The sequence below is a fragment of the Eschscholzia californica genome, unplaced genomic scaffold (assembly GCF_041429995.1).
Source record: "Eschscholzia californica isolate CP2 unplaced genomic scaffold, dmEscCali1.0.p SCAF_6, whole genome shotgun sequence".
NCBI lineage: Eukaryota > Viridiplantae > Streptophyta > Magnoliopsida > Ranunculales > Papaveraceae > Eschscholzia > Eschscholzia californica.
Genome location: NW_028238483.1, coordinates 7,346,670 through 7,449,455, shown reverse-complemented (window position 1 = coordinate 7,449,455; position 102,786 = coordinate 7,346,670). Strand labels below are relative to the sequence as shown.

General features: G+C 36.6%; 5 protein-coding genes and 2 long non-coding RNA genes across 11 annotated transcripts; 2 read left to right on the top strand and 5 right to left on the bottom strand.

Annotated features, from left to right (window-relative positions):
* Positions 1–3,009: 3,009 nt before the first annotated feature.
* LOC147531516 (uncharacterized) lies at positions 3,010–3,830 on the bottom strand. Its single transcript, XR_015227905.1, has 2 exons — positions 3,771–3,830; positions 3,010–3,412 (listed from the first exon to the last, which is right to left on the bottom strand). It is a non-coding gene; the product is annotated as an uncharacterized LOC147531516 (long non-coding RNA).
* Positions 3,831–5,760: 1,930 nt separating this feature from the next.
* LOC147531515 (uncharacterized) lies at positions 5,761–6,368 on the bottom strand. Its single transcript, XR_015227904.1, has 4 exons — positions 6,302–6,368; positions 6,159–6,203; positions 5,980–6,037; positions 5,761–5,869 (listed from the first exon to the last, which is right to left on the bottom strand). It is a non-coding gene; the product is annotated as an uncharacterized LOC147531515 (long non-coding RNA).
* A 6,221-nt stretch (positions 6,369–12,589) lies between these two features.
* LOC147531514 (uncharacterized) lies at positions 12,590–12,994 on the top strand. The gene has a single exon (XM_086649730.1). The coding sequence runs from the start codon at positions 12,590–12,592 to the stop codon at positions 12,992–12,994; it is 405 nt and encodes a 134-aa protein (XP_086505856.1).
* Positions 12,995–16,487: 3,493 nt separating this feature from the next.
* On the top strand, positions 16,488–24,738 carry ATG18B (autophagy 18 B-like protein). Of its 4 annotated transcripts, none has more exons than XM_086648156.1 (12): positions 16,488–16,760; positions 16,907–16,980; positions 18,204–18,277; positions 18,430–18,539; positions 20,453–20,544; positions 20,939–21,051; positions 21,124–21,243; positions 22,823–22,968; positions 23,276–23,389; positions 23,560–23,628; positions 24,141–24,282; positions 24,463–24,738. In XM_086648156.1, the coding sequence occupies exons 1-11, from the start codon at positions 16,693–16,695 to the stop codon at positions 24,274–24,276; spliced, it is 1,116 nt and encodes a 371-aa protein (XP_086504282.1). In that variant the 5' UTR covers positions 16,488–16,692; the 3' UTR covers positions 24,277–24,282; positions 24,463–24,738. The 4 variants fall into 4 exon arrangements, 2 of the variants coding, with proteins under 2 accessions (XP_086504282.1, XP_086504283.1); XR_015227693.1 differs by having other exon boundaries at positions 16,530–16,760; positions 24,106–24,282; XR_015227694.1 differs by having other exon boundaries at positions 16,530–16,760; positions 24,106–24,282; positions 24,406–24,738.
* A 21,794-nt stretch (positions 24,739–46,532) lies between these two features.
* Positions 46,533–54,843, bottom strand: LOC147531512 (putative clathrin assembly protein At5g35200). 2 transcript variants are annotated; one of them, XM_086648725.1, is made up of 16 exons: positions 54,494–54,843; positions 53,319–53,479; positions 53,155–53,224; positions 52,944–53,041; positions 52,010–52,151; positions 51,825–51,925; positions 51,341–51,424; positions 51,124–51,174; positions 50,976–51,041; positions 50,833–50,898; positions 50,615–50,695; positions 50,415–50,492; positions 48,695–48,877; positions 48,532–48,607; positions 48,330–48,445; positions 46,533–47,126 (listed from the first exon to the last, which is right to left on the bottom strand). In XM_086648725.1, the coding sequence occupies exons 2-16, from the start codon at positions 53,418–53,420 to the stop codon at positions 46,830–46,832; spliced, it is 1,611 nt and encodes a 536-aa protein (XP_086504851.1). In that variant the 5' UTR covers positions 53,421–53,479; positions 54,494–54,843; the 3' UTR covers positions 46,533–46,829. The 2 variants fall into 2 exon arrangements, with proteins under 2 accessions (XP_086504851.1, XP_086504852.1); XM_086648726.1 differs by having other exon boundaries at positions 53,319–53,463; positions 54,494–54,706.
* A 2,170-nt stretch (positions 54,844–57,013) lies between these two features.
* Positions 57,014–62,107, bottom strand: TPR1 (Tetratricopeptide repeat (TPR)-like superfamily protein). The gene is made up of 5 exons (XM_086649438.1): positions 61,647–62,107; positions 59,814–59,993; positions 58,874–59,000; positions 58,656–58,769; positions 57,014–57,343 (listed from the first exon to the last, which is right to left on the bottom strand). The coding sequence occupies exons 1-5, from the start codon at positions 61,872–61,874 to the stop codon at positions 57,228–57,230; spliced, it is 765 nt and encodes a 254-aa protein (XP_086505564.1). The 5' UTR covers positions 61,875–62,107; the 3' UTR covers positions 57,014–57,227.
* A 4,127-nt stretch (positions 62,108–66,234) lies between these two features.
* Positions 66,235–67,527, bottom strand: LOC147531510 (zinc finger BED domain-containing protein RICESLEEPER 2-like). The gene is made up of 3 exons (XM_086649728.1): positions 67,137–67,527; positions 66,351–66,809; positions 66,235–66,242 (listed from the first exon to the last, which is right to left on the bottom strand). The coding sequence occupies exons 1-3, from the start codon at positions 67,525–67,527 to the stop codon at positions 66,235–66,237; spliced, it is 858 nt and encodes a 285-aa protein (XP_086505854.1).
* Positions 67,528–102,786: the final 35,259 nt, after the last annotated feature.

Here is a 102,786-nt window from a genome sequence, read left to right as displayed (position 1 = left end):
GAGTCTATCAATCTTGTAGCAAACAGAAAGAAGATTAGCCACAAACATGTATTGATGTAAGATGAAAATAGCATAAATTGGTTATGAAATGTAAATTAGATGAAGATCAGATTACACACTTCCATTTTGATAGTGGATGCAAAAATATGAAAGGATAATTTTACGTTAAATTATCGACATACGTTTTGGTCATTAAGAAATTTTCAAGTCGATAAAACAAAAATGATAATTGTAATAATGTGAAATTTGAAGAAAGAGACTCGTGAAAATTTAAAAAGAGAGGAAATAGGGAGAGAGAGATAGTGTTAGATTTTATAGGAAGTGGGTAGTTTATTTTGATTTTATGTCTTTATCTATTAAAATGAAGGACCGTGATTTATAAAAGAAAATTGTACGACCGAGATTTATAAATCAAAGTTATGACATGGCACCAAAACCTATGTCATCTGTTATATACATATACAAGGGTTTTCTCAAGCACAGGCTGAGCAGAAAAAAATTTAATCTCATGTTTAAAAGCTTGATGGTAAAGCTTCTACATGAGTTCAAGTTCTTCTCTCGTCAAAAGGATGCATAGCCTATCAAGCAATTCCTTAGTTTGTAGAGCTGATGCCTGCATTAGTGTACAAAAAGGAAGATACACATAAGTTACAAGAGCAAATAAAGCGATCTAACTTATCTCTAATTACTAATCAAGACACCTGAAACTCCTGATTGGATCGCTGTTAAAGCACATATACATTTGCATTCCCTGCTTGCCCTCTTATGGTCGGAAAATGGCAGTGCAACAAAAAGTGAGCATTGACACAGAGAAGACAGTGATTTTGCTATCATTCTCAAGAACGTACCTTGGGAAGTTTGATTCTTTGTTGAAGTTTTGCCATGATTCAGCATTTCGATTTGGAATGAATTTCATGATTCGCCATTTTGATTTTGGAAAGAAATGAGATTTGAGGATGCAGATCTAAGAAAATGAAATTCAACCATGGTTTCAATTTTTCCTGCCATCAATTTTGTAACATCCCAAGAAGTTGAGCTTCTTCATTAATTTCATTATCGCCATCAATTTTGTAACATCGCAAGAGTTTGAATTTCTTCATCAATCGCCATCAATTTTGTAACATCCCAAGAGGTTGCATTTTTTCATCAATTTCATAACCAATTTCTGTCATCAATGTTAGAACGTACTATAACATACCAGATTAAAGGGTTTACTCATTTTCTTCTTTGGGTGGGTTAATAAATCAGGGTGGGTAATAGATCAAAAGGTGAGTATCTTATCAAAATCCCAACGAACGACCGGATTTGTGTTTTGGCTTGTCCTAGTCAGCACAAAACATTGCGTTTTATTATATAGACTAGGTATAACCCGTGCCTCTGGCACGGATGTTTCGGTTGACAATTCTACACATTATAAAGTTATAGACCTGTTACCAAAGAGACTGACCTTCAATTTATATAAAGTATGCCTTCCATTATCACAATTATTAGATTTTCTCTTAACAAAAACAAACCAAGATAACACATTTACTAATAAATGAGCTTTGGTTGGGGTGATTATAGAATTTTCAAAAACAAAAACTACACAATTTGTAACAAAACCCTTATCATATACACTTCTGTTATAACTAAAAGTCGCGGAAGCTATCGAACCTATCCTAGAAATTGATCCGATTATGAAGATTAATCGAAAAGTTAAGCCAAATCAAATATGCGAACAGAATTTAACGAGGTTCGGCTTTAAAGCCTACGTCCTCGGGCGAACAAGAAATCTTTATTGAAGGATAGATGAAGACGACTAACACAACCCGCAAGTTCGTCCCAAGATGGTACCGTATAGAATTAACCTTCTATACTAAATCTTCGACGACCGAGAAATTTAACACCGCTCAAAAAACTATGAAAAATTTCTCTCACTCTTGCTCTCTCTCTAGCTCTCTCTAAAGAAGAGTTGTTGTTGCTTGTGTTGGTGTGTTGATTACAAAGCACTCAACCCCTATTTATATATATCATAAGCCAAAAAATTGGAAACTGCCTATTGAGCCAAAAAATTGGAAACCATCCCAATTTGGAAACTGCCTATTGCTGCCTCTTAAACCTCCTCTTCAATTTTTAGAAACTTTAGAAACTGCCTCTTACAACTTCATTACCTTCTTCCATTTTTTTTCTTTAATTCTTTTAACGTCTACAAGATTTTTTATTACGTAGAATGAAATAACAATGAGACCGATATTAAATAAAACATATTCAAGATGAGAGAATTCATAGTTGGAACGTCTGTCTCTTCTCACTCTCAGCATTTCCTTTAACAATTACTGCACAAATTCCGTAAACAAGAAAGTTTCTCCAAAACAGCAAATAAAGAGTTAAATTGAGAATAGATATGCAACTTCAAAGTAACAAGTGGAAGTGCCAAAACTACAAAAGAAACAAGCATGCCGAAGGGTTTTATACTATTATTCTTGTGAAAAAGTTATTAATGACACCCGTCGAACAACAACCGGTCTTAAAATAACATTCATGTCTCTTTCATAGGTCCCATAACTCTTTCATAGGTCCCATAAGATAAGGCAAGACACCAACATCGACTGTCTTTTGACAAAAGAATATAGAAAAAACATAATATGATTAGATAATACTAATCTTCATAACATATTTAATGTTGTGAAGTAACATGTAGTGAACTATCAATTGTCATACTGTTTGTCCTTTGCACAAGACGGGGTGACAGTTAGGGGGCAATGAGATCAATAATGCCAATGATTGTTGTGATATTGTGTCCAAAAGAAGTACGAAATATATTTTTGAACAACGTAGGGGTAATTCAAATTGTTGGGACTTGGGCGCTTCCTTGGCTAAGAAACATGTACTGGAAAAATAAGGGAAGTCTTAACTTTGTCAAGAGTTTCTATGATACTCTCCTACGAACAAATATATTAGATATGGTTCGAACTAAATATGAGTCGACAATTACTCGTACCTAAATTTCAGTTCTCAAGTCCAACTTCAAAAATGCCACAAAATAAGGTTTTTGAAAGCCAATAAATGTTTTATGATACAAAGAAGAGAAAGATGTTGATCACTTGGTAGGAAGGAAAACCCCCAAAATCAATCAAAATGGAACTCCTTTATAGAATTATAGAATGTAAAACTACAGTAATTCAATGATGAAGTGCATTTTTTACTTGAAGAATAACAAGCCCTAGAGCAAAAGTACTCCCCTGCTCAACTTCATGTTTAAACTGACTTTTCTTTTTTGATATCTTCCACTAAAGGTGGAGGAGCCTGAAGTACCCACAAATGGATTGTGGTGTTGCAATAGTGATAGTTAGAGTCGATAGCAGAGGTAATAATGGAAGGCAAAACTTTTTCACTTCAGAACATTTAAGAACTGCAAAGATGACCAATACACCTATAGACAAAATGATATACAAATCCCAAAGAAAACGTTAAGTCTCACAAACCTAATGATTATTCTAAATATAACAAAAGATTAATCATGTATCAACTTCGCCTATCATATACTGTAAAAAGAAAATCTGGTTACAGAACTTCTAAGGCATTGTTTCCAGTAGTCCCTATTATGAACATGATCTAGAGGTATTATCTGATTTTTTTTTTCTTAAACCGACCGAAGAGTTAAAGTGAAGGAACAATGTTATGAGGAAGTTCTATACTGTAAAAGCAAAATCAGGTTACAAAACTTCTATATACCTTCAATCAATGAATTGAAAGTATATACTATATTGAAAGGAAACCATTTATCGTACCTTCTCTAAAGCGGCAAATGAGTATGGCAAATGACAAGAGAACTTCAGAATCCCAAATAGCTAGCATGAAAATAGTTAGATGAATTATATGGATATTTCTATGACAGAAGTTAGATGAATATGAATTACGCATCTCCTTATAGGTTTCTTTGTAATACTTTTGGGTTGGTTTACCACAACCAACCAGACATTTTGCTACGTGATTGGCCTTCAAAATAACTATTTACCCATCTCCATTTTCATCTATGTTTTTTTGTAATACTTTTGGGTTGGGTTGGCTTACCAGTTACCACAACCGTCCAAAAATTTTGGTACGCAATGTCCTCCAAAATATAACTACATCTATGCAATTTTCGTTTGCCAAAGCAGTCGCATATCTTCCGATGCTAATGGCTCATTTCCTCCCAGTGCATTGAAACAAGACTGCAACTTCTATAACAGAGCTTACTTTCGATTATGGAACAAATAAATGAATAATGAAGCTTCCTTTCTTTCATCAACAGATGAAAACATAAGTGAATGAAGGTTAATACAACATATTGAATTCACAAATTTGAGGTAAAAACATCAAAAATTAGATAACCGAATATCTTTAATAACAAAAAATTTGAATATGTACCGAAGATTATAGAAAGTAACCTTGAAGATGCGATGTCTGAACTGGCGGAGGACTTCCCTCGAACAGCTGGAGCTCGCAGTACGTTGAACTCAACTAACCATTACAAAACCAACAAAACAAATCCAAGTGTGCACTGGCTCAATAAGGAGAAAAACTCTTGAAACTGAACTTTGCTATGGCCTTAGGATTATTTAAAAAGTAATTTCAATCTTCACGGAAACTGATGAATTATTATATATTGTACTCGATTTCAGTTTCTGTGGTGTCTGGGTCGTGCGTTGTGAAGAGAAATAGATGAGTGGGGTTTATTGTAACCTAGGTATAACCCGTGCCTCTGGCACGGATGCTATTGTTGAGCATTTAGAGTGTTATAAAATGGTGAATCTCCTGTTATCAAAACTAATTCGGTTATCACAAATGTAACATACTTGTGATTTTCTCATCGACGATTTGATGATGTTCTCTCTTAGATTGATGAAAATCTGAGCGTAGTTAGTGATCAAGATTTTACAAACCCAAAATCTATTACTTCCTACCAAAAAGACTGAAGTTGTACACACGAAAATGAGCTAGAATAAATTCATATTCATTCTTTGAACAACTTGCAAAAAGATGCACAAAATAAACAAAGGAGTGGGAATTGAACCAATTGTTGCATTCATTTATTGAAATTTTGGTTGTGGATAAAAAATATAAAATGGCCATTATAGAATTCAATAATTTAAAATAATAATAGAACACAAAAACATCGTAGTTATGATATTTCTTCATTAAAATTCAAGATCCCACTTTTCCGGTGCCCAATTTGCTTTCTATATATTAAGTGATCATTCACCTGACTACAGGAACCGTTTATGATACACAGAAGTATGTCAAAATCCCAAATAAGTTGATGATATTTCTTCATTACAATTCAAAATCCCACTTTTCCGATGTCCAATTTGCTTTCTGTATATTAAGTGATCATTCACCTGACTATAGGAACCGTTTATGATATACAGAAGTACGTCGAAATCCTAAATAAGTTGATAATTATTCTTATTTTAGAGCTTAGGCATGTTGACTGTTGTCATAGTTAAAAAAATCAATTGTATAGAAATTGTTTCCAGTGAATATATCAAACAAAGGAAACTCTCACACAAATGATGGACATTAGAAATCACATAACATTTCAAGAGATTAAATTCAAAAATGTTAATGTGACTACACCACATAACAACAGATCATAAAGATTTACTTGATTAACAACAAATTTAACAAATACTTTCAAACTCGTTAAGTAACAACAAAATTAACAAATATCTTGAATTCAAATACTCATTTTAGCATAAATCTAAAATGGGTTCAAGGGGAACTTGGTACTAATTTTATCTTTAGAATACTATTTTTTTTATGGAATAACCAAAATCAAATTAAGGGTAAGAATATAAAGGTATACCTCTGGCTTGGTTTGATGTTTGAAGATTGTGTCAAAAAGAATCTGTAAATGGAAATCACAGACTTAGATAAGAAGTTGAACCATGATAAAATTGTTGAATAACAAACAATTATTTAAAGAGTGAGAGCACGAAAGGAAAAAAACAAAATAACCTGATAATCGATGTCCATCTTTCCCATCTTTGGTTGCAACCTCCTTTTCAAAATATGCCTACATTAATAACATTTTCACATCAGTTACATTACCATTGTCAAAAGGAACTCCCAAACTAACTGGCCTATCTTGAGTTCATCGTCAGATAAAACTTAAGTCCAAATCAGTTCTATTTTACCTTGACATTCAAGCAAACACCTTCGCGAACCTAGAAAGAAACTTACTACACATACCAAATATTAAAAATTTTAAACTATCTAACAATGAAATTGGATAAAAACATTGAAATGTAGAAGATGAAAGACTGAACTTTTTTTTTACCTTGGCCAAAGCAAATGACGGTTTGCTCATATATAGACATGGTCCACATGGATGAGCACCAAAAGCGAATGGCTTCCCAACTATTGTAACAGACAGGAAATGGATGCGTATTTAAGGGTTTCAATGTTCTAAAGACTCTCAATTCGTGGAAATGTCAAAAGGGAAGGAGAAGAAAAGATAATGACCATTATAAATTCCCCACTTCAACTTTGACCAAAACACCAAACCCGGAAGAAATTGAAAAGGTTGGATTACATCCGTTTTGGCTGAAGAAATAAAAAAATCCACAAGGTGTTAATAAGTGAAAGTGGAGGATTATTTTCTTCTCAACGTTTTGGATCAGGAAATCTCATTAAGGGGTTTGAAGTTAGAGAGAGACAGAGTGAAAATGAAATCTCATTAAGCGGTTCAGACGTTTCAGGGAGAGTTAATGGGACAATTTTTTTTTCCCTTTAATGGCGATGAAACTGGGGAGACAGAGAGTTATTTTAATCCGGTCGTTGAACCAGCTCGGGGAGTTTAGACGGTCTAGATTTATCTTCTTTTCACTTTCTTGCATTAAGTGGGTGAACTAATTTTTTCTTTTTAGGGTAGGTGATAGATCAAAGGGTGGGGATACTATCAGAAACGCAATGAACGGTTGGATTTATCTATCGCTTTGTCCCAGTCAGCAAAAAACTTTGCGTTTTATATAATAGATTTGTCCCAGTCAGCAAAAAACTTTGCGTTTTATATAATAGACTAGGTAAGACCCGTGCCTATTGCACGGTGGATTCCGTTGAATATTTTATACATCATAAAATAGTTGACTACTCGTTATGAAAATAAACTAGGTTCCCTCCCCGTCCTACGGACGGGGAAGATCCCTCTTGGCTAACGCCTTCGAGGAGAAGAAAATAAATTTAAATCACAACATAAATAAGATAAAATTACAGGGGAGAGTGATAACCATGTGTTTGAAGAGTAGAGAGGGAGAACCGTATTTATACAATTTTGAACTGACTTAGAAGTCTAACCGAAACACTAAAATTAAGGGGAAAGTGGATGTGCAATCGTGAGTGAGAAGATGCCTGAGATATAGTTATTTTCGGGAGATTGTAACCGAATATTCAAAATAATTAATTGTTTACACTAATACCCTTACTTTTTAAGTCAAATTGCACTAAAAAGGATTTTATATCAGTCGTTCGATCTAATCAAAGGTAAATCTCTAAAATAAAATGGACGGCCGGACTTATACCATGAGTAACCGACCGAGCTGTTTTAATATAATAGATGACCTTTAAGTTGCAAAAATAGAATTTCGGTTACAATTGTTAGATCCCCCTTCAAAAGAATAACATTGACTTCTACCTCCAACACTTTCAATATCTAGAACGCCTTGCCCAAGGCATTTACTGGTGAATTTCCGAGGTTGATCCAATCTCTTTACAAGAGGCCTAACCTGACGGAATAAAAATCAAGAAATTCATTGAAATCAAGAAAATTTTGACCATTCTAAAACTAATAATTTTGTTGAATAGTTGTTCTTACCTACAAGTGGAAATCTCCTTATTACAGGAATGAAAATATCAGGAATTATAAACACCCAACCCAAATGAGTTAAAAGATGATAAATTATTAAAATTGGACAAATCATTATTTAAGGATACAACACATTTTAAAATCCAAGATGGTTCAATAATCACTTGGAAGTAAAATATTTGAACCATAACATTTTACCATACCACCTTATGCACATAGTTATACATGATGTTCATGTTTCTTAACCTAAAAATAAGAGTCTTAACTAAAGTTTAGTCCACGTTCTTAGAAACTCCATAGCTTTATAGCCAAGTATGTTAATACAAAACCACAAACCATCAAATACCCTATTATGTATAATACTCACAAATCACATACCTTTATTGTTCTTTTATCGGTTTTCCCTATACCAGCATATATTGAAACCAAAATAGAAAGAAAAGAAGATTTGAGATCACTTGAAATGTGAATTTTGAGTTGACAAAAAACTTCTTTCAATTATTCTTACAATCTTATGAAGTGTGTAACTCCTTCACACAATAGATACACCAAACTCTGCGAAGACAATCACAAATTTGAGGAAGTGTCTGGTCAAGAAAACTTGTATAGAATTTCTAACCGCCGTTGAATATATTGGTGAAAAGGATGAAGTTCACCTGTTATCATGAAAAGATAAATACGCAAATTAGAGAGAACTAAAGATGGTCAAATTGAAGAACATAGATACAAACCTTCAAGAAGTTGTTAGAAAGAAACATAGATACGAAATATATTAATAAATCTCTCCAGGCGAAATTATTAGATAAGATACAAGTGAGGATTTCAACTAATTATTCAGAACCAAATCTTCTTTAATTCGTAATTCAGGATAGATAGTTGTGTACTTACATACAGTAGTCTTTTAGGAAGAGCTTACCAAAACAATATTTAGAGACTCAAAAGATATAGAGAGGACCTACTGCCCTGAGACCAATATCCAGAAATTTTGATAAATCAAAGGAAAGAACTCAACCATGCAATTATAGAGAAGATAACGTCTTGAGCACAAGAGTCGTGGACAGTTAGAGAGTATTAATGCTTAATTTTAATTTAGCAAGCCTTGTAACTGAGTAGATGAGTAAAAGACAAGATTTAAAGGATAGGGTTTGTGTCAAACGGATAGTTACAAAAATGGTCATTAGTATCGAATTAATTGGCAGAATTTTAACTCCCAATACACCATTAAACTCCCACATTATTTCAGGTAATTAGTGTTGTAATTAGATATATAGATCTAAAGACCACAATTGAAGATAAATCGAGATGGACGACTATGATATCATGGGTGAACGAAGTTTGTACAATAGATTTTAATGAAAGAGTGAACGAATTTTCATTTTCTTCGATAGGTAATAGATCTAATGGCTAAAATTTAACAAAAAACACAACGAACGGCTAGATTTTTCTTTTTCTTTGTCCTATGCATAACCTGTGCCTCCGGCACGGGCGCTTCTGTTTAGAATCCTACGGTCACCAAAAGACCTTCGCGTAAGTTGAACCATCAAAAATAGTGTACAATCTAAAAAATCACCTAAGTATTAGAATTGCTATATTCAAACAAAAAATTTGAATTGCTTACTACCATTATACAATTAAAAAAATTATAAAAACTATAAAATTTGTGACAATTGTTATCAAATAGTCTTCAGCAATTTCCCTGGATTTAATTCTTCAATTGTTACTAAAATCTGCAAATTTTAATGGACAAAGAAATTAGGATTTCAAAAAGATAAAATTGGTAAGAACAATTAAATGAATTTTAGAGCGAGACCTCAACCTCCGGAAATTAAATCGATTGGAAATTGGAACAAATAAGTTGTACGTCACTCCAACAAAAATAAATAAATTAAAACAAAATTTCTTTAGCTTCTCTATGTCATAAGATAAAAACAAGAAAACCTTTTTAATCACTCCAACAAAAATAAATAAAGTAAACAGATAAACCCCTAAAGAGATGGAATAAAAAAATTGTCAAATTCAGTGGCAAAAGCTAATTTAGAGATATTTACTTAAAAGAAAAAAAGTTGGTTTGTAACTCCCTAGAAAAAGAAAATTTCGTAAAATATGTTTCCTAAACACTGAAAATCTCTTCCCCTTTCCCATCTCTTTGTGTAGAATAACCCGTAAGTATGGAGCAGTGTCTTCACTAATTCACCAAATAAGAAAAATGTAGAACTCAAATCTCGATCCACATTGATTTTGTCAATGTTCAATAGGAGGATTCTGAAGATAAACCACAACATGTGAGTTCATATTTAAGTAAACCCCTCTTGTAAAGAAAAGGAAGAAAAGAAAAATGAAAGATATAAAGACTTACATGATAAAAATTTGTTGTTCTCTTTCTTCCAATTTGAAGAGGCACACCTTTTTTTTCTTTTAGGCATTCCTACAAACACTTAAGATTTAAGTTTTTTCACATGAAATATTCACCTTAATTGTAGTATGAAGATTTGTTAATTTTTACCTCCAATGTCCACCTTGGTTGTTAATTCTTACCTCAAATCCACCTTGGCCTTCTCCATGTTTAGTTAGAGGAATCTAAAGATTAGCCGGTATTAAAGAGAAGGAAGAAAAGAAACGTTTGCATGTGAAAGAGTGATTAGGGAGAGAGATAGGTAGGATTGTAGGAAGACTCTTAACCGCCCTCTTTATTCTTTGAAAAAAAACAACCCTCTTTATTATTTAATGGTATTCAATTTCATTTCAAGAGAGCCAAATTAAGGAGAGAGTTGAACCATTGCCTTAATAGCCCTCTTTATTGTTTAGAAAAATAAACTGCCACCTTTATTAAATGGTATTCAATTTCATTTCATGAGGTGCATTGATATTAGTATTTTACGAGGGTGGACAAAGTTATGTTGCATTGAGTGGGTGAACTAAATATTTTTTTTATAGGTAGGTAATAGATCTAGTGGCCTAGATTTAACAAAAAAGCCAACGAACGACCGGATTTGTCTTTCAACACTTGTCCTCGTCAGCAAAAAATTTTGCGTTTTATATAATAGATATATTTTTAACGTGTTTGGTGTCCTTTAACTTTTTGTAAGTTGGGACAAATCGACAAGAGATCGTAGATTTACCAACATGTATCAATAGAAGTCAAAGTCTACATGGATTTATTTCAGCTATCTATCCCGAGTTACCTATTAATCGAACTGTCCTTACAGGCGCGGTGGACACCAAATATATTATATATATATATATAATATATATATGTGTAGGAATAATTTATATATTCAAGGGGGGGGAGATCATCCATTTGAAGGACCACATATTAGAAGAGAGAATGTGCTAAAGGGAAAGGAAGAGGTGGACTGACCAAGGAGTCACATGTATCTTTTTATATTTGAAAGAAGGAGTCACATGTATCTAATGTTTCCAAAGTACCACATGTTGTAAGAACTGATCCAAAAGTTAGTAATGAAGGTGGATGCAACCCTAACTTGTTGAGAAAGGTTGGTACTACCAATGGTTGAACTAGATTAGTAACTCTTACATCTTTTTGATATTATGGATAACATAAAGATACTTAAATGATTTAAAGATTATTATTTGATGGACAAGTTAAGTTTTTTTTGGATTTCATCAATAGTGAAGAAAAGAGAGTTTCTAGCTTAGGGATTTTCTCCTACCTTTCTTCTCCCATAAACCCTTGCTCCTCCATTAACAGATCAACCAACGCCGCTGGTACCAAGCCACAACCTCATCATTATTCTGAGATTTAGACCACTCTAAATATATTCCCACATCTATTCAGAGCTAGTTACTCAAAGCTCTTGAGAATTTCAATCGACCCCTAGATCTAAGTCTCTCATCAACGTAGCTCAAATTCTGGTAGTAGATAAGGGTAATACTAAGTAGAAGACAGGTTTGGTTTCACCACTCGCAAGAGAAACATGTAACAGTGAATTAGTGGCTAAGCAGAAGCAATGGTTTCTCGAACCTCAACAATGGAAGGGAAGTAAACTAAACTTGCTTATCTCTAGTTTTAGTGTTAATTAGTTAGTATCCATCTAATTTAACATCTTTTAGTTTGTTCTGATTACTTTGGTCTAACTCACATTATCAGTCTTGCATGCCATTAGATTTGAAGCTTGTGCTTTTTGTTGGTGTTTTTCATTTTCTTTACTAGTTGTTTATCGATGTTATTAGGCTTTCTAGAGATTATCGAGGTGCTTTAGTTTACATATTAATTGCCTCCTTTCTGGTTCTTAAGTATTAGTTTTCAGTTGTTGGTTGTATGCTACAGTTGGTTGTTTAGTGTGAGCTCAACCTTGGTTTTAGTGTGATGTTAAGATTAGTTTTCAGTAATTGGTTTTTTAGTGTAGCTCAACCTAGGTTTTAGTCAGACTATTAAGGTTTCCCTTAGAAGTACTGTCCCTAGACTTTTTTGTACTCAGCAGCTCGTGGGGTGGCCGTAGACTCCTCTGACTTGGGCTTGGAGCGAGGGGTGCCCTTATAGGCCAGACTCTTAGGTTTGCTTTGCCTCATGGATGTGTCTGTTCTGGCTTGGAATGTTCGGGGTTGTGGTAACTTTGCCAATCGTAAGCATCTTAGACGCCTTATTAATGATCACAACCCGGACATCATTTTCCTGTCAGAAACTAAATGTATGAACACGAACCTAGATAAGATCCTGAATCTCAACAACATTTATGACAAGCATGTGATTGACCCGATTAACAAAGCGGGGGCCTCGCCCTTTTCTGGTCTCCTCAATATGATATGGAAGTTAGGTACGCGGACAATAACATGATACACGTTAAAGGCACCCAAGTGGATAATGGAAAGATTTTCTACGTCACTGGTTTCTATGGGTGCCCGTACAATAGTAACAAAATGAAACCTTGGGAGATTTTGGCCCAACATACCCCTGATAACAATTACCCTTGGCTGGTTATAGGCGATCTTAATTGCATTCTTGACCAGTCTGAGAAGTTGGGGGGTAAAATTGCGCACAACCCGACCATATTCCAATGTATGCAAACCATCAATAACTTGGGAATTCATGATATTGGCTTTGTAGGATACCCGTATACTTGGTCTAACAAACAGTTTGCAGGTAACCTCATTGAAGAGAGGCTTGATCGAGCTCTAGTTAACTACAAGTGGATCACCGTCTACCCCTAGTCTAAACTCACAACCTTCCCACTCTTGGCTCTGATCATAATCCTATTCTCCTTACTACTAAGATTACCTCTTCTCGTGGTCGTAAACCGTTCAAGTTCATCTCGTCGACGGCCGGTTTCACTCTATCTCCAAACCTAATAGAGTGCTTCTATCCTCAGATTTCACACTCTCAGAATGAAGCTTTAACCGCGATCCCAGTCATAGAGGAGATCCGATCCGCCACCTTCTCCCTTAAACCGGGAGTTGCTCCTGGTCCGGATGGTTATCCTCCTCTCTTCTACCAGGACAACTGGGATACTGTTAAGGAAGATATTATTATCATGGTCTCGCATTTTTTTAGTAATTCGACTCTGCCTGCGTTGTCTAATCACACGCACATATGCCTCCTTCCTAAAACTAAAACCCCACAATCTCCCTCTGATTACCGTCCAATCAGCTTGCTCAATACCACCTATAAGATCATTACCAATATCCTGGCCAATAGACTCAAACCTGTCTTGACTGATATTATCTCTCCTTTCCAGACAGCGTATGTGTCAGGACGGCAAATTACAGATAATATCATCATTAGCCAAGAGCTCATTCACTCCTATAAGAAAATCAAGGGAGCAAAGAGTTATTTCGGTCTCAAACTGGATATGTCCAAGGCTTTTGACCGGATCGAATAGAGCTATCTGGAAAGCGTTATGAGACTGATGGGTTTCTCCTAGACTTGGATCAATCTCATCAACACTTGCATCACTACTAGCTCCATGGCAGTTCTCATCAATGGGCATCCTGGTATGACCTTCGATGTCAGTCGTGGGATCCGACAAGACGACCCACTCTCTCCTTTCCTGTTTGCTATTGGTATGGAAGGCCTCAGCCGACTTTTAGAGAAGAATAATAACAATACCTCTTTTATCGGTTTTCCCATTCCTAATTCTGATTTAACCATCAAACATCTTCTCTTCGCAGATGACTGTATCATTTTTGGGCAGAACTCCCTCGACAATATCTATCATCTCAAGCTAATCATGAAGGAATTCAGTAATGCTTCTGGTCAGATGATCAACTACTCCAAATCCAATATTTTCTTCTCAAAAAACTCTCACCCTAAATTCAAACCTATGATCATTCGGGAGCTCAAAGTCCATCAATCTTCCGCGGGAGATAAATACTTGGGTACTAATCTGTTCATTGATCGTAACAAAAAGCAAGCCTTCCAACCTCTTCTTACTCAGATAAAAAACAAACTCGCCAAATGGCAAACTCATCTCCTCTCGCAAGCTGGTCGCTCGGTAGTTTTCTCCATTATCGCAACGGTTGTTCCCCGATACCAAATGCAGTGCTTTGCCATTCCAAAAGACATTTGTACCAGCATTGAGTCCCTCCAAAGGACTTTCTAGTGGGGAAAAATCCAAAACCTTCCATGCCATTAACTGGTCTGCCATTTGCAAACCCCGTAAACTGGGTGGACTGGACTTTCGTCTTCGCATTCTTGATAACCAAGCCTTTCTTAACAAGATTAACTGGCGCCTTCTTAACAATCCTCAAGCGGTGTGGGTTCAAGTGCTTAAAGGGAAATACTTCCCCAAATCTCACAAACCCACTGCTCCTAAAGCCAACCAATCTTGGCCATGGAAATCCATCTCTAAACAGTACAATCAGATGGAGGGCTTGTATTCTGGGATATCAATAATGGTAAGCATATTAATATTTGGCAGGACTTCTGGATCCCCAATCATCCCCCTCCTATTACTAATCAGAATGGGTCAACGCTGGAAAGGGTATCTCAACTCATAACTAATAATACCTGGAATATCAATGTTATTAATAATTGTTTCAACAGTGACATTTGGAACTCAATTCTAAGCATCAATCTTCAGGACAACCAAGAGGATAGACCAACATGGACGCTGACGAAATCAGGTAACTTCTCAATTAAATCCATGTATAATTGTCGGAGAACAGGTAATGCTAACCCAATGCAGGACCAAATGGATTGGTTTTTTATTTGGAACATGAATAAAATTCCTCGCATAAAACTATTTTTATGGAAATGTCGTACGAACAGTCTACCCGTGAAGGCAAAAATTGGTAAATTTATTGGAAACACCTACTCCTGTATTAATTGTAATGAAAACGAAACCTTAGACCATGTGATGCTTCATTGTACTTTTGCGAAAGCTATTTGGTTCCACTTTCAGGTTCAAACGGATCAATTAACAACAACAAATCAATGGATACAACAATGGAAAACTCTAGACGAAGAAATTACCAATCTATATGCCAAAATACTATGGTTTATTTGGAAAGCAAGGTGCGAAAATTACTTTTCTACGAATAAGCAAAATCCTTCACAAATGATAGAGAGGATAAACAATACCTCGACAACTCTACTCAAGATTGAGTCCATTATTACTAACAAATGCAGGGTAAAAACTAAGCAACAAACACGGAGACCTCCATCGACACCATACTTGAAGTTAAACGTCGACGCCTCATTTTCTGCAATCCGAACCGGCCGAGATAGGATGTATAATTCGAGATGCAGATGCGAACTTCATCATAGCAGTAGCTGATTCAGTGCGATGCCAGAACGCGGAAGAATACGAAAGCATGGCTATTCTATTCAGTCTTTTATGGGTCATCCAGTTGAACATCACTCATGTTCATGTAGAGAGTGACAATTAAGTCTTAATCCTTTTCATCAACGACAATAGTGTAGGGCTTCACTGGCAATCCAAAAGCGTCATACAACAGATTATGGCTTTAAAAGAATATTTCTCAGGCATAATCTTCACCTATGTTCCTAGAGATTGCAATACTCAGGCGGATGCGCTCGCAAAATGGGGTCGTAGATATGGTCAACGGAAAATATGAAAAGTGGCACTCTCTTTTATTTCTGCTTTACTTTAGAGACCTTGTATGTGTTGGTTTTTTAATGTTAGTTCCTTTCATAAAAAAAAAAAAAGTTTTTTTGGATAAAACTAAATTCTTAGATGGATGAATTAATGAATGTGAATACAATCTTGTAAACATTTGTATGAATGTTTCAATAATTTAGAATGCATGTTATGTATACGTTAATAAGCTGGTGAATTCCATATATGGATGAATCATGTAGTACTTTTTAGTGTATTATACAAGTTATGTTAAAACTAAATAATTTATAGAAGTATTTGTGAAGACAATTGAATTTGATTGGTTTTTTAGTGGAATTTTTATATAAAAGAAAAAGTTCTGGATATAAAAATATGAGTTAATTCGACCATGTGATGCAAAATAATGTGAGTCGTCAATGCTAGAGATTAACAGTATTGAAATATTGACACTAACATCAATTAGTCTCTATTAAATTTGCATGTAAAATCTAAGTTAAAAGTTTTTTTTTTTTGGGTATTAAGTTAAAAGTTAGTATTTATTATCTTCTAATGAAAAATTAAGTCAAAGTTAGTCAATGCCCGAAACTAATTTTTTTTCAAATTTGTGCTCCAAAGTCATCTTCTTCAAACTCCAAAAGTGAAGAGAAGAAATCAGCGGGGCATTTCCCAAATGGTAAGGGGTCGAACGGGAAAGGATTGTAAGTTAGGGATCATATAGAAAGAAATTAACCCTTTTTTAATTGTCGGCAGAGGCCCACGAGTCAATTTTGTGGGTATCACCGGCCAATACTGAGAAATTCAGGTCTGAGGGGGGAGCAACAAAATCCAGACATGACAAATCAGTCCTCTGCTTCGTCTTCCTCCGCAATTCTTTGCGCTTCTTTCAACCAAGATAACAGGTACAGATCGTCCAAATCTTGTTTTTAGGGAATTAATTAGCTGTTTCTATCTTGGGTAGCTTTTTTTATGGTGAGAAATTTCAGATTAAGTTAGGTTTTATTTACATCTTTTCCTGGTTTTGTTTATATTATTTTGGTTATCACAGTGGATTTGCTATTGCAACGAAGGATGGATTTAAAATATTTAATTCTGATAGTGGGAGACTTTGTTATGAGAGAGGTCAGTATTTTGATGAACTCTATTTCTCTCTCCTAGAATTTGATTGTGAATAAAGATAATTGTAAACTTAGATCAGTCAAAATTTGGTTTAATTTTCTATCAATTATTCTTTATTAAAATAAATTCTTGAAATTGGGCCGAAGACTCAATTTTAAGTTTGTTAAATGTGTTGACATAAACTCCAGAAAGCCGTGGAGGTCCCAGGTTCGAACCCCAGAGAAGGTGGAATATTTGGTTTATTTGAATTGGGATTATTAGGGTATAAATAATGTAGTTGGGCTATAGGCCCTGTTCTGTTAGAGTTTGAGTGGGCGGTTATCGAGCTTATCACATCTTCGATGTATCAATGCCAAATGTAACAACATAAGTTGATCGCAGTCGACTTCCAAAAAAAAAAGTTTGTTAAAGGTACACGTTGTATTTTGTTTGGTTAAAAAAACCCAAAAATGTGTATTTTGCTTGATTAAAAACCAAAAATTAAACCCAATGTTTCTTGCAAACCTTTTGCAAGCAATTGCAAACCTCTTGTAAGCAGTTGCAAATCACGATATAATAAGTTTTAACAAAATTTCCCTTTCAGAAATCATGAGTTTTGGCTGAAATTGGATTTAGTGGGCTGAACTTGATTTATAATATATTCAACCCGTTACCCTGATCAGCCGTATAAGTGTGTTATCCGAACACCTCTTGTATCACTTACTTTGAAGTGCCATTACTGCTTCCAGTTGATGTTACTAAGAGATTATTATGGCATATTGACTCCTTCTCAATTTCGTTTGCTGAACTCTTTCACTTTCGGATACTTCCATGCCAATAATTGTTGGTTTGATTAAAGATCGGTTTTGCCTTCTTAGTTAGGATTTAGCCATTGAGGTACAAAAACCCGTCAAGAAGTTAATCCACCTACCCTTTTAGACAATGTAAGTGGAAAGGAAAGAGGGAGCTCTAATATTTCTTACAATAATTGATCCCTAACGAAAATTCCCTTCCTAATTAAATCTCGCTGAGGTAAATTCTTCGAGTTAAACCGTATGATGTTCTTCAAATCTTTTAAGTTGCTAGATGAACTTGTTCACGAATATGGGTCCTTGTAGTCTTGTACTGCAATTTTCTTGAAGAGAAAGGAGAACTTCTATTTGTTCATATGGATTGCACAGAAATTTAAGTTCACGCACAATTTACCATACGAAAGATCACAAGTTGTATTCTATCTTTTTTGCTAGCTTTGGGGGCATTTAGCATTGTTGAAATGCTGTTTAGCTCAAGCCTTCTTGCCATAGTTGGAGCAGGGGAGCAGGTATATGTTAATAGTGTTTCTTCTGGCTATTGCATACTCACTTTATAGATAAAGATGAACCTTTCCTATGTTTTTTATATCTGAATTTTTAGTTTTCTGTTCTGTTCTTATATTATTCTTTACATGTTGTGTCTCAATCCGGAATGCTACAGCCATCGTTATCTCCACGCAGGCTTTGTCTTTTCAATACCATGACTGGAGCTCCACTCAGAGAACTAACTTTCTTGACTTCAATCCTTGCTGTCCGCTTAAATAAAGAAAGGTAAATACCATATGATTTAGTTAAACTATTCTCTGATTTTCTGGTGTGACTTCAGCCTTAGAACTCTAGTCTAAGTAAAGTTCTTTTGAAGTATTTACTTTCACTAAAAGTAGCAAAAGCAACAGATGGAGTGACATTCTTTATCTTTCTACATGAAGTTCATTCGCTGGATTCTCAATGTGTCATGCTCATTGGCCAATTCGAGTTTAATTTTTAGCTGCCACATACGTTTTGTTACTCCTGTCTATGCAATATCTTAGATTTGGTTTCCTTTCAGTTAGTTTTACCAAAAATAGATGTTTTATATAAATTTTATTTATTTGGTCTATCAGCTACCATCAATGAGTGATACACAAAACTAGCTATGGCTTTACAACATCTAATGTTTCAGCTGCCTTTATTCCGTAGCTGGCTTTGAAGTTATAACTTGACTTCATCGTCAGCGAACAGGTGCAACTAAGGATATAAATGTTTACGTTCATGTTTGTTCCTATCAGGGGTAAATTTTCTCAAGTAGGCGTTAAGGTTTTCATTTTTATTACAATTTTAAGAGGTGAAGTTCTGACGTCGGTTGTCAATTGGCAAAGGGACTTCTTCCTTTCTCATTTTACGACCCTTGGGTTGGTTATTGATGGGGAATAACCTAGTGTATCTCATACACCTAATTGTCTATTAGTGTTGGTAGCGGAATCTCAAACATCATATGTTTAACACTAATTCCAGGATCTATACATGAACATACCAATGAACTAGATTGGAAAAAAGATTACCTCTTAATCGCTTTCCCACGAACTAAATTCCGATCAGTATTCGGAAGATAAGAGCTCCAAGTGTAGCTCCTCTACTTGAGACACCGAACAATGACTTGAACTCCCTCCTTTCAGTCAGCTAGGACCTTCTTGAAGGTTGAGATGAAGAACTCCTTCTTCTTGACTAGATACTTGAGAAAACTCCTTTTCTCTCTCTCTCTCTGAGATGTATATTCTGAAACTCTTTCAGTTAACCCTCTCAGTTGTTGAGAATTCAATCTCTCTCTCTTTAGGTTGTATAATTAGGTATATATAGAATTCCCTAGAAGAGGTATTAGACTCAAACTAGGATTCCATAAACCTAATTATTAGGCAACACCCAAAATACCCTCCATTGGGTCACTTAAGTGTGGCCGGCCAACATAGCCCTTTATGGGCTTCCTTGGCCGGCCCACTTAGGGCCTAGCCGGCCATCACATGGCCGGCCCTATTGCCTTGGCCGGCCATCACATGGCCGGCTTCCCTAAAGCCATTCCGGGCCTCCCTTTTGGGCCCGGACATGTTTATCTCTTTCGGACTTCTCCGAATCTTTCTGGACTTACCAATAACGGATCCAATCCACTTATTTGCCATTATCCATCTAGTCAATTCTCTCCGTTCAAATCATTATTCTGTTGTGTAACCCTTGTAGGATCCGGTCTATGTTAGCCGCGAATCAACTCTTGACTCGACGATCGTAGTTGGCTTCTAGCTAAGCATTACGACCCCTAATTGGACCGGACTAATGATCTTCCGAATAAGGTCATTAAGATCCTAATAGCCAAATTGCACGCATTGCATCCTTGGTCGAAGGACACTCCTTCGGAAGGATACCATTCCTTCAGACTTTAGGCACCATATCCTTCAGTTATGGCTAATTGTTTTAATTGTGTACATATGATGTTCAGAGAGGAGAGTTCTTGCCATCAGATTTTGTGGGTTGGGAATGATAGGCAGCCTAATATTATAAGTTATAACTTGTTGGTCACGATAACTAAAATAGATTCATCCGTCGTGCCTACTTGACTACTTGTAATTTGTTTAACAACACTTCGTAAGTTGATTTAATTGCTTCTCTCTTTTCTCTTGGCTTCTCTAATGGGAACATGATTGCATCACATGCAGGCTTGTTGTCTTATTGCAGGATAAGACCTACATATATGATCTGAATAGAATCGTGATACTGGATACAATAGATACAGTACCAAATTCAAAGGGTGAGAATTAGTTTCCATACCACTTTCTTAACTGAAGTAGATTTAGTTGCTTCCGTTGAGCAGGAATCTATCTTGTTTTGTTAACTGTTTTCCTGCTGCTTGTGGTCTTAGTTACCAAAAACATAGAACCACTGTTTTATTCAGATTTTAGAATCATGAACCGTTCAATTCCTTTAAACAGAAGTAACCTTGTCAAAATAAAAATGAGGTGCAGCTTTTACTCTATATTTTATTGAGCTTTTGATTTGAACACGTTAGGCGAAGCTTCAATGAAAGTTTAACTGTAAGTTTTTTATTAATTCGTAGAGAACTAGAGTGATAGAATCAAAGTAAAGTGTAGTTTCTGTTATTTGAAACAAGACACCCAAAATGATTTGAGTGATTTTCATTTCAGGACTTTGTGCATTCTCCCCTAACCTTGATGGTTGCTATTTAGCTCTTCCTGCGAGTACAACCAAAGGATCTGTGCTACTTTACGATGTGAAGGAACTCCAGTCACATTGCGAGGTAGGTATTAAGTTGACTTTTGTATAATAAAATTCGTTAGAGCTTTCAATTGACACTTAATTTTGGTAATAGATAGATGCTCATCGTTCACCATTGGCTGCTATTGCTCTTTCAACCAATGGATTGTACATTGCGACGGCTTCTGAGCAAGGAACCATAATCAGAGTTCATCTAGTTAGGCAAGCCACTAAGGTAAAGTATATGACATCACAATAGATTGCAAAATGCATGGTTGGGGCTGCATCATTTTAATAGATCTCTTTTTAAAAATTAAGGAATGAAATTTAGGTTTCACTGGAAATTTATGTCAGTCCAAAAGTGGAAACGTTTCGGTCAGTGTAGAAATCTTACAAATCAACAGAAATGATTGAAATATGATGCACTTATGCATAACAGGATTATTAAACCATAATGAAGCATAAAAATGATATTTCGAACAGATTAACATAATCTATTAGTTTGAGGGAGTATTAACAATTACACAGTTACATCATTGGGTAAATTGAATAACTTTTTGGCTATAACACCCAAAGTTAACATTCTTACTGATAATAGTTAATAGTTAACAAACTATATTAGTTTGAGAAGGTATCGTCAATTACACAGTTATATCAGGGGTGTTACTAAGATAAAATCAATTTAGGCAGTTAAGTCAGAGCGTAAATCATTCAATTAGATTTAAAACACATTAAAAACATAACATAAAAATCAAGAGATATTCATGAGAAATGAAGATTGAAAAAGGTGAAGGAAGAGATACGTTTCTAGAATTAGTTTCTCCGAAGTTTTTGCTAGATTTCTATTATGTCGGTCGAAAATGTTATGGAAGAATTGAGCTTCTTGCTAGACTGGTTTTTCAAAGCCAGCAATTGGCTGCCGGATTTCGCCCTACCAACTTGATGGAAAATAGGGGCTTTCAAGTACTTGTAGTCATAGGGCCAACAAAGGACCAACAAGCAACTTCAATGTTGGGGGCCTTATACTCAGAAGGGGCCCCTGTATGTTGTTGCTTGGCCCTTGTTGGTTTATGATAAGGAGCATTTTGCCTGCCCCTATCTCGATGAGCAGAAACCAAAGATCTCATTTTTCGTTGAGTAATAGTTTGAGTAAGGAATGTGCCCCTCGAAAGGTTGACGCAAATAAACAAAAAAAAAATCCAAGTCTCCGAGCTATATATCCTTGGCTAAACCTGGTCATTGAATCAAATGAAACTTACGGTTCAGCGAAGACAGGTTAAAATGGTAATATAGATAGGTAGTTTGCTCGCGAGCTGCAATCAATAGAAAGGGATCCACCTTAAATAGAAAGAAGAGGATCGTATTCATCTAAAGTAGTCAAGTCCCATTAAAAATTTCCATCATGTCGGTGGAAATTTTGAAATTTCCAACAGTTTTGGTCGAAATTTCTCTCATGTTGGTGGAAACTATGCAGGAAATAGTTGTAAGTGTGATTTCTTGCACCTAATCTAAATTTGGGTAACGTTTTGCTAAATTTTCGTTCCTTATTAAAAATTACAATCTTTCCCAAGACAAACGTATGTTTTTGTTGTTGTAATCATCACAGTTTCGGGTGGTTGCGCAATAAAGATTTTGACAATGCTATAGTGGTCTAGGAAAGTGAGTGAACCACGACCAAATAGTGCTCATATTCATTATGTACCAGATGTATTCTCCCAATAATGTTTATCTTTTTCTAAGTAGCTTTCTGCGAGAAACATTTCCGATGCAAAAGTTGTTTATTGTTCGACTCTGACCAAATTTTTACATCTCAGTCATATAGTTTTCGGAGAGGGACATATCCGTCAACCATATATTCCCTCTCATTTGGGCCGTCCATGCAACTTCCAGATATTCTTGTTGCTACAAGCTCTTCGGGCTCCATTCATGTTTTCTCTCTTGCATCAATAATAAACCAAAGGTGAGAAAGTTTTTGCTTCCTGCAGGCTGCAGTTATGATCTAATCCTCATGCAATTCATCACATATTTAGGTTTAACATTATTTTCTCTGATTAGAAAATTATCTTTTTTGGTCTTATTTTATTCGTATTATTAAAGCTTATATTAAATTTTTTGCGTATATTGATTTTTCTGTTAAAGTACATGAAGTAACTTGCTTGATTTTCTCCATGTTTCCTTGGTTGTCGCATATTATGATCCTTTTGTCACTTTTGTTTATGTCTAATTTGGATTTTAATTTCTCTTTCATAATTTTTCACCTTCTTCAGAAGCAAAAGATCTACTAGTCTTCTTGGATCAATGATTCCGAACACAATAAATGATGCCCTTGAACCTGCTCATCATCATATATTCCACAATGCGGTTCCAGCAGGAGTCAAAAGGTGAGGCAGTGGTTCTGCAGGGAAAATAGCGAGTTTTGAGTTCACTTAAAATCCTAATTAGATCCTACATCAGTAAAATTGAATTCCTTTCATATAAAACTGTTTATATGCTGGTGTACTTTTTTTTTACCTTCCCTTGGATGTTGATTTTACTTCACCTTGTGCATCAGCTATGGGATAATTCGAGGTATAGAGAAAGTTGTTGGAATGTCACCAAAATCCCAGGTCGCTGTTTCTCAGTGAGTTTTCTCTTAATTATGATGCTCTTTGCTGAACCTGTCAACTTTATGTTTAATATTATTAGTATAAGAATCAGTTTAATCTCTTAAATAAATACCTGGTTAGTGCTATAACGGTGAAAGATATAAGGCCTACATAAAGTGGTACAACATTTTGTGGTAAGAACATCTGACTGATTGCTCTACTAATGGTTTAGCTATGACAGCTGGATGTCTTCTTTCTCTCTCCTATAAGTTTACTCACGAACGTATAAATCCTGAACAAAATCTCGAAAGAAATTAGCCTAGAGTTGTATTCTATGAAGCATCTACAACGATTTTGTGCAAGATATACATACAGAATCTCACATTTTAATGATTGTAAAGATTATCGGGGAGTGGATCCCTTTGTGAAAATAGGACTAGTTTAGCCAGGCCATAGCCGTGTTTTTCATTACTTGCACCAGCAACCTTATCAAATTGATGATTGATATGCAGAGACAATAACAACCATGATATTGATTTTCTGACAGAGCCTCTATTTCTATCATCACCTTTAACGGATATTTCCAGCAATACAAGTGTAGTATCAACCATGTAAATGAATCATCATGGAGTTTAGAACGGGAACTGAATCTACTAACTGTGATTTCAGATAAGGTCTCCTAATCATTGGTACGTCTATCCCATGACCACGTAACTCAAAGCTTGTTCCTGGTTTCGTGTTTGATGTACTGAAATAAATTACTTTTCCTCTCTCAAATGATCTTCCTCTTTCTTCGGCGTTTGCTCTAACAGAAGAATGCTAATAAAATTAGAGCTAATTGTTGGAGTCGATCTCTTTGCTCACTGCAGATATGAATAACTGGAGGTGTTGGGCAGGTTCGTAAAGTCTAAGGTTATTACTGTGCAGAGAAGTAAATATGAAGGTTGCCGTTGCCAAAAAATTTTGGGCGGACATAATTCACTTGTTTATATAATTACCTCGTAACACAACCTTGACATTTCTAAATTTACATGGCCTCATTTGAGTTTGGGATGATAAGTTCCTTATTTTAGAAGTGGAGACCAGACAGGTTATTGTGTACTTATAATAGCATCCAATATTTCGTAATGTTTGTTTTTGTGCCACTAGTAATGTCCGACTGGCTCAGGATGACTTTGCATCTATGAGTCGGGATGATTTTGCATCCAGTTTGGTGTTTGCTTAGAAGTAGTACCTTTTTGTTCCGAGCTCTACACATCTATACGAAAAGAAGGGCGTTGATTGCTTACGTAAACTCAATTGCAAAGACTACTAGCTAATGTTTGCAACTGATTGGATTCCCAGCAAGATAAATGACGAAACCACTCATAAATCTGCTATCAAAGGCACTGCCAGCTCAATCAACATCAGCATAAGCTTGAATTTCTAAGGAGGATGACTTAGAAATTCTAAGACCATGATCAATAGTGCCCTTTGGATACCCCAGATTAGGTGCATTAAGATGAACTAGTAGGATCAGAGAGAGGAAGAAGTTTGGTTTTAGCAGCTAATGTGGTAGAACCAGGTTTAGCACCTGTAATAGATCCAAAAATATACTTAACTTGAGTAAGAGTAATCCCTTTCTGATCTCTATGAGCCTCTAGCCCTAGAAAGTAATGCAAAAGGGGTCAAGATCTTCCATTGATCTTCCATTGAGATTTTGGTTCTTAACTCAAAAATGAGTTGTTTGCAAATAGTGGATGAATTTCCAGTTACCAAAATGTCATCAGCATATGCCATTTTTATATACAAAAAGGGATGAATCAGCATGTGATTTCTGAATACCCAGAATGAGGACAGAATATCAATTAATTCTTCATTCTTAGCTAGTGGGTCTTGCTTCAAACCATATAAATATTTACGGACTCCACCTACATAGTGAGGATTAGTAGAATCCTGAAAACCAGACGGTTGAGACATGCAACTGTTTTCTTTAAGGTGCCATGAAGAAAAGAATTGTTGACATCTAATTGCCTACTGTCCTAAGAGTTTAAGAGAACTCTTATAGTTGTAGGTTTATCTACTGATCTAAAAGTGGTTGTGAAATCAGTCGCCTCTTATTGGTGAAAACTCTTGGCAACAAATCTTGCCTCTTCCTTTCTCTAGAACCGTTTGACCTTTGTCTGATCTTGTACAACCACTTGCATCCCACTAAGTTTTGATTTGGGTGAGGAGGTACTAAAGACCAAGTCCCAGCTTTTTGTAAGGCAGCAGATTCTTCACTCATTAGCGCTCTCCTTTGGGATCCTTATTAGCTTGAGTAAAACATGTTGGGCGTTGGTGGAAGAGATTGAACTAAGTGAACTAAAGAGATAGGATGCTTAGTGGCAAGAAGCATGTGCCTTGATTTAAAAATTCCTGATTTTTCCCTTGTTCGCATTAGGTGATGGTTAATATGAGGATTGACATTGGAGGAAAAAGAAGATGAAGTATTGGAAGGGGGGAGTTGGTGAAGGTTTTGGTAATGGTTATAATGGTGATGAGTGTGGTGAAGTTTGTGATGACAGTGAAGCTGTTAGGGAATGAAGTTGTAATGTTTGAGAGTGGATAGAAATGAAACAGGAGAGGTGACTGATGTAGATATTACTGGAGAACATATTAGTGTAGGACAAGGTATAGAAGAAGGGGAAGAAGTTTGGGAGTGGAGGAAGGGATTTGAGGCTATTTGGTTGAACACAAGCTAATGTTATTGTTTTAAAAGAAAAAGCTAATCTTATTATGGGAGAAAACTCAACCTATGGAGCAAAAAGATCCTGAGATGAGTATGACATTTGACTTTGGAAAAGGGATTGGAACAGAGGGGGTTTCTTCATGAGAGAGCTTACTATCTTGGAGATGCGAAAAACAAGAAGTTGAAGCTACTTTGCTTTCCGCCACGAGAAAAAAAAGAGGAGGAACAGCCTGCCACCTGTCAACTTGGAAACTTTCGCGTATTGATTATTGTGGCCAATGAGCAACCCAAATCAAAACAAAACCATACTGTTTTTGAAGTATTTTTTCATATATTAAGATATCCCATATAATATTCTTATTATATTGAGATAATAGGCAGGATCAAATATTAGAAACTAGTAATATATTAGGAACTAATAAATATATTAGAAGCTAGTAAATATACTGTAAAATTAGAAACTAGTAGTATTGTAACTCTATAAATAGAGTCTTATATTTCTTTTATAAACCATCAAGGAACAAAACAATTTCTTTGACCACTTTGAACTTGGTACCAAAGCCACCGGATTTAGATTTGTTTTGTTCTATTGGTTGAAAGAGAAAAAGTCTTCATCTTCATCTTGTTTTTACAGTTTAGCTAAAGTGAAGGAAAAAAAAAGACTTAATCAAGTTTTTTAGTTGAGGTTATGAAATGTGGATATTGAAACAACTGATGCTTCCGCAATAAGGCAAAGTCAAATTTTGCTAAAGTTGTTGCTCAATCCGACAAAACTACTTATAAGTGTACTCACTGCAACAAAATTGGTCATACCAAAAGTCATTGTTATGAACTATTAGGCTATTCAGATTGGTGGAATCACAATCGAAAGAAAAACGCTAAGAAGACTCTTGTAGATCCAACTGTTAAGCAAGCTTCATCGACGGTAGCCACTACAGGTAATGTAGGTAAGACTTTAAATATGTCTACACATGTTTCGAATAGCACTTGGATAATTGATTCTGGTGTTACAGATGATAGATTTTTTTATTCTAGACAGGTCTCAACCATTAACCAATCATCACATAAATGGGTCTCCATTGCCAATGGCACCTCAACCCCTATTGCAGGGGAAGGACCTATAACTCTAACTAATACCTTGAACTTAGACTTTGTTTTGGTTGTCCCATCTTTAGATCACAATTTGTTATCAATGTCTCAAATAACCACCACTCTATTACAGATGATAGATTTTTTATTCTAGACAGGTCTCAACCATTAACCAATCCTCACATAAATGGGTCTCCATTGCCAATGGCACCTCAACCCCTGTTGCAGGGGAAGGACCTATAACTCTAACTAATACCTTGAACTTAGACTCTGTTTTGGTTGTCCCATCTTTAGATCACAATTTGTTATCAATGTCTCAAATAACCACCACTCTATTTTGTGTTGTCATCTTTTGGCCTGAATTTTGTGTATTTAAGGACATCCAGACGTGGCAAACGATTGGTTATGGTGTTAGGCGAGGAAAGTCGTATTACTTGGATTTGGTATCTAAAAGCTCTAGTAAATTGCATCGGGCATTAGTAGTGAACAGTTCTGAAATAAAAAATAAAGCTGAAATAAGGTTATGGAATCGGCGTTTGGGGCTTGCATCCTTCGGTTACCTTAAGAATTTTTTTCCATCGTTACTTATTAAATGCGACGTTTCAAGTTTTCAATGTGATGTTTGTGCACTTGCAAAAAGTCATCATGCATCGTTTTCATTAAATTTAAATAAAAGTCCAACTCCTTTTATGATCTTAGCTTCTGATGTTTGGGGTCCATCTAATTACGGTTCATACTTTTGGTGGGTCACGGTGGTTTGTTACCTTCATTGATGATTGTACTAGGATGACTTGGGTGTGTTTGATGAAATCTAAAAGTGAGGTAAAGTTATTGTTTCAGAAGGTTCATAAACTGTTTGGTACTCAGTACAACGCAAATGTCCAAATACTTCGTAGTGACAACGAAGGAGAGTATATGGATCATGAACTTATTTGGGTTCTCATGGTATTGTTCATCAAACTACTTGTCCAAATACCCCTCAATAAAATGGGGTCGCTGAAAGAAAGAATCGTCACTTGTTAGAAGTTACCAGGGCTATGTTGATCGAAGCACATATGCCATTATCTTATTAGAGAGAAACACTTCTTGCTGCAACCTATTTAATTAATAGAGTACCTTCTAGTACTATTGAGTTTAAAACTCCTTTTCAAACTCTATCGGATGTTACAACCTCTCTGAGAGTTCCAAATTTACCTTCCCGTATCTTTATTTTTGTAGCATTTGTTCATCTTCATGAGCATCAACGTACAAAATTAACTCCAAGGGCATTAAGATGTGTATTTGTAGGGTACGCTGCAAATCAGAAAGGGTACAGATGTTATCATCCTCCAACTAAACGAATGTTTGTTACATTCGATATTATCTTTCATGAAGATTCCAAGTATTTTTCACTTGAGTCTGAACTTCAGGAGGAAAAAAACAACCAGGAAGTTCTGACTCTTGATTATGAAGAAACGGATAATCATGTAGATCAGAACAACATTGGATCTAATATTGAAGTAAATTAGATTCCTGAAGAAACAATTAGAGATGAAATTGAAATTCCAGAATTACCACCACCGGAATCGGTAATGAAAGAAAGTGTTAATGAAATCGTTGAACAAATTGTGGATTTATCTCCAATTTAAATCGTTGAACCAGTAGATAGTAATACACCAAACCAATCGTTTGTCGAGGATGTTCCTGAAGCGCCTTCTGAACCACCTAGAAAATATTACCGTCGTTCCTATACCGACATATGAACCTGAGTTGTCTAGTAGAGTCAAATATCCTATAAGCCAGTATGTGTAAGATCATCGGTTGTCGAAATCAAATAAGTCATTTGTCAATCAATTATCTACTGTATCCATTCCTAACAATGTCTAGGAAGCTTTATCTGATGCAAAATGGAAAACAACTATGAATGAGGGATAGAAATCCTTACAAAATAATGATACTTGGGAGCTAGTTGATCTTTCAGTTGATAAAAATCCAGTGGGATGTCGGTGGATTTATTCGGTGAAGTACAAAGCAGACGGTACAATTGAACGTTACAAAGTGAGACTAGTGTCAAGAGGCTATACTCAAACTTATGGAGTCGATTACACAGAGACATTTGCTTGAGTTGCAAAAATCAACACTGTTCGCGTCTTGTTATCGTTAGCAGCAAATTTTGATTGACCACCACAACAATTTGATGTGAAGAATGCTTTTTTGCATGGGGAACTATTAGATTAAGTCTATATGGACCTTCCACCGGGATGCAAGATACGAGAGATAAATAACAAGAAGTAGGGGTGAGCAAAAACCGAACCAAACCAAGTCGAACCACACCGATCGATTTTTAGGCTGAATCAGTTACCATTCGACTCGGTTCGGCCGAAAAACCGAACAACCCAAAATGGGTCTAGTTTGGCCTCGACTTGACTTTCTAGAAACCGCCCAAACCGAACCGACCGAACTCTAAGGAAAAATGAAATAATAATTTTGTACAACTAGAAAGTGTTAAACTAAAAAGGAAAAAAAATTAAAAAAAACCCTAATCTAAGTCTTCCATACTATTATCCATCCTCTTTCCTAGTTGTTGTTGTCGCCTTCATCAACCACCTATTCAACTTGATTGAAAGATTTTAAAAGTAAGTCTTCACTGATTTTCTATTTACCACAACCCATTCTTAGTTAGTAACTTAAAATTATAAATTTTGTATTCACACTTCTACTTGTTTTGTAATGGTGGAAAAGTACGATGAATTTTTAATTTTCATTCTCGACATATGTAATGGCGGAAAAGTATGATGGGTTCTTAATTTTTATTTTCGACATATGCAATGAAATGAATAACATTAGGTTAAAATTTTCTCTAAATTGTGTTCGGCTAAACCTATCAATCGAACTCAACCGAGTCGAACCAAACCAAATCGAACCACGTTGGCCGACCGAATGATCGGCTCGACTTCGGCCGACGATTTAGTCAAACCGTCACTTATTGGTTCGGCTTCGGCTCGAGCTAAAACCGAAAAAAACCGACCGATGCTCACCCCTAACCAGAAGGTATGTAGATTGAAAAAGTCATTGTATAGATTAAAACAATCACCAAGAGCGTGGTTTGGAAGGTTTACAAAGGCTATGAAGGAATTCAGGTATCACCAAAGCAATTCTGACCATACCTTATTTATAAAAAGACAGAATGGAAAACTCACAACACTTATTATATATGTTGCTAACATGGTGGTTACTGGGGATGATCCCGAAGAACAGAAGGCTTTGCAAAATTACTTATCTAAAGAGTTTAAGATGAAAGACCTTGGTCCGTTGAAATACATTCTTGGAATTGAAGTATCTCGATCTAGTATAGAATTTACCTATCCCAGAGAAAGTATCTTTAGATTTCTTACATGAGGTGGGTATGTCAGCGTGTGAGCCGATTGATACACCTGTCGAAGAGGATTAAAGTTGTTCGTGGAGCCTAGTCAGATACCGGTTGATAAAGGAAGATATTAACGACTCTTTGGAAGGTTGATGTACTTGGCGCACACGAGGCCAGATCTTGTATATGCGTTAAGTATTGTAGCCAATTTATGCACAATCCTGGTGAAAAACACATGAATGTTGTTTTATGCATTTTGAAATATTTGAAGGCGGCTCTTGGAAAAGGTATTTTGTTTACTAAAAATTCGAGTTGTCAAATTATCGATGTATATATTGATGCAGATTGGGTCAGGGATATAAATGAAAGGCGATCAACTGCAGGATATTTTACCTTTGTTGGTGGGAATCTTGTTACGTGGAAAAACAGAACATTGTTGCACGTTCAAGTGCAGAGTCTAAGTTTAGAGGTATGACAGATGACATATGTGAAGCGTTATGGTTAAGACTCCTCGTAGATGATTTAGGGTATCCTTCTGAAAGACCTATTCAATTATATTGTGACAATAAAGCAACATGTGATATTGCTCACAATCCAGTCCAGCACGACCGTACAAACCATGTTGAGGTGGATCGCTGTTTTATTAAAGAAAAGTTGGACGGCAACATTGTAGAGTTACCAAAGATCCGATCTGAAGATCAATTGGCTGATGTTCTTCCAAAGCAGTTTCAAGTCCAATATTTTTTAAATTGGTGGACAAGTTGGGCATGTGCGATATCTATGCACCAACTTGGGGGAGAGTGTTGAAATATCTTTCCATATATTAAGATATCCCATATAATATTCTTCCTATATTGAGATATTAGGCAGTATTAAATATTAGAAACTGTTAAGATATTAGGAACTAATAAATATATTAGAAGCTAGTAAATATATTGTAAAATTAGAAACTAATAGTATTGTAACTCTATAAATGGAGTCTTATACTTCTTTTGTTAACCATCAAGGAATAAAACAATTTCTTTGATCACTTTGAACTACTGCACCCTCTCAACCATACAGTAGCCATTGAGTTTCAACCTGACCCCAACTACCATCCCATTACTTCCCCAAGTCTACGTACTTGGTAAGATCTTCATCCTCCACCCCAAACCATAAACGCTCTTCTGTCAACCAAACTCGGAGTATAACCTCAACCTTTTTTCAAAAAATACACATTTTTGGTTGCACCACGTGGAACGAGAGAGTGGTGGTTGAATTTAGAATAATTTCTTTGAGGGTCTTCCAGTGGTGGTTGAATTTAGAATAATTTCTTTGAGGGTCTGGAAGACGCTATCTCCCAATTCCTCCTAGTTGTTGTTTTACTGTTCACTTGTTCATGGAAGGTAGGACGGATTTCTAACATTTTAGGAATGATTTCGACAAAACACTACTTAAGAAGAGATAGTTAAACTTAGGATGAAGAAGCTCATTTTCTTGAATGGTGGTTGAAATGCAATGCTCTGAAGGAAATGAAACTAGTTGTGACTGGTTAGGGTAGCTTTGCATGGGATACCGTTTCACAGGTTGGATGGCTCTACCATCGAGTTGATGGTCAGAAATTTTGGACTTTAAGTGCAAACTCATAAACAGATTAAGCACCTATTGTTTCAACAATCAAGGTGAAAGTTAGCTTCCTGATTTTAGAGTAACTTCATATAAGAATTTGCATGAGCGTCGATGGAGAATTTTCCGCAATAGAGACTCCCGCAAAATCACCCGCAAGACATATCTAGTACATCACGAGATTGGGGGTAGGTGAGAAAATCTTACCTGCAACAAATAAGAAGCATGAAGATGACAATCGAATGACATGTGGTGAACGAAGATGACAATCGAATGACATGGGAGCGTGGCTGGGAAGAGGTTGTCAACTTGACAATTACCTTGGAAGTCAAGAAGATGACAATCGAATGACATGTGGTGAACGAAGGTATGATACCTACACCCACATTAGTTGATGCACCTCATACGACCATCCACTTACTGACTGGGGGCTGCCATTAACAATCCAAGCCCAACCTAAGTGATAATACAGAGATATATAAGCTCAGAGAAGTATCCAAATAGTCAAAGATATCTTGAGATCCCTAAGAGGGTTGTGAGCAGATAAAGGCGCCTATAAAATCTCCTAACTACGTGACAAATACATCTGAGGACAAACTAGATGACTCACCTAGAAAAAAAAGTTCGTTGATTTGGGGAAATAAGAAAATTATCCGGGGTGCAAAGAATTTATAAAAAACTGGTCAACTTTAGTTGAGCAAAATATTTTCTAATTGTTACGGGGAATAAAATTTTGGACAACATAAATTTAAGGCCCAAAATGTGGGCCAAAATAGGAAATTCAGCTCAATCCAAATTAATATTACAAATAAAGCCCAAAAGATGAAAGGACCATGTTAACCTACCTTACACAAAACAGATCCACTTATATCGCTCAAGCCCAATCTTTGGTTACTGTTCTTTTCTCAAAAACTGGGAAAAGCAACCCGCCCATCAAATCTGACCTAGTTATTAAGTCAACATTCACAATTTCTGTCTTGTCATTCATTTTCATAACCCAAGAGAAGCTAACCATCTTTTTATTCTCTCCCTACGTTTCTTCACTAAACATTTACACTTTCTTCTTCTTACTCTAAATATCTTGGCAAACCTTAATCGAAAACAAAGGTCTGATAGCATCACTTATGGTGTCAGAAACGTAGACGAAGAATGAATCATCATTTGAAGAAGGTATAGGTGTGTCGGTTCCTTGGTCGTACTCATCGGAAACCACCAAACGGTATAGCTATTAGGAATCCATTGTGTTGAAGGTGCTGAACGTGTGTTAGTTTTTGCAATCCCTAACTTGGTGTGAACATTTTCTTAATTTTTTATGGGTTAACGATTATTTTTTTATTGCAAAACTATTTTAAGCAGTGAGGATTTAATGGTTGCACTTGTCTTTCTGCTCTCTGCAACTGCATTACTGTTATGAACAATTTCAAATATGGTGTAGTTATATCTGTGTGTGTGTTTTTATGGAAAGGTGTATTCAGCAGTGACTAAACATTAAGTTTCAAATATTTCATTCTCTGCACATTTGAAAATGTTCTGAACATTTTTTGTAACTGTTACGCTTTTAACTTGGATAAATATTTTCAGCGATGATTTTTTTAGTTGCATTTCCTTAGTTGATATCTGCAATTCCTAACTTGTTGTGAACATTTTCGTAAATTTGTATGGGTTAACGATATGTTTTGAATACAAAACTATTTTAAGCAGTGAGGATTTAATGGTTGCATTTGTCTTCCCGCTCTCTGCAAGTGCATTAGTGTTATGAATTTTTTCAAACATGATGTAGTTATATCGGTGAGTTTTTTTTTTTGTGGAAAGGTGTATTCAGCAGTGGCCAAACATTGGGCTTCAAATATTTTGTTTCCTACACATTTTAAAATGTTGTGAGCAGTTTTTGTATCTGTTACGATTTTGGTAGTTGGGTATTTAGCTTGGATAAATGTTTTCAGCAATGATGATTTTGTTGTTGCATTTCCTTGGTTGATGTCTGCAATTCTTAATTTGTTGTAAATATTTTCTTAAATACACATGTTTTTACCATTGTATTTTGAGCGCAAAACTATTTTAAGCAGTGAAAATTTAATTCATGCATTTGTCATTCTTCTCTCTACAAGTGCATTAATGTTCTAAATAATTTGAAACATGTTTTAGTTATACTAGGGTTTTTGTGTGGAAAAGTGCTTTCAGCAGTAAGGAATATTTGGTGTCATTTATTTGGTTGTTCCCTGCACGTTTGAAATTGTGGTAAACATTATTGGTTTCCTTTACTAGGTGGGTTCTTAACGTGGATAAATGTTTTCACAAGTAATAAGGGTCTGGTGGCATTTATTAAGTTGTTCTCTAATTGTTTTTATTTGTTAGGGACATTTTAAAAATGATAAATGTACATTGGTGTGTTTTCAGAGTATAACCAAATGTTGAAATGTTGACGACATGTATGTTTGTGTCTACGTTTGTCTGCTATATGTTTCCTGTAAACTTGTGAAGCTAATAAAACTAGATGGCCAATACGTGGACAACCGTTTTTCTTATATGGACAACTATCTTATTTGGACAACCAAAATAATTAATTTTTTTATATGAACACCAGTTTCTAAGGGGACAACTCTCTATTATTTTCACTCAAGTCCTCTTAGAATTAGATGTATTATTTTAACACCTCCCTCTTTTCTCATAAACCCTAAGTAAGTTTGGTCTTCTTCTACTACTTCATCTTCATCATCAACCCAAAATTCTAGAGAGAGAATCTTTTGGAGAAGATTATGACATCAAACAAAGGGAAGGGAAATGTTGAAGGATATTCCTAACCAGAAAGATCAGATCTAAAAATCCTAAAACCCGTTTAACTTTTAAAACATAGAAATCAAAATTTTCAAAACCCTAGATTTTTTTTACAAACAAGTAGAGTTGCTCGTGCTTCGTGGAAAATCGACAAAACACAAGAGATCTTAATTTCTGAGTTTTTGTAAAAAAAAAAAAAATCTGACTTGCCAATTTCGTAGATTTCCTACGAAAATTTGGCAAGACAGAAGGAAACTTGCCACGAAAATCTAGCATATTTTCGTACATTTCCCACGAAATTATGGGAATTTCGATTTTTTGCTTTGAAATCGTTTTGTATTCTTTCAAACTACCCAAACGAAAATACAAAATAAAATTAAAAAAGTTAGAGTTTTACCTCATCAATGTAGGGTTTGATTAAAACCCATGTAGGGTTTGATAAAAAAACAAAGGGAAGTAGTAGAAACTATAGTTCACTGAAAAACAAAGAGAAGTGGTAAAAACTATAGTTTACTAAAAAATAAGGGAAGTGGAGATTGATGAGTTTTATCTTCTTCATTCATCTAGGGTTTGATAAAAAACAAAAGGAAGTGGTAGAAACTATAGTTTACTTTTAGTAGCAGTACAAGAATAAGAAGAAGGAAAAAGAAGAAGATGATGAAGAAGAAGACAACTTAGGTTTTCAATTTTGAACTATTATTTTGTTAATGGTCCACAAGTTAGTAACTGTTAGTATTTAAGACTTTATGGAGTTGTCCCCTTATTAAATCAAAGTCAACTAAGTCAAACATAATTGACTCGCACCGGGCCCGAAAATAGTTGTCCATATAAAAAAAACAGTTGTCCACGTATTGGCTACCTAAAACTATTACAAATGTCTTATGCAAGGAACCATCTGCTACCGTAAAGGGGAGAAAAGGGAAAAGAAGGGGAAATATAGGTGGTTGAAGGGGGGAGGAAAAAGATCCTTGGGGGAAAAACAGTTGTCCAGTTTAAATGTATCCTGAAATCAGACTATAAGAACCTAACACAAAAAAAAACGGGCAAAATTGACTTCCTTGATAATGGAAGATAATCAAATTCAACAGAGTTTGAAAAATTAGTCAGTCGAAGTAAAATTTTTTTTGTCAACGAAACTCAAAATGTTTTGGTTTTTTGGATAGAGATTTCTGCTGCAAGTACAATGTTTACAGAGGTTGGATGTTGCCGTAAGGAAATTTGAAAATGCTTTTGCGAGAAACTTCTTTTATTTATTGCAAAACCGAAAAAAACAATAGCAAATTTGATTTAGATTTGAAAAAATTGAGATGTGTTGATTTCGTCAATATGATTTGTCGATGTAACTTTGGATGAAAGCTAATATATAAATACAATGATGTTTTATCCCGTACCATCTTATTTAATGTTCAGTGTAAACTCAGCAGTGTTCTAAACATTATTTCGTAAGTAAACAAAAGTAGAATATGTATTTATAACAACATATTTATACCATACACGAATAATAAAGTGTCACCAAAGAACATATAATTGTGAAGACAATACAAAAAATGCACAAAATAAACTAAATATTTTCAACTAAATTTCGGCTCGACATGTAGCATTATGAGTTGGTTGGTTGCAACCGGGTTTTGAGCATACAACGGTTACCCGAAAGGGTTTGTTCTTGATATATTCATAATCATTCTTCGTAGAATTGTACGGCCTAGAGCTTTGCGAAACGCTTTCACACCACCGGGAAAAATTTGACCAATGTGAGTAAACACCTGACCCCAAGATTCCGGAACAAGTTTTTTGTCCTTGTTTTGAGAAACATTAATTGTTCTATCATTCTCCATGTATATTGAATCTGCAAATGGAAACAAAATTGCGAAAAATAAATTAACAAATCAGACAACATACGAATATATGTGTACATGAAGGACTAGATGCTTTAAGCGTTGTTTTGAATACAACTAATTTAATATGTAATGTTTGTAGTTTTTGGTAAATGTTTGTGACAAAATATTTAATATACAAAAATAGTTCAATTTGTAATGTTAATACATAAGTAATTATAAAGAGTGAAATGGGTGTTCAAAACGTTTTAGACAGTTCCAAATGTACGCGTTTGTGTTGGAAGAACCACAAAAATTCATAAGGAAATAGGAAATGACTAATGCAAGAATGTTTGGTGGGAGCATCATTATTTATGCTCAAAATATAAAATATGGCGTCTGTATTAACACCGGTGTTGGAAACATAAATACTAATGTTCACAAAATATTATTTAGTTTTAGCTGAAACAAAAAAGACTTGTAGAAAACGAAAGAAAGATCAATTTTTGCAAGGCACAGAATCTGATTTATGATGGTAATGGTTAAGATGAGCATGTCAGTATTTGCTCTAACCATATATATTTATGTGATTAACTAACACCTTGTGCTGACATCATGTAAGAAAGTTCTCTCATGTACAACATTAGTTTTTGTTTCCGTTTTTTACAAAAACGTTGGAAACAGAAAATGTGGAGAGAGAAAGATCAACAACACATTATTTCATCTCCAGTTGGCAGTGTCGACGCAACAACTCTTGTTGTCGGAGACCCTAATGATCATTCGGGTTCTCGGTTTGACAAACTTCGGGCTAAGAGGCCAAGGCCCTATTGCGATCACTGTTGCACCCACAGACATTCAACGTCTACTTGTTATCAACTATATGGGTATCCCCCACGAAATGGGCCCAAGAACCGACCTCAAGCACGCACGGGGCCCATTGCTGCTTCTGTTGACACCAACCAGAACCTCCAGACGGTGTTTTCTAACTTGTATGCTCCTGGCCCCACAACCTTTATTATCTTATAAGGTCCTTCCCACGTGGGGAAGAGTTTCTCTGCCGAAGGTTTCTGAATGAACTTGGAATTTCTCAATACCATGTCTCCGACGCCGAACTTCCTTATCCTCGTGTGGAACTTATGTTGCGTTGTCAGGGTGTCCTTAAAGGCCAAGTTTCTTATTTCCGCTTGGTCTCAGACCTCATCGATTAGGTCCAGGTGCTCCAGTATTCGCTGCTCATTGGTCTCGGGGTCAAAGTGTTTGATTCTTAGGCTTGGCTTGCCTATTTCGACCGGTAACACAGCGTCCATGCCATATACCATCTGAAAGGGTGTTTCTCCCGTAGCTCTCCTCGATGTGATGCGATAGGTCCATAGCACATTGGGGAGCTCGTCCACCCAGTTCTTATTTTCGTGGCTTTTAGTCTTAATGTACTTTCCCATCTCAGTTGAAACATGTAAGGGTTATTGAAATGGACATAATGGGACCTTTAGAAATGGCCAAATTGAAAAGGCTAAAGGACTGCGTGTGTAACTGTTTTGTATCTTTGGGTAAACAGAGTTCAGAATCCAACTTAAAATTATAATATCACATATCGTAACGAGTTCGTAAAGTTGTTGCATTGGGTTCCGTTGGTTTGATAAGCGGTCCATCAGTGGAATCTTGTTTGTCTTGCCAACAAGCTTCATAGTTGTGTCGTGGGTTCATTGGGCATCATCACCCGAAAGAGTCGTGCAGTATAAAAATTGAAGTTGGATTGTGATCAGAACGGTTGAATATGGTAGGCATTTACGTAGTCAAGTTGGGAAGAAATTGTCTCCATAGGAGCAGAACAATAAGAAACAACAATAATATTTGAGTTAGTAGTTATAACTATCATAAGGGAATTAAGATGCGAAGTCTGGTACAAAATCAAAATAGAGAACATGTTTGAAGTAAAGAAGAAGAAGAGAAAAGTTGTAAAATCTTATTTCTCAAAAATGTTACAGAATTACATTAAGAACTCAGTATAAATAAAGTATCTAGAGAGAGAAACAGGGGAAAGAGAAAGTTGTTACTAACTAACTTATTCTCTAACTAACAAACTTAACTCTAACTAACTATTTTGTTAACACTAACTAATTGACTTGGTTACTCTATCTAACTAAGTTGTTACTTTAATTAGTTGATAATTGTCTATCTTTAACATCCCCCTGCGAACTCAACAAAGGTGGAAAGATGTTGAGTTTGGAACGAAGAGCAGAGAACCGAGAGACGCACAAAGGCTTGGTTAGAATTTCAGCAACTTGATCATGGGTGGAAATATGTCGAACTTGAAGTTTATGTTGCTTAACCATATCCCTGACAAAGTGATAGGCAATTTCGACGTATTTCATTTGACAGTGAAAAATTGGATTTGTTGTTCGATAAGTTTCCCCCAAATTATCACACCATAGGATTGGACAAGAACCAGAAATGAAATTCAAATTAACAAATAAGGATTGGACTCGTAGAAGCTCGAGGTAGCATCTGCAATGGCTTTTTATTCAGCCTCAGTGTTGGATCTAGCCGTAGTACTTTGCTTCTTGGAACACCATGAAATCAAATTGGCACTCATAAAAACCAAAATTCCACCAGTAGACTTTCTATCATCTGGGCGTCCAACCCAATCAGCACCAGAGAATGCTTGAAGATCATTATCAGAGAAGCCAGTAAGAGTGAGAGAAGACCCCTGAATTTTAAAAGCATGGTGAATAGTGTTTTTGAGATATCTTAAGATCCTTTTGATTGCACTCCAATGATCTTGAGTGGGTTGTTGAAGAAATTGACATACTCTATTGACAGCAAAGGAGATATCAGGTCTTGTAATTGTAGCATACTGTAATGCTCCCACAATACTTCTATATAATTTGATGTCTGAGTCACTTAATGGTTCACCAACATCCTTTTTCAGTACTAGATTGGTAGGCATAGGTGTAGATACTGGCTTATAGCTTCATTCAGCTTTGTTTTGAGGAGAAGATTTGAAATGTAATGTTTCTGAGAAAGAAGGATTCCATCTGAAGAAGATAAAACTTCAATACCAAGGAAGAAATTAAGAGAACCCAGATCAGAAATAGCAAATTCATGGGAGAGAGAGGTAATGGTGGATTGAACCAATGAAGGATCACTTCCTGTTACGACGATATCATCTACATATATAAGTATATAGATGGCATTTATAGAAGAAATGGGGAAGAACAAAAAAGTATTAGTTTGTGAAGCTTGAAAGCCTTGGCTAAGAAGAAATGTGCTCACTCTTTCAAACCTAGCTCTTCGAGCTTGCAAACATGGTATGGCTTATCTGAATCAATGAAGCCAGGTAGCTGACTCATATTAACTTCTTCCTTTAGAAAGCCATTGAGAAAGGCATTTTTGGTGTCCAACTGTCTAAGAACCCAACCTTTGGAGACAACCAAAGATAAGATGATTCTTATAGACACTGGCTTAATTAATAACTGGACTGAAGGCTTCCTCATAATCTATTCCTTCAACTTGATTAAAACCCCTAGCCACTAACCTTGCTTTGTATCTAGATATGGACCCATCAACATTCTTCTTAATTCGAAATACCAATTTGCATCCAATGACATTCATGGTTGGGTTTGAATGAGTAAGATCCCATGTGCCATTTTCAAGAAGAGCATTAATTTCTTGTGACATTGCTAATCTCCATACATTTAATCAAGAGGCTCTGATACCATGTTTGAAGTAAAGAAGAAGAAGAGAAAAGTTGTAAAATCTTATTTCTCAAAAATGTTAAAGAATTACATTTAGAACTCAGTATAAATAGAGTTTCCAGAGAGAGAGAGTAACAGGGGAAAGAGAAAGTTCTTACTAACTAACAAACTTAACTCTATCAAAGTTGTTAACACTAACTATTTGAGTTGGTTACTCTAACTAACTAAGTTGTTATTTTCATTTGTTGATAATTGTCTATCCTTAACAGAACACTATTAGCAATAAAGGAAATATGGAGACTAAAGAAGAAACGATAGAAACCATCGTCGTTTCTGTGGCAACATTGACGGTCGAAAAACTTTACGTTCGGCTGTCGTAAAGGCGACAAGAGAAAAAATTAGCATGATTAGTTTGTCACAAAAAAAATTGCTACAGGCTGTGGCCATAACTTTTTTTCTTTGTTGATGCTTAAAAAGCGAAACATAGGAAGTTAGTCAAGTGAAACTAACCAGGCCACCAATGGATGGACCCATGGGCCTGTTCAACGAGGCTGTTGGTCGTCTTCTCTAGCTTCCGCAAAAATAGAGAGAAAAAGTGATCCAGTGTTTAAAGTTTTGACGGGTTTATGGGTCTTGGCCAGAACTGAAATTATCCGAACAAAAAGGGGGACCATGAGTTTCCCAAGTAGTCTCTGTGTCTCGGTTTGTGGTGAAACCGAGTGGTATCGAAGAAACTCAGTTTTGCGGCCAAGAGTTTTATACAACGAGAAGTCCGGGAAGTTTAAGTCCAAGAAAACAATAATGTTCAATTGTAAAAAATAACATGAGAAAAGGTTGTAGGATTGACTTTGATGATGCTAAAGAGACAATAAAGAAGGAGAAAAAGAAACAATGGAGATCGAAATGGTGATTCTATTGATCACTTTAATGAGTATTTACAAGTATTCAAATTACTCCATGATTTACATCAGGAATAGATGAGAAAATAGAAAAAGCTTACAAAAAACAAACACTAAAATTAAGGGAAGAGGCCTAATCTGGATTTTTCCCTTCTTGTTTGAGCCTGCTAAAATGGGTGCCCTACAAAATAAACATCACTGAACCTAAAATGAAGAATCTCTCCTGGCATGATAAATCCGAGGTGAAAAAAATTATCTCTCTCGTGGCATGATAAATGAGACGTGAAAAGAATTATATTGGATAACTTGGAGCAGCATTATTTGCAAACCTTTTCACCCAGGAGGTTTAGTCTTCCACCTTCTAATTCATGGGTTCGAGACACAGTTGACAATTAAAAAAAAAAAAAAAGAGGAGAAAACATTATGGTACTAATTAGGGTAAATGGGAGACTATGAGACCAACGGTTTTCTATGGAAGTGTAAACAATACTCCCTCTGCCCCAAAATGAAAGTCCTGATTCTTTTTTGGGTTGTCTCAAAAGGAAAGTCTCATACCATACAAACCTTATAATATTCAATATTTTGGCAAATATACCCCTCTTTAAGTCTATCAATATCAAGTGCTTTTATTAGGAAAGATAATGCATATACCATTTCTGTCCAATAAAATTCATTGGATTGAATGATAATAAATGTTAGCATTCTTTTTTAATCAGGACAATCTGGGAACACACAAAACGAAAATAAATCTGTTGAATTTCGATAATGGACTATGAATGTGAGACGGAGGGAGTAATATTTAATTGTAACCGAGATTTCAAGAGACATGCTGCACTTCAGTTGGGGATGGCGAAAAAATGCGTGGTGCTCAAGTAGACAGCTAGGATTGGAGTTTTCAGCAATTTATGTCATCTTCAGTAAGGATTCATTCAAGTGTCTTTGAAGCTTGAAACTAGATTGTTAATGATTCGGAAATGGATGAGTTAGCAAATTCACTAGAGATTCAAGGTGGAGTGCACCTAAATGAGTACCATAGAGTTTGGAAACCGGCTACAGAGGAGGGATTTTCAGTCAAGTCACGGCCAGAGAGAAGAGGCCTGACCAAACAACTCCAAACTAAAGCAATTTGGAGGTGCCCTTGAAGATTAATTTATTTCCCTTGGAGTAGGGTGGACAAGTTGAAGAGAAAGATGCACCATTTTAGTTTTTTTTTTTTTTTTTTGAAATTTCCTTACACTAATTGGAATAAACGTTATTACAATATTTACTAACTAAAATACAAGGAACATTTTTTAGGGATTGAGCCATTGGTCCAAAAAGGGGGCCAAAATGAAAATTTCACCCAAAGTTGCCTAAAAATGAAAGGGAGGTCCAATCTGTCAGTTTGGGGGTCAAAATTACGTAAAGGGCCCTTAGAAAATAAAGTATTTACCGTTCATGCCATCGAAAATTACAAAATTGCCATCGAAAATTCTCGGGAAACGATTTTTTTTTCTGAAAATTATTTTATTTACTGGAAATTTGAAATTTTCGGGAAATTACAAAATTTTAAAATTTGGGCGGGAAATTATTTTATTAACTGGAAATTTTCGGGAAATTATTTTATTTACTGGAAATTTTTTTCTGTACTAGGACATTTTTGCTGGGCGGGAATTTGAAATTTCGTAAAAAAATTTGAAAATTTGGGCGGGAATTTGAAATTTCGTTTGAAAATTTCAAAACTTCGAAAAAAAAAAATTTGTGACCGGGAAATTATTTTATTTACTGGAAATTTTTTTCTGTACTAGACACTTTTGCTGGGCGGGAATTTAAAATTTTCAAAAAAATTTCAAAATTTGCCCGGAAATTTAAAATTTTTTGAAATTTTGGGCGGGAATTTGAAATTTCGTAAAAAAAATTTGGGCGGGAATTTGAAATTTCGTTTGAAAATTTCAAAACTTCGAAAAAAAAATTTTGAGACCGGGAAATTATTTTATTTACTGGAAATTTTTTTCTGTACTAGACACTTTTGCTGGGCGGGAATTTAAAATTTTCAAAAAAATTTCAAAATTTGCCCGGGAATTTAAAATTTTCAAAAAAATTTGATATTTTCGCCGGGAATTTGAAATTTCGTTTAAAAATTTGAAAATTTCGAAAAAAAGATTTCGTTTGAAAATTTCAAAAAAATTTGAAAATTGGAATTTTTTGTGTAAGGGAAATTATTTTATTTACTGGGAAGAGATGGTTTGCTGGGCGGGAATTTGAAATTTCGTTTTCAAATTTTCAAAAAATTTTGAAACTTTGAATTTTTCGTATACTGGTAAATTATTTTATTTACCAGACATTTTTTTTTTTCAGGAAAACGTCAGCATGTCCCGTCCAAGGGCAAGAGGGGAATAAAAAAAAAAAATCTGACATTTGGACCTGCAACTAATTTTTGGGCAAGAGTGGATTTTTTTTGGGTTTACCCCCCACTTTTTGGACCCCTGGCTCAAAAATCCGAACATTTTTCCACATTTTGCTTCTACTCTTCTTTCTTGCCCATTTTGCTAGCTTGTCTGCATGCGAGTTGAGTTCTATTCTGGTGTATTTGAATTGAACTATTTCAAATTCTCTTCTGATTTTTCGAATTCTTCGGATATGGATCAACGATTGCCAGTGTACTGATATTCTTTTATTATGGATGTGCTTTATGAGATTTAAATTGTCGCTTTCTATGATTATTGACTTGTGATATTGTTCTTTCGCCCATACTAGACCATGTAAGATTGCCATTGATGCGCCATTTTAGTTAATAGATGTATAATGTAAGTCCACTACCACTTGGAGTAGGGGGTTGGACACCTAATCTGCATAACAGATGTCTTAAATTGATTCCTCCGGAAATTGAAAATTCATGATTTACAGCAGGAATACATGAGAAAATAGAAAAAATTTACAAAAAGAAACACTAAAATTAAGGGAGGAGTCGTACTCTGGATCTTTCCCTTCTTGTTTGAGCCGGCTAAAAGGGTGCACGACACGAAAAAATGAACATCACTGAACCTAAAATGAAGAATCTCTCGTTGCACGATAAATTAGAGGTCAAAAAAATATATCGGGTAACTTTTGGAGCATTCTTTGTAAATGTTTTCACCAAGAGTCTTCCACCTCTTGGTACTTATTGGGGTGAATGGGAGACTATGAGGCCAACAATTTTGCATGGAAGTGTAAACATTAATAGTTAAGAGGAACCGATATTTCAAGACACATGTTGCATTTCTGTTGGGGAAGGCTGCGTGGTGCTCAAGTAGACTGCTACAAATTGGAGTTTTCAGCAATTTAATCAATCCCAGAACAAGGATTCATTCAAGTGTTTTTGAAGCTTGAAACTAGAATGTTAATGATTGGGAAATGGAGTTAGCACCTTCACTAGAATTTCAAGGTGGAGTTCACCTTGAGTGAGAATGAGAAAAATAGAGTTTGGAAACCGGCTAGAGAGGAGGGATTTTCAGCAAGTCACGTTATGAGACATAAACAACGAAGGGGGCCTGACCACACAACTCCATACTAAAGCGATTTGGAGGTGTACCCTTAAAGATCAATTTATTTCGCTTGAAAAGCATAGCTCAATGCGGCGGACAAGTTGAAGAGAGGAAGCACTATTCTAGTTAATAGATGTATAATGTACATCCACCACCACTTGGCGTAGTAGTTGGATACCTATTCTACATAACGGAGGTCTTAAATTCGATTTCTATAGAAGTGAAAATCCATGATTACAAATAAGGTAGAGGTGTCATAGGAATAAATGAGTTTCATGTCTCAAAAGAGAAAGATGTATTATTTTGAACAAAAAAGAATAGGAATCTACAAACCAGTTTCTAGTTCACCTGGAAATTTTGGAATTCCTTTTCGGCAGCCGCCAAAGTTATATCTTTGTAATACCGAAACAAGGGAAGAGAATATGGAAGTTAGTTCTCATGCCCTAATATGGATATGGAGTATTTGGGGAACGAGGAATCGAGCCATTTTCAAAGGGGTTAATATAAACTTCCCAAACGTCGAGATATCCATTATTTTTTTTTGTTTCTCTTTTCGGCTAAGAAGAAAGCATTAGGGACTTCACTAACAATTGGGATGCCAATTTTAAAACAATGTAATGGGTTTCTTTTTTGACAGCTTTGGTACATAACCTTTTTAATATATTTACAATTTTTCTTATGTTCAAAAAACTTATATATATATATATATATATATATATGAAATTAGTGCAACGATCAATGTCTTTTATCTGGTTCTTTTGATCGTGATGCGTTTTGCACCCAATGACAAGTCCTTACGATTTTCATCCAAAAATATGTGCTAATGCATTTCCAAACTCGATATGTTCCATGAACCTTCAACTGAGAAAGCTTTAAAATGCATCGAGCGTTTCAGACTTCCTGAAGACAATCTTCGTGAGATGCCCTCAGAAACTATAAGATAAAAGACAGACCATTACAACACTTTTTTAAGAGGTTATTCACTTGGTTGCGGCTCTGATGCAACCGAGATATAGCCTAATACAACCTACTTTTAGTTGTCCATTGGCTGATCTACGGAAACTAATAAAATGTGAGACTTGGAGTTCGGTTACATCTTAGCCGTAACAGAACCCCATCCCAGGTGTACATTTTGCAAATTTTATTTGAAGCTCTGTTTCCATCTATTCTTCGCCTACTATTGAAGCTTTTAACCTACCATTAAAGAACATCTTTTTTGTGGTACGTCTAACAACAAAAACTCTAGGCTGGTCAAACAAATGGGGACAACAGCGACTGCCTTTAGGCCATCAACAAGAGAAGCTGCCGCATCCATAATGGTGGCAGCAAGCAGAGCCTATATCAATGTATCAGAAACTCTGGTTACATACCATCCTTAACCCCTTACCCTTGCAAATCTACTCGGTTGTACACCTAGTGACCTAGGCCAGACAGTTGCAGGCTTAGCTAACTCAACCTCTATCCACCACAAAAGTTTCCATACTCACGAGTACGACGTAAAAATGACAAACGAAATGATTTAACTATAATGAGAGATTTGAATTGATATGTACATCTTCTTCTCTTCTTACCTTGACAAACTCAAGACATTTAAGACTGGACCTTACCAAAGAAAAGCAGGAAATCTCAGAAACATGAATGGGAAGAACTTACAGTAAACCTGTCAGCTGCTCCTGCTGCCAAGACAAGAACCTGCAACTCCGAACCTAAATAAATTTGTTAACTGCTCCTCTGTGCAAGCTATTCTCTCGCTTTAGGTGAAGCTTCATAAAAATTTTGAGATGAATAATGTGGGGAAGTTTATCCAAGAAAGGGGTTTCCGAAGGGGTTGGTTGACTCTTGGTTGCTCATCATCTGCTGCTGCTGATGCTGTTCTTGCATGAATGCATGTTGTTGTTGGTTCATTTCCACCATCTGGACATTGAGAGGTGGTGGGATATTGTTTGAGTAAAAGAATGGGTCTTGGTTAGATTGCGGAGAGATCTCAAAAGGGTTAGAAGCCACTGGTCCCATTTGGTAGGGCCCATTTGGGTTAGCTCTTCTCAAAATTGCATCCTCATATAGACCGTCTAGTGTTAGTTTGTCCAACCCGCCAACCTAGCATGATAATGAACAAAATCAATGAATAGAAAATACTGAGCCGTAAACTGCAGCAACATCATCTGTTAAGGACTTAATAGTGAATACTGAATAGTTACCCATGCACACAGCACACATGCTTTCTGCTATGGCATCTAAGCTAATCATCAACAACTCTCCAAATATTTGCATTTTTCTATGTAACATGCAGTGGATGTTCCTTTTTAGAATATTTTTCCATACCAGATACTCATACCGAGTACATGATAGTGAGAAAAACTAAAACGTTGGGAACTTAAAACTGAAACAACAAAGCACTAACATATAGGATTTGGAGCGTTAAGCGTTGGTCATTTGAAAGAACACGTCGCTCAATGCCCTATATGTTGGAAGGAAATCAGATTGGAAATGAAAAGGCTAATGAAACATGAGGTTCATGAGAAGATAGAATGACTCTGAATGAGTACTAAATTCCCAGATGTTGCTATGGAACCTCAACATAGAAAACATAAGCAATTGATTTTGACATCGACGAAACTTTATTATACAAAACTGTTGTTAGAAAATCATTGGCATATCAAACAAATATTGATCAAAAGAGGAGATTAGATTCGAGTACACAAAATTCTGATCACTCAAACTTATAATGTAGGTGGTGGGTCAAGTGCTAGAAAGAGTTTCATACCACGACGTTCACACTTTGCACGCACACATAGCATAAGAAAATCTACTTACAGTTTAAGAATGAGCGAACCATTGGTCAAATTTCAATTAGATGCCAAGATTAACAAAAGAGGTTAAGAGACTCTTGACCAATAAACATATCATAAAAGTAGTCAAAGAAATCTCAAGGTTTCTACATTTTTACAGCATAACACTAGACACTGCTAACTCAGTTTATTATGTGATATGGTTAATGAGATTGCTAAAGTTGGATGAAGTGTAAAAACTCCGGTGGGAAGCCCTCTTGAGGACTAGGTTAGTGAATTAAATGACTACATATATCAACTAAAGAAGTGATGTATGTATGGTGTGACTTTTATGTGTGATGGGCGGACCAAAAGTGATGATGTCAGGAAGTGATTTCCCGGATATCTCTAGGAAAATTGTGCTTGTATCCTTTGATTCAATAGTTCCTTACCCGCTTTTGATGACTAGAGTGAGCGCATAAGCACCGACACACATTTCAAGGTCAGGGAGTACAAGTAGTCGTAGACATACCACTTTAGTGTCGGTAACAGCATCTGAATTAGAGGTGGGATTGGTAACAAGTGCAAGCTCCCATCCAGCATTTTCGCCTGTCAAACTTAGATCACTTGTTGTATTTGTTGCATTTTCTACAAGTAGGAAGACAAGGATGAGCAACACATCATCAGGGTAAAGAGTATCTAACTCCAGATTTATGAGTACAGCTCTAACTTACCAGGTCCCATAAGAGCATCAGCAAGAGAATTATTCTCATCCAAATTTGGTGCATCGTGGCTCACTTCATCGAACCCCTAATACAAACAACAATCTGGTTGAACTCGCATGATATTAAACATAATCACATTTTTGAGGTGTGCTTTCCTCGAGAATCCTCTTACCAAGAGATCAATAATAGGTTTATTTACTGGAGCTTCAATCAGCTCATCCTTTTGTGGGTCCTCCGGAGATGAAGATTGAACAGGTTTTTCTTCAACCTCATCAGTCTCTCTTGTTTTATCAACTGAGACAAATTCATGAGAAGCAAGTCCTGCCTTGGGAGTGGCCCCCCTGTCATCATTGGCCTATAAATAGACAGAAATATAGAAAAATAGAAATTAAAAAGTGAATGAGTTCAACTGGATAACACCTGTAAATAAAATTCCCACAAAGCAGTAACAACTAACAAGAATAGACAACTCAATGATTTAATCTAGATCATTGCAAAATAAGAACACATAAAAAAGTTAAAAGAACTATCGCCTTCTCTCCTCTGGTCAGTCAACTTAGGATTCCTAGCAACTCCTGGGACAAAACCAATCCTATCACAAAGTCTTTATCAATATACAAATATTTTTATCAAATAGATGAGCAGAAAAAATAGTATAGGCTAAAAAACTTGATCATTTAGAGCTTCACCAGTTTATGGATAATCTATATACGTTTGGTATGACCAATCCTCCCAAGATACCCAACGTCAATACCACATCAACTTGGAAGATATGAGACCTCTTTGAAAGCAGCGCCAAATTATTATTCTGATTCAGACTAATGTAAAACCAAGAGGCTCCATTTCAGGTCAAGTTTGAACACTACTAGGTAATTTCACATGATAAGTTTAAATTTTGTGCATATATGTTTTGTTTACTTCCACAGTTCCAGATAAACCTATCATTTAAAGCATCTTTTAGCTTAATGTGTTGTGTATATTATGTAAAAATTTCCAATGTGACACTAAAAAGAAGATGATGATAATAAAAGGCTTAAATACGTGTAGAATCGTCTCAGAATTGTCTTTTCCCAACAAAAACATGTAGCATATGAATGTTACACAGCTACAATCTAACACTTATCCTTCTTGAATGTACCTAAACTAGGATGCAATTAGCCAATTATTTTGCTTGAAGCACTAGGCAAGGCCGACGCAGTGGGTGGTCTTTTTTCCGTAATTCCTATATGAAACTTCAGTATGTTTTCATAGATATTCATAACATTTACTTCTGTATACAGATTAATACAGGAATACTCAAGTACCAAGACACCATTAAGAAGATAAAAAAAAAAGATTTTCAGGACCTAGCTCCATTAATGGAGGTTTTTGTGTAGAGAGAGAAAGGGAGGAAAAAGATGAAGATGAAGATAAAAAACAAAAAGAGATAATTATGAGGGACTAAACCAAAAATAAGAGAAGAAAAAGACAAAAGGGTAGTCTTGGAAAGTTAAAATCTGACTTTTTGGTCAATGCCTCGAAAAATACAAAAGGGGGCCATCTGGGTATTTTTGATACTTTAGGGGGCCAAGCGGGAAGCTGGTCATACTTTTGGGGGCCAATCAGGAAATAACCCTTAAAAAAATACGTGTTGGTTGCCTAGAAGCATCTTCTTCACCTTGCTTCTAGGTGCCCAAGTTTGAACCTGTCGCCTAGGGAACGCCTACTGCCTACACAACACTTTCGACGACATAAATGCTATGTTAGCAACGTTATAAGCTCCTGGGGACCTTAGCTTTCTTTTATATCCTTTTTCTGTAAATTCTTTTGCATCCTCTTTATAAAAGTTTCATTATTCAGCACTCAACTAAAAGTCTAAACTATGAAAGTTGAGTAGAAACATTGAACCATACCAAATTCCTTTGAATAACCAATGGTCGTGGAGCCTCCTTTACATACTCTTCCATGGCAGTGACAAATGATGCAGGAGGCTGAAATTAAATATGTCCCATGATATTAGCAGAATTATCGCAGCAGAAACCTCGGGATATTTAGAGAGTACCTGAAAAAAATCCAAAACGTAAAAACGAGAAGTGAAAGAGAGTTTTAGTACCTTTTCTAGTTTGATAAACTTCTGCCCCCGTCCAAGCTCAAGTCCCCTACACTTCTCATAGAACTCAGATAACATCTCTGTCTGTAACAACATATAGGCATTTCCCATTTTCAAGAATAACGATAACAATTGATGAGAAGGATCAAGCTGCACCAATGCCATTTGCTTCAAATACAGAAAGTACTAATCTAAAGAGCGTAAATTTGAGAAAAAGTTACCTGACTCCCAGCCTTTTTGTAAATTTCAAGCGCCCTCACAGCATCATGCTTTTGCATCTCAAAAAACTGTTCCAGAAGAAAAATAATTGGCACCGAAACAGAAAACTATGAACTAAAAGGGATCAAGACAACCAAATCTCTACCTTGTCAACCAAATTGAGAATACCATCATTTATTGCAGTGTAAAGCTTAACACTTTCAGATGCAACCTGGAATGCATAGATACTATCAGAGACAGCACCATATTGAGCGAGCTGCTAAAACTACATGTTTCTAAGAAAGAACCCTTACAAGAGAAAGTGCATTCAGAATAACGATATTATGAGTAGCTGCTCCCTCTGGCTGCAAAAGTAGTCCATAAGAAATGTTGAGTAACATAAACAAACTGGATACAATCTATTTAACTGACAAAACAAGGACTCAATCTCCATAGCTGACCTAAGAAAGATACAATCTGAAAGATACTGTTTAAAAATCATTACTAATAACCAACTGAAAAGGTAATTACCAAGCAAGCAAGCAGGCGGAAAAGAAGTTGCTGTAGAGCAGGTAATTGTTCAAGCAACTCATCAGTGTCAAGGTCCCTAGTTTTCTGATCACGAAACATGAAAGAAACCTCATTACCCTTGTAACCAACCTAAAACAGCATGGCATAGACTCATGCCTCCCAATAATCTAAATAACCCACTATATTAGAAATAATAACCACACTTCGTTTATAAGAACTTTCATTTAAGAAAACTTTCAATCAAGAAAACGTTTCTTTCCTAGGTTGTATTTAGGTAATGGCATCACAGATGATGAATTGGCTTCGCGGTGTGGTAAATTTCCTGTTTCGTTTAAGGAAAATACGCTTTGTTCTTGAAAATTCAGACCAAGTACTGCAGATGAACCATTGAATCCTCTTGGCAGGATCAAGTTTGTCATGAATAAAAAGAGAGATTGCCAAGAAACGTGAAAGGGGGAAAGCAAAAAAATAAGAAAATGCTTACTGCGCGACCGGCCTCGACATCATACTTCAGTATATGGTAACACTGCAATCGCTCCTCAAGATATAGAGCATAAATACGAACCCAAGCAGAATAATCCCATGCTTGACGCCAAAACAAACCGTCAGTTTCAGAGTAAATTCTGCAAATTCTCATTAATTCGATAAATTGATCAAATAGGTATGTACCTTGTGGATTAGAGTCGTCCTTAAAATGAGATAAGTTCAACATATGACCTCTGCTCTTGCTATAGTTACTCAGTTCTTCAAGAAATGTAACATCAACTTCTCTTAGTGCACGATGTATTACAAACAAAGTTTTCAAAGCAACCTAATAAAGAGATAGTAAGCTAAGCTCAGTAGGATTGACTGACAAAAAATACAGTAGAACTTTTATCTGGGAAAACATAACTGTCTCAGAATAAGTATTAACAGGAAAGAACATGTAGAAATAGGATATTTTGCTCAGTATATTAAGTCTAATGGTGAAGCCACAGAAATAGCTTGAATGAGACAAATCTTACAACAAGACATGCATACATCACCAATGGAAATATTGCACTTTTTGATGGCTAATGAGAAATACGAACTTAGCTACGACTGAAAAGAATTAATGTACATAATTTATATTAGAGAAAGAACATAAAAGGGCGGAAGCTTGTCCATCGCGACTTTTAAGCAACTTAATTGAAAAGACGGCACCAGTATGCTTCTTTTCAGATCCCACGGATTAAATTATGTACAAAACTCTACCTCTAATGAGCAAGACATTAAGTTAACCAGTTTGAACTCCATAACAAGGATACAGTACCAATGCTCTTCTACTAGCATTAATGAGCAAGACATTAATGCTCTTCTACTAGCACATAATCGTTTGAGAATATGATCTAGTTGATATCCATCAGTGTGGGGGGAAATGACAAGAGTCAATACATTGTGTCAGCAGATAAATTTTGGTGGGTTCTTATATCTAACAACTTTCTTTCCTGAATATCCGTCTACCGAGCATCAGGTTTTGAACCACTTATCAGTTCTTTAAAACGATAGTTTCTTAATGAGATTCAAGTTATAGATGTTCGCACAAACTTAGGAAAGAAAATGAACAGAGATTAGAGAAACATACTGCCCAGTTGTGTGTTTTTGCAAGACGTTTTGATAGACTATGAATGCAGTATGCAACATCTGCTCGAGGTCTAGTAGCTGAAACCGCTTGGAATATAACTGCGAAAACAATGATAAGCATAATTTTTATAGCAGTTGGATTTTCATTAAGGCTAATAAGATAAAACATGAAACTATGTGAATTACAAATCTCAATATTTTGCTGTACTTACAGCGAACATGCTTCTCCTTTGCTACACGCTCGACATGGTTTGTGGCCTTAACTATTGCAACATCCAGTTCCTATAGACAAATAACCAGAAATCACTAAACTGCTAGACTATAAGAGAAAAAATTTATAAGATTCAAGAGATCAGTTTTACAGATAAAGAATCACCTTGTAATCGCTATTCACCTTTGCCAACCCCACCTTTGTGGAGTCCTTCAGTGCTCCAAGAGCTTTTCTAAAGCTTTGCTGGGTACTACTGCTTCCTGCCATTCCGTTATTTCAAGCAAATATGTTCCTCTGAAGTCCAGAGAAACTTATATCTTGTTAATCTGAATGAAAGAATTGTTAGTAAATTGAAATATGACAAATTGCTATAAGAATTAATGTGGAATACTTCTTCAACAACACTCAAATCTTAACTTCTTATAAAAGAAAATTGCAAGGGATTTTTCTTACAACTTCCTAGAAACACCAGTCCCTAACAATGTGAGTTCATCATAATTGAGTTGGCAAAAATTTTCTGAAGTGGGTAAAAGGATAAACTATTAAAGGCTGAGATCTTCTCCAATTTTCCATTTTTCCTTTCAAAATACACTATTGATCCTATCCCATTCCATCTTCCTACTATTGCCCTACCCATCCAGTTTCATAACTTTCATTTACGATAAGCTTTTTGAAATTGAAAAACGGGGAGTTTTGTTGAGATTAGTAACACACTAACCCTCTCTACAGGGTATACATTCTTCAATACCAACTGTCTTTCTTTTAGTTGTTGAATCTCTCTTTGATTGATCAATGTGTGATATTCCCAATCATCATTACTAGTGGAATCGAAAGGGTGGGAGTGGTCTAACGATATTCCTTCATTAAATTTGAGGAGAAAAGAGAAGGAAAATTGAAGTTCCAATACAAATATTGGAAACTGAAGTCAGTGAAAAGCCCTCTTTCAAAATCTAACTACATCAATGTTATATATTCATGACATTCAGGATTATAATAATGACCTTAAAAAGATCAATTACATTCAGGATTATAATAGATGTTCAATTACATTCAGGATTATAATAATGACCTTAAAAAGATTCAAGTACCCTTCAAATGCTAGAGCAAGAAAAAGGAAAACAATCAAATTGAAACAAATGCTGATATCTCTTATAAAAGAAAAAGATCAGAGTCGAGAAACCAAAATGATGATCTTGAGAATCTCTTATAAAAGAAAAAAAATCAGAGTCAAGAAACCAAAATGATGATCTTGAGAAAGTGAAATCGACAGGGATTTCAATGCATTCAAACATTCAAAAAGAGTGATAAAACCTAGAGAGAGAGAGAGAGCGATTGCGCACCTGAGAAGAAGAATAGGGTCGAAAAACTAGTCCAGCGAGAAGGGAACTGAAAAGAAAACACCTTGTTAGAGAGAAAGAGAAGATGGATTTCTGTTGTAAAGGTGGTATGAGGTTCGTTTGTTTATTTGTTCTGTTATTATTGATTCAGCAGACGCTAACTGATCGATGAATTTTGGTACGGCAGCGGGACGGAAAAGGACGTAGTTACTCAACTTCGAATACCAAGGTCATCCGTTGGTTGCCCAAGTGGTTCTAAACTTCTTGATCTCAATGCTCCCACCTCGCTATCTGCTTCAAATGGTTTTAAGGTGTTGACGTAAACTCTAGAAAACCCTGGAGGTTCTAGGTTCGAATCTCAAAGAAGGTGGAATCTTTAGTTATTTGAATTGAGATTATTAGGATATAAATAATGCAGTTGGGCTTTAGGCCATTGTTTATTGGGGTATAGGCCCGATCTTGTTTGAGTTTGAGTGGGCGGTTATCGAGCTTATCACATCTATGATGTATTAATGCCAAATGTAACGACTAACATAGATAGTAGTCGACTTCCAAAGAAAAAAACTTCGAATACCAAGTGGTGCCTAGGTGGCATAGAATGTCAATATGGATGGTTTAGACATGAAGTACAAGAGGTGTCTAGCCCCTACGGTCCAACTAGGGCCTCTTGGGGTTGAGCCTCCCATATGGTCCAACTAAGCGCCTCCCGCACGATTGTTAGGCTCCCAAGGGAGATAGGGAACCAACCCATGCTTAACTCACACTCATATTCTCTCTATAATTTCTCTCATTTTATTTCTATCTTTCTCTGATTTTCTCATTCTTTCTTATTTTATCTATTTCTTCATTTAATGGATCCTCAAGATGTGCAACAAATGTTCGACGAAAGGTTTATGGAATCGATGTCTCCTAATTTTCCGTTTGTTGAATTAGGGAATGATGATACAGAGGAAATATCACCACTCATTCCCTCAACATTTGATGAAATTTTTGATGATGTTTATGATCAGACTACAACCAAAAAAGCTCCACGGATGTCGTATGCACAAGATGAAGATAGTTTACTTGTTCATTGTTATTGAAACTCACATATGATGCAGTGACCGGAAGAAATACAAAATTTTAAGTTCTATAAAAAAAAAAGAATATCCGATGAATATAATGAAAGGCGGTCCGAGAGCGTACGTTAAGGAGGTAAATCTCGTTTGGGCGAGATAAAGTATGAATGTCAAAGCCTTATTTCTATTTGAGTCTAGTAAATAAAATACCGGAAAAGCGTGGTAATCAATTACAATATAGTAATTATTCAAATTTTTAATGCCTTTATTTCTATATTTTTCTACCTCATAATATAACCTAATAAATTTTGTTTCTAATAGTTTGAAAGAGCATTTGAGGCTTTTAAAAAGCACAACAAGGAAAAAGCCTTTAGATTCGAACGTGTTTACAAAATTCTACAAACACAAAATAAGTAGATGTCTGAAATATCAGGTGAGACAGCATCCGGCAAAACAGATTCTAGTTCCAATTCGAACGCAGGAATACCTCTTCTGATCCATCGGAGGGAAGAACAATTGGTCGTAAACAAGTCAAAGTAAATGCAAGAGCCGAAGGAAATTCTACAAACTCTACTGGTAAAGATAAAAAAAAGTTAGTGCTTCTTCAAAAGCACCAGCTGATGGATATTGGGAAGCGAAAGACAAAGAAGAACGTCGAAGAGCAATTGTCATGGATGAAGTAGTGGAATCACAATAGAAACTCTGAGGACATGGTCGTGATGACAATCACATTATAGATACAAGAGACGGTTGTAACCGTCCTTTGAGAGGTGGTCGTGGCTACAATCATGGCTGACGAGGAAATAGAAATAACTCGAGTAATCATTACGAGTCTTATAATCGACAAAACAAAGAGAACAATAGTGAATGATACTCCCGAAAATGAGAACTCAACTCTGTTTTAAATGTGGTATGACTGGGCATTGCAAAGAACATGAAGACTGCCAAAATCTTGTAGATCTTTATCAAGTGTCCTTAAAAAACAAATTGCCAAGTAGAAACAAACATATAGAATTGACGGTTCTTCGTGTAACACCAGATTGGTAATGTATCTGACTATTTAATTGACGATGTAAAAATACATTGTTATTGAAGTCAGGACCGCGTCAATAACAATAGATTACATCGTTAATCTGCGAGTAGGTGCACTGACAATGCAGTAATGGAAAAAAATGGATATGAACATATTAGAACTGAAATAATTTTCAATATGAACTATGAGCAAAAGAAATGTTTGAAAACAATGAAACTACAGTGTAACGGAAAAAAATGGATGCATGTATGGCCAATTGTCAAGGACATTTTTTATTTGCAGAAATTTCTTGTATTTGATCTCTTAGCATTTGGTTCTTTAAGCTTCCATAACTTTTAGCAAAACTGATTATTATTTCTCTATATACAACTGACTGACTAAGCTAACTATCTGAGTTGATATTGATGAGTTGGTAAGTTGAATCAGCTCGACTGCCTCGTATTCTAAACATGAATTAGACCAAGATGAATTATGTACGAGAATTACACCAAACCGCTTTTCTATGCAGAACTTCATGACTATGAATACATGACAAGAAAAAGCATGAAATTGTACTAAAAAAGTTTCACTTCCCTTCCTTTTCACTCTTCTCTTTCTCTTATACCTGATCTATTTTAGAACAATATAAACTCAACCGGAAATCGTACTAGGGCTGGTAGGAGATTGAGTATGAACCAGTGTTTGGATCTTTTACTGCTTTGAAGTTGTCCACACTCATCCCAAATCGTCCTAATACAGAGTTCCCCATTTCCTTTAACTTCCCTGCAACAGAAATAAAACAATCGTAGTAAGGGTTCGTTGTCATGGACAATGTATTCTCTGAAACAAGGACATGAATTTTCAGAAAACCTAGAATTTTATGTCTATACACAATCAAAATGAACAAATTAGAATACATAGAAGAAAAGCTGAAAACCTAAAGCTTCTTAAGCAAGAGAACACCTACGAAATATCTTACAATTATACTAAACTAAGATTGGACTTCAGAGCAACAAAGTGATAGAAATCCGTTAAAATTCAGTATTTAGTCTCTACTTTGGTCAAACGCCTGTGGAAACTCGACAACATGTTTGAGGTCGATATTCACTCCCTACTTAATCGAAAGTCAGAAAAAGCTTGAGATCAGACACGAAAGTAGCAGAAGACTAAATCTAACGTGGACCATGAAAGCGAAAATACAGTGACAAATTACTTGCAATATTTTACAAGACAAAAACAGTCAGTGGCATACCCAATACGAACATGATTAACATCGGCACGGGAAGTCTAATATTAGCATTCATTAACAGCACAAGCTGAGGTTCAACTACAAATAAGCCTCTACTCTGTTAGAATTAACAGCAACTCCCTAAATAACACACTTTTAGACAAGAATAGAGAGGTTACTACTTCTGTGTTATGACAGTGTAGCAGGTTATGAGAACCTAGCCGATTACTGGTGACTAATGACATAGTTAACATAGTTGATAAAGGTACTTGAGAAGTTAATTTCTTTACAAACTTGAGTATGTCATATTTTGGTGGATTGCTGACCAACAAGTACTTGTGGAGCATCCGCTAGTGATAGGAAGTTTAACAAGATAGGTAGTAGGAGCCAAAATATGACAGGCTATAGCTTCAACCACAGTTAGTAAACTCGTACACTGCCCCAGACACAATCTAGGAACTTTAAGATTTTACCAAGTAAATATGTGCACTGAGTACATGAAATTTCCATTTCCATACTTTACTCGGACATTCTTTTCTGGACAGAAATCCGATTCTGGATAAACTATTAATGTAAACTATTTGCTAAGCAATATCTTTTTGCATTGTCCCTATTTAACGGCTCCATCTCAAATACATGAGTGTCAATAATAATGTTTGAAAAGAAAAATTATTTTCAGATCAGATTCTGTTGAAGAGATAAACATCAACTTGTGGTTAAGAGAAGAAACCAATAATTATCACATAGATTATCACTTATCTAGTATAATTGCTATGTTGTGGAGTTAGAGAAAAATGCTTTCTACTTCAACTATTACTAAAACTTATACCAAGATAATAAGATTATAGCTTAACTATAAAAACTTACCAATCATCTCTTCCTTCATCTTTTCTCGCTTTTCTTCAGCCAGCGGCTGCAAGCGCCGTATGGCTCTCCTAGCTTGGTCATTTGAAGGATCCAACTCATATATCTTCTTCATGTCTGCAAAATAAAAAATAGTGAAGGACAAAATAAATAAGTGAAAATAGAAATAAAAGCTGCCACGAAGTAAAGGATATGAATTAATGGAAACAAACAAAAATTACCTGTTAAAGCCTCTTCAAAGTGCTCAAGCTTTTCATGGGCCTCTCCTCTTCTAATCAGAGCTTTCACATAGGAAGGGTTTAACTCCAAAGCTTTGCTACATTCCTTAATCGTATCCTCGTATTTCCCCTAAGAATATAACATTTCAATTCATGAAGACCAAGCAACTTTCTCAAAATGTATGAAGTTAACAAAACGTCCACTTGTAAGTGCAAAAGAAAACAATAATGGAATGTACACAAAGGTGAAAGACCGTGGGAATGATGACACAACCCTCACTATTAGAGTGATCGAGTGACTCAATCTCAACAAAATAAAATTCGTCGAAATCAATGTTCTTCCACGTTTAACCGTTTACCCTTAGGTCCAGTTATTGGTTTGAAGGTCGCTTCTTCATTTCCATTTAAAAAAAGGTCATTTGAGAATTAGCTCCCCAAGTGCCCTCTTATCCAGAAAACCTTAATGTACCCAGGGACCATAAAAGGGTCTCTAACAACAATAGGGCATCACCACAGTAACAATATTAACCGAACACCTGTTAAATTGAGTACCGAAGCTCTGTTGCTCCCTACAATGTAACGAAAGGTGGACCACAGTTCACACCTTAAATTACATCCACATGTTACTCACAACTATCAAGATTCAAACCGCACATTTAGAAAGACTCGAGAGTTAGTAGATTCTGGAATACCACTGCCTACAGGATGAAATTTGCCTTTCGAGTTGACTATCTAGGATGATATAATATATTTATTAATAGGACTGCCAATCTAGCAACATGTTCCCAATTCAGTGATACAACGAGCCAAATTAACTCCTCAGGTAAATAACAAACTATACCAACTTAAAGGTCCATTAGAGGAAGTTCAATTAAAAATTACTCTTCCTAAGAATTAACATATCTGATAAAGCCTTAATAATGCTTTTCTAAAAGGAATATACCAATTTTGAGTAGCATATTGCTCTGTTTGCATGGCATATTGATCTTAGTTCAACTGATGAAGGCATGTCTGGAGCGGCCTGTAAAGCAACCTCATACTGCATTAGTGCATCCTCATACTGCCCAGCCCCAAATAGCTTATTCCCTTCAGCTTTGGCATCGTTTGCTTGTGTTAAAGCTCTCTGCATCAAAGCGGAGAGAATCTAAGAACACTTGCAAAAACCTAAAACTTAGATACAGTGATGAAATAATAAAGCATCAAAGGGTAACATAATAAAGATTGATAACAGTCCCAAAGCTTACTATTCAATAACATTTAAATAATGAGAAACAGAAAAGTTATATGGACACCTACGATCGGCTATGAACTAACATGAACGTGATTCTAGTAACCATACCCAACATGGGTACGAAATGTCGGGCATTGCGGTTGGAAATTAGAAGTACACGCGACATAGGCATATTTTCTCTTATTAATATGAGGTCTTTTGTTTATATTAACTTTTTTGAACTTTTGAATCGATCATATATACACACAGCTTACATTATATGCCTCGAAATCTAAATCAACTCAAATCAAATTTCATAATGGTTGTGTGTCCGACTCCCATAGTCCTACAAAATGCTAAATGATGTGGGTTATTTGGGTTCATTTGGGCCAGACATAAAATAAGTCTATATTTAGAGCCTATTGTCTGAATTAATTTGATAACGCTATTTTACCCCTGGTGAAACAATTCATACTCAAATCCGGTCAACTTAGATTGAGGCGAACGACATTCAGAGAACAAAAAAAAACAGACACCAAGGTACTTGTCCACATCCGCCCCTCTCTTTACAGATGATAACTTCAGCACAAGCATACAGCCTTAAACATTTAACTCTTCCATATGCTGAGATAATCTAGATACGAACAAATCTTCATAGATTGACTAGCAAAGCACCCAAGATGTTTTAAAATACGTTTTTAAGCCTCGAGGCAGTGGGCTCTCAAAAAGCGAAGCGCTGCCTCGATGCGTAAAATACATAATTTATATATTTAGAAAAATAACTTAAAGAGTGTAAAAACATAACATAACATAGTTTTACTACCGTAATATAAAGTCATGTTGTCCAACTCGCAAAACCTAACACTTAAAAGTAAAGTAAACCAAAAACAAAATAAAGCCATGTTGTCCAACATCTCAAACCAAAAAACATAAGAGTTTTTCTCTTCAAAAATGAATGTAATGCATCAACTCAGAAAGCGTACATATGGACTGGAAGTGTGTCCGCGTCGAGGCGAAGCGCACCTTGATGCGTACGCCTCGACCGCTTTTTAGACCCAACTGCATGCTTGTAACAAATATCTGTTAGGGTTATGAGCTATTTCCGCTGCCTATTAACTCTAACTAACCTAATTACCTAGATTATCAATGAACCAACACTAATACGGATTTCATATAAACATCTCAGAGTGCTTTGTTCTATCTCCGAATATTAGTATTTCACCTTCTCCCATTTCTTATGGCCTTGAACCCCTGAATGAGCCAAAGGATGTGCCCTAATTTGAGTCTTTACATGCTTTTATTCCTCTACTAAAATCAGATCATAAGTTAAAACTTCTAATTCAACTCCAGACATATAACTTGAGCTAAAAACACTTGAATTTGAGATTAAGTATTTGCTATACCATCTGAATTTACAGAAAATTTAAAAGCATCCCAAATCTTATTCCAACAGTACTTCCACACCTTTGAATTCAGATTCCCTAATCTTCCAAAGTCATAAAAGCCTGATGGGGTTAGGTTTCAACATTGTCTTTACTCATTAGAAACAAAAGCAAGAACCCTAACCTCTTTCATTTGTTCATCAGTCAATGCATCCGTGTAAGAATCATCTTTAGGAGTGATACCAGATTCTTCTGGGACATTGCTTAGACCTTCTTCTTCTCCAGCGTCACCATCGCTTGCTGTTTCGAACCCTTCGTTTGTTTCTTCAGTTGAATTATTTGATTCTGGATCATTTTTAGTAGCAGCAGTTTCAGTTTCAGTACCATTAGATACGGTTTCAATAGTAACCATTTTTTTTTCTGTAAGCTATCGAGATGTAGTTGCAAAGATCTACGGAATGATTTGATAAAAGATGAGCACTCGACCAACTCTTAATCAGCTCAAACCAGAGAGAAGATAAAAGGTATCGGAACCTGAAGAACTTTCCAGAAACTACTCACAAGTAAGAAAGGGAAGCTGAAGGGTGAGAAGTGGGGGTTATTTGCTGTTTGACCCTTGTTGTATGGTTGTTTCATTGTTTAGTCACCATAGGCATAACAACTTAGAAATCATAAATTTCTTTGTTTTTTTTTGGGCAGCGCTTTGGGGAAAGCTAAATAGTTTCCGGGGTGTGAAGACTTGGTCAAAAATTGGTCAATTTTGTTTGACAATTTTATTTAGGGGAAAGCAAAATATTTCTCCACCTCATCTCTCTCTCCACCACACCTCACCTCACTCTTCCCCACCTCACCTCTTTATCTTCTCCGATTAGGTCGCCGGTCGGAAAATTTTCCGGCCAGCGACCATGAAAAAAAAAATAATAATAATATGTTCACTCTCTCTCTCTCTCTCTCTACAAATTCATGGCAACCCTCATTCCCCAGATAGTTTCTCTCCCAAACCCTAATTTCATAAGAAAAAGTCAGAAGTTTATCAGAAAACCCATTTCCCGATTAAACGATCAGAATCGATACTCTTCCGATTACCCTATACTTACCCTAATCGATCAATGTTCAAACACAATTCAATTGAAACAAATCCATGCTCAAATGCTTCGCATTGGTCTCTTCTTCGACTCTTATTCTGCAAGCAGACTCATTACAATTTGCACATTATCTTCGTTTTCACTTAATCTTGATTATACCCAGAAAGTGTTCGATCAAATTCCCCAACCAAATATTTATACGTGGAATACTCACGCTTATTCTTCAAGTGATAATCCTACCCAAAGCATTCTTATGTTTACCCAAATGCTTCATGAATGCCCTGATCCTCCTAATAAGTTTACTTTCCCTTTCTTGATTAAGGCAGCTTCCGAAATCTGGTTTACGAGAAGGTCAAGTGTTTCATGGAATGGCAGTTAAAGCTTCACTTGATTGTGATGTTTATATCCTGAATTCCCTGATCCATTTTTATGCTTCATGTGGGGATATAAATCAGGCTTATAAATTGTTCATGAAAATTCCTGAAAGGGATGTTGTTTCTTGAAATTCTATGATTACTGCTTTTTCTCCGGGTAACTTTCCCGAACTGGTCTGTTGAAGAACAGATCGGAACTCCGGCGAAGGGAAACCCCTTCGCCGGAGTTTCTAGAGAGAGAGAGTGAAAAGTATATATATGTTTCCCTTCGCCGAAGTTTCTAGAGAGAGAGTGAAAAATATATATATTTTTTTAATGGTCGCCGGCCGGAAATTTTTCCAGCCGGCGACCTAATCGGAGAAGATAGAGTGAGGTGAGGTGGAGATAGAGTGAGGTGAGGTGGAGATAGATTGAGGTGAGGTGGAGTGTTTTTTTTTATTTCCCCTTAAAATTTAGTTCCCCGGAAAATCTCTAAAATTCTACATATTCCCTTTAAAATTTCACACCCCGGAAACTATTTAGCTTTCCCCAAAGCGCTGGCCTTTTTTTTTGAAGAAAACTTTCATAAAATGTAAACAAGATAACCTTATAAATTTCAACAAAAAAAAAAAAAAAAGTAAACCTTATAAAGTTCAACAAAAAAAAATAACCTTACAACGTTTCATGGGGCAACAAACAAACGGGACGGATACAAGATTAATAGAAGTTAACTGAAAGTAAGGGTGAGCAGCGGTCGGTTGCCGACCATTTAGGGTCCAGCTGAAGCCGAACCAATCAATGGCGGTTTGGCTAAAACATCGGTCGAAGCCGAGCCGATCAAATCGCCAGCCGACTTCGTTCGGTCCGGTTCGGTTTGGTTCGATTGAGTTCGGTTGGTCGGTCTGGCCGAACTAAATCAACCAAATAAAACGTGAGAAAAATGAAAATAATAAAAAGGATAGTTTTAACAATGTAATTCCAATCAATATGTGAGGAGATAACATACTACGCACAAAAATTACTAAAATCGTTCAACAACCACATATTCAAGTTCAATTGTCTTGAACTAATGAATATAAATGAAAAGGGAGGGGTATTTTGGAGGAAAGAGATAGAGCCGTGTGACGTCAGCCACCGATCGTTTTCCTCCTTTCCTTTTTCCCCAAACCAACACCAAACCCCTAGGAAACCACAGCCAAAATCACCACTCCAACCACTCTCAATCACACATGCAACTATCCCCACAAACTATACAACACTAATAAAAAGCATAGGAACAATTAATCCCTCCTCATATCAACAGATAACCACCAATACTCCTAAATCTAAATCTAGCAACTGAATCAAATAAATACAACTCCAAATTTAGCAGAACCTACCCCAATCTACTCAACTATTTGGATTCAATCTTTATAGCACAAAGTCATATAACCCCCATATTTCATTCGCAAGAAATAGTTGTCATCGAGACTGCTAGGGTGGAGCAACTGATAGAAAATCCCTACGCACATCAACTTAACCCTCCCTCTAGCAAGACTGCATAGTTTTAGAACCAATCGTGGAAGTAGCAGCCGCAAGAAAAAAGCCCTAACATCATCCAACGATAAGTTAAATCAGAGATTTTAGCTCACAACTAGGAAGCACTCTACACTTTGCACTTACTCGAGAAGAAATCATCGTTTTGTCAAATCAACCTAGGAAGATAACAAATCTACAAGGACAGCAGTCATACCAGGGAAGTTTTATTTATCCTTTGAATATCTTTACTTTTAATTTGAATCTCCTACACTAGATTAACTTTCTGTCTCTTAGTAGACTTTCCATATTTTAGTTTATCTTCTTTCATATCTTTATTCACTTCTACTTCAGCCTAGGTTATCCATCCTGTATTTCAGATTAGGTGATATTTTCATCCATTTGAGCTTCACTTTAGATTCAACTGATGAATCTGATAATTTTGCCTTTCATCACCTGTCTTTTTTGGGAGTGGCTTCTCCACCTTACATTTAAGTCAAGTTTCATCACTCCCAAGAATAGTCTTCTATCTGATTTCATTTCAGTCGGTCGTCCGGTCATGCTGAACCTTTATGCATACTTAGTTCATAACACTAACTTTCGTTACATCATGTTAGCATGTAGTCAATCTACTTGCGATCGTTTTGATCGGGTTTCCTTGTTAGTTTCATCCATCATTAACCGTAATAATTCTAGAATCACCAATCGAACAGTAGCTGGGCACTTTGGCCTCTGGATCAGCCGAATGACAAATAGAATACATCTCAACTTTCTATTCGACCCCGGACGACACCATATTTCGAATATAATTCTCCATATTAGTCAGGCAGCTTATATCGCTTATCTTCCAGCTCACTTTTTGTTAACAACTTTTGTCGTTGATTTTCATATAGATTTAACTCTTAAACCAAGCTCCGTAACATGTTCACTTCCACCCTTAACTCTTAAACCAAGCTCCGTAACATGTTCACTTCCACCCTTATTCGCAATTTTATTGCGTGCATTTGTCGAAGTAGCGGGGTATTTATACTCGGGCTATGACGACGATCCCAATTTCCAGGTATCTGACAGGTTTCTACTTTGTAGAATTCGAATAGATATGGTCTCTTTATATGGAGAATACTGGCGGGATACCCAGGAATCATTGTTTGATTCCATCTTGCAAACATCTCTATTTCTTCAAGAAATTTTAGATGTATGCTTAATCCATCTCAAGTGTTACAGGAAGCTAGGAAAAAGTTTCATCTTTATATCAATCAGACGGAATCTCAAGAGCAAATATCATATCAGACTAAAGAAGAGCGGCCACCTTAGCAAGCTACAGAATGAAGACTGTTCGACAAATCGAAGATATTTTGTGCACTTCTTTAATTCTATTATTTTGTTTTACTACTTTATGTACTGTAATTTTAATTTTTTTTTTGTAGTTTGTTGTAATACTCCCTTTATATTAATGTATTACATTTCAACAAAAACAAAAAAATTCAATTGTCTTGTAACTGTCATAGTTTCATAGACACATAATAAATTTAAAAAGATAAGACTTCATAAACATAGTTCAGACAAGTATGTAAAACTTCAAAAGAAGTGTATTTATCCACAAAAATGTAGCAAAATATCTTTTTTGAATCTCCAACTCCAAGTAATGCTCTCACAAAATTAATATGCATATTCTCGAAAACCTAACCACATATAAACAAGACTATTATGAAACAAAAATACCAACAACCAATACAAAAAAATACATATAAGCTAACATACCTGATTTGTTAACTTCTAGCCTCCTATATCATCATAAACTAAGAAGTAGTATTCATTCTCATAATTCTACAAAATTAAAAAGATAATTCAATACACAATGCCACCAATTACAAGTTTACAACAAAGATAAATGTAAAGATAACAATATAATATGAGACATAAAAGTAAGTTTACCTGATTCAATATCTTCCACTCTATTTATATATTCTTGAAGATCAAGCTTTGAGTTTTTCCGTAACCAATTTTGAGCACAAATAAGTGTCTCTACCGTGGTAAGAGATAAACTACTTCGAAATTGATCAAGTACACGACCACCAGTACTAAAAGCAGACTCAGATGCTACAATAGAAATAGGAATAGCCAAAACATCTCGTGCAATGTAAGATAAAATCTTGTATTTTGAAGAATTTACCTTCCACCAACATAAAATGTCAAAACTAGTGTCTTTGGGGTCATCATGATCTTCGCACTCCTCCATTAAGTAACGATCAACTTCAGTCTTACCGTCACTACCATCACTCACCTTCTTTCTTTTACACCGAAGTGCTCTCAACATGTCCCATCCAACTGATGGAGTACTTTCATCTATGTTAGTAGTAACTTCTAAATTCTGACTTCGACTTGTTCGCTCTTCTGCAGAGTAAATTGATTTGTATTCCCCATACATTTGAATGAGGGTTCTTTTAACTCGACTAGAGAGTTCAACTACTTCATCTTCACCAAATTAAACTTCCAAACAAAGAGCAAGTCCTTCTTCTTTGTGTCTTGGATCAAAAATTACAACAATAAAAAGAAAAACATTCATCTTTGCATAATTCCCTCAATATTTGTCATACTTTTTCTTCATACTATTTGCCATTATCACCATAATACTATCCTCACTATTACACCAAGCATTTAGTTGAGCACGAATCATACACAATTGCCACAAAAAACAATTTAAAGTGACATAAAGTGTACCAGAAAAGTTCAAAGTAACTTCATAGAAAACTTTCAAAAATTTAACAAAAATATGTGAACGTTCCCAATCCATATCATTTGGAGGAATGTGTCTCCCACAATACTCCCGCACAAATAAACCATCTTCCATTTCCATTCTTTGAAATCCCTTTTGAAAAATTATTGCCGACTCTAACATCAAGTAGGTAAAATTCCATCTAGTTGGAACATCGAGACACAATTCTTGTTTCGATTCAATCCTAGCAAGCTCACGATAGGATTTAAACTTTTGTTGCCTTGCAGGAGAAGACCTAACATACTTAACAACCTCACGAATCCTAGCGACTGATTCATCATATTCTTTTAGTCCATCAGAAACAATTAAGTTTAAGATATGTGCACCACATCTCATGTGGATAAATTGACTCCCAATAATAGAGCATTTCCACTCGTTTACTATTTTTCCTAAATATGTAACAGTAGTGGCATTAGAGCTTGCATTATCAACAGTAACTGTGAATATGCTATCAATGTTCCATTCTAGCAAACATGTCTCAATGGCCTTGCCAATAGTCTCACCTTTATGATCTACAACTTGACAAAAGTTTAAGATTTTTTTTTGCAATTTCCAATCACTATCAATGAAGTGAGCTGTGACACACATGTAATTAAGATTTTGGAAAGACGTCCATGTGTCTGTAGTGAGACAAAGTCTTTGGTGATCACCACCCAAAATTTCCCTCAACCTAAGTTTCTCTTTTTCATAAAGCTTGTAACATTCTCTACATACCGTCCACCTAGATGGGACGATAAACCTTGGCTCAAAAAGCCTTATAAGGTCTCTAAATCCCTCTTTCTCTACATGACTAAATGGTAACTCATCTAAGATGATATGTGATGGGCCTAGAAGGTTACCCTAAAAGGTCTCCACCCGCAAGTATACGGGCGTCAAGTAATAACCCGGTAAGACCGGGATCGATCCTCAAGGATAGAGAGGTAATTCGGATATCGAGAGAGTCTAGCCACCGGTCTAGGTGTCACTCACTATCTCAGACTAAAATAAAAGATGATAATTTGGTTTTTGGATTGATTTATAAGAAACAACGAAAAGTAAACTAAACTATATAAGGAGAGACGATAAAGATTCGGGAAAAAGGGTCGAGCAAGAATAAAGTGAGGAGGATACTTCGATCCACAAAATCGATAGTGACTAGTACTAATGATCTATAAACATGAAAAGTTAGTTAACTTCACCCATTTACTTGGATTGGTCAACGAACTCTTGGTTTAACTCAGATTCCAGTCCATGAACGGTCTAAAAACCCGGAAGATTTTATCATTAAAAGCAATAAAACTCTTTTGTCACATCAAAACATGTTTCACGAGTATCCGACTACAAAAGCTAGCTAGACATGGTGGAACACATAATAAACAAGAAGAAAATAAAGAAAGACAAAAGTTAAGGTGAAAGTCTCCCTATTCCGGTGAGGCGCATGGCTAGGATCGTCGGAAAATGATGTGTTTAAGTACTGCCGATCTCCCCTTAGCAAAGTTCTGTTTTTCCCTTAACTATGCAAATCAGGTGTCCCCTTAGTAAAAACATGAGTCCCTTTAGCAACAGTATTATCTTCTTCTTCATGACCCAAATCCACCATTAAAGCAAATTTCAAGCTTCCTCTCTCTAAAGTTTGAACACCAAAACAGAAATCAAACACCAAGGACATCAAGGTAATAACATCTAAATGAAAACCCCTAATCTTTCCTGCCAAAATAATGGTCGGAATCACCCAAACTAATCCGGTCAGATCTGGTATTTCTGGCAAGAAAGAAGGTAGAATTGTTGTTGTCCCGTGAATATCCGAGTTGTTGTTGTACCGGAGCTTGAGCTGCTGCTCACTTGGAATCCCGACCCGAGAAGGAAAGACTTGAGCTAGAAGCTAATTGATTTGTTGCAGCCGAGCACCTGTGATGGAGTCCCGAGCTCTCAGCCGAGCTGCTGTAATGGAGTCCCGAGCTCTTCCCGTGGCTGCTGCTGTTCCTGTCTTCCCGTCTTCCCGTGGCTGCTGCTGTTCCCGTCTTCCCGTGCCTTAGATGTGCCGCGCCGGCCAAAGCTATGGCCGGCTGGTGTGGTGGTCGGCCAAGCTTTGGCCGGAACTCCTCTTCTCTCTCTCTCTTCCTATTTCCAAAACCGTAGCTCTTGGAGAAGATGAAGCCCACTCTTTTTCAGATTTCTTTTCTTTTATCCAACCCTTGAGACATAAGAGAGGGGTACTTCTAGATTTCTCCATTTCTTCCTTCTTCTTTGGGCTTTGGGATTTTGGGCCTTGTATCTCATTAGAAACCAAAGAGGCGCCTTCAAATTTGTCATTTTTCTCGACTTCTTTATTTCTTTTCTAACTTTCTCGTTCGAACTCCGATTCGACTTCCGCCTTCGCCGTCGGACTCACCATTGGCTCCACTTTCGATTTAACCTCTAAATTTCACAAAATGACCAAAATACCCCTGGTTCCCTCTCCTTCCGATCTCTTCCACATGAGACGAAAATGTGACGAATTGCTTCGTTTTATTCCGAATGTAATGACAAACTCCAAATAAGCTTCCTAACAAGAAAAATACATAAATTATTAGAAATAAAACCCGAAACGAACTAACTCATCCAAGTTAAGTGATCTCAATGTGGTATTTTAACGCCACATCAATATGCCTAGCAAGTGCTTCTCTGTAACTCTCTTGGTTGAAAGAAGAGAGGGTGATGGGTCATGAAAATGTCCCATCTAAGTCATTTAATTTAGCCAAGTTAGTCGGTTTCGAGTCTTTATTATAATAAAATGGTTGGTTTTCTTGATTAGGTGTCTTTTGCGGAGTTAGATGTGAAAAACGGTTAAAAACGAGGAAAAAATGCATGAAGGGTATTTTGGTCATTTGGAGTCAAGGACATTCTGGTAATTTGGCCAAGGTTAGTGCGTGGTTGAAAAGTAGAGGTCGAGACGAGCCCCTAGGAGAAAACGGAAGTCAAATCGGAGTTCGGATGAGCGAACTAGGCAAAGTCAAAGATGGAGTCAAATCAGGTTGACTAGCGGGACGATGTCGGGCATAGTTTCGGGCTCGCGGTGTACTTTGGGCACGTGGCGCGATGTGGAGGTCGTCACATCGGGGTTCCGTGTTTATGCTGAATATCGAAAAGGAACCAACGTTTTAATCTGGTTCGTTGGCTTCCGCGTTTCTTTGATCTAACGGATGAAGTTGATGCCACACCAGTAGCCGACACGTGTCGAAGGACGGAGGCCGGTTCATCAAAATCCAGCGTTTCCGCTTAACAGCGAAGTGACGCTAAAGAGCATGATCCGGTAGATCCCGTTGCAACTTAGTTCCGTAGCCCCAATCTCATGTTTTAATCTCGACCGTCTCCTTCCGCGTTTTCGAGATCTAACGGCTTCTGAGTGTTTGACCCATTTTCTCATGTTTCTTTGTAACCCGACACATCTTATTAAGGTGCTCCCGGACACGTGGCCTCCTTTTAACCACCCAGATCCGTGCGCGTGAAAATCCAAGGGCTGCTGCTCCGTCTCACCCTATTAACTTATAACCGGCTACACCCTAGCATCCGAAATTCCCACAACAAACCCTAGCCGCCGACCAGATTGTGTTTTTAACCCTTTTATTACCCTTTTAGCCCTCAGCTTTCCACTTTTTACCATTTAACCCACCAAAAACCCTAACCCACCTATATAAATAAGTCCCTTTCTCCTCCATTAAAACCTAGACTTCAACAACCCTCTCAAATGGCTTCCTTATCTAATTTCTAAACCACTTCTCTTTCTATCTTCTAACCCTAATCCCCCATTCTTTTCTTCTACTTCCTCTTACCTAATCTTTCTTCTCTACTACTAAATCCATTTCTTTTCCATTCTTTTTCCATCTTCTTCTCTACTACTATTCTTTCTTCCATTAATAGTCATCTCCTTCTTTCTTCCATATTCTTCTATCATCTTTACCCACTTCATCTCTTCTTTCCAACTTCTTTCTAGATCTAATTTCTTCCTTTTCTTTCTTTTTCTTATTTGGGTGGCAATAAAATAGCTATTACTTGGATTTCTTGGAGTACAATTCTTGAGCATAAATGGAGCAAATCATGGATAAAATGGAGATACATGGGGATATGGAATTGGACATTCTTGGTGATTTCTTTCCATTAATTTCTTGATATTTTTCATTTATTTTACAATGTCAATGAATGTTATTTCTAGATTCCATGTATAGTTAATTTAGCAATCTAAGGTTGTGAATGAAACCCATTTTGGATCTTTATAATACTTGTTCTTGATTAATTAAATCCTTTGATGTGCTTTAATGTCTATTGATTGTTTATCTATATGGATTGGATTTTCTTTCCATTACTCATGCCTCATAATTAGATATTTCATACTTTCGTTAAGTTGTTAGATGGAGTATGCTTTTTAGATGATGAATAATAGTTAAGTGATCCGAATCTTTATAAGGAAGACAATTAGAATTAGTAATTATAAAATTGTTTTATCTAGAATATCATCCGGAATCCAAATAGTTCATTATATTGGATCCCGAGTAAATACAAAAGAGATTTAAGTAATTAAGTGCTTGTTTTATAAAGTGAAATTATGTGGTGGATTTTATAACCTTAGATATCTTCTTACCTCTCTCTTAGTTAGTTTATTTAGTTTTATTCGTTTTCTTATTTCTGACATATCAATCATCAAATCTATGAAATGGGGTGTGTGAGTGTGTTAGTCTAAGTTAGCTATTGACATTTTAATTATTGGGCTAAACTCGTCGTCAATATCTAAAGTTACCTACCTATCTCTTGGGACGATACTCGATCTTATTTTCAATACTATAACTTGACCCCGTATACTTGCGGGAATAGACCTATTTTTAGGCCTATCAGAGGGCGAGCTTACCCTTTTCTTCTCCAATTTTCTTAGGCTCGACAGACAAGAGTGTTTGGTTAGACACTCTACCGGGAAATTTTACACACTGCAATGCAATATGATTGTTCAAGTTTGATGTTCCATTTTTTTCGGGTCACTAGCATATTATTTTCCGCAATAATTTTACTTTGCTAAGTTACCTTCTATTCTAACAAAGTGTTTCCAAGCCTCAGACGGGGTTCGAGAAGGTTTTTTCTTACCAAGAGTACTTTTTTGAGCTTGCTTCGGTGGTTGTTGAGTAGTTGGTGCTTGTTCAGTAGTTTTTTGAGCTTGCTCTAGTGGTTCTTGAGTAAATTGTGTTTGCCCAATAGTTATTTGATTTGGTGTGTTTCCTGTTTTTGGAGTAGTCGTCTCATTGATTTTCTCTGGAGTAGACATCTATTCGGCAAAGGACAAAAAAATTAATAACCAAAGATGCCAAAAAATAATAAATTACAAAAGACAATATTCTATTAATTAAAATATTAAAGCTACAAAGTATGCAATTTATAAAGAATTAACTATCAAATATCCATAAAAATTGATTTCGGATATAGAAGGTATTCCACTTTAGAGAAGATATTTATGAAATTAACATGTGAAAGAAAAAGTGAATCCAACTCTTAATGGTGAATTAAGAGGAGCAAATAAAATAAGACAAACAAACAAGAGTACATAAATAAATTTAACAATGGAATGTTAACACTCAAGCATCATAATTAGAAAATCTAGATCAAGTATGCCCATTGATCATAATTCATAGGCCAATACGATTTCTCAAAATTTTGCTTAAGTGTCTATATATCTAGTTTTATTAATCACTCATGAACATAAAAAAGTTAATCAAAACAACAAGCAAGTAAATAAAAATGTATAACTAACAGTAATTAACACTAAAAGAAAAAAATGAAATAATTATCACTTTCTCTCTCTAGTTTCTCACTTTTTGTTTTTCTAATACTATTTTTTTTTTTTGTTAAGAGATACAAATATTATTAAGCTAATAAAGTGTCATTACAATAAAAAGAAACCATAAAATAAGGAATTCTGCTCCAAGTCTTCGATTTATTCTTCTTTCTGGCCCATTTAGCAAGCTTATCCGCCGGAGAGTTGAATCTACGATTAGTGTAACTGAATTTCACCATATGAATCTTGCGTTTTACCTCCTGAATTTTACGAAGATGGATTCTAGACTGCCATTGAACTTCATGCTTAGTTTTCTGAATGTTATGTATGATATTTATATTATCACTTTCAATAATAATATTATTATAATCATGTTCTACCGCCCATACCAGGCCCTCGAGAATTGCAATTGCCTCTCCTTCTTCACTATTTCTGCCTCTCGTAATACTCGTATGAGCTTCTATGAATTTAGATTCAGAATCATGGATAATTAGGCTAATTCCTGTAATATCATGCACATTGATAAAAGAAGCATCAACATTAATTTTCAGCCAATTTGGTTCTGGAGGGTTCCATTTTCCTTGCAATTGTGATTACCAGAACAAATCTTTGTTGACTGCGACCAGAAAAAATAAGGACCAAGATGTGGCGTAGTCACTTTGATTGGAGTTTGAAGATTCAGACTTTTGTTTTGGAGGAGGCGGCAAAAACATGGGTTGAAAACAATATAAAACTAGGTTAAATTTTAACTTAAGGACAAAACTTGTAGAAAGTTGTAATTTAAAGAAACTATTTAAACTATTAAATATTTAAATCCCTATAATACTCATGTCATAACTTCCAAATTCCAATCCTATTAACTATTACTATTAAATACTTCTTTATAGTATTATATATATATAATGTTATATATATATATATATATATATATATATGTAGTTCGGTCGATTCGGTTTGGGCGGTTTTCAAATCCCAAGCCGAAGCCAAACCAAAGTGCGAGCGGTTGATCGGTTTTTCAGCCGAGCAGAGCCGAACATTTTTCGGTTCGGCCTAAAAACCATTCGGTTCGGTTCGACTGAGTTCGATCTGGTCGGTTCGGCCGACCGTTGCTCACCCCTAACTGAAAGGATAAAAAGCACGTTGCTTAAGTCAGAGGGGCTAATGCCGATTTTGCCAGCTAATGAGTCTCCACATTGTAATTCCACATTTCCGAGACAGATGTCTCTACGAAGGGTACTTATCTTCCTTGATAGACGCCACAGAGTAGGGTTGGAAATTTTGGCTGCCAAACCGTATCCGTCCGAGTCCGCCCGCGACTGAAAGTGACCGCGGGTACCCGGTGTCCGAGCCGGGCATTACCCGCCCGACCGGTAAATCTTAGCGGATGGTCACAGACAAAAGGGCCTGATGTAGACTTTGACGGAAGTGTAAAACTAGTAGAAAGTATTAATAAAACTAAACAATAAACTGTAAAGAACTAAAGATAAACTGAAATAAGTGTAAACAAAGAAGATGCAATCAAGGGTTTTTGTATTTGATAATTCAATGATGTGTTATAAGACAGACTGGACTTCTCTTGTATAAAGATTATTCTTTCCTAGTTAGACTCAAATAAAGAAAGAAGATAACTACTAATAATACTTTCCTTGATTGCTAGGACTCTAAACATGGAAACCCGAAATACTAATCCGGTAACTTATACTAATATAATATCTTGGCCGTTGGGCCCTTTATTGGGTTGGCCGTGAGGCCCAATTGTGGGATGGCCGCCATCATACGCCCCCTCTGTGGAACAACTTGTCCCTAAGTTGTTGTCACTGTAAATCGGCTCATCCGGATAAAACGGGTAGATGCCGGATACATTGAAAGTGTTGGAAATATTGAAATCCGGTGGAAGATCAATAACAAACGCATTATTATTGATTTTATGGAGAATTTTGAAGGGACCAAACTTCTTTTGACCAAGCTTCTTGAAAGTACTCGTGGGGGTTCGTTGTTTTGAAATATACACCATAACGGAATCATCTTCTTCGAAGTGTTTATTAAGTCGATGACGACCGGCGGAAGTCTTATAGGTTGAATTGGCTAATGATATATTGTTGCGAACCTCATCATGTAAAGCAAGGATACGGGATGCCAAGGTGTCCGCGGTGGAGTCGAAGTCGGATAGCGATGAGAGGGGAACGAGGTCAAACACGTGTTTCAGCCGAGAGGTGTAGACGATTTCGAATGGTGCTTTCTTCGTCGTACGATTGACAGTACTGTTGTAAACAAATTCTGCGTGAGGAATTGCTCGTCGGCTTAAGGCGTCGGCCACGGTGTCGGCCACGGTGTTAGATGATCCGGACTTATGTTTAATCACGAAGTTGAATCGTTGAATGTAAGAAATCCATCTCATATGCATTGGATCAACGGATCGTTGGTCGTTCAAAGTTTGTAATGCCTTGTGGTCGGTGAATAAAACAAATTCAACTCCTATAAGGAACCGATGCCAATGACGGAGGGCTCGGTAAAGAGCATAAAACTCAGATTCATACACGGTCCACTTGCGTTTAGCTTCTCCCAATTTTTCACTCATGAATTCGATAGGTCTCCTATGTTATGAAAGAACTGCTCCTATACCTTGCCCCGAAGCGTCACATTCAACTTCAAATAATTTAGAGAAATCCGGAAATGCTAATACCGGTGCTGAACAAAGTCGTTGCTTATTTGTTGCAAAACACTCATCTTGATCGGGTCCCCAAATAAATTTACCTTTCTTTAAACAATCAGTTAGTGGTGCCATAACTGTATTGAAATCCAGTATAAAACGCCTGTAGAAAGAAGCTAAACCGTTGAAACGACGAACTTCGGATAGTGAGGAAGGGGTTGGCCATTCTGAAATAGCTCGGACCTTAGCAGGGTCAACTTTCATACCGTCTTTACTGACAATAAATTCCAAGAAATAAACCTCGTCGAGGAAGAAAAAACTCTTCGGAACATTCATGTATAAAGAATTCTGTTGCATGACATCAAAAACTGCTTTAATATGGTCTAAGTGGTCAGTTTTAGACTTACTGAAGATGAGGATGTCGTCGAAGTATACTACCACGAATTTATTTAAGAATGGTTTGAGAACTTGGTTCATAAATCGCATAAACGTGCTAGGTGCATTAGAAAGACCGAAGGGCATGACTAACCATTCATAAAGGCCTTCTTTTGTTTTGAAAGTTGTTTTCCATTCATCCCCTTCCCGAATACGAATTTGATGATATCTGATAGGCCTAAAATAGGTCTATTCCCGCAAGTATACGGGGTCAAGTTATAGTACTTCTAATAAGTCGAGTTTCGTTCCAAAGGACAAGCTATTTTATCTAAATCTCGAATTACACCCCCTTTCAAACTTTTGATTTGATTTGGAAACTACTATGAAAAAAAGAAAGCAATACTAATAGACTAATGAGAATGAAATCAAGATGAGAAGAAGAATCTAGGGTTTTCGATTTCACCACATAAATGGACTACTTAAAACATGCATTAATTAACAAATCCCTTTTCTCATGTATAACTCAAAATCTAACATAATAAACTATTTAGATTTCGGAATATATTCTTTAATAACACAATTCAAAATCAAGAATGTATGATTGACTACCATATAAAACTAATTTCCTACACTATCATTCAAGATCTAAAAGGCATATCTCATATAATAAATCAATAAAAGCATGAAATATCTAATTATAATACATGAATGATAACAAGGTTATAGAATCAACATGAAATGACAATCAATAGGCATTGAAGCTCAAAATAAGGATTCATTGATTTATAACATATCTCAAAATAAGCCCAAATATGGGTTTCCTCTACACCCTAGATACAAAATTTAGCTACTCATGGAATCTAAAATAATATTCATTGAATTCATAAAATAAATGGAATTACAAAAGATTAATGGAAAGAAATCACCAAGAATGCACAATCCATATTCCCATGTATCTCCATTTTGATGTCCAATTTAAGCTCCAAGTATCTCAAGAATATTGCTCAAAACTCCAAATAATAGCTTATTAGAAGATAAAAGAAGAGAAATTTAGAAGAGAGATAGAAGAAGAAGAGATTTTAGAGAAGAAGGTATGGAGAAATTAGAAGGTTAGAAGAAGAAATTAGAAGGAGAAAGTAAATCTAGAGAAAAGATGAAGGTGGTAGAGAAAAGAATGGTGGCTAGGGTTTTTAGTTGAAAAGAGGTAGAGAGAAAAAGGAGGCTAAGAGAGGCTAAGAAGGGAAAAGAAGGGTTAGGGTTTTACAACTACAAGGAGGAAAGAGGGGCTAAGAAAGGAGGAAAAGGGTAAGAGAGGATTGAGAGGGTTTGCAAGTCCACCTTTAATGGAGGAGCAAGAGATTTATTTATAGAGTTGGGTTAGGGTTTTGGTTAGGTCAAATGGTAAAAGTTGGAAAAATGAGGGCTAGTTTTGGAAGTCTAGGGTCTTAATTGAGAAAACCCTAAAATATCTGGTTGACTAGTGGCGGCTAGGGTTTGGCTGGGATCTCAGATGCTAGGATATAGCCGGATGCATGGGGTTAAGTTGCAGCGCACACAGGAGCCGTCGGATTTCGATAAGACACGGATCTGGGTTGGTCGGGAGAAGGCCACGTGTCCGGGAGCACGGAGCTAAGTTGCTTCGGATAACACGGGATAATGATAAAAGACGGGACGTTCAGCAGCCGTAGATCTTGAAAACACGGAACCCAACGGTCAAGATTAAAACGTTTGAACGGGACCACCAAGTTAAGTTGCTGCGCGCTCCACCGGATCAGGCCTATAGGGTCCACTTCGCTGCTTAGCGCTAACACGGGAATTGGATACACCGGCCTCCGTTTTTCGACACGTGTCTGTTGGGATACCGCGCGCCAGAATCGTACCCGACATTGTCCCGCTAGTCAACACCTTTTGACTGAATTTTGACTTTGATTTATTCCTTCGTCCGGACTCCGATTTGACTTCTGTTTTCTCCTATGGACTCGTCTCGACCTCTACTTTTCAACCACGCACTGACCTTGGCCAAATTACCAGAATGTCCTTGACTCCAAATGACCAAAATACCCTTTATGCATCTTTTTCCTCGTTTTTAACCGTTTTTCACACCTAACTCTGCAAAAGACACCTAATCAAGAAAACCAACCATTTTATTACAATAAAGACTCGAAACTGACTAACTCGACTAAATTAAACGACTCAGATGGGACATTTTCATGACCCATCAATATCCTTCTTTGAGATCGATTTTTGAAAATACGGTAGCACCTGTAAGGTGATCCAACATATCTTCTAGTCTTGGTATCGGAAATCCATATTTAATTGTAATCTTGTTGATAGCTCTACTATCAACACACATACGCCAAGTCCCGTCTTTCTTGGGAACCAATAGAGTTGGCACCGGACTAAGACTTTCACGAATAAAACTGTTAGTCAGTAATTTCCCTACTTGTTTTTGTAGAATCTGATGCTCTTGTGGGCTCATCTTGTGGTGAGGTAAGTTTGGTAAATTTGCTCCTGGGATAAGGTCGATTTGATGTTGTATGTCTCCTAAAGGTGGAAGTGAAGGCGGGGTGATGGAGGGTATTAAATCACTGTACTTTTTGAGTAGGGATTGGACTGAGGGATGTGGTGTGGATTCAGTAGGGGAGTTGTCCTTCGTTGCAATGAGAAAACCACGTAGTGAGGTCGTCGTTATCACTGCTTCGGCGGTGGTGCTGTCCCGGTTCGGTGTAAGCTGATGGGCCTAAAAAGTTTCCTAAATAGGTCTACACCCGCAAGTGCACGGGTGTCAAGTTGTAAAATTCCGGTAAGACCGGTTCGTTCCTCAGAGACTAAGTCAAATTTCAATTCAAATCTTAAAACTATTAGGTCTTCAAAAAGTGGTTTGATTGATAATATTTTTCTTCAAATAATAAAAAGATAAACAATAATTAAAATTTAAATAATACTAAAGTTGATATTCAGATAAAGGGAACCTAGGGTTTTCGAATCCGTCCTTCTAATAATTCTAACGATGATTCATTATGATTTAATAGCAAATTCTTTATATAACTCAGATTTTTGGTCCATGAATGGTCTAAAAATCAGGAAGATTTTATCATGAAAAACAAGAAAAAATTATTAACAAATCATATCGATAAAATTATTTATGAAGAAGTTCATCTAAGACCCTAGATAGATAAGATTAGTTAATCATAGACATTATATAAAAAAATTGGAAAATAAAGTAAAGAGAGGGAGAAGAAAACTTAACTTTTTCGCTATTTCAGAACCAAACAGGACCTTAGGGAAAGGATTTCCTGCTGATTTTCCACTATTCTGCCAAACGCACCCTCTGGGAAAACGATTTTCTCGTCTTCCCGGAAATATTTTCCCTATGAGAAAATTATTTTCTCTCCTATTTTCTCATCTTCTCCAACTATCTTTCTCTCTCTAACTTGCTGTTTCTTATCTTATAAACTCTCTCTAACTTTTTTTTTCTATCTCTTGAACTTATTTAACCAGAAATAAGATTGAAACAAATCAAAATTTCCTTAAAACCGAAAGAAATGATCTCACTGTTAATCTCTCTCTCTCTACAATCTTTCTGTCTTCCTCTGTAATCTCTCTCTCTCTCACTAAGAAACAGAAATAAAGATGGAAAAGAAAAAGAAAAGCAATTAAGAAAGAAAGAAAACTAATGATAATCTCTTTCTCTCTCTAAACCGAGATGATGATGATGATTGAGTGGAGAGATGATCTCTCTTTCTCTCTCTAGCTATTCGAAGCTGTTATAACCGTGGAGAGCTCTTTCTTTTATTCCCCAGCCGAGAGATCTTACTCTCTGTGTTTCACTGTTATATAAAGAGAAAATTCAAAATCGAAATCCTCTTTTTCTATCCATCTCTATCAACATCTTCTTCAATCTTTCCTTTCTAAGAAAATCAACATCCTTCCCTTTCTGTCTTCGGTTCTCTCTCTAAAATATTTTGCAAGAATCTCCAGCTAGCCGAAATCTCTCTGTCTCGGCTTTCCTTCTCTGTTCTTAACTTACTTCCTTCTCTCTCTACGTTCTATTTTAAATAAGAATAGAGAAGATACTCTCTATTCTTGGAGATGAGAAAAAAAAAAGGAAGGAAAAGAAACAGCCAACCCGTGTAGGCCTCGCTGGCTATTAGAAGGGACTATATAGTGTTTCGCGGATTACCGAGAGAAGCAGAGACAGCCGTCTGATCTTCACGGGAATTGCACTGTTCGTCGGATATGCAAGGGACTACCGAAGTTTGGATGCGCCGAGTACCGGATCTTGTTTCAAAAGAAAACCCTAAGCGCCGTACTGCTAGTCCCGAAATCATCCCTCGCGCACACTCTACCGTCCATCTGTCGCCATGTGGCATTCGAGAGATCCATGTTGACCTTTGGTCAACTAATTTTGTCACAAATTTTGACTTGGTCTTTCTTTCTTATCCGGACTTCGATTCGACCTCCGTTTTTACCCACGAACTCGTCATGAACTATACTTTCACCCGATCATCAATATTGGCCAAATTACCAGAATTCCCAAATGACCAAACTACCCTTTTGTGTGACTTTCTCCCGTTTTTATCCAACTTTCGAGCACAATTCCATAGAAGACACCTGAACAAGAGAAACTTACAAATCATCAGAGTAACCGCTCGGAATAGACTAACTAACCCGAGTTAAGAGATTCAGATGGGACATTTTCATGTCTCATCATAAGCTGCTGCTTCTGTGGTGGTGCTGTTAAGATCTCGGTGGTGGTGCTATCACGGTGAAGTTGCTGTTTCGATGGTGGTGCTGTCCCGATTGGTTCGTTTATAGTTTGTTGTTCCTCCTTTAATGGTTTTAGTGTTAACATTCGTCGGAACCAAAAAAATTCGAACGTGTTAGCCCGGCAATGGTACGTGGCGTCGACGTCAAATATCCATGGTCGTCCAAAGATAATATGGCAATTATTCATATTCACGACGTCACAACAAATTGAATAACGATAGTGAGAACCAATGGAGAACGAGAACGTGCATTGGGTATGTAACGATAATTCTTTTTTATTAGGAATCCAACCAATTTTTTATGGAGTTGGATGTTCGGTTGTGGGTAGTTTGAGAGCATTAACAAGGCGTTGGGAAATCATATTCTCTTCGCTACCATTATCGATGATGAAATCACAGACTTTATTTTTAATTGTAAGTCGTTATTTGAATACCTTGTTTCTTTCCGGGTGATTTGTTGATGAAGAAAAATTTTCAGGATTTTGAGGGCTCATGATACCAGCTGATGTAGACTTTGGCGGAAGCGTAAAACTAATAGAAAGCATTAATACAACTAAACAATAAACTGTAAAGAACTATAGATAAACTGAAATAACTGTAAACAAAGAAGATGCAATCAAGGGTTTTTTTATTTGATAATTCAATGATGTGTTATAAGACAGACTGGACTTCTCTTATATAGAGATTATTCTTTCCTAGTTAGACTCAAATAAAGAAAGAAGATAACTACTAATAATATTTTCCTTGATTGCTAGGACTCTAAACATGGAAACCCGAAATACTAATCCGGTAACTTATACTAATATAATATCTTGGCCGTTGGGCCCTTCATTGGGTTGGTCGTGAGGCCCAATTGTGGGATGGCCGCCATCAGGGCCTACCCGGACGTCCGCCTGTGACCGTCCGATTTAGTTAATGTCCGCCCGTTCGCCCGTTTACCCGTCCATTCAGTATCAAACAATTTAGCCCGAACCTTGACCCGAAGAATATCAACCATTAGATTTTCTAGGGTTATGTTAGAGCTGTTCGATTTTTCTAAGGCTAAGTATATAAACCCAAAGAAAAATCCTAAGTCATTTTTATCTTATTTCTTCTTCTAATCTTCTCTTTACTTCTCGGCGAAAACAAAAACCCTAACCCTCTTTAGTCGTTACTCGTTATTATCTTCTTCAACCTTCATTTTTGTTTGATTAAAGGTACGATTCATTTAACCCTTTTCAGTCGTTTCTTCTATATTTACTTATAATAAAAATCTAAAACTAATTACTTATTGTATTCATTTTGTTCTTAATCTTACATGGACGGGGATAAAAATAATCTTCTTGGTTATGCAAGATCTAAAGGTATACTGTTACATTTTCCTTTGTTTTTTTCTAGTTAGGTTAAGGACAAAAACTTCCATTGATTAATCTTTATTATATTTTGTGTTCTGATTTTGGGTCTAGTTAGTTTACTGTTATAAACTTCCAGTGATGTTGGGTCTAGTTAGGTTATAGGCAGAAACTTCCATTGAGTTGTAGCATTTCTTAATTAATATTTTCTTTTGTTAATTTTTAAGATCTAAAAATATTCATTCTTCTTTTGTTGTTCCTAAGATCTAGAAATTAATTTTTAAGTAACTTTTTTGTTTAAGATCTAAAAATATTCATTCTTCATGGAAGGCCTGATATTATAACTCACTGCGAGGCTCCAGATGCCTTTGAGGGTAATGATGACTTAGTAGTTAGAGACATGTTGGATAGTTTGTCAGACTATTTACCTAAGGAAATCATGGACCTTGACTTGGTCCCTGAGCCTATTGCCTTACCCCTAGAGTCTAGTTCGACTTTCCACATGATCTCAAACTCGGTTGTTGATCCCTTTTGGGACATTTCAGACGTATTTCCAAAGACGTTTATGGACATAGTGGATATTCTGTCCACTAAGCTTTCAGATGATTTTTTGCCTTCGACTGATATTTTGACCCTTCACGTGTATGTCGATCCTTTTGATGATTTCTTTGTTGTCGTTCCTTCTATTTATGCCTACTTAGTGGACTGTGCACCCACTAAGTTTGGGGATGGCTTGTTTTCTTTTATCGTCTCATGTACACTTCATATTCTTTATCTTTTTGTGAGACGATTAGCACCTGCGTATAGCTTTCTTTGGGTTGACCCCCAAAATTTCCGTCTCTTATTGTATGATCTTTGACTGATTGAGATGGGTCTTGATGTTTGTGGGTATCATCTCTGGAAACCCTCCACGAGACAGAACTCGTGCTCTTGCGAAAGCAAGAGAATCAACGGCTAATTGCATAGCTCAATGCAATCGTGTGTACCCGCGTTAGTGGTCATTTTTATGGTCATGATCTTATGTGCTTCATTCTCATATCTCTTGTTGATCATAGGAGCATTTCTTACTTGTTTTGCTTCTGAGGCATAGTTTGTTCCAATTTTGGGGATGACGACGAGCTCGACATCAACTTGGAACCTGTTCATACACGAGTCTCGGTAGTAGTATCTTTTATCTCCTCCGGCTGTGGTAATATCTTTCCATTCTTCTCTTTAAATTAATATGTCTTATCTTTTGCTGAGTATATGGTTGAAACATTGAGGACAATGTTAATTTTAAGTTTGGGGATGGGGTATGACTTTCAGCCATGACCATGGGGTTTCAAAAGACAAGAGGGTTCGATAAATTCGACCAAATTTGAATTTTTTTTTTGGGTAGATATTGATGTGACACGAAAATGTCACATTTGGAGAGCCTAATTTAGACTAATTAGTCCTTATCGAGTGTTATCAATAATATTTTATGTGTTTTTCTTGTTAGGTATCATTTCTGGAAATAAACATGTAAACCGGAATAAAAGGAACTAATTGTTACTATCACTTCATGTGCCGAAAACGAGAGAAAAAGATTTCAAGCAAATCATATGACTAGTGGAGTCAATGACGAGTCCGACGGTGAAAACGAAATTCAATTTGGAGTTCGGACGGGGAAGATATGAAAGAAAGAAGCCAAAGTCTTTTCTTAAAGGCACTCTCCTTTGTTTCTAGTTGGGAATCAAAGTCAAACCCACAAAACCAAAAGCCCACAAAGAAAAGGATTAGAGATTTTAGAGGCACCTCTTTAGGGTCCAAGGTGAAATGGTCTAAAGACTTAGTCAAACTTTGACTAAGTCTAGGGTTTGACTCAAGTTAGAGAAAATGGGTGAAAGACACTATTCATCATCTTCTTCACCAAACAACAAAGGAGAAAAAGAGGAGGCAAGGGGATTCCTTGGGTTTCTTGTGTTGTTGAAGGTTTTTAGAGTTTGGTTGAAAGAAGAGAGGGAAAAAAGATAGAAGGGCCGGTCAAGCTAGGCCGGCCACCACCAAGGCCGGCCAAAGCTTGGCCGGCAAAGTCGCAGCCGGCACATGAGCATGAGTCACGGGAAGCTACACAACAGCCCGAGCTGCTTCACACGGGAGAAGAGCAGCAGCTACACGGGACTTCAAGGATGCGGCTGCAGCTGGAGCTGCTCGGGACATCATCAGATCTGCTCGGGACGCGCGCACAACACGGCAGCAGCTCGGGACGGATGCACACGGCCGGGACAACACCTATCTGCCCGGAACCTCCATGTTTCTTGGCCAGATTTCTTGTTTCTTTGGCCGGAATTATCTAGGGTTTCCGGCCACTTTCTTGGCCGGAAACCTTAGGACTTTTACTCCCCATCACTTTGTCTAGCTTCTCATGTTGTTTGATTTTGGTTTGGGTTGAAGATTGCTAGAGAGAGAAAGCTAGGGTTAGCTTTAATGGAGGTTGTGTTCTAAATGGAGAAGATGATGATGGTGGCTATAGGGAGCCCAGAAAATTGCTAAGGGGAGATCGACTGCAACTAAAAACTCATATTTTCCGACGATCTTAGCCTCGAACCACATCGAAAAAGGGGGATTCACTCACCATTTCCTTTCCATTTCTTATTCAATCACCATGTTTAGCTAACTTTAGTTTGTCGATTATATGAGATGAACTGTGATGAATTCGTGATTATGTTTAATATGATTTGATGTTTTGATTATGAATTGATGTTCATTTCATTCGATTATCGTTTTGATCGTATTTTCATGTGTCTTGTCAAGCAATTCGCATAGTTAGTAGACGAAACGAAGTATTCGATATTGATCGTAGTCTAAGTCATAATTTCATATGTCTTGTCATGCACTTCACATAGTTAGGCGACTAGACGACACTTTCGATGACTCGGGATTAACCGATTTAGATGTTTGTTTGACTAAGTATGATCTCCGGATATACATAGTACTTAGAGACATCTACTTTAGGAGTCGAATATCGATTGTACCTCGACACATCAAATCGGACTACACATAGTCGTAGGTTTATCATTATGGATTCCCGGACTTCGACACCTCTTTCACTTATTTGTTGCCCGAATCGAGTCTTACCGTCTCCCGACTCTTGTTCCTTCGACTCTTCTCTCGAATCTCTCTCGCCCGTTTACTTTTATTGTGTAGTTTAGTTTATTTTACTTGTTTGCTTTATTCTCTTATCACCTTATTCGATCAAACCCCCATTTATCTTTGTTTCCTTTCCTTTTTAGTCTAAGTTAGCTTGAAATATCTAGACCGAGGGATAAAACCCTTCGATATCCAAACTACCTTCCTATCCTTGGATCGATCCCGGCTTTGCCGGATTACTACTTGATACCTCCGCTTGGGTGTGTAACCTTTTCGGGTGCATCATATTTGATATGACTTTAGTGGTATGCTTAAGTATCTTGATGCATGTGTTTCAGTTTTGGTGAATGTTATGCATGTTCTTAGTCTTTTTCATGAATGTCGAGTCCTATAGCGTTTGTTGTCTGATCTAGTGAGTAGCATCCTAAGGAAGAAGAAACATTTCTGAGGGACCTAGAATAGTCATTAGTGGAGACTTAAACCCATGTGAGATATCTGAGCCTTTATATTGTTTTCGAGTGTACTCTTCTCCGCTAACTCCGAGTAGAATGAAGAGCTACTCAACCTCGTAACTTTTAAAAGAGCTTAGACGATCTCATGAGCTCAACTTTCTTAGCCACTAGGAGTGACATCAGGATAGTGACCTTACTCTTGTAAGTCCATGAAACCCGATAATAATGTCAACTTTAGAGAAACGGATACTCCACCACCCATTCACATACTACTCCCGAGAATGAAGGCATGATAGTTATAGAAAGAAGAATGTGGAAGCAAAGTGCGAAAGAAGAACAAGTTGTTTGTTGAGAATACTAGTGTTAGTATTTGTTTTGTTATAAAAAAAAAGGTGGCCAATACGCGGACAACCGTTTTTCTTATATGGACAACTATTTTCGGGCCCGATGCGAGTCAACTATACTTGACTTAGTTGACTTTGATTTAATAAGGGGACAACTCTATAAAGTCTTAAATACTAATAATTAGTAACTTGTGGACTACTAACAAAAATAATAGTTAAATATTGAAAACCTAAACTGTCTTCTTCTTCGTCTTCTTCTTCATCTTCTTCCTTCTTCTTAGTCTTATTCTTCTTTCTTCACTTCTACTAAAAGTAAACTGTAGTTTCTACCATTTTTTTTTATCAAACCCTAGATGGATGAAGAAGATAAAATCTCTTCTTAGTCTTATTCTTCTTTCTTCACTTCTACTAAAAGTAAATTGTAGTTTCTACCATTTTTTTATCAAACCCTAAATGGATGAAGAAGACAAAATCCCTCAATCTGCACCTGAAGAAGTTTTTCCGGGCGTTTCTATAATAGGCATTAATGAAATTGATGAGGTAAAACAGAACATAACTTGCGACGAAAATCTGGCAAAATCGGACGATTTTCCATATTTTCGTAGCAACTTAGCTTCTGTTATGCCATATTTTCGCAGAAAATCTGCGAAAATATGGCATAACAGAAGCTAAGTTGCGACGAAAATCTGGCAAGTTTTCTGATTCTGCCAGATTTTCGTCGCAAGTAATGTTCTGTTATGTCATATATTTATACAACCCCAATTACCAGATTCATCTTCCTCTTCACCATCGTTTTCAGAGTCGGAACCAACAGATCCATCTTCGTCTTCCACATCTTCTCTGATTTTCTCTCCCATCAGTACCATCTTCTTCTTCATGGTTGGTTTTAGAGTTTTAGGGTTCTAACCCTTATCTTTGGGAAGATTCTACAACAACTCCCTTGTCTTTGTTTGATGCTATAACCACCAATATTGCTTCTCCACGGAATTTCTCTCTAGAAATTTGGGTGATGATGAAGAACAAGTAATAGAAGAGATGAAGACTAACTAACCTAGGGTTTATGGAGAAAGAGGGAGGTCATCAAATTATACATCTGATTCTAAGAGGACTTGAGTGAAAATAATAGAGAATTGTCCCTTTAGAAACTGATGTCCATATAAAAATTTGATTTTTTTGCGTTGTCCACATAAGATAGTTGTCCATATAAGAAAAACGGTTGTCCGCGTATTGGCCACCAAAAAAAATGAAATGAAAAAAAAAATGAAAAAGCTAAATTTGTTATTTTGTGTTGTGAGAAATAAAGTGTTCAAAGCAAAAGCTAAATTTACAAGTTGTTTGAGCGTTCTTTTTATTGAAGACGTCGACATTCTCGGGATCTCATCACTTCCATCTCATTACTTGTATCCGTTGACCTTTAGGAAACATTGTTAAAGGGTAGATTGGGTGAGAAGGGTGAGTGAGCTTCCCCACTCCACTTTAGTAGCTATTTCCATGCTTTAGAGATCATTTCGTTCTAAAACATTTCATCCTCATTTGTTTTGTATGTGTTGAGTTTCACTTTATTCCATGCTCACACTTTAGAGTGAACCCATTGTTATCCATTTTTGAGTGATTTTATGTTTTTGAGTGTATGACCGTGAGGCTATAGTCGAGGCGGAATGTACCAAGATAGGAATCGAGGTTTTGAAACTTTGGACTTAGATGATGCTCAGTATGATTGGACGCTAACATTTTCTGATGAGAGTACTAGTGAGGAGACTTTTAGCATTTATATGCGTTTATCGATTTTGATTCACTTGTTTAGCATGCTTGAGTGTGTCATTGGTTGTCATTATCTTATTTACATCGATGTTGAACTCTTTTATCTCTTTGAAACTGGAATTTTGTTGGTATATTCACTGGAAACCCTCACGAGACGACACTCGTCCACTAGGGGTAACCTAGGGGTTTAACGGCTTGTTGCATACGCTAAATGCAACCGGAATTTCTCCGAAAGTGAGTTAGGATTTTACTTTATTGTTTTGTTTTGTTTATTTGCTCGAGGACTAGCAAATTCTAAGTTTGGGGATGTTTGATGTGGCGTTAAAATACCACATTGAGATCACTTAACTTGGATAAGTTAGTTCGTTTCGGGTTTTATTTCTAATAATTTATGTATTTTTTCTTGTTAGGAAGCTTATTTGGAGTTTGGCATTACATTCGGAATAAAACGAAGCAATTCGTCACATTTTCGTCTCTTGTGGAAGAGATCGGAGGAGAGGGAACCAGGGGTATTTTGGTCATTTTGTGAAATGTAGAGGTTAAATGGAAAGTGGAGCCAATGGTGAGTCCGACAGCGAAGACGGAAGTCGAATCAGAGTTCAGACGAGAAAGTTAGAAAAGAAATAAAGAAGTCGAGAGAAATGACAAATTTGAAGGGACCTCCTTGGTTTCTAATGAGATACAAGGCCCAAAGCCCAAAAGTCTAAAGAAGAACAAAGAAATTCTATGAGCACCTGCTTTTAAGAATAGTCATAGGAGGTGGCCCAAGTCAAAGTCTCATGACTAAGTCTAATTGGGTTGACAAAGTCAAGGTGACCTAGGGTTTTTAGGTTTGAACAAAAGGAAAAGAAAAGGCTGGAAAAATGGGACTTGATCTTCTCCATTAGCTAGGGTTTGAGCTGGTGAGACAGAGAAGGAAAGGAGGAAGAGGAAGGAGCCGGCCGAGCTTGGCCGGCCAATACACCAGGCCGGCCAGACCTAGGCCGGCATCTCAGCCAAGAAGAACTCGACAGGAACAGCTAAGGAATCACGGGAACAGCAAGCTCGTGGTGCTCTTGCAGCAGGTCGGACCACCATTAAAGCTGTCAGAACAGCAGCTCGAAGAAGCAACAACTCGGGTTTCATCAATCGCCGCCTGAATACGGAGGGAAACAACTCGGTTCAGACGCTTGGGTGCATAGCTCGGGACAGAGAGCACTTCAACAGCAGCTCTAGCAAGGAGCTTCATTAAGTCGGATCTTGGCCGGACTTTAAAGGGAATAGCTAGGTGTCGATTGGGACAACTGGGGAAGCTGGCCGGAACCACACAGTAGCTTGGTCTTCATCCTTTGGCCGGAACTTTGCTTTTTATTTGCCGGATTTCTTTAGCTTTCCGAATTTAGGGGTTTTGCTCCCATTATCTTTGCCTTGACTGTCCCTGTGTTTGATTGAGTTTTGGTGTTCAAAGTCTAGAGAGAGAAAGCTTGAGTCAGCTTCCATGGTGGATTTGTGGTATGAGGTTAAAGATGACTCTGCTGTTATGGGGAACTCGGTTTCTGTTACGGGGAGTCAATATTTACACTGTTAAGGGGACTCCTACATTCTGCTAGGGGGAGATCGACTGCACCTAACCACATATATTTTCCGATGATTCTAGCTTCGTGCCTCATCGAAAAAGGGAGATTTCAACCTTAACTCGTGTATTTCTTTATCTTCTTCCCGGTTATTATTTGTATTGCCATGTCTAGCTAGCTTTTGTAATCGGATACTCGTGAAGCATGAATTGATATGTGATAAATGACTCATTGTTTATTAAATGTTAGTTTGTTTAACTTCGTCTAATTTTATAAATTAGAAACCTCGATCTTAATCGTTTATTGACATATCATTTGATAGTTCGTACTTAATTTGATAACCGATGTTTAGTGACTTTTGATCGGTTATACTTAGTTTGACGAACTATGCTTAGGAGTGTCATACTTATTCATTGTCAACTTATTTGATAGTGTGTCATTAGTTTGATAGTTGATGCTTAGTGACTTTTGATCGACTATGCTTAGTTTTACACATTATGCTTAAAATTGTCGATGTGGGTGAAGTTAGCTAAACTTTCATGATCTAGATAATTAGTTGTTGTCATTTTCGATCTTGTGGATCGAAGTATCTTTCTCAACCGACTCTTCTTGCCACTTGATTCCCGAATTTCTCTAATCTCTCATTTAGATTAGTTTGTTTTATTTGTTTCTTTATTATAAACAAATCAAAAATCAAATTATCATCTTTTGTTTTAGTCTGTGTTAGTGGTTGACACCTAGACCGGTGGGCTAGACTTTCTCGATATTCTTTTTACCTTCCTATCTTCGTGGATCGATCCCGTTCTTACCGGGTTATTACTTGACGCACGTATACTTGCGGGTGGCGACCTTTTAGGGTAACCTTTTAGGCCCATCAGTCGGCTACACTTCTCGAAGTGTTTAAGCTAGTTTGGACTTCACGTATCTAAAGGATGAAACTTCTCTTTTAGAGTCTATCACGCCGGCAAGATATCTACGGAGAATCCTTGAACTTAGGAATTTCCACTTATCAATGATCTAGGATAGACTCTGAGAAAAACCCTTGATAGTCAAGAGAGGAAACTTTCCCTTCGGTTTGACGGCAACCGCCTCACCACTAATTACAGTTGGGCTACCATCGCCTATAAAAGGCCCCCCACATCGTCCTTCACAGGACATGATCGACCCTAAAAGATCACAAGAAACTCAGAGTTCTCATAAATCGCCCCTCAAAAGGATCAATCAATATTCATTCTTTTACTGCAAAGAGCACCCTGACTGGCTTGAGCGTCGGAGTGGTTTTCGAACCCTTTGCAGGTTTTCCCCCCTCGGGGTCAGATGAACAGGAACAAGGAGCAGGAGCAGGAGTAGGAGTAAGGAGCGAGGAGTAGGAGAAACAGAGAACCAGAACCGGAAGAAGATTCAACCGCTAGAGTCTGACTTGACTTAACAAAACAATTAACTTAACGGAGGATGTCATGCATCAACTCTTTTTTTCATGCTGATCTAACAAAAGGCCTATTTTCGTCATCAACATTACTGTTTCTCTCTTTCAACTATATAAAGTAAAACTCGTACAAGTAAGTACAAGTAGGGGTATAAGGAGGTTAAGAGATGAAAGGAGGTGCATGGTTAGTCGGCTAACACAACCCACGTGATGAATACTTCATCCCAAAAGCTTTGAGTTTAATTGGACCGTTAATCCTTCCAATCCAGTTGGTAGTATAGTAGGCAAAGATAATCATATAGGCACCCCCAATAATTTAATCTCTAGGCAACCAATTCTCTGGGCAGCCAAAAAACTATACTAGTATTTAGGTTTTTTTTTTATTATTACGATTTTTTTTTGCCATCAGACCAAATTACCTTTTTCTTTTGTTGAATATAGAAAAAAGAAAATGACATCACGTGTTGGGTTAGAAAATTAGAGAAAAAGAAAATAACATCACGTGACATTTTTTCCCTAACTTTCTTAAAAAAAGGGGAATCTTTTGACCCCCGTTTTATAAGAGAAAAATTTTTCCCGAAAAAAGTTAGCGTATTTTTTTTCCCTTTATAAACCCCATGATATAGTATCTCATAAAAGAAAAAGTTTGCACATCAAAAGAGAGAAGGACGGTAGGCAGCAAGAAGAAGAAAAAGTTAAGGTTAGCTCTTTCTTTCTCTGCCTCTCTTTACATGCATGACAACACTTTTCTAGCTAGTAGTACTTTTTTTCTTTTTGCATAAAAGCTAGTAGTACATGCATGTAACTTTATTGATACACCCGAAAAGGTTGCACACCCAAGCGGAGGTATCAATTAGTAAGAGAAGAAAACGAGTAAAATAAACTAAACAATGAATGTAAACGGGCGAGAGAGATTCGAGAGAAGTGTCGGAGGAGCAAGAGTCGGGAGGCAACAAGAGTCGAGAGGCAACAAGAGTCGGGAGATAAATAAGTGAGAGAGGTGTCGAACAGAGAATCCGATAATGATAAACCTACAACTATGTATGGTCCGATCTAATGTTCAAAGTATAACCGATGTTCACCTCCTAAGGTGATGTTTATAAGCACTACGTATATCTGGAGATCATACTTAGTCAAATAAACATCCTAATCGGTTAATCCCAAGTCAACGAAAGTGTTGTCTAGTCGCCTAACTATGTGAAGTGCATGACAATACACATGAAATTTGAATCTAGACTACGATCGATATCGATCACTTTGCCTAATGGATTAACTATGCGAAGTACTTGATAAGACACATGAAAAACGATTGAAACAAGTAATCAAAATAAGAGAACATCAATTTATCATCAAAACATTAAATCATATTAAACATAATCACGAATTCATCACATTTCATCTCATATAATCGACACACTAAAGTTAGCTAAACATGGTGATTGACTATGAATTAGAAAGAAAATGATGAGAGAATCCCCCTTTTTCGACGTGGTTCGAGGCTAAGATGGTCGGAAAATAAGAGTCTTTAAGGTGCAGCCGATCTCCCCTTAGCAAAAGTATGGGTTCCCCATAGCGACCATCATCATCTTCTCCATTTAGAACTCAACCTCCATTAAAGCTAAACCCTAGCTTTCTCTCTCTATCAATCTTTAGCTCAAAATCAAATCAAACCACATGGGAAGCAAGACAAGATGATGGGGAGTAAAAGCCCTAAGGTTTCCGGCCCAAAAAGTGGGCGGAACACCATGAAAAGTCCGACCAAAGAAAGACATGAAATCCGGCCAAATCATGGAATCCGGCGAAAAAACTTAGATCCGAGCCAAAGGAGTGCTTCCCGAGCCAGTGCACGCGTCCTTGGCCGCATCCCGAGCTGCAGTCCCACGTTCCCGAGCTTGGGAGCTGCTGCTCTGTGCTGTTGCTGTTGTGTGTGCCGAGAGCTGCTCCTTTGTTGTTGTTTCCGGCCGTGAGAGCTTCCCATCCCGTGCTTGCTGGTCCCGGCTGAGAAGATGAAGCTTCAGACCGCAGCTGATGTTCCTATGCTTTGCGCGTCCCAGCCGAAGCTCCCTGGCTGCTACCCGAGCTGCTGTGTATGCCGGCCAAGCTTGGCCGGAAGCTAAGGTCGGCTCTTCCTTCTTCCTCTTGCTCTCTCTTCAAACTCTTGAAACCTTAGTTTCTCTAGCACCCTTGATGAAGAACCCTAGCCTCCTTCTCTCTCCCTTGCTTCATAGTGAAGAAGATGATGAATAGTTCATTGCTTCCTTTGACCCCTTTTTCTCACTTGTGTATACACAGCCCTAGAACTTGACTAAGTCTTAGACCATTTTGACTTGGACCAAAGAGAGGGTGCTCATAAATTTCTCTTTATCTTGTTCTTCTTATTTTCTTTTGTGGGCTTGATTTGGACTTGGGCTTTGCTTCAGAAACAAGAAGGGTGCCTCCATACTTGATCTCTACAAATCCAATTTCAAGAGACGACTTTTGCTTCCATCTTCTATAATTTCTCCGTCCGAACTCCGATTCGACTTCCGTTTTCACCGTCGGACTCGTCACTGACTCCTCTTGTCATTTGATTTGCTTGAAATCTTTTTCTCTCGTTTTGTGCACATGAAATGATAGTGACAATTCGCTCCCTTTATTCCGATTTACATGTTTATCTCCAAATATGATACCTAACAAGAAAAGTACATAAAATATTATTTATAATACTCAAAAGGGACTAACTCATCGAAGTTAAGTGACATAAATGTGGCATTTTCACGCCACATCAAACATCCCCAAACTTAGAATTTGCTAGTCCTCGAGCAAACATATTAAACAAAACAATAAAGTAAACCTAACTCACTTTCGGAGGAGTCCCGGTTGTATTTAGCGTATGCAACAAGCCTTTAAACCCTCAGGTTACCCCTAAAGGACGAGTTTTGTCTCGTGAGGGTTTCCAGTGAATACACCTACAAAGTTCTAGATTTTCAAGAGACATAAGAGTTACTATCGATGCAAATAAGGTGATGATCAACTAGTGAGAGACTTAAGTATGTACAACATATGAATCAAACCAATAAATACAAAAGCATGTTAATAGTCTCCTCACTAATAGTTTTATACTCAAATGCAAGTGTCCCATCATCATGAGTATCATCCAAGGCTAAAGTAACAAAACCTTGTTTCCTATCATAGCACATTTCGCCTCGACTTTGGCCTCACGGTCATACGCTCTTAAACATGAAATCACTCAAAAACGAATCATAATGGTTTACTCTCATGTGTGAGCATGGAATAAAGTAAACTCAACACATACCAAATCTAAATGAGGATATCAAGTTCTAAAACGAAATGATCTCTTAGGAATGGAAATAACCACTAACGGAATGGGGAAGCTCACTCACCCTTCTCACCCACTCTACCTTCTAATAATGTCTCCTAAAGGTAAACAGATATAACTGATGGAATGGAAGATGTATGAAATCCCGAGAATGTCGACGCCTTCAATGATAAAAGAACACTCAAACAACCTTTAAACTTGACTTCTTGCATTGAATACTTTATTTTCCACAACAGTCAAAACACTTAAAAGTTCACATGAACTTTTGCACAAAAACAACTTCCTTTCTTTTTCCTTTTTCTTTTTTCTTTTTATTTTCACTTTTTTTTCACTTTCTTTCCTTTCTTTGCTTTTTTTTTTACACACATAACCAAACACCAAAACAAAAATACAAACTAGTATTCTCAACAAATCACTTTTACTTTCACACTTTGCTTTCACATTCTTTCTTCTTTACTTTTCATGCCTTCATTCTCGGGAGTAGTATGATGAATGGATGGTGGAGTATCCGTTTCCCTAAAATTGACACCATTATTGGGTTTCATGGACTACAAGGGTGAGGTTTATTCGCTATCCTGATGTCACTCCTAATGGCTAAGGAAGTTGAGCTCATGAGATCGTCTCATCACTTAGCACTTGATGGCAATCCTTGATGGGCCTAGAAAGTGGATTCTGAAACCCTAAATAATGAAGGCAAAAACTTGATGGGCCTAGAAAGTTACCCTAAATAGGTCACCACCCGCAAGTGCACGGGCGTCAAGTGATAATTCCGGTAAGTCCGGTTCGTTCCTCAGAGACTAAGTCAATCTATTCTGACTCCTATAACTAATTTGGATTTACTTTGGAAATTGATTTTTGTGATGAGACGATAAAAATAACGAACTTGATTAAAACAACGGAAATATAAATAATGGAGAAACTTATGAGGAGGAAACCTAGGGTTTCAGAATCCACCTTATCATGTATGTAAAATGACCTAGTTTTTCACAATCAAATATTTTTCATAAAATAACCTAGGGAACTTGATTAAAAATAACGAACTAGGTCATTTTACATACATGATAAGGTGGATTCTGAAACCCTAGGTTTCCTCCTCATAAGTTTCTCCATTATTTATATTTCCGTTGTTTTAATCAAGTTCGTTATTTTTATCGTCTCATCACAAAAATCAATTTCCAAAGTAAATCCAAATTAGTTATAGGAGTCAGAATAGATTGACTTAGTCTCTGAGGAACGAACCGGACTTACCGGAATTATCACTTGACGCCCGTGCACTTGCGGGTGGTGACCTATTTAGGGTGAGGTTTCATGGACTACAAGGGTGGTGACCTATTTTGGAATCTATCCTGATGGAACATCCCCAAACTTAGATTTTGCTAGTCCTCGAGCAAAACAGAAAAATAAAACTAAGCCCAGTTCACCACTTTCGTAGGGACCCACGATTGCACTTAGCACGTGCAACAAGCCGTTAAACCTCTAGATTACCCTAGAGGACGAGTTTTGTCTCGTGAGGGTTTGCAGTGAATATACCCACAAAATTCAAAATTTTCGAAAATCCAGAAGGGTCTAAATATGACATGGACTAAAAATGTTAAGCCGATAGAAATTCTCGAAAGTTAATAGAAATGAAATCCAAGTCGACCAAACCATACAAATGCTAAAAATTCCTTCACTAGTAATCAAGACTCGAAGTGCACGTGACCAGCCAATATGAGTATCATTTCGGTTATGAAAAGACAAGACCTCGATTACCGTCTCAATACATTTCGCCTCGACTACTGCCTCACGGTCATACACTCAAAAATTTAAGTCTCTCATAAATGGTTCACTCAATGTGCGAGTATGAGTATGAAGGAAAACTCAACACATTACAAAAGACGGACTAAATTTTTCGATGACTGATCTCAAAGAAAGAAACAACCACTAATACGGAATGGGGAAGCTAACCAACTCTTCTCACCTGATCAACTATCTAACAATGCTTCCTAGAGGTCAATAGACTATAATGATGAACTAGAACTCCTGAGAACTCGACGTCTTCAAATCTTCAAGAACTACTTCAAGGGATAAATACTCAAACACTACTAAACAAACACTTTTCCTTTTTTTTTTTTTTTTTTTTTTTTTTTTTTTTTTTTTTTTTTCTTTTTCTATTTCTATTTTTTTTTTTTCTTTTCCCTTTTTTTTTTTTTTTTTCTTTCTATAGTACTTTTCTGGTAATCAAACTCAAATACACAAAGAACTTTCTTGACATTATTCTTTCCTTGGGTATAATTCTCTTCCTTTTGCTTCATGTCTTATTCTCAGGGTTCTAAATGATGAGGTTTCTATCTTCCTCTAGTTGACACTGTTTTCAAGTTTCCAGACTACAAGAGAAAGGTTTACTTCCTGATGACATCCCTAGTGGTTGTAAAGTTTGAACTCAAGAGATCAAATGAGTTCGTTTCAATATTGCGAGGTTGAGTAGCTCTTCATTCTACTCAGAATTAGCTAAGAAGAGATCACTCAAAACAACAAGAAAGGCTCAGAATCTCACATGGGTTAAGTCTCCACTAATGATCGATTAAGTTCTCTCAGAAAAGTCAACTCTTCACCTATCTAACACTCACATGGCTAGTGCACATACAACTCCAAGACTCGAAATTTGTGAAAAAACCTTTAGTAAAAGCACAGTACAACCAACTAGACTCCATAACTATTAACATGCAAAAACAACTAGACTCTCATTTTCAATCCAAAAATTAAAAATTTTGAACCCTTTTGAATTTTTGAAATAAGGACTTAGCAAAAATTTCAATCCCCTATCCCCAAACTTAAACCGAACATTGTCCTCAATGTTCTGAAGACTATGCAAAAAAATAACAGGGTGAAGGAAAAGATATTACCTGATTCCGCGTCCTCTCCATGGGTTGCCTCCCAGAAAGCGCTAAGTTTAACGTCTTCAGCCAGACGAAACAGATGATTCAAAAAAATAGAAAAGATTTAACCTACTGGATTACAGATGTGTGATTAACTGTAAACCAATATTCGATACATCTGTGGGTCCACCCAAAACACAAATTTTTCAGTAAACGATAGTCTCACATTTTTGTAAATTACTGATAGTGCATGTGAGACTATCAGAAAAGAAAGGCAATCCCCAAACTTAGACGACATTAAGGTCGTTAAGTTTGGTACCGCACTAGAAAAAGTACAGACCGGATAGAATGGGTCTTCATATGGATGATCGACAGAGGGAGTGAGTGCTTCAAAATCTACACATGGTTTTGAGGGACAAAATACAAAGCAATCTAGAGGACTATCAATGACACTAGGACTTAAACTAGGGTTCTCTAGAACAGGTACTTCGGGTTCCTTCAATGGAAGAACCCTACTATCAGACTCGCAATCCCTAGAAGTCGAGTTAGATAGTCCTTCTATAATTTCTTTTATCATGTTATCATCGGTGTCCCTAAAGAATTCTAAATCTTCGCCTAAATCAGGCGAGTCAATCCTCTCATTTAGCAAATTGGTCAACCATGATTCATCATCCTCAGTTGACTCTAACGACTTCAAATCATCTTCAACTCTAGTGAACTCTTCATTATGGTCTGAATGTATCTCAAGTTCGGTACAATGAGAGGATATCTCAATATCGGGCTCCATCGTTTCTGAGATTTTAGTCTCAATAACGACGTTGTCAGGAGAACTATACTCCTCTAAAATAGTATCCTCGTCATCATAGTACACAGGACACTGTGGACCGTACTCTACATTCTCATGGTGATCTTCTTCTATAATACTAGTTGTTATTTCTTGTAGAGTTCTATAGGTATTGTCATTCTTTTCTTCTAAAGTCTGACAAAACTCGAAAGTACTCTTTTGAAGATCACTAACAGTTTGGGTCAATGAAGATGATCCTAAAGATGGAGAGTCATCCCACTGAGGTTGAGACACGTGTGGAACATAAGACTCTCCATTAATCCTCCTTAGCGCACTCATAGATTCTTCTAACCTACTCATAGTTTCGGCCAACGAAGGTGATCCTAAAGATGGAGAGTCAATAGTTTCACCGTTATCCCATTGAGGTTGAGACACGTGTGGAACATAAGACTCTCCATTAATCCTCCTTAGCGCACTCATAGACTCTTCTAACCTACTCATAGTTTCGGCCAACGAAGGTGATGCTAAAGATGAAGGATCAATAGTTTCACCGTTATCCCATTGAGGTTGAGATACGTGTGAAGCATAAAATTCTTCGTTATAATGCATGTAAGAGTCATTAGTTTCAATGTTTTCCCATTGAGGTTGGGACACATTTGGAGCATAAGACTCTCTACTATAATGCATGTAAGATGATCTGTCAGGATATCTATAATATGGCTCATAACCTTCTTGAGGTTGGTAATAATCCCTACGACCATCATTATGCACATTGTCTCTAGGATGACTACTACTATTCTGCCCATTTGCTAAATACCACCATGGTAGATTTGAAAAACTCTCGTCCCTTCTGCCATTATGTTGGGACCACGATCTATCCATTTCTCATCAATTTTTTTTTTTTTTTTTTTTTTTTTTTTTTTTTTTTTTTTTTTTAAATCACGAAAACCGGGGAAACACTACGAAGATCCTAGAAGGAAGACAACCACAATCAAGCTGACTCAACCAAGCAACCTAAACAAAATCTAGACGACTGACAGGTTGGTCAATTTCACTTAAAAATCTAGACAGCTCTTACTTCGTTACAAAGCTTGAACTATAATTGTTATGAGGGTTACTCCGTCAAAGTAATACGGTCAAACAATTCTTGGTGACAGCCAACGATGAACGTTGTGATAGCCGTCCAACCTTCGGTAGCGTTGCCTCTTCTCGAGGTGACCTTTTAAAGAATTGAGTGACACTTTCCTTTTAGGAATGCCCAAATAAAAATTAAGTCCCTGAATCGTTTCAAAGATCCTATGAGCTCGATACCCTAAGGCCAATGTCTAAACCAGATTTTAATTTAAGTGAGGCTTGGGATTCGCAATGTTGTTTCCTAAATGGGCAAGAGATCGGTGATGAAATCCGACTCCTATCTTGTAATGGGGTTTGTGCCCTTACTAAAGACGATTAAACTAAGCAGTTCGTCAAATCAACGAGGCACACAAAAAACATACAAGTACCCACTTACAGGGGATTCGTGGGTGGTCAGAGAAATTACCTCCCGTTCAAGACGGGCGATGACCTTTGATGACGACCCGGGCCACTCTTCCCTTAAGTGTCCGAACCCGAGGCTTCTTTGGTTTTTCGGTTACAATTTATGCCCTTTAAATTAGGGTCAAAACTTAAATCCAAAAATAAAATCTAAAAAGTCTAAAGTCTCTCTCTCAATAAAAATAAAAATAAAAATAAAATTGTAAATTTCTTCTTTTCGACTTCTCCTCCTTGTTTGCGCCTTCTCTTTCGCTCCTTAATGCCCTAAACACCAAAAATAGAGAAGCAAGTCAAAGTGGCCAAAAATCAAAACTTACCAAAAATAAAAACTTTCCAAGATTAGAACAAATTTAAAACTAGTCCCCGGCAGCGGCGCCAAAAACTTGATGGGCCTAGAAAGTTTCCTAAATAGGTCACCACCCGCAAGTATACGGGCGTCAAGTGATAATTCCGGTAAGTCCGGTTCGTTCCTCAGAGACTAAGTGAAACCTATTCTAAGACTTGGAAGTAAGACGATTTTTGTTTTTGAAAATTTAGTTTTTGGTATAAAATAATAAAATGCTAAAACAAATGTATGAACTCAACTGGGGAGAGGACCTAGGATTTTGGAATTCCACTTTGAACTATCATAAATTATTTAACTCTTTTCTGACACGATTCTTTAATTTTATAACTCAACGTCTAGTAAAGTAGTTTTACCTAAACATCGGAAAATCAAACATTTGAAATAAACATATCTAGAATGAACTATGCTAAATTCAAGTCCTAAATAATTGTATCCCAACTATCACCTATCAAATTTCAAGTATAAACCATCAAAGAAACTTACTTCTAAGTATGATCTATCAAGCTCTAAGTATAGACGATGAAGCTACTACCATTATTTTATGGAATCGAAATGAGCATAGTAAAACAATAACGCATATCTTAAGAATCATGAAAAGGAAGAGATTAAATTGTTTACTCATGCTTAAAACTTCACCAACACCGTATAAGGAGAGACATAAACATTAATACCAATGTGATCCTTATAAGTGTCTTGTTATCAATCTAAGAAAATAAAACAAATCCAAGACAAGTAAAAGAAATCACCATGAAGATGCTCAAAATCCCGACATGATGATGATGTAAGTGATGGAGAGTTTTGATAATATTTGGTTCCTCTCACAAGAACCTTTATCAAGTCCCTCTCAAACCTTCTTTAAACACAAGAAATGTGTTAATTGTTCTCTCTGTCTCTTTGATTTATGCTTGTAGAAGAAAATTACAAAGAATAAGGTTAAAGTCTCTCACAAACCCTCCCCATCTCTACAATTCTCTCTTTTTTTTCTCTTTGAATTTATAAAACAGGAGAAGAACAAGAAGAAGATAATGGTAGCTCAGACCTCTCTTTCTCTCTCTTTTTACATAAAAGCTCTCTCTCTCTCTCTCTCTCTCTCTCTCTAAATATTACTTGAAGCCCGGAGAGGAGAAGAAGAGCTCCCTGTTTTATTGCCCCGAAGATGAGATGTCTTCTCTGTTTTCTGAGCTTTGATTATATAGAGAGATGAAGAAACCGAATCCAACTCTCTTTCTCTAAGAATAAAATCTCTTCATTCAATCCCTTTTGGTACGAAATTCTTTTCTCAGTAACAAGATAAAGAAAGCTATATACCTCCAGCTATCTCTTGCTAAATAATCTTCAACCCTCTCTCCTAGAATCTGTTTCTCTCACTAACAAGATTATTAATCTTTCCTTCTTTCTCTTTGTTTCATTAAAAAGAAAATCATCTTCCTGTAATAGCTCTGGACAACTCTTTGGAATATACTCTCTCTCTAGAAATCATCTCTGATTTCTTTGTTTAAATCTTCAGTCAACCTTATGAAAGAAATCTCCTCCAATCAAATATCTGTTTTGATTTCAAGATATTAAAGAGATAAGAAAATAATTAACCTTTATCTCTCTAGAATTCTGCAATGATTCTCTCTTCAATCCATTCTTTCTTCAATTCTGTTTTCAAGACTATACCCAATTATCTCCTTCCATTTATAAAAAGATTTCTTTCTCTCTTGATTTTATGTTTCCATTAATCCTTCTCTGTCTCCTTGATGGGCCTAGAAAGTTTCCTAAATAGGTCACCACCCGCAAGTATACGGGCGTCAAGTGATAATTCCGGTAAGTCCGGTTCGTTCCTCAGAGACTAAGTGAAACCTATTCTAAGACTTGGAAGTAAGACGATTTTTGTTTTTGAAAATTTAGTTTTTGGTATAAAATAATAAAATGCTAAAACAAATGTATGAACTCAACTGGGGAGAGGACCTAGGATTTTGGAATTCCACTTTGAACTATCATAAATTATTTAACTCTTTTCTGACACGATTCTTTAATTTTATAACTCAACGTCTAGTAAAGTAGTTTTACCTAAACATCGGAAAATCAAACATTTGAAATAAACATATCTAGAATGAACTATGCTAAATTCAAGTCCTAAATAATTGTATCCCAACTATCACCTATCAAATTTCAAGTATAAACCATCAAAGAAACTTACTTCTAAGTATGATCTATCAAGCTCTAAGTATAGACGATGAAGCTACTACCATTATTTTATGGAATCGAAATGAGCATAGTAAAACAATAACGCATATCTTAAGAATCATGAAAAGGAAGAGATTAAATTGTTTACTCATGCTTAAAACTTCACCAACACCGTATAAGGAGAGACATAAACATTAATACCAATGTGATCCTTATAAGTGTCTTGTTATCAATCTAAGAAAATAAAACAAATCCAAGACAAGTAAAAGAAATCACCATGAAGATGCTCAAAATCCCGACATGATGATGATGTAAGTGATGGAGAGTTTTGATAATATTTGGTTCCTCTCACAAGAACCTTTATCAAGTCCCTCTCAAACCTTCTTTAAACACAAGAAATGTGTTAATTGTTCTCTCTGTCTCTTTGATTTATGCTTGTAGAAGAAAATTACAAAGAATAAGGTTAAAGTCTCTCACAAACCCTCCCCATCTCTACAATTCTCTCTTTTTTTTCTCTTTGAATTTATAAAACAGGAGAAGAACAAGAAGAAGATAATGGTAGCTCAGACCTCTCTTTCTCTCTCTTTTTACATAAAAGCTCTCTCTCTCTCTCTCTCTCTCTCTCTCTCTCTAAATATTACTTGAAGCCCGGAGAGGAGAAGAAGAGCTCCCTGTTTTATTGCCCCGAAGATGAGATGTCTTCTCTGTTTTCTGAGCTTTGATTATATAGAGAGATGAAGAAACCGAATCCAACTCTCTTTCTCTAAGAATAAAATCTCTTCATTCAATCCCTTTTGGTACGAAATTCTTTTCTCAGTAACAAGATAAAGAAAGCTATATACCTCCAGCTATCTCTTGCTAAATAATCTTCAACCCTCTCTCCTAGAATCTGTTTCTCTCACTAACAAGATTATTAATCTTTCCTTCTTTCTCTTTGTTTCATTAAAAAGAAAATCATCTTCCTGTAATAGCTCTGGACAACTCTTTGGAATATACTCTCTCTCTAGAAATCATCTCTGATTTCTTTGTTTAAAT

Excerpts from the sequence above, each read along its gene's own strand:
- LOC147531514 (XM_086649730.1), top strand. The coding sequence starts at position 12,590 with ATGGAAGTTAGGTACGCGGACAATAACATGATACACGTTAAAGGCACC.
- ATG18B (XM_086648156.1), top strand. The coding sequence starts at position 16,693 with ATGACAAATCAGTCCTCTGCTTCGTCTTCCTCCGCAATTCTTTGCGCT. Across the intron at positions 18,278-18,429 it reads TAGTTGGAGCAGGGGAGCAG|CCATCGTTATCTCCACGCAG; the intron begins GTATATGTTAAT and ends GGAATGCTACAG. Across the intron at positions 18,540-20,452 it reads GTCCGCTTAAATAAAGAAAG|GCTTGTTGTCTTATTGCAGG; the intron begins GTAAATACCATA and ends CATCACATGCAG.
- LOC147531512 (XM_086648725.1), bottom strand. The coding sequence starts at position 53,420 with ATGGCAGGAAGCAGTAGTACCCAGCAAAGCTTTAGAAAAGCTCTTGGA. Across the intron at positions 51,926-52,009 it reads GGACGACTCTAATCCACAAG|CATGGGATTATTCTGCTTGG; the intron begins GTACATACCTAT and ends TTTGGCGTCAAG. Across the intron at positions 51,175-51,340 it reads TCCGCCTGCTTGCTTGCTTG|CCAGAGGGAGCAGCTACTCA; the intron begins GTAATTACCTTT and ends CTACTTTTGCAG.
- TPR1 (XM_086649438.1), bottom strand. The coding sequence starts at position 61,874 with ATGGTTACTATTGAAACCGTATCTAATGGTACTGAAACTGAAACTGCT. Across the intron at positions 59,001-59,813 it reads CAATATGCTACTCAAAATTG|GGGAAATACGAGGATACGAT; the intron begins GTATATTCCTTT and ends TTATATTCTTAG. Across the intron at positions 57,344-58,655 it reads GATGAAGGAAGAGATGATTG|GGAAGTTAAAGGAAATGGGG; the intron begins GTAAGTTTTTAT and ends TTTCTGTTGCAG.
- LOC147531510 (XM_086649728.1), bottom strand. The coding sequence starts at position 67,527 with ATGAGATGTGGTGCACATATCTTAAACTTAATTGTTTCTGATGGACTA. Across the intron at positions 66,810-67,136 it reads AGTTACTTTGAACTTTTCTG|AAGAGCGAACAAGTCGAAGT; the intron begins GTACACTTTATG and ends TTTACTCTGCAG.